General features: G+C 39.3%; 2 protein-coding genes and 1 long non-coding RNA gene across 8 annotated transcripts; all 3 read right to left on the bottom strand.

The window, feature by feature from the left end:
• Nucleotides 1-44001: 44001 nt before the first annotated feature.
• On the bottom strand, nt 44002-102717 carry gria2b (glutamate receptor, ionotropic, AMPA 2b). Of its 6 annotated transcripts, none has more exons than XM_037780128.1 (16): nt 102274-102715; nt 102012-102152; nt 71785-72024; nt 61548-61744; nt 58977-59030; nt 58707-58865; nt 56477-56644; nt 54661-54765; nt 54387-54494; nt 53717-53923; nt 53256-53623; nt 51035-51233; nt 50371-50618; nt 48944-49058; nt 46712-46846; nt 44002-46072 (listed from the first exon to the last, which is right to left on the bottom strand). In XM_037780128.1, the coding sequence occupies exons 1-16, from the start codon at nt 102356-102358 to the stop codon at nt 45908-45910; spliced, it is 2694 nt and encodes an 897-aa protein (XP_037636056.1). In that variant the 5' UTR covers nt 102359-102715; the 3' UTR covers nt 44002-45907. The 6 variants fall into 6 exon arrangements, 5 of the variants coding, with proteins under 5 accessions (XP_037636056.1, XP_037636055.1, XP_037636059.1 ...); XM_037780127.1 differs by lacking the exon at nt 48944-49058 and adding an exon at nt 48339-48453 and having other exon boundaries at nt 102274-102714; XM_037780131.1 differs by having other exon boundaries at nt 45934-46072; nt 46598-46846; nt 102274-102717.
• On the bottom strand, nt 81221-82146 carry LOC119494330. Its single transcript, XR_005208172.1, has 2 exons — nt 81535-82146; nt 81221-81419 (listed from the first exon to the last, which is right to left on the bottom strand). It is a non-coding gene; the product is annotated as an uncharacterized LOC119494330 (long non-coding RNA).
• Nucleotides 102718-113813: 11096 nt separating the features above from the next.
• glrbb (glycine receptor, beta b) lies at nt 113814-143495 on the bottom strand. The gene is made up of 10 exons (XM_037781214.1): nt 142978-143495; nt 139595-139733; nt 136091-136197; nt 134253-134320; nt 128827-129053; nt 127654-127736; nt 126926-127066; nt 122325-122477; nt 118673-118965; nt 113814-114700 (listed from the first exon to the last, which is right to left on the bottom strand). Exons 2-10 carry the CDS (start codon nt 139714-139716, stop codon nt 114404-114406), a joined length of 1491 nt encoding a protein of 496 aa, XP_037637142.1. The 5' UTR covers nt 139717-139733; nt 142978-143495; the 3' UTR covers nt 113814-114403.
• Nucleotides 143496-144179: the final 684 nt, after the last annotated feature.

Raw genomic sequence — 144179 nt, 5'->3', positions numbered from 1 at the left:
AGGAGGAGGAGGAGGAGGAGGAGGGGGAGTTCACACAGCAATTCTCAAAAGATTTACACAGGCAATGAATCTGAAAAAAAAAAAAAAATACATGTAAGAGGGGAGGTGACAGGACACGGCTGCAATTAAAACCAGATGTCACCCAGCTGAAGACGGCAATAGATCTGAATCAACAGGTCACTGAGACAATATATTAGCATGGGCAAATGCTGACAAAGCAGGGATTGCGTGAGGAAGAGCATAACAAAGAGTGATTGAATTTTGTGGATTTAGGGGGGCTCTATAATTACATGCAGTAGCCCTAAAATGACACTAAACGTGCACTGTTTGATAAACTGAAATAGATGTACAACATGTTTAAAAACTCTCAACAAGGGATAACAGAAGGATGCCTCATAATAATGATGTGCTGCTAAAAGCTGTGAAGTTCATCAAAATTTAATTTGTCTAACAGAACAAGAAGCCTGATTTGACAAGATTACTAATTTATCACACAGATGAAAACTACTGCCACTCCCAAAACAGGAACTTGTGAGGTCAAAACTGAAAATCTATTTGTTCACTGCAACCCACTGCAACTTGTACAGTATATTTATCATCAATAATTAAAGGCCCGAAAAGGAAATCCTTGAATTCCAAATTACAGTGATTTTAGGAGACGTGTAAAACATCTCCTTCGTACTCCAACGCCCGGGACAAACCCAAGCTTGTTAATTACATAATGTGCTTATAAGTAGTGCTTCTCGCTGAACTTCATCTTTGCTGAATGGTAATGAAACAAGCCTCAAAGTGCAAAATCTAATACCGGTAAGTATAGTAATGTGTAGACGTAATGCTTTTTGTGATGCATTAATGTGTCAGATTTTATGGTTAGTGGTTTTCATTTCTTCTCTGGCCAAATACAGACAACATAAACAAGACATTCCTAATGCAGCTACTTTGGATGTATTTTTCACCTACTGTATAATAGTTACAAGAAATGCTGATGGTTTTGCTGTCAGTTCCTGAGAATGTAATTTAAAAAAAAGCTTCTATCCAGATTAATCATCTGCGCTGACATTTGACAGTCATACAGGAAATAGTCTATCAGAAAACAATATTTCTCCACCATCAGTCGCTCTCAAACTGCTACTCTTGCTCTTATTCCTGCTCTCTCCGCCTACACATGAATTCTACAGTAGCTGAATACAAGTCTGGCATGTTCTCCGGGGGAGGTTGAAGAGCATTGTGGGAGATGTAGGATAGTAGTAGACAAGACAGGTTGAGGGAATGTGGCTATAAATGAGGATTGCATCAATAACCCAAAACACAATCTAATGGGATTAATACTACAGGGAGCATTTATCTGTTGATCTTGATATTGGATATGTACAGTATGCATTATTTATTATGCTTTTAGCTATTAGGACACACTGATAACACCAATGTGGATAATTGCTTTGAGGATTAATTTCACTTTTACAAATGCATTTGTGTGCATCTTTTTGTTTACTTTAGCAATAATAGGCAATTTATTTAACGCTTTTCCATTCCGCCCTCTTTTTTAGAGGGGTAGGGGTGGGGGACAGGAGATGTTCAGGGGTAGATACAAAGTCAACAGTAGATGTGACATAGAAGTGGTGTACATCATCTGAAAGCTGGGAACCTGACAGTTAATTTGAGGTGCAGCTCAGCACTGTGCGTCAAGGTATTCTAAGAAATAAAAATCAATACATTTATGTCAAAGTGTATAAGAGCATAGAACATGATGATATACGTTTTTTACACAGATTTAGTGCTGAATTTATAATTTTTTTTACCTTTCAAGATTGCTAAAAATGATCAATAATCCCTCCAAAATACAACATTAAGACACCAAGACCTTGAGGAACACCATAGAAAAAGCCATGCTGTGATTTGGTATAAAACACTTTTGACTTTTGGAGATTTCTGCAAGAATTGCATTTTTCGGCGATTGGATAGCGAGCAAAACAAATGGGAACTTGGTGAAGTAATTTGGCCCCCTTATCAACATAGTCAACAACATGGTGCCTCTGAAACAGCTCATATACTTCAAAACCATTAGCACCCAATTGCAGCAATTTGCGTCAACAATCATAGCATATAAAAGTCATAACTCAGTAAAATCTGAACACACAGACATGATAAACATGCTTTCCTATTCAGCGAAAACAGCGAGTCGATGTGAATATCTTTATCTCTGATGTTCATTGCGAATAAATGTCAATGAATCCGAAAAAAAATACGCTCCTCCTAACTCCAGAATAATATTTTTAAATTCTTGAGCATCAAAGTAAGCCAGTGATATTTGTCTGTAGATCCATGAGTACAATGTAAACAGGAAGTGCTGTTAGCAAATTTGGTATACTTTCAATGCTGACAATTTTCCATTACTATTAACTTATTTTCACAGAATATATATTTCTGTTATAGATTTAGTGGAAGTCATTCTGCTCATCTCCATGATTGCAGACATTTTGAAATGGTGTTGTGTTTATGATCCAAGAAAATTTCTAATAAATATGTTTATTGCATTTTTATTGCATGACATAAATAATAACAAAAATGGTATCAGCTGAAATGACCAGATAAATGATTGGCTATTCGAAAACATTTCAATACTGTGCATCCCAAATTTAGACTATTTCATGCTGTGCTACCACTTAACGCTGATTATAATGCTTCATGCTGCGCAAACTAATGAATTCAACCCATCTGAAAGCCAATTTAAGGGTAAACAAAAAACCCTACCCCTGTATGTGCTGTTCATCCGTCTCAGATGAACCTGGATATTGACTGGCTGGCTACCTGCAGACTCACACAGAGAGGTGAAGAGGAGCTGCTACACAACACAGCACCCATGCTGAGCCCCCCCTCTGATGCACACACACACAAACACCAGACAGAACACACACTGGCCTCACGGACTCCGACAGCTATACTTGCTGCCATCCCATAATATTACCCCTGTGGGATACTTTGAGACTCACAACCACCCACCTCCAACAGCTCAGGCTGAAGACACGGGGAGGTGAATCGAGGTGCCGAGAGAGTAGCTGCAGAGTTGTGGTCTCCAGAGACGGTGAGCTGATACAATCGACTCCTCCTGTCACTCTCTTGCCTCCACACACACACACATGCACTACCTGGAGGTCAGCGAGTGGACTGGCTGAGAAATGGTTGCCTTACCAAAGCATGATGTTGATTAAATTAACTCCCACTGTTACACACTCTCTCCCACAAGACATGTCACTCCCACCGGAGAGGGAATTAGACCAGAGAGAGAGAAGGAGAGAGAGGCAGAAATGTGGAACCGAAAGTGACAAGAGAGACTGAGATGGAGACAGAGAGAGGCTTAATCATTTTAAGGATAAGCTGTTTGAGCTACTCAGCCACATTCTCTGCAGCTGAAGCGTCCAGTCAAAGACAGTCAGTGGAGCCGGCCAATCAGCACAGAATGATGTGACATTTCTGCAGGGAGTTGTTGGACCACTGAAACCAAATCTGCTCCTTAAGTGGTTTGATTACAGATGCCACAAAATGTTGAAAAGTTGCTGTAGGAAACGTTGGCAGCTGGCAGCTCTAGAGGTATGAAAAAAAACCCACCAACATCAGTCAAATGTGCGCAGGTCGCTCATGTTCACCAGCTCAGCTCGTCTGTGATGTTTTTACACCAAAGGGATGAAAGAGGTAAAAAGATCTAACGAGGTTGAGCTGAGCTTTTTCTGGATGGGACGTTCTGATCGCTGCTGGTTAGGAGATCGGTTTTAATTTGTCCTTCATTGTGGGGAAATCACAGTCTGTTCTTGATGAATTAAAGTTTTAATTGGAAGAGATGCAACACAGTTTTCCATTGCAGAGCTATACTTCAGTGTGATTCCGACGGGATGGTGGAATTTTCTCACAGAAACATTTTATAGGCCAATCATGCATAACTCTGCTGGGAAACTTGTGTAAAACTTGTAGACTCTCAGTGATGTTAAGTATGGAAAAAAAGCTGAACATCTGATACACCTGGAATCAGAGGCCTGAATAACACACACCTACAGTAAAATTCATTGTCCAAATCAATCAAATCCAGATTGTCCCACTGCTTGAGAACACAGTCATTTACATACAAATGGAAAAAAAAAGATACGCAGTCACAAAACTGGAAGTACCCCTACTTTATGCCCCTGTCGTGGATGGTGTGTTAGGCTACCATCGCAAGATGGTCTCTAGCTATATTCTAGTTTTATTTGTACAGTTTACGTTAAGGACCAGTGTGTCACAATTAGCGGCAGAAATGGAATAAATTAATAAGTACGTTTTCATTACTTTAGAATGAGCCGTTTATTTCTACACAGGGAGCGGATTCTCTCCACGGAGTCCGCAATGTTGCACCGCGATGTTTCTATAGTAACCCAGAATGGACAAACCAAACACTGTTAACTTTTCCTGCTTGGGCCGGAGTCGGTCACTTTACTCGCTCCTGTTGCTGCCGCTCTCTCTCTCTTGCTTCACCACTCACTTCCCATGTACACACACTACGCACTGGAGGGCCATTCGTGTTTTCGCGTCAGCCACCGTAGCTCTCCAACACGCTTTGCACACAGGAGAGGCTTCAGTTGGTTGCAATCTCCTCACCTCACCGCTAAATACCGTCAGTTCCTACACACTGGACCTTTAGAGGATATTGATATATAATTTTTTCTGGTTTCAAATTTGGATGTCTATTTATATTCTGTAGTAAAGACTACCTATTGCTTAAAGCAGCTATAATCAATATTTCAAGATTAACAGTGGGTCCCATGACTACTTTATGTGAAAGTGATCATTTAGATGAACCCACAGAGAATTTTCAATCAACTCTGCAGATTGGTTTTCCGGCCAACAACTTAGTTGTTTTGAAAATTGAGAAATCTGCAATAAACCCACTTTATGGACTTTATTTCTATGGTTATGGTGATTGCCCTGTGAAATCATTGATATAAAACACTGGTCCATAATGCAATCTCAGTGAGTGGCTGTTATCCTGAAGTTGTGCCAAAACAAAAATCCAAAGAATCTAAAACAAAAAGTTTGCAGAAAGTGCAGCTTTCTCCCACTTCCAAAGATCAGAACAAAGGCCGGGGTGGCATTTCACTTCATTTCAAGCTAAACACATGATTCATTTTCTACTGAGAACATTATTCAAATGCTCTACGGAGTGGGTGCCAGCGAAATCAGATAAAGTCCTAATTATATGCTGCGATTTCTGTCTTCCAGCCCACTCTGTTCTTATACAGCAGCAGCAGGGAGAAGTTCTATTGCAGCTGGGAAATGAGAGAAAAAAAAAATGGGGAGCAACAGATCTTTCAACAGCATATTCATCTTCTTAAGTTTTACATAAATATATTTAGGGACACCATATGGCATCGGGTGATCAATCAGTACCTGTTCAAGTATCTGATCCTACTTTCTTCCTTTGCACTGTATATGGAGGTCCAGTTGTTAAACTTTCTTTATGGAGAACTATGAAAAATCCTTGATGTATTTTGCACTTTTACAATTTAAAAGAAAATCCAAAGAAGTCGTCAGCAACAGATTCCAACTGTGGCTTTGTTGAGATCCTTTTCTTATCTCCGTGGCAGTGATGCCAGTGCTCTGCCAAGGCTTTCTCAGTGAATCCTCTATAATTAAAAGTGAGGCAGTTCATTTAACAAGTCCCTTTTTTACAGGAGGCCTTTAATGCAACGCCATTAGGCTTCCGCCACCCACTCTGCACGCTGTAAATACTGAATGCCCCTGCTCGCTTGCTCCTCTATTGTGAACCGTGGTTTCATCATCCTTTAAAATAATACTTCTCTGTCTTTTCTCCTACAACAAAGGATGCCTTTAGCCTCACAACCTTCACTGTCTCCACACTTCTTTGGCTTTCCTTGAACCTTCTGGAGCCTTGAAAGCACATTTCCCTCCTTTGTTTCGTGTAATACTTCAAATGCAGAATGATTATCTGTACTTGAATCTGTCGACATCACAGGTACTTTGATTTCTCACACCTGTTTATGAGAAACTGTTGACTCAAGATAGTATTTTATTCCACATGCCTATGCCTCACTTTATTTTGCTACCAAGTTGCTGTCGCCTTCAGGAATTTTATGAACCAGACGGTCTGTTGCCCATGCTTCGTCTTCATTGGAGATAACAAACAGCCTGTAAATAAGTTAAAATAAATTATAATAATCTTGGCGGGAGACTGTGAGTTTTAGGAAAAGCTCAAAGCCAACATATTAAAGTCCCAGCGCTAACTTTATGACAGCTGGTGAGCCAGAAGTTCCTTTGCATCCCACCTGTCATGGATTGACGCCAAGTCAAAGATCGGATTTCCACTGTGCTCCGGCACTTCCAAGAGAGAGTGAGATTCAATTAAAGCTTAATATCGGCCCACTGAGTAACTCCTAGCAGGTGTACACAGCAGATGAGTGCTTAAGCCAGTTAATACAGACACACACACACATGGTCATCCTCTGCGTCACAGCTAAAATTTAAACTAATGGGTTTCAAAATCAAAGTTTGTTTTTGCAAAGTAAAAGGCTTCTGAAATAACTGAGTTAAAAAAGAAATCTGTTCAGATATAAAAAAAAGGAAAAAGTATGCTCGCTAAGAGATCGTCACGCCTCTTTGGGTAACGCTTGAACCGAAGCCGGTCGTAGACAAAGTTGAACACTGCTGACAGTTCACTGTGTTTCTGGGAGTTGTTCAGTGTCACAAAGGTCTTATCTCCTTCTCCTTTTTTAAAATGTAACAATAGGAGACGGTGACAGATTATGAGTGAACGCATGGCTGCATATTCTGCCCGGATGGAACAACTTTAAATGTCAGTTTGGATCAGCACCTTTGTGCCCTTTTGTTGAATGGCAACAAGACACACAGCGGGGCAATGTGATGTATACAAAGACACAGACGTTAAATGTTCTGTCCTGACCGACTTAGATTTAAAGAAGGACAGCTAATAAAGAGATTACAAGGTCCTGTAGCTCAATTACTGAATGAGTGTGGGATCAGGAGTGGCTTTGCTCAAAGATAGTCAAACACACCTTCTCAGACACTGAGGGGTAAATACTTTGTATTTTAGCCTGGTCTGCTAAGAATTACATTCCCATATTGTGCAACTGCATTGTCAATTATATTTTGAGGGAACATATTTTCTCCCAACTTAGGTTTGTTTTTGACGTATCACAAATACGTTTCTATTTAAAGTCTGTGTGTGCAAGGGGTGGATGGGTCAAACCAGGTGACTGGTGTTCGAGACCGGTGTTCCTTCAGTTATTTTGAATTTACGTAAGTGACGTGTTTTTTAGTGCCGTTTGTGACGTGTTTACGGTACTTATGTTACGTTTTTACATATGTATTTTACTTAGTTTACGTAGATATTTTAAGTCCAACCATGATGTTTTTCCTAAGTAAGTGGTCGTGGCCATTACCGTAGTTTTGTTGCCTAAACATAACCATGACTGTTTCATGGTAACAACGTGGTGTATTTATAAGCCTTCCCATGAGATCAGGTTGATCAACCACAAATCCACTTTCACCCGAGAGACCATTGTTTGTGTCCCATGTGAAACCAAAAGCAACGTATTTATTGTAACCCAAACATGATATTTTGCTAAACATAACCAAGTAGTTTTGTTGCCTAAACCTAAATATAATTGAGAATACCACTTTGAAACGACAAAAGTGCCACGAGTGGTTAAATTGCGATTCAACGTACCAGTGGTTTGCAGAAATGTCCAAGGACAACGATTTATTCTGGCGATTGGGTTGTGTGTTTCTAAGCCCGCTTTTCTTAAACAACAGCTTCACAAATGTATGTAAAATACAAATAATCTCAAGTGGACTGAGCGTTTCCATTGGATCAGATGTTTCATATAACAATATAGTGTTGCCAGCCTTAATATAAGGCAACATATGCTGGTTGGTGCTAGAAAACTTGGAAATGTTGAAGAAAGCAGCACTATATTTATAAAGCAAGCAAAAACTTGCCATGGACGTTTACCAAAAACAAATTCAAACTGAAAGGAAAAAAAAGACAGATAAGACCTTCAGTCTCACAGCAAGCTGCCACCTACTCTTATATAAACCTGTTTTTATCAGGTAATCACCTTGAAATCAAGATGTTTTATGTCAGAAAGAAAGAAAAACAAACAGCCAGACAAAACTAAAGAAAAAAGTTTAAAATCAGCCAGTGGGATGAGACATTCGTGTTTTAAAACCCTCTGTAATTAATTCAATTTATAAGGTGCAAAGTAGTAAAAAGCAGTCTCTCCAAGCTCAGGATTTACCCGAGGGGTGACTGGAGTTAAACAGGCCTGAGATGGTCTGGTGAGCAGTGATTTTAAATGAGAGAAGAGAAGTGATATACTGAGGCAGCTTTTGCAAGGAGACATTTAGGAATAAAGATGATAGAATGTAGTTCTCTTTTTGTTGCTAGTGAGAGGAACCAGCCTAGTTTTTCATAAAGTACACAGTGATGAGTATGATATTTATCTCCTGTAATGAAAGACAGAGCACAATGATGAGCTGCATCAAGTTGTTTTCAGGTAATGCATGAGAAGGATAGCGAGGACAGAGGAGATCTACACAGCCAAGCACAGACATGACTGGCATTTTATCATCTCAGCCTCACCTGGGATCTACCACCTGCTCAGGTAAGCGAGCCAGACACTAGATACCAAGAATACAAAATAATAAAAAAAAAAGCATTAATTCAAAATGAATCAGCTACATCACAGTTTACCTATGCGCACATATGCACAACCATGAGTGCATTGCTGTTAACATAATATAATTTACTGCAGAACTATTCTACCCCTCCTTCCACAACTTGGCATTGCCCAATCAGTCACTACTGAGAGGACCTAATGATGCACACCTGTTTTCAATATCACTGTTTGAGCAGATGATCTACACCCACGTCACATACGGAACAACAACATAACACCATATGTCACTATACTGAGGCTGAGCACTTTTAACAGACCATAACACAAATAAAACCACACAACAGTTGTTCTGTTTTTTAACCTGACAACAGAGTTACTGGTGATGCTTTAACACACACGCATGCATGCACACAGACACACGCACAAACACTCAGAAGACATTATTGCCCCGGGCATCAAAGCCAGACCTTGCTGTCAGGCTGTGTACAAGATATGGAAGATGTGGGAGAGGATATGGAAGAAGTATGTTAACATTTGGCCAGCAGAGTGTGAGAATCTGATATAAGAAAATACAAGAAAAAGATCAAAAGACATGAATGACATGACGCATGAATATTGATGTCGTCTCTTCAAAATGAGGAACCTTGAAGAAAGAAAGCAACTTATTTTCTGTTGAATAGGCAATTAATTACAACAACCACAGATGAAACACTTAACAATTATTAATATATAAAATATTTTAGAAAAAAATATTTCATATGTCTTGTGCGTTCTCCTATGAATGTCCAGCAGCATGTGTGATTTTCCGCTCATTACATGCATACCGACTTTTCAAAATAAACTTCCGTCTTCACAGGAAACAACTTGTTTAGGTTTAGGCAACAAAACTACCTACTTAAGTGTAATGACTAAAGTCCTATACTTTGCTACTGGCTCCTTAGTAAGTGGTAATTATTGTTTAGACATGTGCTCCGAACAAACAATATACAAAGGTAAAATACTTTATAACAAGGCGTGTATTTATCAATCATATCCATCCGTGTCCGTCACTTGTAATAAGTTTTAATCTTTAAATTGAGACATAAAACAGCAGCACCTGTGTTCACTGGTATGGGGCCTATATTAGCTGAGGCTAGCCTCTGCATATATCCTAGGAGGCATATTACACCTTACACAAATAAAATACCACAAATAAAATACATAGCTCCTACATTAGGTTTAGGAAAAGATCATGGTTTGGGTTAAAATTTTATGAAAATAAAAAAATTAAGTACGGAATGACAAATAAATCAGCGTTGACTTCTGTTGTCACACGTCATAGAAACAGCGGTCTCCTGGGTGAAAGTCTGGTGTTTTTTGACCCACCCATCCACCACAACCTCCGCCCAACGGTGTATGACAACAGCTTGAATTACATAATTCATTTATCTTTGACCACATAGGTATTCAATCCTGCTGAGCCTCAAGCTTCTGTACCCATACACTCAGTAAATACCTTTACTTCACACACCCACACACACAATCAAAATGCTCACAGATTATGTTTTTTTTTTTTTTTCCTGCAACACAAAACAATCCGGACAGTCATTGTTAGCACAAATAGCTAAAACATAAAACGGGCATTTTCCTTCAGGTAAGAGGCTAGAAAAATCCTCCCCTTTCCAAAATCTAATTTCTTTTCATTGCTTCCAACTGCGGGAACACAATGAACCTGAGCTGAAACCACACAGGAAGCTCAGCAAGGGCTAATTCTGCCTCTGTATTGGACAACTCCATTAACCATAATCCCCTTTGGCGCGCCAGAAGTGAATCCAACACACGCCCGCTATTGAGGAGGAATTAGGCTTCGCGTTGAGGGTTTACAGCCTGATGTCACGAGGGGACAGGAAGTTGTTGGTGCATTTTGAGAGAGGTGGAGGATGTTACAGTAGGTGGGCGTTAGGAGTGAAATGATTCATGAATGAAAAATGTGACTTAGCACCTCCGTGAAATGAAGACTTAACTAGATGCATTCTTAATGCCCAAATTCTGAACTTGCTCAGTCGTATACATTTAGGCACGCTCATCCAGATTCTTGAAGAGTTTAAAATGAACATGGAAGGTTATGCATGCAAGCATAATGTCAGCTTAATATTCTAAAAGGTACTTTGAAGAATATTTGAAGACTGGGAAGATTTCAGAAAAGGTTTGAACATTAAGAGAAAACTTAACTGCTACATTTTGCTCAGATCTGAGAGATGTCAAAAGGGTTTTTTCATCTCTATCCCTCAAGAGATTTTGTTCATAAAAAAAATAATATATGTAAATCTGTAACTAAGGCCGAACATCTGTTCCCGAGTAAACACAGGTCAAAGGGGACGTCATCATCTCAGTGTAGCTATAAGTCTCCAAGGAAAACATGCAGTAAACACTTTCTTCAAAGAGCAGAATTGTCTTTTCATTTGTAAGTGCCATGAAACATCAAGATATGATACATGTGTGGAATTTGAGATTTAATAAGCTATTAAAAAATACACCAAAATCCTTCAGAATTTTTTTTTATCTTACTTCAACATCATAAAGAGCAGTGAATGTGTGATAAAGCTCGTTTTTACAGCTTTGTATTCTTTGCACCACAGGTGGCGGCTGAATGATGTGGTTTAGCTTGAAGCAGGCATCTGTTCCTCAGTCTAACTGAGCCAATTTATACAGCAGAAAGACAATCCATCTTCTGGTGATTCATCATTATGTCTCCGTAACAACCGTAGTATTTATGTAATGCTGTAATTGTCAAATGTTCAATATAAACAGGCTTTTATAATTTGTTTTTGATGCCTGACTATATTGCTTAGTAACTGGGACATCTTGCCTATATTTAACTTCATTTTTTTCGTTCTGCAAATGGGTTCATCTGCTGAATCCTTGCCAGACACTTTCTCTACAAAAAGGCGCCCAGTCTGCCTACTCCAAAAATGAACGTAGAGACTCAATCCATATGGGTTTGATGATGTGAAAGTTGCCATAACAAAGCACTTAATTATATTGATGTGCTGGTATAAATAACTGACTTCACTGTTTAAAATGTCTTGCAGATTGAGTCTCTGTGAGATTGTGTAACGCTGGCAGTCACATTTACTGTCTGGTTATTTGCTTCATGTCTTCTCCCTAAAAAACAAAAATGGACTAGAGCTATACAGTACACCAACAAAAGACTGAAGGAGAATAACAAGCTTCCATAACAACAAATTATATCATAGCAACTGAAGAAAGTGGGACCACTATGAAGCAATTTCTGCAGAGTTGGGTGTAAATTCAACTTGCATACATTCTGTCAGCATAATGTTGCCAGTATGAGTGACCCATTTCCATCACTACAGTAATTTATTCAGTATCAATGTTACACATATTGATTAGTTTTAAAAAGAAAATCCCATCTTTAATGTTATGTTCTTTCAAATTATGTACATGTGTAAAATTCTAAACATATTCAGGAGTTACAGTATATCAACCTGTTCTCATTCCCAGCTTGGGCGCTTGGTCAGGTCACTTTTTAACGTGAAAACTACCTGGTTAGGTTTAGTAAAAGGTTGCCGTTTGGGTTAAGATAAGTATATTTTGTTACGTAACTTCAGTTACCTACGTGATGAAAGTTAAGGACTTTACATAACCTACTTACGTAAGTTCAAATAAGTCAACGTTTACTTTTGGCTTCACATGGGACAAAAAAAGCAGTCTCCTGGGGGAATTAATTTATTATCAGCTTTGGGTTTTACACTGAGAGAACAATAGTGATAACAATACCAACAGTGGAGTGAGAGGTTTTCTTTTGGAGACATCATGACTGCATTGTGTTCTGGTATATTGAGGCTACTGTCAGTGGGGAAATTAATATCTCCACTTCTTCATAATGGATTTCTCCCTGTATTGTTGTTGAATGTTGGAACAGTGTTGAGACTAGAATAAGCCCTTCTTTGTCTTTAAGAAAGTGACATCTGCTGTTAAACTCTGCAGCAGCAGATGCTCTGAAAATGACTGATGAGTCATTTCATTAATCAATTTTTCATTAAAAACCTTTAAAGTTTGCTTTGTTCCACTATAAATAGCTATAAAGGTAATACATACATCAATCTATATGTCAAAATATATTGCTGTTACACTTCAACAGAGGCATACAGTACAGTATATCACAACAATATCACGTACTGTAATACAGGCAAGGAGATTCCAATTGTGCAGTTGAAGCTCCACAATGAGTTAGATGAGGGGAAACCCGCCGCTGCTTGATAACATGGCCCTGCGGAAAAGCCTCATTGTCGGCTCCAGCAAAAAGGCTGCAATGATTTGTGGTAGCAACTACACAAAGCCAAGTCCGCCCTACTTCAAGCGTGCTCGATGAACAACTTTATCTCTTGGCGAGTGCGAAAGCTGATTAAACATTTTCACCTGCGGCTCAGCCCTCTTCCCCTCAAAAAAAAAGAAAAGAAAAAGTCTCATCTCAGCAGACAGGAGGGTAATTGAAGTTTCACCTTAGTTTCTCCCACAGTGGATATACTGGAGATAGAAGGTCACTGTACCCGGCTGCTTGCATTTTCACACTTTATTTTTGGACTGACCTGCATGGTGTTGACTTCTGATGATAAAACAATGACGACGTGGTGAAGATTATGACGTGTTGCTTAGTTTAACTCCTCATAGAAGTAGTGTCGTTACAGTGCGAAAGCTTTTTCCTTCAGAGGAGGCCAGAGGTTCTTTCACACTTTTTAATGGGGAAAATACCAATTAAAATGAGGATTGAAGGTTTGAATCTGGGTTCTTCCTGCTACAGATCCATCTCCCCTCTGACTGCACTAACAAAATATGTCATTACTGTCCGTGCCAAAGTGGTTTTAGGATGCTTTCACACCTAACTTGTTTGGTTCGGTTAAAACAAACTCAGGTCTGTTTGCCTGGTTACGGTTCATTGGGGTACGGTTCGCTTGAAAAGGTGGTTCTTGGTTCTCTTCCAAGCTGTGGTTTCTTTTTGTTGTGAAAGCAAAATGAACAAACCACAGGATTTGATGATAGCAGATATGTGATTTTAGCATGATTTCAAAAGCTAAACTACAAATAAATCTGCTGATCGTGAAATCTGTTCTAGGAAGCGATAATATGGAAGAGTATTAGGGCCAGACATAAGGGAAAAAAATGAGAGGAAGAAGATTCTTTTAAATTTAGCATTTCGAGAATAAAGTCAAAATGTCAAGAATAAGATTGAACTTTCAGCATTACTGCCAGGTATATGATAAATGCCATAATGATGTGGCAAATCTTTATTTTGCAGTTAAAAGTGTAATTGGAATTTTTTTTTTTTTACAAATAAAACAACAATGAACTTCAAATAGCACAAACAGCAGAGATTTCTCAGATTGCACTTGCCAAAAAATGTAGGATTTAGTCTCTGTTCCACAGTGTGAAGCAGATGATAGTGGTCATACTTTTATAACGCTTGTTGGATGTGTTATGAATGCTGCTGCTGGTCTTGATGCACATATTGACACAAAAAAATGGCCACACAAAGGCTGATCTAATCCTAAACCTCTTCATTTATCTGCCAGAATTGGCTGAGATGACACAGAACCTTTTTACAGCAGGGTGACAAAAGCAGGGTGACATCTTCTGTTTGAGAGGTCACTCCGACCAGCATGTGCACCTACAGTATCTACTGTATCTATAAAGGCTTTGATGAAAATCATTCTTCTTAAGCGGATTCTTACTCTGGGCAATGGGATCCAACAAGAATACACTATTTTCTGCCAAGGTTACAACAGTTTCCATTATATCACATGAGTGATTTCTGTATCTGTGCTATTGTCCTGGCTTTTCTGGTTTGATGTTAGTGGGACGGAATATGGAAGTGGGTTGGAAAAGGTGATGTTATTTCCGTGCACCAATCACAGCTAAGCAGCATTTAAAACGAAATATGGTGACAGTTGTTGGGTTGTTTGCTCACATTGCTACTAGCTCTCCCACTGTCAAACCACACCTACACGGTCCTGATCAAGCTGATTATCTCAGTTTTTGAATGTTAATTTCTTCCAAATGTTTACTTTTAAATTGAATTTTATCATAAATGATTAACATTATGAGAAATACCTAAGATTTTAAACGTGTTTTTTCAGGGACTTTAAAGCTATACTCCTTAAGATTTTTGTAAAATCAAACACTATTAATACCTCCCTATACAGGAGCTGTAATTGGATTCAAATTGACTTCAAAAGCACAAGGGATTCACAGGAAATGATGCATGCATATGCTCCAGCATTGATCTCATTAAAGTCAGCCTCACTGTTTACTGTTCACTCTCAGCTGCTAATGCAAACCAAACATATACTGCTGCCGCTTCCCATTGAAAGCATTCAACCAGTCACAGAGGTCATTAAGAAAAACATCTACGAAACAAGACAATAGCAATTTCCATCATTTTTTGTCTATTTTTGACAAAGACGAAGCAGCTGCTCAACAAGTTTTTTCTGTAGTATTAAACCTGCTGTTTCCACCAGTAACTACAGGTGTCACTATATCAACCAGATCTGAAATCTTTAGGATTATACTTTCAATTTTTTGTGCAAACATGTCCTTGAACACGCCAAATCCACCTACATATGTATTGCTCTGCTCAAGATTCAGTGCTTTAAAAGGCGTACCAACAATCTGAGCTACACAATAACAGTGTTACTATTGAGAATGGAAATTAATTCTCAACTCAACCTTGGAAACACTGGTTTCACAAAAATACAACAACCAAATATCTTAACTCAGAGATCCAAACATTAAAATATGGTTGAATGCTTTGCAAATAAAATGGTAAGCGGCCCTTGACTTAAAGGACCAGTGTGTAACAATTAAAGGGGTCTATTGGCAGAAATGGAATATAGTGTTAATGTTTTCTTTAGTGTATAATCACCTGATAATAAGAATCGTTGTGTTTTCGTTACCTTAGAATGAGCCGTTTATATCTACATAAGCAACGGGTCCTCTCTCCACGGTGTCCGCCATGTTGCACCGCCATGTTGCTACAATAGCCAAGAACGGACAAACCAAACTTTTCCTGCTTTGGCCGGAGTCGATAACATTACTTGCTTCCGTCGCCGCCACTCTCTCTCTCTCTTGCTTCACAACTCACTTCACACATACACACACACTCTACGCACTGGCTCTGCTCCAAATGACCTACACTACTCTTACAACAGCTGGCTCTAAAGAGGGCCATTCGTGTTTTCACGTCGGCCACCGTAGCTCACGGGAACACGCATGGCACACGAGAGAGGCTTCAATTGGTTGCAATTTCCTCACATCAACGCTAGTTACCGCCAGATCCTACGCACTGGACCTTTAAGATCTTTTGAGCGTTAATGTCACTAGCAGTCGCACAGTCACACAAATAATATCATACATATACAGCAACTACAAATAGTCTTTCACAAATGTTGGTGGTTTCAGTTTTTCTAGTTTCACTGCATCAGCGCTGATGTCATTCCAAATGTGTGATTCACAACCTGAGGCCAGGGGTCAAACCATCATTTTGGAGGTGTCGGATATTTTTGGGATATGAGAAAAAAATATAAAAATGATGCTTTTTGTTAATGAGCTCAGTGAAATACTGATAAACTCCTCTGGCTATCTCACCTCTGCTCCCATTTCAGTCAATGTCAACCCCCTCCTCTGGCACATCTGCTCCAGGACCTCTCGTCTCACCCTGTAATATCTACTGCTGATGTGCATGGCTAGAACAGATGGTGTGTACACACACACACACACACACACAAACACAAACACACACACATATAGGCATGAATGCACACACACGCACCTGATACACACAGGCCCTTGTTTGTTTTCTCTTTTAAAGGGGTGGAAGTCAGCTTAGATGGAGCAGGAGGATGGTGGACTGGACAAATAGAGTTGCAGGGTGAGATTAATCAGTACACAGTGTTGGGCTGCAGGTTACACAGGAGGATCAGGCCATTTTGAATGCCTGATTAGGTTTGATGTGTGAAGTGAAGGCTTCGCTTGGCCGTCCAGTTCCATTAGAAGTGAGGCTTACAAGAAACCAACAACGGTTCAAGGACAATGGTAATTGCAACGCTTGCAATATGGGAAACTGGGGAGATGGATTTGTCTGTGTTGGAGTTGCAGCGAGGTGATGACCAAGCAAAGGAGCATCATACAGGCCTGTCTGTCAGGTTAGCAATTTTGATTTTAATTGGACACAACATCCAGCTCACTTTCTGTTCCTGGATGTCTGCTGCCAACTTAGTTCATGCATTAGTCAAACTCTGTTGCAAATGTCCTACTGATGTTACACAGCTTTCCACAAAAAGTCACTGAAATGACCGTACTGATGGCCTTGATCTAAGAAATGAATGTAATAAATACATTTATGGCTATGTGCAACATGTCAACAACTGTAGTTCAGTACAAGCCTTGTCTTTGGCTTAATGGTGGTGCTGGAGGCTTATTTGGAAATTTGTACACATGTGAGGACTTGTCTTTCAGTTGAGCAATTTTGACCACCTTTGAAGAAGTACTACAAAACATGTTTTAAAGATTTAAAAATGGAGGTTGATTAGACATGGTTAGACATAATTGGCTGATTTAACACAGGGGAAAAAAACAATGATTGGTGAACATTTTGAAGAGATTATAGACCAACACGGACTTCAAATTTGATCAAGCAATGAGTCATTTTGATCACAATTAATCACATGCTTGTCACTAGCTGTGTTTCCATTCACATATTCCTATGCACATTTCTAAGTATCACATTAGAAAAGCTCTATGGAAACTTCAAAATTTGTCAAAACTTCCTCAATTGTGAAAAACAAATGTTTTTATGTTTATTTTTGTCTTTGTCAAAAAAGGGATGTGCTAAATGTGATAAGGAAACACCTTAGCTGAATAAATTCTGACATAGTGAACATTTATCTCATTTATCTGTCTCTGAACAGCATGAAACATGACCAATACTAGCTGACATGAAATAAAAATTAAAACTTGCCCAGTTGAAACAAATTCCTGAAGAGCTCTCTTTTTGTTTCCGGTTCACAACCTCTACTTCTTCTACTCTGTTTACTGGCGGATTACAACCATGCGTAACCTATAGCGCCACCTTCTGTCCAAACTGCGCTGTCGCTGAGTTTATTCGCTCCAAACCAGTTAACGGAAATGGGCCTAATTCGCATTTCATTTTTGGCGACATTTCAAAACTTTGCCTACAATTCGCTAGACAATTGAATGGAACCACGACTACTGACTCCTATTGCGTCAACAAGAAAACAACACATACACACAAAAAGCCATCCCAATAATACTGAGGTGTCAGAGCACTACAGCTGGTGGCTGTCCCACAACAAAAGAGACAAACTGCACACACTCATTTTCACAGAAGTGCCGTCTGCGTGCGGACACTTAAAGCCAAAGCATATGCACCGCAATGAGGCTCCTTCATGGCCAAAGAGGTAAAGTGACTGAATGGGTTCTGCTGGTGGTGGTGGTGGTGGTGGTGCATGCAGATGGAGAGTGGGTGGAGAGTGATTTATTGTGAAGCGATGGAGTGGGTGGGGATGGCAGGAAGGGGGCTGTCGCAGAAAGCGCAGACGTAGAACTTCGCTGCTCCAGGAGCAGGTGTGCAGCTTCACTAAAGCTATGCATTAATGCTGAATGGAGAAACAGATGATGAAATATATATCACAGCGTAATTGCATTCCATTCAGTGTGTGTGTGTGTGTGTGTGTGTGTGTGTGTGCGTGTGTATGTGTGTGTGTGTATGTGTGAATCATATTTTTTCTCCATGTAGCTGTTTATAATATGCACAAGGTAATCTTTGGTTTATTCAATAAATTACTCCAAAGACACAAAAGTTTGGCAAAGAGAGAGGTAGAATTCAAAACTCCCCCTTCTGATCATTTTATATTTAGTGTCCTGTCATCTAGGGCTGGGCAATATATCAATATTATACCAATATCATGATATGAGACTAGATATCATCTTAGATTTTGGATATCGTATTATGGCATAAGTGTTGTCTTTTCCTGGTTTTAAAGGCTGCATTACAGTAAAGTGATTTTCTGAACTTACCAGACTATTATTGATGTTCTATTGTTTGCCTTTACCCACTCAGTCATTAAAATCCACCTTACTAATGATTATTTATCCAAAATGTCGTTGTGTACATTTTTTGTGAAAGCACCAATAGTCAACCTTACAACACCCAGCCTTACTGTCATCATTTCATTGTATGCAAGATAACTGACCATACTCACAACCAGGATTTCATTTTGGCAAATGGATGAATCTTGGCATCTGAATCCAACCCCATCTGCATCAATATTGGAAGATTCTGTAAAATCTACAGATTTCTTTCAGAGTCAATAGTTTTCCATGTCTAATTGAAACTGTGCATGCATTGCAACAGTGTGATGGTTGTGAAAAATCAGGGAACAATCATGGTTACAGTGGATAAAAAATGCAAACATTTATTGCAGATCTGCAAAGGGACGCAAAATCCAGCCTCCTGCACAAAAGTCAGATGCAATACAGGATCATCCACCACCCCAATCTTCACACGTTTACTTTCCAACTCATTATAAATAGGGTGCACTGCATTGGCAGCAATCATTGGTATTGGACGTAAATCGTGAGGTCGATATGGGTGTAATTCCCAAGGACGCTGAGCTTCTGAATCCGGGCAGATTGGACAGAATATTTTCTACTCTTCAAAGTTGTAATTAGTTAGTTAATTGACATTAATGTAAAGATATTAAAAATAAATATTCGACATCCAAATAAGTGATTAACTAAATACATTAAAGTCCAAACAATGGTCAATATTCAATAGTTCAGTCACCACATAAATTGAACAAAATGGTCACAGTCAACGTAGTCCAAGATTTTTATAGTATGCAACATAAGTGATACTTCCTTGCCGTTGCCTATGAATAGTAATTTAGGATAATACAAGATACATGTTCAAAGTACATGATGCAAAGAAATCTAAATGATTAGACTTTTTCCAGAATATTTCAAAATGGGCAACTTTTATTTCTCAGCTGGGCCACACAAATGTGCTGTTGCTCACATTTCAAATGGCAGGCTAAAGATAAAACCCCTTCACGGTTACTCTTGTCCAATTAGCTGAGTAGCTTTATGCTCCGTGACGCGCGGAGTACAGTCGGCGAAGGAGTCCCAGACAGCTGGAAGCGTCTCTGAACATGCTTTAATGTTTTGAAGCAAATCTGAGCCAACAGCACTATAACGGCTAACAGCAGAGACATCTGGCTTCTCTGAGTCTCTGTTGCTTTCTGTGTTGCTCTCTTTGTCTTCACCTGCCTCCCCATCACCTTACAGCTCAGTCATTAACTATGAATATTCGTAAACGTGAGTAACATAACGTTTCACACAAACTGTATACACTTCTACCTGTCTGTTTACATATTTTGATTTAGAAATTCTGAAAAAGTTGTCCAGCTTTGTACATTATTACTGTGTGATCGCAGCATTGTGTCTACCATCTCCACCTTGACCAGGAGCTGAGGAGAAGCAGCACACACCGCGCTGATGTAATGAAGTCCTCAAAGTCTGTGCAACCCTCTCATACTGTTTCCACTGTCACCACCTTGTTCTCTCTTTCTTTCACCACCTCCTTCCCCTCTGCTTGTTACTTTTTCCATTATCCTGTTTTCCCAGCGCTTTCCTATGTTTTTTTTCCCGAAGAGTTTACAAACGCCTGGATGAACCCAAAACCCCAGGCAGGCAAAGCAGCTCAACCGTGGAGCTGCTCGGCGGAGGAAAGAAACTGCAAAGCTGCACTAATAACGTCCCCCTGAATATTTTAGACACAATTTATTTTTAATCCGCCGGCTGGAAATCAGAGTGATTCAGTCCCATATTGTGGCCCCTGTGGGTGTTTCGTTGCTCATGCTTTTTTAATGACCACACTTCTGTCCATCCAGAGGGAGGGAGGGAGCTGGGACTCGCTATACATGGTCTATAACTCTCAAGGTAAAGGACATGAAAAGTCAGCTGGGAGTTTGATCCCAAGATGAGATTCTTCCATTGGAAAAAAAAGTGCCACCTGTAACTCTAAAGTGATTGATAGCCAAAATTTAAATAAATTGTAACTTATTTTCCGATAATACTACTGTAGATAACATATAAAGCTTTGTTTGACTAAACAGTAACATTTGGATACCACATACATATATAATTAGAAGAGCAGCATATTTAATTTTTTGGAAAAACTGACAATTTGTGCTTTTCGTCTGTACTGAGTGGTTGAAGCTGCACATATACTGCAAAGTCTCTTGCAGATTACATCACATTACATCAGTTCAGGAGTATCTTGGTGGCCTCGAGGTCTAAGATGGATCCCATGTAATGACATCATGCTTCGTTTGAGTCCAACCAGGAACATGTTGTGTCTTCTCTCCTACATTACAGGCATGAGGAGGAACAGTGAAGAAATGCCATATACATGAAGGTATATGCTGAACAAGCAGGGTGCAACTCTCTCTCTCTCTCTCTCTCTCTCTCTCTTTGAGTGCATCGTTCATTGCTGAGCTTAACAAAGCACTCTCATTGTATTCGTTAAAATTTAATTGAGTAAACACAAGTGCTTTTCTCCGTCTATACGCGTGTCTGTTTTCGGCATCATACGTGACTCATTCCTCATTTGAGACTCATTTTGATTGGCACCTGGAGTCACAGTTTCCTAACACATTTTATTATATTTCCTGTGTCAAGGCGCGAGCTAAGAGTTTCATAAGGGCCATTATCGAAGATTGTATTGCTAAATTAGGGTCGTCGCGTCGGGACTTACTTCCCCCACTGAAGCAGCTCCGATGTTTTCCCAAGGGAAATGAAGAAATATGAAATAGACAGATTGACAAAAGAGACCAGTGAAGCATGGCTCGAGGATGGAATTAAATATTCCACTCTGCCACTGAGATCATCTTAATATGTATTCATAATATTGCAACGTGCATACAGGAGCCTACAGTACAGTATGTACCGCACACACAATGATACTAAGAACAGGGAACATCATAAGTAATCCAATACATTCTGCATCATTTATAAACACTGTAAAAACTCTTCATTATCTGTAATCTGGTTGGAGTCAGCAGGGTCACTAACCTATCATTTTATTTGAGAGTACATGAACAGACATATCAAGGACGGTTGGGTAGTTGCCCCTCTGGAGTAACGTGAGACACATGATGCACTTTGAATGCAATTATTTGAATTGACCCTGCAGAGAGAGAATCCCCTATGGCTGACATTGACGTTATACTTAAAACAATGAAACACATTGGTATGAAAAAAAGTATGGGTTACTGTAGCAGTATGGTTGGTCATATAGTTTTGTAGTGTAGCATTCAAACAAGGCTTACAAATATTTACATATTGTCAGAACTAATGCCTGGATGTGTTGGGTTACAAGCTCCTGACATCGGAAGGAAAAGATGAAAAATGTGGTTGGTGGAAATAAAATATTCTTATTTTTTTTACTTCCTGACACTAAGGTGTACGCTAAAATTTTCAAATTTCTTGTTCATTAGTCTAAATGTAAACAATGAATCAATTAATTAGCAATCATTTTATTTTCCATCCAATAGGACACCATGATTTCTGTGTGTTTGTGCATTTATCTCATTGTGGGGACTTAAATCTGTAAAGAAAATCACATTATATACAGACTCGGCTCCCCACATGGTAAACCATTAAATATTTGTTTTAATGTCCTCCCCAGTGCCAAAAAAATATAATCTATGTGTGCCATTAATATAATAAACTAAGACATTAATCTTATTAACAACAGAACATTTTAATTAGAATTAAAAAAAAAAAAAAAACTTGGTGTATATTATATTTATCCTCACATTACCCCCCCTTCCGATGTGTGAACTAAAAAATGATCCAAGTAACTTTAACTATGCAGTGATGAGGATTTCCAGATCCCATCTCCAATATCCTGGGGGCTGTATAGGCAGACTGTTCACTGGCCATCCCCCCCTTCACTGCAACAATATCTTCCTTTTATCTATGCCACATTCTGAATGTACACAGCTACTGTAGCTTTCCATATGCTGTTTCTGGAAAGCACGGTTTACAGCGCCCATGTAGTAATTGCACTAAGAGCATCTGTTCGCGGGGAATTATTCAGCGTATCCAGAGTAACCCACATTAAGTGCACCAATGCATTTTTTAAGACACAAACATTACAAGCAATCAGACAATGCAAGGGGAAGAACCAGGGCTTTGGCAGTATATGAGAGAAACCGTCCTTCTTGTTGGCATAATCTTTAATGGAGATACACGGATTAAATCAGCAGCAACACTAAATAGAAGGCAGGACGAAAAGATTGAAAGTGTTTTTTTTGTTTTTTTCATTATGCAAGACAAGACTGTGTTTAGTTGATAAGAGATGGAGGTCAGATTCATATTTCAGACTTGATTGTGTGGAGGTGTTGGGGAGTGGAGTTGCTGTGGTTGATTGAAATCCTTTTACATGTGTTTTATTTGCATCAATCCTCCTGAGTGTAGAGGAGGAAGTTTTTTTTTTTTTTAAATCAAATTCTTGTCGTAAGAAAAGGGAACAAACTGGATGACATTTCTTTGCCACAGCTCAAGGTTCCTGTATAATGTAGCCCACATAACCCACATCAGAAATATTTCTCTTTTTTAAAATGTTGGTATTGAAAAGACCCCTTAAAACCTGGATGATATATATTTTTTAAGTTTGCTCCATAATTCCCAACAAATGTCTTGATAGCTCCATCATACAATAGTTCCAATAATGAAAATGAGAGTTGCTCTGGGCAATATTCCAGAGGTCCAGACTAGGGCCAACTGTAATACTCCTATACCCATCTGAAATGGAAGTTAATGTTAAAGATCACTGCCAATTCTGAAAATGAATATCCTTTCATATTGTAAAACCAGAATTAATTGACTGGAAGTGTCCTCATTCCTGTTCTTCGAGGAACTCGAAGACAGGGTTCCACTTAATTCACTCATTTGCTTTTGAATCCAAAAGCCTCATATTTTATTCCTAAAAGTAGGATGAAAATTTAGATACATTTGATATGATGGGTTTTGAGTTACAGACTCCTCTCTGCCCATTTACTAAACAATATTCAGACCAGCCCCTGTCTTTAAATGACCCCACATGTACTCTTACCTTGTGTCAAGAGGCCTCAAACCAGCAGACAATCTTCTGAATCATGCCAATTAATGTGATCACTTCTGGAAACAACTGCAGGTTTTAACTGCGTGACACCTGATATCACATCTCTTGATTAGATTTAGTTCCCTGTCCTTGGAATGAGAGCAGGTGGCCTTAGAAAATAGGCACAAATGAGATTACATTGCCCCCACTCATAAATTCAGTGTTGATGGAAAGCTTAATTTGGTCCCAGCTGATATGTAGCTGCGGCATACGCTTAATGATGTTGTTGTAAAGTTATCAAAGTGGACGGTGTTAATTATTAGTAAATTACGATCATCCTGCAGATGTGTTGTTCACAAAGATCAAAAGTTCACAGTTGTATAACTTTGGAGGTAGAAAATAGCAAAATCTTGAAGGTTTTGGGTTCATTCTTATGACCCCATCGTAATATGTGTAAAAAAATCAATTATAAATTAATGAGAGTGATAATTTATTGCGATAAAAGTATTTTCTAGATGGCATACATTTTAAATTTGTTGATGTGGTTTTAAACCCGAAAGAAATGTAGATACAGAAGAGTAGGTGACCAAGGGGTTGAACCTTGGTGGACACCAGAGGGAATAATGTTGGGGATGATGGATTCATTTTGTGTTTAGTGTAACAAACTGTGACTGAGAAAGGAACCGTTCAAGTAAAGCCAGACTGACCCACAAATGCAAGGAGATGTACTGTAGGCTAATATGGCAGGCTGTTCTCACACACCGTTTGTAGCTATACCTACAAAAAGTAATGTACTGTAATTCGTATATATATATATCCCAAGAAATCAATTTGTGTAATCCATGTCATCATGAACCAGGAAGTCATGAACAAACACTGCGTAGGGAGGTGGTTGGGATGGATCGGTGGGTCAAAAAACACCTGACTTTGACCCAGGAGATCGGTGTTCATACTCCATGTGAAACCAGAAGTCAATGTTGATTTGTCACATAAATTCTGTACTTAAATAATTCCATTCCCGTAGTTATTCTAATCCAAACCATAATCTTTTCCTAAACCTAACCAAGTAGTTTTGTTGCCTAAATCTAACTAAGTTGTTTCCTGTGAAAATGGACGTTTATTTTGAGAAGATGGTATATATAGAACGAGCGGAAAATGACGTGTTGCTGGACGTTCGTATGAAAAACGCACGGAAATTGAGGAATAACTTTTCGTAAGATATTATACGAACCATTGAGGATACGTTGAATATAAATATGCATGTACAGCACGTGGAACCCTGCGATTATTGTACATTAACCATGCTGATCAATGCTTGAATTATGAACGGTCTTCACTCAGCTAGCTGTTTTCAATCATGAAATAGGGTTCTAATTATTAATTGGGCAACACAATTTACTTTAATAATTTATGGTGTTTGAGGCAGATTATTCAAATCAGAATTGAGTGTGTAATACCCCTGTCTTTATCAGCTCGACCAATTTTTGTTTAGCAACTTTGAACATTATTAAGTCAGCATTTTGAGGCACCTTAGTACACAAGGGACGTTGTGCTTTAAAGCCAACACTGTGGAAAGCATATTTGCAGCGGGGGAATTATTCTATTCTTTTGGGATAAATTATTAATATGGAACTACAATGTGTATTTTTAGTTTGGACCACACTTTACAATATTAATACCATTAACCATACCTGCCCATCAGCTGGAAAACCGTGGACCTTTAATTGAATCCAGGAACGCTGCAGCATTAAGCCAATATGCCAACAAAGCGACAATGACTCCAGCTGGGCTGTGAGGTTGCCAAAGGCTTTTAAGATTTGAATCTGGAGTCTTACGATGCTGTGCCAAAGCATGCACAAAGTGTAATACTATGGCAGCATTTCCAAATAATCCAGAATGTATTGTAAATCTTAAAATGTTCTTCTTTGATATCACTGAAAGAGATTAATAATCACAGGGAGGAGGCGATTTATAAATATTGATGTAATGATATCACTATAACAGCATACGTCATTTGTTTTATATTTAATCTCTCTTCTGAGGCGTCAACATTTTTAATTTACTAATCAATTTACCTCTTGCTGAACAGCACTTTAAAAATATCAAATGAGAGAAATTCCCACACACAGTTTTTTTAATCCCTTGTGATATTCTGTCTGCTACTTAGCCAAAAGAAGAATGAAAAACATGCCTTGCACTTTTTTCAATTTCACCAATTAAATAATGCATTAGAGTGATTCGCGTCTGAAGTGTGAAGAGGGCATGTCCTGTCCTACAAGTCACTGATGTCTCTCTCTCTCTCTCTCTCTCTCTCTGAACCTCACTGAGGGTTTCAGTTGGAGTTCCATATGAGAGCCTCTCTTTCCTAAATGCTGTGGGCGATCTTTGTTTATTCAACTGTATAATTAGAGGTGATTGCAAAGTATACCAGGGATCTATGGCAGAGGGGGAAATAACAAAATTCAATGATGCAAAAGATGCAAATGTCTTAGCTTTCCCACAGGCTTGTTGATGCTGGGTTTCATATCCAGAGACAACTAGCAGGATAACGACAGAGAGATACTGGCTGCCTAATGTTAGATGGTAAACACTTAACGGAGATTGATGAGTTGGTTGTGGGTTAGCTGATGCTTGGATCGTTTGTGGTCACGGCTAATAACTTAAGAAAATCCTCGTTGGTTGTTAGTAGTCGGCTGTGGCAGTTGGCTACCATGGATGTGCATTATTGTCGCTCTCCCATGCCTGCTTGGTCCTGCTGAGTTCATAGACTTTACATGTACATTGAGATGACCTCATGTGCATATAAATAACTCTTCTAGGCACTTAGAGGCATTTGAAGCCTTCATGGTTTAAAAATTCATACCTCAAAGAGTTGAACAAAGAGTAATTGTACATTCAGCAATTTTACAGACGTCCTTTTTTGTTATGGCAGTTTATGGGAAAAATTATTTTTTTGGCCGCAGGGCATTTTTTTTATTGCAGTACTATGGTTGACCACTGGGGCACATTTACTACAAGGCTGATCGTCCTTTTAAACTTAAAGTTTATTTTTTTATTATCACAAACAATCGTAAAGAGCACAAATTAAATCTCTGCATTCAACCCATTCACGAGTGGGATATTTACTGCCGTATTTTATATCGTAGAACAAAACGTTAAAATCTCTCAAGCTTGTGTTAACCACAGACCTAATTTCAGGCATCTAATTCCAGCCCATTCCCACTGACTTCTAGACGAGGGAACCAGAAGTGCTAAAATGCTAACTCATTTCCAGGTTTTAGGACTCATTCCTCCAGCGCTCTTTAGCAACGGATCTTGCTCGTTCTTTCACTTTCCGTGACGTATATTGTGCGAGATGAGAGCTGTAGTTCACTGAACACAAAACTAAATGATATGACAACCAAATTAGGTTTTAAATTGATAAACATCATATCATGTGATTCATGTGTGATTCATTCCACAATTCAAACGGGACCAAAAAATTATTTATCTCTCTCCGTTGACTACCGTACATATTTTTTTCCAAAATAAGGTCCCAAGGGGTCCACCGGAAGGGGAGGGACTTTACCTCTCTATTAACTACGGGCGTAAAATCATGTGACTCAGTGGCATAGCGTCATGTGACATAACATGGTCAGTAAAAATCACTTAATTTTTGGTTTCACACGGGACACAAACACAGGTCCCTCGAGTAAAAGTCCTGTGTTTGTTTGATCCATTCAACACCCCTCCCTCCCTTTGCGGACATTCTGGTTCTTAATAATAGGTTCATTGCTACACTTAAGGGACACATAAAGACCACAAGGTCAGCTTGGGCTGCTGGTGTTTTTATTTCTGATTCTGATATATTGTGATATAGCAAAAACTTGTAAACCTTCTGCTTGCTGCAGTTGCGGCTTTTTATCACATACAGTAGTGGATGAAATAACATAAATTCTTGCTGTTAACAACTTTAAATCCCTTTGTATTTTTAGTAGCATCTATGGCCAGACCACCGTAGACCAAGATGTAGAAATAATAATCCACATAGCGTATTTATTGTTGTTGGTGTTCTTATTGTTGAGTGTGGGTTAATGTGGGTCATTAGTCTGTCCTAATCTGAGGAAAGATCATGTCTGCATGTTGGTTGTTAGTTTGGTTTAGAGAGTATAGAGAGATATGGACGAAGACTGAGAGGAGAGAGAAGTCTAATGCTGAGATAAATAGAAGTGCTGGGCTAGAACAGGAATAAAGCAGTGGGTGGGGGTTGGCGTGGGTTTCCATTTAGAAACCGATAACTGCTGAGGAGCACCTGTCGTCACAATCTGTCCACCTCCACACTGGAGCTCTGTAAGTCTGCACAGACAGCGGCGGCTTCATATCTGCGGTTGTGGTGTTGGGTTGAAATGTTTGATGTCGATATCTCTGCTTCTCTGTTTCTCATTATAACTGCAGTTCCTTCTCACACAAACACGACGTCTCACTCACCGTCTTTCTCTCTGAAGCATCTATAGATGCTCTATCTTCTTATGTAGCACAGCATGGCTATGATTGTGTCTCACTCTTTCTTAATAATCAATGAGATGACTCCAACAAGGGACACCTACTCTTGTGTGCCATTTTCAAGGACAGAGCTGGTCACGTTGTCATCCATCCCTCCTCTTTCTATATGTTATCCTGTGCACGTGTGTCTTCCACATTGTCTTTGAAAAACGTTGATGGATGAAGTTTATCTGGAGCAATGAGCGTAAACATAATATTGATGGGCGTGGCCCCCGGGTCTCCTGGTTAATAGGTTCTGACACCTTGGCATGGGCTTGATAGATCAGTGGCCAAACAGACGAAGGCTGCAGGCATGGAAAGCCTTATTACAGCCTGACAGAGGAGAGTAGCGGCTGAGATCCATCACCCTCTGGGGAACTGTGTGCATGTGTGTGTTTGTAGATTTAGAGAGGGTGGTGTGTGAGGGGGGACATCACTGGCAAACGGAAATCTACTGAGAGCCAGGCATCACACAAGGTGGGGCTGTTTTGCCGTCTGGACTACCTTGAATATGCAATGTGAATGTTTGTATGTTTGTTACAAAGAGGCTTCAAAGTTGAACTCTCCAGAACGCAGTTCATAGGTGTTTCAGTGCAATCTGTATGGACTGGAGATGGATTTGGATTGGTGTTGCAAACCAGCATGTGAAAGATGTGAAATAATTTAACAGCATTTCTGATCAGGCCTAAGTGGCTATTAAAACAAATAAGGAATTAATATAGTCACTTGTACATCTGTAGTTTGATTCATTTGTCCCAGACCAAAGGGGAAAAAAATAAGTTATATGGACAGACAGGTTTTTGTGTTATCCTTCATCATCAGCACTAAATGGTCCAAAATGGCTGTTTTTTTGTATTTATTTTGACCACAAAGACCTTTAGAAGAAATAATGTATTATTTAGAAATATAAGCATTATTAACTGAGACTACAACTAAACCTCATATGTCATGAATAAAAACAGAAATAGAATGAAAAAGAGTTTTGTACTGTTATAATATGGTAATATTTTTCAATGAGGAACTGGCAAAATACACAGAGTAGGGCACAAGCACAACACACTGTATTTTAACCCCCCTTTTTCACTGTCTAATGTGGTTAAATCCCTGCACTTACTTGCTGATGTGCATATGTGTTACCATGGTTACCAAAGGATGTTGCATAATTATGTAGATTGCCTATAGTGATCGCTTCAGATCAGCAGATGCAGTTTAGCTTTTCATACCGGCGAGACAGCTACTTCCATAAAATCCTGTGGCTATAGCCGGCTTTATACCCCACAAATGAAGCGCACCTGATTGGAACAGGTGGACTGAGACCCACCACTTTTCCAGGCGGTCACGGTGCAGTTGTCGGGGCGGCACCGGAGTTCACTTGACAGCCTAAATGAGGCAGACCAAACAGGCACACCCACCAGGGTGTCTTTGAACAGTGCCAAAGAAGTCAGGTGTGAAAGCGCCGTACATCTGTTCCTCGGGCCGAAATCATTCATTTGAAAGAGGATGCCAAAAAAGTCGAAAACTCATTTATGCTCCAGACTTCCACTCATAGTGACCAAATGACTATGCATCTTTGAACTGAACTGAACAAATTGATTTGAATCAGCAAAGTGATGCGTGGGCCTGTCTTTGGAAAGGGCACAGCAATGCCTACTGTCCTCTACTTTACAGTTTCACAGACAAGAAAGTGATGTAATCTGACCACATACTGATCACGGTCTGTCCCAGCTCGGATAACACAGCTGGGTTTTGCCTCACACTATACTTGGCACTGATCATGCTGAACAGGATCACAGATCAACTGTTAATAATGCATTTACAATGTGCCAGGATTCTAGCTGGTGGTCACCGAAATTGCAAAAGCTAGGTCACACCCACGTGTACTTATGTTTGTGCTTGCACCTACCCGCTGTAGACAAAGACAAGGAAACAATATAACACCTTCGCAGACTATTCCCCTTGGCTTCCCAGTCAGTGACGGTGCCAAAAACCTGGTGCTGCTGACAGACCTCCCAGCACCCTCAGCTGTTGAGTTGCACCTTGTCCAATGCATGGACAGATAAATAACTTTACCAAGATTGCTGCCACCATTGAGGGAAATGCCACAGCTTTATGAACAAAGTTGGTTGTTTGGTTGCATTTCATTGCCTTGTCAGATATATAAGGAAAAAAGAACATTGCAAGGCACTACTGCTGCTGCTATTGGTGTATGTTCTCATTTTGGTACTGAAAATAAGGTGCAATTTTTATCTACTGCTAATAGGAGAGAATGGGGCAGGCCTTGGCTTCAGCAGTTACTGGTCATGGCCAACCAAACTGGGTGAATTCAGCCCAAGCCAAGAAGCATGGTGCTGTGACTTGTCCCTCGCGGATGGGAATCATCCTGCCGAACAGCGCCAGGCCACATCCTGTCCCAGTCCATCCCCATCCATGGGTATTTTCCACCCACCGAGAAAGGATGTCTCTCTCACTTCCTGTGGTGTCGGGGGGAAGATAGCATGAGTATCCACCTGCATTACACCCCTCTCACAAAAGTCCATGCTGACAGGTGAGAAGAGGTGGTTCCCCAGGCCAACAATTGGAGTTGGCAACGACAAGCGTGATAACACACTGTAGCTGGCTACGACTAAATAAGGGGATGGAGGATGAATCTAAAAATGTAAAAAAATCATCATAAAATCTACAACTAATGAGCTAGTTGTTGTAAATCTCAACCAGATCTAATGGGAAGACATATAAATAGCACAAAATTACAAGGACATTCCACATGTCATAAGAATTTTAGCCTTTTTGTGTGTCATTTGTACACCATGCAACAAAACTACGACAATGGCCGCAGTTAGGTTTAGGAAATACATTATGGTTGAGTTTAAAATAAGTACATAAACAAAGTGAAATATGTATAAAAAAAACGTAACAGAAGATACAGAAAACACATCACAAACGTCACAAACGTCACCAATGTAACAATAAACAAATGACTCAACAACACTTTGGGACACAAACACTGGCCCCTAACACCGGTCATTGTCGTACGCATCCACTATAAGCCTATATATATAAACCTGTATCACACTTTTGACTACGTCACTAGCTCTGAGCTTAGCATATTTATGCGGATGCGTTTGCATTGCAGTCAATACAGACACAAATACAAATACATTACGTACAAACGACCATGCCAAAAGCCAGAACGGCGTTCTCACTTGCGAAACCGTGTCATTCATACGCCATTTAGTGCAAACAGGCTGGTAAATCTAAATATGTTGGTATGGTATGGGTGCTCAAAGCAGCCATAACTTTCCATTCTAAACATGATCAGAAGATCAAAACTGACATCAGGAAATATTTTCTGAGCCTCATGACCTGTTGGACATCTGAGCAAGGACACTTCCAAAAGATGGTAATTGAACATCTTTTTCAGCCTTTTAAAGGCAGCCCCTGAGGAGTCAGAATCAAAGTTTTTATGACATGTTTTATAGACATTTTATTAACATCAATGGAGACTTTCAACATACATCCTCATGAGATTCTAAATGAAAGTTTTGAGAACGCCTTTTAAGTCCTGTTATTAATGTTTAACAGACATCCAAAAGACATTTTCTGACATCATATGAAGGTTCCTCATTGATGTCCAAAAGAAATTTTTATAGGGTTCTGAATGAATGCTGTGAGTCCTGGTTAGACATCCAAGGCACCAGACTGACACAGACACATTTTCTGCTCACAATAATTCTTTCATTTGTTTCAAACACTTAAACTGAGTTGTAAACACTGTGTTCTGTGAGTAAAAGACAGCAGAAGTGTGATGATACTTGAAGCAGCAGCAAAGAAGCCATATACTCTGAACACTGAGAAATGTACCGTCATCTAAACTTCCATTTTCTTTCATATTAGCATCTCATCATGCCCTCACTGAACACTACCATGTTACACAGATGTCCTGCTGAGTTCCACTGGGTATAGTAGGAACCATTAATCCAGTTGGGAAACTCCAGGTGGTTTGTACCAGTATGTTGCTGGAGGGGTTGTCCCAGTGGGGCTGTTTTTCATCCTATGACAAGCAGTTTATGAATTTTTAGTCCACAGGGCTTTAAGAACCCATCCCCAGTCTTTTAATTTATGTTGTTTGTCCTGCCTTCTTTCATGTGCCCAGCTGTGTCTTTGGGGCTGGTCACTGTAGGCCAGAGCTGTGGGTGGATCTGTGATTAACAACCCAGTCGCCAGAAAAATATTGGCATATAGTAGTATGTTTCAGCCAACCATGGATATGTTGAATGTGGACGTTTCTGATCCAAAACTAGGTTTCATATCAGCCTCATATCACGCTTTCAGAAACGCACAATGCCACATGGTTAACCTTGTGAAGTGATTGGTTAGGTTTAGACAACAAATCTACTTGTTTAAGGTTAAAAAAAGATCATGGTTTGTTTAAAAATAATAACGCAACAACGTAATGCAACATCCATAATGCAACATCTGTAATAACGTAAGCACGTAAATAAATAACCGCCCTGAGCAGACTTTAATTTTGGTTTCAGAAGGGACACTAACAGCGGCCTCCTGGGTGAAAGTCCTTTATTTGTATTGTATTGTATCAAAGCACTTCGTCAGCCAGCATACCAACTGGTGGTATGTTCTCTGAAAACACTTCAGGGTTGCACGCAGGCTTCCTCCCTGAATGAATTAGATCCTCCTGAAGGAAAATCAATGGGCCTCCTCCTGAGGAGGTATTTATGAGGGTGAAAACCGAGATGAAATCCCGGTGAGGAGACTGTATAACTGGTCGTCCATCCATGGAAACAGAGTCAATCCACCCTCACCTCCCCTGCCAAGTGTTGGCCTTCTGTTCTACCTTGGCTTTCATAGCCGAACCAGCCCATATGTCAAAAGCTCTCCTGGGACCATAACCATAACTCCACCTGGGCTCTTGGAAAAATGAAAAAATGAATAAATAAAATAATGTTAAATGATATATGAACAGTATTTGAAAGTCTTTATTTAAATAAATGATGACACACAGGCAACCATCATTGAAATAATGCATTCCTTAGCTACTAAATCTCTGGTCTAACCAGCAGTTAAAACGTCAAAGTTCTGTGGTAAAATTGGTGAACTTTGACCTGCAAATTTGAGCTATCTTGACAGTGCTGACCTGTAATGGAGCAGAGAGCCAGAGCATCTAAAATGAAGGAAGCTAGTGTTGCTTATTAGCTGTGTTGTACAAGCTACTTTTATGTAACCTTTCTGTATTAGTGTATAAACTGCTCCACAAAAGAGTTATGGTTTGCTTCCTAGCTTGGAGAGCTTTTATTTCCTCTTCAAGTGACTCTTTATTTACTGAAAGTATGTACAAAAAAAACAACGACATGTGCCAACTACAGTAGTACCAACTAGTCAACATACCACCAAGCTTCTCGAACCATATATTTTGAGAAGACACATCGATAAATTTTACTGTGCCAATTTTCGGAGTGACGGAGCCATAACTCTCACCTCAACCACCCTGCCTAGCACCTTATCTTAAAACTGATTGTAACCTTGACCTGCCTTTTGACAGCCTTTTGAAGCAGTGAGTAATGGCCGAAGTGCCCTCGCTTCCCGAACAAGTCCACTCTTAAAGGTCTAAAACTCAAAAACGGTCCTCACAATGATACAAGAACTAAAACAAACACACATATAAACATCCATCCCTCACACTTCTTCTCACACATGCACACACACACACACACACACACACACACACACACACACACACACACTCAGCTGCCGATCAGCAGCAGTATGAGCCTCTGCTCATGCATAGCTGAAAGGCAGTTTGCTCATGTGAATAGCATTGCAATCTACATATAAGCTACATAAATCAGGGCAAGCCAGGAGTGATGAAATATTTAATCTTGGTGGTCTTCAGTGGACATGGAAGATCCATCTTCCCAGATGAGATGTCCATCTCCCCTGACGCCTCTGACAATGCCGGCTCCATCGGCAACTGAGACATTCGGAGGCAGATGGTGTCTGTCTGAGAGTAGAATCTTCCTTTGAAAACCAAATGAGTCCCGTTTCTAAACGCTCACCGAAGCCAACGCCTCATCTCCGGTTAGCATTTAATTTATTTCTAACTGAAATTAAGATTTTTGATTGCAGCATCAGTGAAGGATACACATTTCATATCAAGCTCAGACAACCGTCTATAAGATAAAACAATAAAACAATTCAAATTGCAGGTCTTTCTCAATAGAAATCCATGTTTTTGAATAAAGGTGGACTGCAAATAGCAAGGGTCTGACTTTTACAGCTCAAGACTTCGTTTTTGGACAGATGGCAACACACTGTGACACACCCCAAACAGCTGCTGCATAATTTGTCCTTCGTCAGATGAGTTGCAATGTTGTTTACCAATTTCCTATCACAGTCATCATTATTTTGAAACTTCCTTCATATATCATTTATAGTGCATCAACTCATGGTGGCATTTTCCTGAATTAGGATTCTGTTTTGAGTCAGTATTTGATGTTTTCTTGCCTTCTGTATTCAATATTTCAAAATTTCTATTACAAACCTTGGCAAACTTAAGGCCCTGACACACCAAGCCGACGGTCGGCCGTTGGACAGTTTGGGGCCACTGGTGAGCATCTGTAGTCTGTCGTTTTTGCGGTGTGTCCTGCAGTGTTGGCTCTTGTCTGCCCTTGTTGGAGGCTTTTCGGCCAATTCAGCATGTTGAATCGGTGGTGCCATTGGTGAGAGAAATCACTCTGATTGGCTGTTCAGCTTAAGCAGTGAATCAGTGCACGAGAAAATAAACGTAAGTGAGCAAAGCAAACCAACAATTAAAGTCAAGAGGAAAAAAACAGAAGGTTATAAGTTATATTATTTCCCTGGCTTTTGAGGTTGGCAGATTCAAAAAAAGATTGTATGATGAGTGTGATTTTGACCTTTGCTTACATTTGTTGATGATTTGTCAGTTTTCCATGAAATGGCTCGAAGAAAATTCTGAAATGTCCTAGTGTACAGATGATCAAACACTGGAACAGCTGTTAAAAACTGTTTGCTAACTGTATTATACAGGAAATGTGAATTTTTTTTAAATTTTGTTTTATGCATTTAAGGTCTGATAAACATTATTCAAATGTTTGAAAATATATACGCAGCATTCTGGATCTGGCTTATATCGATTTGCGGTGACTTATTTGCATGACACAGTAATAAGAATGTATTATTGATTCATACGGTTGTCCCCTGGGTTGGGTAAAGTGGGAAGGAAAAGTACATCCAGGGTGGATAATATCCATACAGTACATTTTTCTTATCTGAATTGTATCTGTTGGTATGACCCATTCTCTTGAGAGCTCGCAGCAGCAACTCAGGATGGCCTCCCTCTGTACATCGTCATATATCCTACAACGTTATGAGACAGACCATTAGTTTATTGCTCAGCCAGCATCGGCAAGCAAGTGAGCGTGAACAATGCGAACAATAATAAGGGGAAAGGGAAACATTCTCCACCGATAAATTGCGAGATAAGATAGAATTGTTTGTTTCGGTTCTGCTGTTTTTGTTGTGTTCGTGCTGCTGGCTTGAACGTTATACCAAATCACCCTCAAACTGTGAAAAACGGAAATGAAGATGGATCTTTGGACACACACGCAGACACCTGATTGATTGCAGCACATATATTACTTAACCTGTCGCACCACTGAGGAAACTCATAAATTAAACAAATGTGATCAAAGTGCAAATCTTCAGTTTGCTTTATTTTGAATGTCACTGCTATTAAACACAGCTGCTGCGTCTGCTAAGTTGCATCTGTGACATTTGCAGAAGAAATGCCACCTCAAAGCTGCTCGCACACCTTCGACGTGCTCGAAGCGATAGAAAACAACAGAACAACAGCTTGCCACGGTCCGTTACCATGGAAATGTGTTTCGACCTCGTTCAGGAGAGGAGCTCTCGGTTCATTTTGAATCACCCCTCACTGTCACTCCATCCTCTGACATTATTATAAACCCGCTCCACAGATAAAACACAACAGCTGTTTGTTTTATTCTCATGGGTGACTTAAAATGGTGGTATGCATGGAAGAGCAGCAAACCACCCTCCCCCCCCTCGTGCCTCGCGCGCCAACGTGCTGCTACAGGGATGACACGCTGTACTGGAACATGAGAAACCCAGCTAACACTGTTGCCATGACAACCCAGCCAGAGGATAACTGTTTTACAGCATATAACACCACCCACCTCCTTGGCTGCTTCAGGAATATGTTGCTCTGTATGGCAGTGGCGAGATGCTTTTGGTAGTCACTCAGGGTTTCTAATCACTCACTGTGGTGATTAGACTACTTTCCCCATTAGAGCAATAGACAAATGAACAGAGTAAACACTAATGAACCGTTCTATTGTTGGCTGTGCATAATGCTGGCAGAAATTAATCGAAAATGTCACATCTCATATCAAATGTCATTGGTTTTAAGAGGAGTACCCCAACTCGTAACATTATCCTCTCTGATTCTCTTTAGTACCACTTTAAGACTAAATTAATGAACATGGCTATTGTTTATTATGTCACTATTTTATCAGGGACATTGTCATCTAGCTTCTGGATGATCAGGAGGATTTTTAATCTCACTAGTTGAAAGAAAGTAACTATATCTTTGTAAAACGTTTAAAAGCAAACATTTGGTTTCAAGGAGACAAAAAGCCCTCTGTTACGTGTTGATGCTATTTTGTGGTGCTAATGGAGTCAGCAGGGTAAGTTACTTTTATATATTAACAATTAATACTTGAATTTTATGTTTGTAAATTCTTCCTCTTCTTCTTCTTCTTCTTCGTCTTATTATTACGGAGTGTCTATTTGCACCCGGGTGAGAATAGTCACATGGCAGCTATTTGGCTATTTACATGCGCTAATATTAAGAGTAATGTAAAAAACAACAAAGTACATGCAAGTTGCAGGTGGATGGATGTGTCAAACTCAAGACTTTCACCCTGGAGACTAGGGTTTTAGTCCCGTGAGAAGCTCACATAGTTGACCTATTATTTTCTTTTTCTTTCTTTTTTATTATTATTCTCAATATTGAGTAACAATTTGGTTAGGTTAAGGCACCAAAACTACATGGTTAGGTTTAGGAAAAATATACATATACAGATACAGTATCTAATGGGTGCCCTGGTTGGGTGCAAATAGCATTGCTGGTTACTGACAACTTGGTGCTAATAGCATCTGCCTTATTATTATCATTATGATTCTTAGTTTTTTGCAGTCATGATAGTGTCAATATATGTATGGCATAAATAAAGTGTAAGTCAGAGTTGCCAGTTTTTTTCTGTATTTCAGTATAGATTAAAAATGGGTTTGGTATCATCCATTTTTCTTCACAACACTAATTAGCATGCATCTTCCCCCAGACAACAAGATAATTGATTGGCCAGCAGGAGAAGACATTTTGAGTTAATTGACTCCAAGGGCTAATCAATTATCCTATATCTCAACCAGTGTTAATAACCTTTGTACATTTGCTGCATATAACATTAGAATTGTGATTTATCTTTGAGGCAATACCAATTCAGAAATTGGTAATGCATCAGTATAGTGCACCAGCAGAAGAATTTCCTGGCGCACACACCACAGGTCATATTTATCTGATGCTATGAGAATTAAAGTACAATGTAAACATTCATTCTGACAAGACCTTAATTTGAGACAAAAGGAATAATTTCACATCTTCTTATAAGATAAAAAAATAATTATATTGTTCCCTAAGGTGAAAAGAGACTACAGTTAATTAGGTGAAACAATTATGTGTGACCTATTTATCAAAAATAAATAATACCACCAAAGGATATTCAAACATTCAACTGTGTAATCTTACTCTGTTGTATAAACATCACTTTGCTGTTGGGCTTTGCAAGACACAAACAAATCCCTGTCCATGGCCATCTGAGTCATTGTGATGTAAATTCATCTGATCCTGCATTAGCATTGCTGTAGCTCAGGTGCTAAGAGGACTGGACACTGCCATCCTCCACCTTTCATCCCCAACGACAGTAAACCTGAGCTGCTGTTTTAGATGGCAGAGCTGTCATTGTCATTTTAGTTGGTTTTGAAATTGAATATCGAGACATGTCAAATCAATTATATGTTCCATGTACCATTGGCTCCTTAAATGTCAGTATTAACTTGACATAAATTGTCACCTTGATTGCATTCTGGTGACATTTAGGTAAGGCGTCACCTTCATTAAGTTTAGCAGGCGGACTGACTACTAAGCTGCTAGACAAACCACAAATGTCACTGAAAATGTACGATGGATCAAAATAAATGAAACCAAATCTATTGCTCATAATTGATTCTTTATTTTAAGCGAGATGGAAAAAATGACATTCTGTCAATTTGCTGAAACAAAAGGTTGAAAGTATATTTAAGAAGCCTATATGACAATGAGTTGACATTTGTAATCACTTCTGGTTGCGAAAGCATCTCAAATCTGCACCATCATTGCTGTGTGAGCATTTCTATGCAATTGCTGCATTTTAATGAGGCCAAGGCACGCAGTCGGGCCTTAGTTAATAAACCTGAAGATGAAGCATTGCCCTGGCTGTGCTATTGATGTCTCCTATATGAGGTGGCAGATCCAGGCCATTCCCTGTGTACCTTCTGTCATCATTAGCTTCAGCCCAGGGAGGATCCTATCAGAACAACCATTGACAACCAACAACGTGCAATGCTGGAGGAGGAGGAGAGAGAGAGCGAGCTCGCGCCTCTCAGGCTGATTGCTCACATGGGTGAAGATTCATTTTGGTTAACCATCCCTTCGTGCTGCGATTGGCTGAACTAATGGCCCATAAGCACACTTGATTACACAAAGGTGGTGAGACTGATTGGTGGAATGATAGTATCGCTCCTGGGGAATGTAACTTCAATAAGTCATTTCCACATAGAAGAAAAACAAAAGTAGTATCAAAGGTTGGTTCACTTTCTAAAGTGAGGCACCAACAACATACATATTCATGATATTTGCAGAACTAGTTACCTTAGTGCTGATAATATTACTCCAAAGTTCAAAAGCAATAAATGGCAAGAAACCTCAGGCTGCAGTTACTCTCATAAAGGAGCAAAATGTTTGCAATGTGGCCATGGGACAGTCCTAACCTTTAAAAAGTCATTGGTCTTAAAGTAAAGGCTAAAACTACAAAAAGCTGGGTTGATTAAGGTTATGCAAATTTCTTTATTTTGCAGCAATATGGTGCTTAAATATAAAGGAGCTTGTAAATTATTCAGTGGAAATACAGGGCAAGGTGGCCTCTATATAACTGAAATAATTGATGATTTAGTTTACATTTGTATTCGGCTTTAAGAAACATGTATTACTTTTGCTAGATAATATATGTCTTTCAAATGGTGGTCTAATTTTGCAGCTAAATCCTTCCATCATTAAAGGACTGAGGATCATAAAGACGTACAATAGGAAGGCTTAATTCTTCAACACCTTTAAGCTGTAACTCTGACACACAATTTATCTACCAAATTCCAACTTTACCGACTTTTCTAATTTAATTTCATCTTATGAGATGATTCATATTCAAGCTAATAATCTTCTGGCCTTTCTCTCGTTTGGAAATAACTCCCAGGGGCCTATAAAAATTGTATTAATCTATGGAAGCATCTTAAATATAGACAGATTTAACATTAAATTCTAGATATACTGTATATGTTGTCATGTTGTGAAATATGAATGCTGGCGATGTGCGCTTGGGTTATCCTTTTATCATAAAAACTCTTGCATATCATAACCCTGGCTGTAAACTCTCCATATATCATCATGCCAAAGATGGATATTTTCTTCTTGGCACAGCTCTTTCATGCAAAAAATAAACAGCTAAAGAGGTTTGTATCTCAAATGCATGTCAACAATAGCAAACACAAAAGGACTGTTGAAGGTGAGACCTGAATTCAAAGAGTTGTCCACCCGGCAAAACCCTCACGATACAGTATGTTTAAGCTGACCAGATGTGTCCACTAACCGTGAGCCATCTGATCCAACTCAACACCAGATGGTGTGCAGCCCCTCTCTTCTGCGCTAGTGTTTAGATCAGGTTATGTGAGTGGAGTGGAGGTGGAGTATGGGGGTAGGGGGGTGGAGCAGAGTGTGATTTTTGCCTGGAGCAAAGAGCGGCTTTTTAGAAAGTCAAAGTGTTTGCGTTCAGTCTTTCTTTAAGATACCGTCCTCCATCCCATGAGTCCAACACATCACATATGCACATTCTACATTGTAATGTATGTAGGCAAGAACATCAAAGTTTGAAATTGAACTTTGAATGAACTCAAACAGTGACAGTGAACCCATAGTCCTCTTAGGAATTCATTTTGGAATCATAGGACCACCTGGGCTACGGTCAAATAGTCAAAACAATCTCGTCCTATGTCTTTTCCTAACCAGTTTCCCTTGACCTCATGATGTTTTCCATCGAGATCAAGGAAAATTGGTTAGGAAAAGACATTAGGACGTCATTTTTGGAAGAAAGTTATGAAGGACAATTCATAAGGACTCAGGAAAAATCAACTGCGGTGCTAGAAAATGAGTAGGCTACAATGACAAACTCAATGCTGTACAATTAAAAGGAGGATTCATGTCCAAAACAGACCCACACTTCTTAAGAAGGATGTTTTAGTGTATTATAGTGTATTAAACAGCGACGGCAGATGTTATTGACAGCCGAATTGTATGTCACTTTAAATGTTGCTGCCACAAGGAATTGTGCGATAGCATGATCTTCTTTCCTTTCACAAAGGATGGTCCAGTGCACCCTATGCTAAAGGAGATAAGAAAGGAAGCATTGAAGCACCTTTCCTTTACATTTAGATAATTGGACCAGCTCTTATCATGGCTGCCACTTGGATACTTCCAGTATAATTTACACATTAAATTATCAGTGGTGACGTCCTTCATGTGGAACCCCATATTGCAGCCCTGGGAGACTTACTTATTGATAATAGTTGCTTATTGATGACGGTTACTGTGGCCTATAATTCAGCTCACACTCACAAGAACCTATTTATGTCTAAAATTTCAAACAATCGACCTCTTAAGCACCACTTAACCTAAAAAACAAAGAAAATACATAGGGAATGTTTTTTTGTTTGCTGTTCAAAGAACATTGATGAGTGCTGAAGAAATAGTCGATAAAGCATTGAGTAAAACGTGTGCTAGATCTGCAGCCCCTGGGCGACAGTACACTTACTATAAAGGAGCGAGTGTGGACAAACATGATTATAATATGATGTAATTAACTTCAAGGTGATGATGGAAAATTATTACAAAGAACTGGAGAGGAACATATGGCCTGGGTGGGAGAAAAGAGGGATTATCTTTATGGAGCAGTGGGAAGTCAACCATCTTCATGGAGATATGTGACATTCATTACCGCTCAGCAGAAGGAGGGTGGACAAAATAAGACACCTCATCACTCTACTGCTTTAAACTGCTTTAAACTCATGAAGCAGATTTATTCTCCTCCATGGATTGTAACACTCCACAAAGGCTTAGACTTGAGTTGGTGGACAAAATCCTCTATTTACAAAAGGAGTTTTTGATAAAAAAAAATAAATATTTTAATGTGTTTTACAGTAACACAATTGGTATGGTTTAAAATGTCATGAGAGCTGGGAATGCTGCAGGAAATAATTAGATTATCCTTGAACAGAGTAGGAAAATGTTTGCATTGGCTGTTGTTTAAATACCATGTGTTTGATATGACATTACTTTGGGTCGAAAACTGCTTCAATATGTATTACTTAAAAAAAAAAAAAAGAAGAAGAAGGCATTTAAATAATCCTGTCAAAGGATGAACACATTTATATACATCATGTGAAACTATTGCACCCTCCACACACCTACACAGGTGTTTTCAGTTATCTGGCTGATCAGACCTCTGCCAGTGTGAAGTTGGGTGGAGCTAATCCATCTGAGCCGCACTCATGTTTTGAAAATGTTGCCTAAAAAAGTGCTAACACTTCTTCTTTTGCATTGAAAAACCTCAAAAGAGAGGAAGAAGAAGAATCAGGCAATATTGTCCTTGTTACATTCATGCTAATAACGCATGTTGAATTGAATTGTGTGGCCCCAGTCGTGGCCGGGGTAAAGATTGAAAGTCGATCATGCAAAGTGAGTTTGTTGTTGACTAGATTTTTAGCAGCAGCAACTATGCTTGCGTGTCAATAAGTTCTGCTTAATTCAGTCTTAGTTGATAAAGCTTTAAATGGGCTGCTGGTGGACTTGTCTCACATTGCAATCGAAGACTGTTGATTGTCAACTTTTGTTTGGGACAGCCCAAAATTGCATGACAAAATGAAGGGAATTTCACTTTATGGTGTGCCTGTCGCCTTAGTTCAAATTAGTTTGGTGACGTCAGGATGCTTCACCCAGCCTCAACCAGAGCAGATGGCTAATCAGCCAGAGAAATTGAAAACACATGTGTGGGTGTGCAGAGCTTTTAACAGGAGAGCTGGAGTGATGTCAATGAAGCACACCTGCACACAATCCTGAGGAGAGGTCTAATCAGGGAAGATAACTCACACCTTTGTGATTGGATCATGTGTGTGTGTGTGTGTGTGTGTGTGTGTGTGTGTGTGTGTAGGGCCTTCAACAAAACCACTTTACATCGGAATAATGCTTAGTTTTATTTTGAATTGCACAGCCAGTTGGCAAACTTAATTTATGTCCTCAAATAATGAATTTGAGAGATTTATATTTCTCCAAATCTCTTTTTTTGGATGGATCAACTCTTCCATCGATAACATGACACTGTTCTAGGACTGTACTGACATAATGATTAAAGAAATTATGACTCCTCTAAATTAGTTTGATAAACTGATTAATGGGATAGTTTGGGTGTTTTGAATTGTTTGTATGAGGTACTTCTCCATAGTCAGCATGTAACCTGTAGTAGATGATGGTCGACAATCCCCCAGCATCGAGAAACAGACAGGAGTACCGACACTGGAGCAAAGCAATGTACTGTTGTGGACGGGGATGGCAGAAAAACACATTTTAGTTACCTAAAAGAAAGGCTCACCTAAAAAAAAAAAAAACTGATATCTGTTTAAGTGTACGCTATTTTTAGAATATTTTCCGATGGCGAATAACTTTCACTTCCAGTTCAGTTCCGTGTCGGAAAGGAGAAGGAAAGGGGTCTGACTGCAAGGTAAAGCGGTGATAATATTCTAAATATAGCGTACACTTAAATGGATAATGACATTTTTTAAAGTGAACCTTTTTATTTTAGGTGGCTAAAATTTGTTCTTCTGCCGTGCCCGTCGGCACTCTATTGCTTTGCTCCTGTCTCTTTCCTCAAACTGGGGGCGCACCAACCGCCATCTAGTGAAAGTAATACACCTACACTGGATAAAAACCTCATACAACCCCTTAGCTCCTGGTTGTCTGAAAGACAGACCAAACTCACCTTTGGTTGTATTTAAGTAAGTTAACTAATCATGTTTCATCTCATTAAACCTTTCTGTCCATTTAAAACATTTAATTACCACGGTTAAAGAAAAAACCTTTCATCACTTGTTCTGTGATGATTTCCTCGTCCTGAATAAATGACACACGCTCGGAGATAACAAGAGATCAGCCACTTTTATTTAGAAAGAGTCCCAAAAAATAAACAAGTTAGCACACATTCCATATACAAAATGTCAGTGAGAATAGCCTGAATATGCGATGAAATTGATAAGCAACTACGGTATATGTTTCTATTGTTGATTACAAAAACAACAGTGATAATAATAATACAGTTCACCTCCCTTTCTGTTGCAGTAGAGGACTCTTCATAGGTCAATTTCATAAAATAAAATAAAATAAAATAAAAAGGTGTCTTATAATTAGAAGTGCTCGTCTGTATAAGTTTGGTAAGTAACTTATGGACTGCATAACTGAAACAAATAAATTAAACTGTAGTTTCTGAATAAGTAACCAAATTTAGTATTTAATGGAAGCAGAGTAGCTTTGACGCCATAATGAAAAGGGGCTATAATTGTTCATATTCAAACTTTTTATATAAAATATATGTATATATGTATATATTGTATATATGTCTAACATTGTATTTCCAATTTCAAACAATTAACCTCACAACTTCAACATTAAAATGAAAACGCATGTTTGGCAGTAATGAAATAAACGTATGTAGTATCTGCGGCAACAACATGCAACTGGTGCTACTTTATTGTCAGATCAATTCAAAACACATGGAGACTGGAAAACAAAGCGTAAAGGCTATTGTATTAGCACTGTCATTGCCACCAACTGTACACCTAGTTACAAAAGTTACAGAATGTATCATTTACATTCACTGAGATGACAGTGATTGATTATATTAAGACTATATTCATATCTACTGGCACTAGAATTTGGCACTCTTACTTATTTGGCATTTTAAAACCACCACGTAAAACCATGTGGATGTCGATGCCTCTTTTTGATGTCACTTCAAAATGTGATGCGATAATACCAGACCATACTATTTTTTTTTGTTGTTTTGCATTGATGGCGTGTAAACAGGTTAATTTCCTCTTCAAAGTAGAACAACCCTGGTTCTCGTCAGAAAAAATACAAACAACAAAAGCACTGAAGCAAACAAAGGGACAAAAGAATAAAGCAAAAATCGCTGCACCAACTCTAACAAGAAAAACATAGAAGGATTGATTCCAAATGTCAAGCATTGACATATATTTCATATCAACACCAAATGTTAAAGAATAAAATATACAGGAAAGTTTAGAATAGGAATTAATTACATGATTTCAACATCTCAGCCCCATATGCAATGTATTTGGCTTTAAAAATATGGAACTAGAAGCTGTTTAGTATTTTTTTCTTTCTTAATACTCACAAGATGTTTATATCCAACCAGTATGTAAGCAAGTTTATTTAAAAGCTATTTTGTGAAAATACATAAAAATATTTTTTTTCAATAAACTTTTTTCTAGATTTTCTTAGAAAAAAAAAGGACAATTTCACATCTTAATGCAGATGATATCAAGTGTGCTTGAAAATCCTGTTTGGCGGTGGTGGCTACAGAAACAGTGTGTTTTTGACGACATCTTCCCAAGACGCACACACACCCACGCTCTTCACACACACACACTCAGACACACAAACACAGTTGAGATGACTGAAACTCCCAGAAGCAGCCGTTGCCGTCAATCAAGCCCTCGTTTCCGTCTCAGTCCAGACAGTTAGAAAGCGTGATGTCATCAGTATAGAAAAAAAGAGCCTCCATTTTATATTCCGAGATGTAATTCCACCCAGAGAGAGAGACAGGTGTTTTATACGGTGCGAAATAGAGACAGAGAGCAACAATACAAGTCTTTGTGAGACACAAAATGAAGCCTCCATCTCCTACCTTTCCTTTTTCACCAGACAGAGACAGAAAAAGCGCCAGAACAGAAGGAGGGAGGGCAAGGACAAGAAAAAAATCGCTCTATTGAAACCATTGTAAGGCACTCAGAAGTTTCTCATTGATCAGGACAGATCTGTCAGGCTGACGTTTAGTCCCATGTCAGGTCTCACGTAAGGGGCAGCGTGGACAGCTTTGGGAAACTCTGGAGTCATCACCCGACCATTCTCCCCAGTACTCCCAGTGACGGAAAGTCTCGCTTTGTTCCTCATGGCGTCCCCAAAGGTCATCTAAACGCACGAAAAGTCACGTGTACACGCAGACAGCAAGCAATCACAAACATTAACACATTCACACGCATACAAGAACAAGGAAGCAACATGTTAGGTTAGAGTATCTCCACATCTGTAAACTTAAAAGATTATAAATGTTCAAAAACATGACAATGTAGATGAGAACTTAACGTGATCTCCATGGGTAACACAATGCGAGATTCAAATGATCATGTAAAGGCATTATGCATGGTCATTGCAAGCATTATTGTTGAAATGTGTTACTAGGACAGAGGTATTAACAAGCATGGCCATCAACAGTCATACATGAAAATGGTTTCAAAATAGCAAGGAAACTTAAATGGACAAACACAGTTTTAGTCTTTAAAAAGGGGGATATCTCTCTCTCTCTCATTAAATCATAAATCACCATTACATACGATCCTTTGGCCAACCTCTTCATTCACTAACACTGAGGGATGGAACGGATGGAGCCAAAAAAGCGTGCATTTGGGGGGAATTTATGAAATCCTCGTTCCCTACCCCCTAAATTTTTACACTTTCGATCCCATATACGTTGTAACCTTCCTTATAAGTTGCAAAATTCTGTGAATTCTGCGAGGAAGTTGGGTTAATATTCTGTGCATTCTTTGCCACCTTCATTCGTTTCGCCTCGGCTCGGGACTTGTAACAGAACTCAATCAAGGCCACCAGCATGGCCAAACCGAGTCCTCCGACCAGAATGTAGAAGACCCCAGCCACGTTGCTCAGGCTGAGGGCGCTCGTCTTCTCCTGCGGAGTGCACACGAGACAGAGGTCAGCGGCGGGGCAAAGGCCAAAGGTTGAAAGATTTTAAAAAATGTACACAAATAAAACAATCACATCCACAACAAAAACTAAAAATGCACAAAAATGCACCACTATATTTAATATTTCTTTTGACAGCCAATAATATCTAAAAAGCACAGAAAATAACAAGACATAACACACAGGTGCTTTTTTTTCATTTTGGGTAAATTTAAAGCAATGTAGTGGGTAAGGTTAGTACTGTAATCATAATGAAATGCAGCAGCAGTTTGTTTGCAGTGCATATACAGTCTATGTGTTGTGGATCTTATCCGAAATTTGTACTGTAGAAGGACCATTTACATGGGTTGCCCATTACAAAGGGCTAAGCTGTTACAAACGTGCTCAAAGACCTTTACTTATAGACAGAGACAAGAAGGAAGACAGCTTAGTAATAAACCAATTGGGGTCTGACACATACAGTACAGTAAAGTTTTCTTTAGCGTATATAAAACACCCATGTATTCATTTAAGGTGGATGCCAAATGGATACATAGGGCTCTACCTTCTCAAAGTGGTGCACAATATATGTGTGTGTGGAAACAAGACAGCCATAGACAACACAGTTACAGTTACATGTTTAAAAGTTGGGAGTATTTAAGAAGTGACAAGACAGAGGTGAGTATCAATTATCAAGGAAAAGAAACAAGTGCCAACTGAGGAAAGAGAATCACTCAGATCAAAGTGCTTCATTTTTTTTTCACACGGATCATTTCATTAATAATTGATGTAATTGATTTCATGAACACTGGGAAAAAGGGTAGGTGAAGGAACGGTTTGCTATTTGATTTTTTTTTTTAAATGGTGGATTTTCTTATAATTTGTGATTAATTTCAAGTGAGAGGTAACTGTTGTCTGTGAAATCAGTGTGAACTCCATTAATAACACACTAAGATCAACACGAGGCCACGCAAATAAAAAGAAAAACACAAGACTCACACAGTACTACACAGTGAAAGACAGTGATACAAATACAACAGAGAGGACATTTAACACCATTGGACACCCTTTATAGATGGTCCAGAGATTAGCCAATCACTGTCAGATTTCAGTATTCAGTGCTGTGAGCGTTTTCCTTTGTGTATAGCTGCGTCCAAATTATTAAATTCATAAATATCTCATAAAAGCTTTTTTGTAAGAAAAAAGCTTTCCATTTCTTTGGAAATTGGGGAGCTGGAAAAAGAGGATTTAACGGGTCATTTTGATAAAAGGAGTGCACATTTCAAGAATGACATTGCATGCATTACTGTATTATAAAATAATATAAATGGTATTAATCATTAGTAAGTCTGCAGGCATTAGTAAATTACATCTTACCAAGGCATCTCATGCTTTGTTTGTGCATTTGCTTGAAATGATTTATCATTACTTTAAATGGGGTCATTCCCACTAATAATTATGAGTGTGCTTGAATCACATAGAACCTGCAGCGACTAACCTTACTTCCAGAGTCCTTGGCTCCACATTCACCCTTATCGTACCACCATTTGTTTTTCAGCTTGTCTAAGACTCCTTGCTCACTGAGTTTCAATACCGCAAGGTTTACTGGCGTTCTTCACGTGGAAAATAACATAAATAACATTATCAATGTTATTTTATGTTATTATTACATTTACACTGATTAAACTTTTTTTTCTGTCTTTGATTCTCTTTCTTACATTTCTTTCTCTTCTTTCCGTTGCAGTGGCGATAGACGTTGATGCGCCATTTGGCCTAAGCAAAAGCGAGTTTTGCAGAGCCAAATGTGCATTAACGTATCGCCTGAAGTAAGCAGCAAGGGCAACAGATATACTGTAGTACAGTGAGCCAATGGGAAGAGGCCAAGCTACTGAGCTCGTGGTACGCATCTTGAACTTTCTTTGGCGACCTGATTGTCGGCTACAGAATGTGTTGGTGATTCAGGTTGCTGAGGGTTGCTGGCTGTGCAGCTGATTCAGCAGGTGACTGGCCTGCTGTCAGTGTGGATTGGGATCCTGTGCTGGTTTGCTGCTTACTTTTGGGAGTTGCAATGAGTTACCCATCACTTTGCTCACTGGGGCTGACCTTGGAATCACCTCCCCCGCTGCCGCACTCTCCTTTGTCGTACCACCATTTGTTTTTCAATTTGTCCAACAGGCCTTGCTCATTCAGTTTTAGTACTGCGAGGTTAACCGCATTTCTTGAAACGATAAAACATACTTGTAAGACAGGGTGAGCCACTTATCAATTGTCTGTCTATCACTCCCTCATTTTAGAGATTAAAAAATAGTTGATTTACGTCTATTACCCCCCTCCCCTCTCATGGTATTTGGGTAGTTCTATCACAAAATAGCTATCTGATATATATAATCAGGATCAAATGTGTGCAACATGAATGTTTGTCAAAGGTGGCAGAGCTTAGCCGTAACACAACAGAGAGGACAGAGTGCTAAGACTAGGGCGACTAGTGGCTACAGCAACGTACTCACATCCACAACATACATATAACAGTGTCTGGCAAGTGACTCCACTAAAAGAGAGACAGCAGAACAGCAGTAATGGGGAAAAAATGGTTAGACCTCATGGAAATATGTCAAAAAAAGCATGCAACATTTCCCAAAGAAATCACCATCTAACCCAACTACCCATAATCTATACTATGTTTAGGGATGGAGGGAGTTTTTGGTGCAACTGATCCAATTGAGGGGCACACTGAGCAAAAGGCTATTGCTATCTAAATCTATATCTAAATGGCTTCAATAATGAACATTATACAGTGAATATTAAATACATATTGAAACCCAAGCAGTGCCACAATTAACAGTTGGTATACCATTTGTTTGTTACTTCCAATTATTTTCCACAAAGGAAATGTTCATTAAGTCATTAAGAAAAGCGAGTGTACTGCAAGGGTTTAGCAAAAACACATTAAGTAAATAGACATTTAACTATACATTCCTAAAATATCTTATCATAAATATGCAAATTAATCAATCATTCAAAGTTAATCAAACAAGAAAAAGGGCAGAACAGCAAGGCAAAAATGTTAAGCATATTGAAACATAGAAAAAGACATAAGCTAGGACAGTACTAGACAGAAAGACTACAGGAGAGCAATCTAAATTTAGATTAAATGGGTGAAGCTATAGAAGAGGTTCAAATTAAGATTCAAAATCTTATTAATAATAGTAATTAATTAGAATAGGTCTTAAAAACCTCAGCTGAAATCCAGCCTGGATAGGAGTAATGATTCTCACTATAGTCGTTAACAATAAGAATTTGGGAAACTATTGCAGGAAATTTGTCAAATACTCAAATATTCAAAAAAATGACAAAACATTTTTTTGCAATTTATCGACTTACAATAAATTGCAATGGTGTTTAAAGAATTTGAAGGGGAATGGGCATTACCTCATCTCCTTATACAAACCAGAGACAAATAAGCAAAGCTACATCAGGGTAGGTGGGATACTATAACAACATTGGACACATTGTTATACTATTCCACCCACCTTAATGAGGATCCTTTGGGCGTGGCGATCCCGTAGCCTTTGGAGTCCAGGTTGCCTCCCACCTTCATGGTGTCGCAGGGTTTCCGCTGCTCGATGTACTCGTTCATTGTGGACTCTAGCAGGTAGGCGTACTTCCCCTTGGACTTCCGGACTCTCAGAACCCCCTCGGCTGTGGTTTTCACAAACACGGAGGGCTCCGCACTGCGCATGTATGTCCACATTTTGTCAAAGAGGGCAATTTTTGAGCGCTGTTTGGAAAAAAGACAATGGAAGAAGCACTTGCTGTTAATACAATCAAATTATAAAAGCCTCCATTATTTCTTCCTCCAAACATTGAATGTGATGCTGATATGATTTTAACTCTATAATATATATTTCTTGGAGGTTGGTCGTTTTTTTTTCATGACTTCAAGATTGCTTTGCCAGGTGCAGAGTTATGTCATTCAAAACTCAATTTTCAGTCCATGTTTTGGGACAAAATCTCACCACCTACTGGAATTTCAAGATACTCCTTCAAGGAAGATTTAATTTCCTTCATCAAGTTGTAATTTCAGCTGAGGAGTTTGGTTCACCGAGAAGTGAAGTATGTTGCATTTCAGCTACTAAAGCTAAAACTTAAAACCTTGTTTCCACAGGTGTAGAATACAACAAGAGTACCTCTTACCCTAAAAAACTCTTTAGTAGAGCCAGAGTCCAGAGTCCCATACGCTATCTCGGTCTGTTTTGCCAGGTCTTCTGCACTTTCAATGGGAGAGACCATCCTCTCGACAGTTAGGAAAGCAGCCAGGTTGGCGGTGTAGGAGGAGATGATGATTAAAGTGAAGAACCACCAAACGCCGCCAACAATGCGCCCAGACAGTGATCTATTGGAAAAACAAATAAAGACATATTCGCTTGTGTTTGTTATCATTCAACGGTTACTTTACACTGTTTTAACAAATCATTCAGCATCAACAAAAGATTATGCAACTACAGTGATGTGGTTGGATGTGATTCAATTGAATTGGATGTTGTCAGATTATTACAAATTGTTTTAGAAGTAAACATGATGTCCCCCACAAATTAAGCCCCCCTTTGACCCATCAATAACAAATGTCATCTTGATTTGACTTATGACTAAAAATGTTCAGGGGTTAGTAGTTTGATTTCTCTGAGTTTTGTCAAAATCCTACACATTGTAACGAATGCATGAACAAACAAATTAATCTAAAGAAATTTTTCTATTCATACCCCTGATATTATTATAGTTGACAATGATTTGCTGCACCCTCTGCAGTGTGCAATAATATTAAATCTATACTTAAAGTAATATGCTGAGGTTCTGTCTAGGGTTTAATAACATGCCTCCAAGAAACAAACAAGCTCAACAAATGCATAGAGGAAGGACAGCCTTGCTTCAGTTGAAGAAATAAACTAACAATATATTGATGTGGAGTTATGCTGACAACCTTCACATCATCGGGATGATATGTAGAAGACATGTTGATTCATCTCTGTGGAACACATGACTCTAACCTTACTTACAAGTGTCTGCTGTCACAAGTTATTAAATCTGTATTCACAAAACTTTATATGACACTGAATTAATTAAGGAGAACCATTTGCCTAACTCTGTTAATAAATGCAAGCACAGTACAAACAAGACTAATAGGATGTGTAGAAAATACAACATAAAAGCATAAACAATCACAGAGAACAATAGCAGATATGATATCATTTTTTAGCCACTGATAAATAAATGATTACACAGCAGGACTGCTCCTTCCAACAGTGACCCTGCGTACGTTGAAATATTTACAGCCCTGCTAGTGGCCCCATGAGATTGTAAAGCTCATTACCAACCAGAAAACAACAGTGTCAGATGGCTAAATATCAAAAAGACAATTTTTTTAATAGTTCTAAAGATTCTTGCAGGAATAAGAAAAATGTTGTCTTGTGTGTGGCAGCAGAAGAAAAGTAATTGTTGGCTAAATCAAAGAGTTTAATTGCTCTGCAGTAACTACAGATGGCAATGTAAATGTCCATCTTTCCAATGGCTCCTTATTGCGAAACCCCAATAATCCAAAAGGTCCCATTGGACCAAAAGCCCAGTTGTCCAACAATTTGTCCATTATCCCATAACCAAACGGCCATTGTTCTGAAGGCCCATTGCTCTGCAAATACACATTTTCTGTGCAACAAACGTAAGCACATGGCTAATTATTATGCAAAATGACATCATCAGACCTGCAAGATTTTTTTTTACTGGCAAAGGCATGACCCACCACGCTGCCTCTTATCACTAGTTTCCATTGTTGGTTGGGTTGGTTGGTTTAGGCATTAGTTAGGGTAAGAATAGCAGGGTAAACCAATCAGATTAGCCATGTGGTCCAATTCGTAACACAAATTTGTATTTTCGGAGCAATGGGAGTTTGTTTTCCTTTATCATGCTAGCATTGTAACATGCTCAAATTTAGCATTTTAGTATGATGTGCTAATATTTCGCATTTGATTATGCTAAAATTAGCTTGTTAGCAGTAATTTCAAAGTAGTTACTGTCATTAGGTTTAGAAATGTCCTTTCATTGACTAAAGGGTTGGACAGTTGAAAAACAGACCTGTTGATGCAGATAGAAATGTGAGTGAATTGACAAATTAAATCATCCTCCTTGTCCATTGATTATAATAGATACTGATACTTCACTAAAACAGACCTCCAGCATAGCTAAAGATACATTGGTTGTCTCGCAATTGCAAAATCACAGCTGCCAATAACCACTGTGAGCATTTACTGTGAAATGTGATGAAGCACACTTGTATTCCAAGTTATAAATGCATGATGTCACAAGTTATTTTTGGTTAATTAAACTGAGAAAAACACTGCAGTCGTTGATTGTTGTGACCTACCTAGGTGAGATGTCACAGCCTTGGCGCATGAAGGCTCCAAGGGAGAACCAGAGGCTGTTGAATATGCCAAACTCGTTAGTCGACTCATTGGTCTGGATCTGCCCATCTTCATACTCTTCAGTGTGCCACTCGTACGGGCTGAAGCGGCTGACGAGGAACAGCACCACGCTGACACCGATGTAGGCAAAAACGATACACATCCAGATCTCGTAGGCCAGCGGGTCCAGGAAAGAGAAGACTCCTGGTTTGGACTTCTGAGGTTTCTTTATCATGATAGAGATTCCCAGAGACATAAAGGGTTTGGAGAAGTCAATCACCTCCTCTCGTACCAAAGTGATGGTCAGAGGAGCGACAGCAATGTCTGCTTTCTATAAAACCAAAAGACAAAACAAAAGAACCAGAATGAGTGGCATGTGGTGTTAATCAAGGACTGAAGTTACCTCTTGTTAAAGACAACTCACCCCATACACCAACTCTCCAACCATCCCGTTCCAGATTTTGGTCTCTGCATCTCTGGCTCCATATTTCCCATCGCTCACTATTTTCAGTTGATATTTGAAGCCGCAGTGCTTCGCTATCTCCGCCGCCAGATCTACACAGTAACCCTCGTAGCGGTCATTGTCTACAAGAAGGTCAGAGTTCTTTTTCAGCATCACATACGGAGCTTCCTGAAGGACAGAGACAAAAACAGAAAACACTGATCAGCACAAGAGGTTTTAATTAGCCTACAATGCTAAAAGCAGCTTCAAAAACAAGGGTTTTACATCACCATGACAGGATATTATGAATACACTGGTCTAAAACAAAGCGCATTGTTGTAGCAAGGCATTAGCGGCCTTTTGTTATTCAGGTTACCAGTCTGAAGACAAGATTCATACAGAAGTATCCTCTCCTTAATGGAAAATGTGAGATTAAAATACCTCAATCATACAGCCAAATTCAGTCTAAATCAAATAAAGTTCTATGTTAAAATAAATGATTAAGGCTGTCCTTGGCATTGGAAAATGTGGCACCATATGTCGGATTGGGAGCCAACTGTTTCCCCAGCTATTTATCACCAGTAGGGAGACACTGCAAAGACAATTAAAGCAGTTTATACTTAGTTATGCAATCATATATTATAGTATTTACCAAGATGGTTGTGACAATAACTGTTTTGTTTTCCATTCCTGTTGAGTCATTTGCAAAGACATCCGATTTGGTGACAGCCATTTTGTCAACTTCATTCCAGTATCCAATCTGTCGGGATGAAAAACAGTAATATCCATGAAACATGTGTACGATTAATCTGTCGTGCTACTGTACATAATCTGGTCCTCAAATTCAAACCATCCACAAGATAAAAAAAATAAAAAATAAACTATTTAACTTAATTTCTAGATAAGGTGACCGTCCAGACGCTTACCTTTACGGGACCGTTCGTCTTTAATTCCATTATGTTCACTGAGTAGTTGACTCGCTTGCCATGTTGATCGAACTGGATGTTTCCCGTCAGGCCTTCCACACGCACCTTTGAGACAGAAAATCAAACTGTCACAACATGGCATCTAAAAACTGGCTGACACAGCATGTACACTACGACCGCTCTGTCGCATGAAAACAGCTTTTTGATGTGTTTTGCATAATTCATCACACCGCATTCTGATTGAAACAGGTAGTTGGATGTAAGTTAAAGTGGAAGGAGACATGTAAGCTTGCGAGAAGCCTCTGAACTTTGTTGGCCAGGAAGCACAGTGGAGATGGGCGTTCTGTTAGTCTCTCCTCTTCTACAAAGTTAATGCCATGATCCTTAATGACTTCAAATGGGGTTTCATGTCGAGGAAACTATCGCTGTCCAGCGTGTGTTGAGACACTTGAAAAACATTTTCCATCTCTTCTTTTATTGGCAGCCAACTGAAATAGCAAAATGGCCAAGGCAGAAAAGGACCAGAAGGAGGCTTGAAAGTATCCTGTGGAGTTTTCTTGTAAACACAGTAATGTTTGAATGCAGTTTTTTCTAATCAAAACGCATTGGGTGTATCCTTGAAGCCTGACAAACATGTTGAATGGATTTCATTTCTCATAAAACATGTGAATAAATCATGGGCTTACCATCTGACGTGTTTGATCCCGGCCCAGTAACTCCCTGTCTTGTCCCCATGGGGTGGTTTAAGGCAGCTATTCCTCATCTTTTACATACATATCCAAACTTCCTGTGTAGCAGGCGATGGCATCAAAGCCAAGTACTGATCAAATCACCCCCGGCTCTCTGAAGCTCTGTACGGCCGAATTCACAAATATGTAGGGCATTAGGCTACAACAGACATTCCTGTAATCTTGAGTTGCAACGTCGGCTGTATTAGCTATGTGTTTACTACATGTTTATTTGCATATATAGCGGGGAAGTGAGATCATATCCTAAGTGGTCACTCAAGACGCATTTGTGGAGACGCATTCTAATGCCAGGTGTGAACAAGGCCTCTGAGACATTACCTACCAACGCTCCAATCATCACAAAGCTCTCACCCTGGATATAGTTTAGTTGTGGATGTCCTTCTCCACGGTGCCTCATGGCCAATGGGGCGAGAACAGGGACTTTTCACAAGTCACAGTGGTAGAGATACAGATAAAAGGAAAAACCTTTGAGCATCCCGCCAGTTGGTTGATGACCCTGAACTGTTGGCGCAACATCATAGGCATTTTGTCTTCATAAAATATGATTCACATATTTGACAGGTACTTTTTCTTTGAGTATATCCCCTCAGATGCTGAAGGTTGTACCCCAAGGTTGTAATTTCAGATAAAGTAAATGTTTTCTGAATATGAATAGCAGTAACCTAAAGTCCAGAGTTTCTATTGAGATCTGTTATCAGTTGCTCTTGGCTCAAAAGGCAGAATCACTTACATGTTTTAACTTGAATTCCAAGTTCAGAACCTGTAGCTACAACCTAAAGAAACACTTTGGATCCACTTTGGCTGTCAAGCTTCATTTCTCAGCAGGAAGGAATCTAATCTTGTCTTGATTCAAAGCTCAGAGGACAGTCTGTGGGTAGACCTCTGTTTCTCTTCTGAAGAATAGCTGTCAGCATATCTGCGCGCATCCACATGCACAGTGAAAACACCAGTCTTTAAATGTGAAGTACTGTCTGTGGGTGTTTTGTGCATTTCCTGAGGGAGATCTGCTGTTACCATGGCAACAAGTCTTCACCAACAAAAGGATGTGAGCATATGTAATGTGTTACCTGTTTCAGTGCTCGCTCGATCTCCATTCCCTGAGTCCAGGGAACGGCAGGATTGGCCAGGCAGTCCCCATTGTTGGCCCTCCTGGTGAAGTCGATGCGCTGTTTGTGCAGGTGGCGGAAGGCCTCCGTCATCACCTGAACGGCGTCGTACGTCAACGCTGATGTGTACTAGGGCAAGACAATGGAAATAGATGTTGGGAATGGGGTTGTCAGAGAGGTAGGACTTCCTAAGCCTAACCCTAACTCCTAACCATAACGCTAGCTCTCTCCCAAACCTGATATAGTTTATTCCTGTGTTGTTCAAGAACTGTTAAAACTCATCAATCATCTATTCCGTTGCACTGAATGGCATGTTCATTCATTGCATGATATACAAGGACACTATAGTTTATTTTGAGTTGAACCCACACAAAACAAAAAGTTTTACTCCTGATTGAGTAACATATTCTACAGCAAATTTGATTGGTTCTGGTCTTTTGGGATTTGTTGACAGAAATTTAGGGTATTTTCAGTCCAAACAACAAATTAAGTACCCATAAAAGGAAACTGCATTATGAATTATGTTTCAAGGGAATTTTGTTACGGATTACGTGTGTTTTTGACGTATCACAAAGACGTTTGTAATGATAGTCCGCGTAAGTCCACATAAAATGGAGTTTGGGGTGGTGGATGGGTCAAACAAACATAGGACTTTCACCTAGAAGACTGCTGTTTGAGTCCCATTGGAAACTAAATGTCAACATTCACTTATTTAAATTTATACGTAAATAACGTAAAAAACAGTAATTTCAAGCCAAACCATGATGAACCTAACAAAGTAGTTGTATTGCATTCTTTGTTCTGTTTATTTTCAGAAAACATTTTACAATATTAACCATGTTGAATTTTACAAACTTTTAACAATTGTTTAAAATTGTGACTGTAATATGGGCGAAAATTATCCTTTGAAAGGAGAATGCAGTTTAGTTGAATGGGAACATCATTTTGTGGGAGACAGGGTTGTTTCAGTCTCATCCTTTAAAGATGTAACTTTACATGTTGAGAGAGAAATGAGAAGCACAATATATAATACTGGTGAGAGACCTCAGGACATAGTTATATTCTGTCACTTGTTATTACTGGACAGATTTCCCAACAATTTCATTCCATTTGGGTAAAACGAGCAAATCTGTGGGGTTGTAATTTGCAGGAATTAGATGCTTTGCTTCACTGATGGCTTTGTAACTTGTCCCATCAGCTTCCAGGTATCTAAATATCAATCTGCAATAGTTTGAGACAAACTACATAGGAGGTGTCTGTTCTGTGCCTCAAGTCAAACCATGAAGGTTGAACACAACCTCGCCTCATCAATTTTATTAGGGTTAGAATAATTAGTTGATAAAAGAGGCTTTAACTCTAAGTTCTAACCTTAAATTCACCTATCCGACAAGTGAGGCAACCAACATGAGCCACTGATTGATCCTCTTCTGAAGTTCTAAACACAAAGACACACCCACACTGCACCACCTGTTCATTATCCTCCCTGGTATTTAAGCATCTTGTCCTAATTAGAATGCGTATTATAGCCTATGTCAAGTGGTCTTTTCATTTTTTCTGTTGTATTTATGGTCTGGGCTGCACTAGTTTGTTCTGCGTTGTAAATGTCAAAGTGATTTTTCATCCAGACTTGAACCACTTGCAACAGCCTGGCTGTGTGGCAATAAAAAAGATGTTGAACTTCTCACAACTTTGCAGACAGAAGGTGGGAGAATATTTTTGGCGATGGCTGATATTTCAAATGTGAATGGTTTATAGTATCTCTTGGAGAAAAAGAGTGGGAGGCGAGCTCAGTTCTGAGAGCTGATACTATATCAGTTACATCATTATCATCATTAGTTACATAATTTTCACGATTCAATATCATAACATCCTGATTTCAATTTCATTACATGTAACGATACAATTTGTATTAAACATGCTAGCACTCAGCTCATGGGAACATGTATGTGAGTTTATGTAACAGTACTTAAGAATCATTACTCAGAGTAGTGTTTAATAATGCACACGGTGTGGCTGTAAAGGGGGTGATTCAGATGGAGACAGCATCCTTTACTTACATTAGAGCAACTGAGCCACATTTAAGTGCTTGCAAAGACATTTTCAACCAACTACCCTGCCGTGCAAATAAAGAAAAATAAAATATGTGAGTATCTTCACACGCACTGAGGCATGTGCGCATGCTTTAACTCACCCTTATTTTACTGTCGGCACCAGGATACTCCTTCTCTTCTAGGGCCTCCCATCTCTGGTCAAACTTGGACACCAAAGGATCATCGAAATCGACAATTTGAAAGCCCGACACGTTGGCACCGCCATACTGGATTTTGGTTAAATCCCCATCAATGAAACCCTGAAAACATAAAATTGAGACTCAGATGTTATCTCCCTATGTGAGACCTTTTATAAACATATAAAGTGATAACACAATCCTTGAACAAATGTAGAAATTGTGTCAACTTACCAGATTGGCTATAATGTAGTGGTAGCCTTTAACATGTCTGCCAATTGTGATGACCTGCAGGGTTATGAGACACACAAAGTATAAGCTCCCACTGGAATAAAGAAATACATCTCAGGCAAACATTAGCATTAGCATTATAAAAGTGTCTGAAACAAGTTCTTCTATACAGTTTTCTTTTGTAATAGAGTTTTTAAAATCACTCACTATGTGATTGCCAGCTATTTCAAAGCTTGTTCTGTTATCAGTATTATTTTTGGACAACTTTCATTGTAATTCCTTAATGGATCGAGAGTGTGACAACCAGAGATAAGATATTATATTCAGACATTATAATTTGTCACTACCAACCCTAACATGGCTGACAGTCGTGGCCATTATCACTGAATGAAACAAAAGAACGGTGGCGTTCACAGTCACACATGCTGATAGAGATATCCAATTGCAAATACGCTTCCCTTATCAGTGGAGCAGAAAAGCGGAAAATAACAGAAATATCTCAGCTATGTACCATTTCTGTACCTCACATAAATGACACACCTGAAACTAATCCTGCTGCTTGACTGGCACCTCCGTTTGTCAGGGGCCGCAACTTGAAGCAGATTTGAATAATGACGTCTTGTATCTCCTACGTGAATGTCTTTGACATGAAGCAAGAAACGTCCACCTGAACTGATTCTGTTTTTCCCAGATAAACAGGTACCGAGGCTGTGGGCATTGATTTCATTCAGCATCCGGCTAAACAGACGTTGGCATGCTTTAAATGCTAATCGATAAGCCTCTCTCCTGGGTAAAAGGTAGAGTAAATATAACCTGTTTATGTGCATCTGTTTTGCCTTTAATTGCAGTTTTGTTTACAGCTTAAATGAACAATTAGCGTAATTGTTATGGTGCCTTTCTACATCTGCTGGGCTGCCGGCTCCATGACAATGTTGTTTTTCAAAGTGCTGCACCAATGCACATATTTTGTCTGAATATAATTTCCATCCTTCAGTACAGGAGTAATTAAAGGACAAAAGGGTTGTTAGCATTTCCTACATACAAATGAATACAAATACTACAGATAATTTCCTAGTTATTCACACTTGTTCTATTCTCATGTAATGAGAGATTGTTTTATTTTCCCTGCTTTTTGACTGTTTAAAAATTGAGTATCATGACCAGATACAAAACAGAATATACCAATTCTATGTTTTAATTGTGTGAAATCAAGCTTTATTTCCTGTTCAGTTTTATGAACTGTAGTTAATAAAAGTGTCTTGTTTTGGTTTCTCTATTGGCTTGACTGAGTTGTGATTTACTTAGGTTACTTGGTTAACTTGGTCTGGTATGACCCTTATGGTGGCTAATGTTGGCAAACTTTAGGTAGATATTGCTGTGTGATTCATGAATCAGTTCGCTGACTCTTCTCTACTATTCTCTAACATCCTGTAAATTTCCATTGTGGCCATGGTGGCCACTATTCAGCAATAGTTACATAGTCTCACTTTCAGTTGGGTCCTAATTTAACCACATTATTGAGAATCAGTTAACAAAATCAGTAGATTGTGTCGCCCAGCATTACTGTTCTATTGTAACACTGAAAACACAAATACAAAATGATAGAAAATACAAAAAGGAAGGAAGCAACAAAACCCAATATCACACTCATTTACATAGTCATCTCCTTAAAATATCTTTGTGGATTTCGGAACAAAACAGGGCGAGTCAGATCTCTTAGTTTTATATGTCATGCAGGATGCAATATCAAGCCAAGCAAACACGTCAAACAAAAACCCCCAAATTAAGAAAAATATCCTATTCAATTGTAATAATTGGCATTCCGTCAGCTTTGTAAAAGGGAAACCGATATCACCAAAATATATTTAGGCACCGCTCAGTAGATAATATCAGCAGCAACCCAACCCGAGCCTTATGTTGTCAACAGTGTAAGTGCTAGACATCTACGGAACCAAAATTAAAGTAAAGAGAGGATCATAAGAAAAGACAAGATACTAGCTTCCTTGAGTTACCACCACACCAGAGTCCTTTCTCACGCAGTGTTTACCACAATCTTAAATTCTATTCCCACACCAAATCCAGAAGCCACATAAATGTGGAGTGGAAACGTTTAAAGGAGACAAACTGGACCTGAGCAACCCACAGCAGTCAGACTCCTGACAGCCGCTGTAAGTGCATTGTTTGTTCCAACAGCTGAAAACATGGCAGCAGCATCCCATATTATTTTACCTTAATCCCAGTACACCTAACCCGCTTGATCGTCTGGTGTCAGCAGTGAAATAAATAACTGCCTCACTTACTTTGACACATCAAAGAAAGACAACAACACCAAAACCCCTGTGCTAACATTGTTGATTTGGACAACAAAGCCACCCACATTATGTCAAGATAACACTAGTAGACCTGCTGCAATGAATGTCTGCAGTTATTTAAGTTTTGCTCTCAAAGTTCATCAGGTTGAATCAATCAAAGATGTTGCAGATTAAAAAAAAGGACCCACAAGGACGGTCAAAATACTGAACATTGTGCCTATGAAGCCTGACAGTAGTAGTAGTAAAAAATTCTACTCTTTACCTGCTCCATGATGTCTTTGACTTTGTCCTGTTCACAGTCCAGGATCACCCTCCTCTCTTTCTTGTTCTCCAAATCTTGGAACAGAGAGCGGTAGGCCTCATCCTTCCTCTCATCTTTCAGGTTCCCCACGTTGATTGCTGTCACATGCCACTTCCTCTCTGCTGCTGTGTCCAGCACAACCTGCAGCGTCGTCAGGCCTGAGGACAGAAATAAAGTGGAATTAAAATAGTGTTCGTACTCTCTGTCTGACTGATTTACCAGATAGTATTCTTTGAAACTGAAAACTTTTGGAAAACTGTTGAAGTTTTAGAGATATCCTGCTGACAAATGGGACCAAAAACATTGTATCACCTTGGAAGGTGGAAATAAAGAAGACATCATGCATGGTGTTTCAGCACAGTATGTTTGTCTCTTTGTTGCCTTTTCTGCTGAAGTTATGCATTGAATTCCTGATTTCCCTGAAACCAGCTTTCCGGTAATAGGGTGGTTTTGGGTGTATATCATTTCCTGTGGGCTTCTTGTAAGGGCACAGCAACATACAAACTTTAGAGGTAGCCACAAAAAAGGAAAGTCATGATAACAGAGCAAAAACACTAAGTGCAGAAGCAGAAAGAAAATATGAAAATAAACTCAAAACAAATGATGTGGCAGACAAGACTTATTCAAAAACCATGGGTGAACATATTTCTTTCACTTCAGACTAGTCACTGTCTGCTTATTCAAACCCTGTGGAGGTTTTACAGAGACTCAAAGCCTTATGTAAAGAGCTCATCAAGATGAGTCACAGGTGTTCTAGCATGAACCTCACCAACATGTAGGAGGAAATTGTGTCTAACAATACACTTGACTGCATCAATACGGAAAGTTTTATATTGCTGATTCCTGTTTGAAAGCAAGTTTTTGAGTGTTTTTCTTCTCAGTTTTTGAAACAATTTAGTCATTGACAAAACAATCTGCACTCAAGGTCCACTTAAACTTGTCACCGTGTCGCACAGCTTTCATCAGCATCTCAGTTGTCATGGAGCTACAGATTTTCAAACTTTCATTTATTTCCATCATTTCTCATTATTCTGAGGACGTTGACTCTCTACAAAGTCAATAAATGCTAAATGGACTTGCATTTATATAGCGCTTTTCTAGTCTTCCGATCACTCACAGCCAACCTGCCAACCTGCCCATTAGGATGTAATCTAAATACTCATTCACACAACAATGCTATGGCCTTTGGGAGCAATTTGGGATTAAGTGTCTTCCTCAAGGACACTTTGACTTGTGACCAACATGTGACTTTAACCAACTTGAAGGAGAAGTCCTAAAAGTGCTCAGAATCACCCACTTCAAATGTTATCAGCCGATTGAATAGGTGTTATCAGTGGTAGTCAGCCTCATAGATATGGGTTAGAAGGGGCCTGCTACAACTACTAGTAGGTTCAGAAGGTCGTTATCATCTATTGATATGGTTGATCACTGATACGAATACAAGAAGACAAGGCCAACCTCTAGTGGCCATAGTAATTATGACTTATACGGGAGCAAACTAGGAAGTCAGGTGACATAGTATAAAGAGCGACAAATCCATTTGGGGTGGCGATCGATCTTTTCCTGACCCTAACCAAGTAGTTTTGTTGCCTAAACCTAAAGTTATTTTGTTGGAATTCACAACATTAAGTTCCACTTTCACTTTCACAACATGGGAGGTGCAGGTTGGCCCATCTGAAGCATTAGAATGGTAGTGATAGATACTGATAACACCCATTCAATTGGCTGATACTTTGAAATGGGTGTCAGAATAATGGAAAGGTTGAACATCTACTGTTCTATGACAATTGAGCAAACATCCTCTATTGATGAAGAGCATATGCTTTGGCCAAAAGCTCCAAAACAAGTGAGTAAACAGACCTTGAATAGAGATTGTTTTAAGAACTGTTGTTTCCAAAGTCAAGAATAAACTGTGAAGAGTCGATTCCCTTTCCCCACCCTTCTCTTGGCCCTCATTGGCTTCCCACCAGTGAGAATTACTGAATGTGTTTAGTCGAAGCACTCAGCCTGGCCAGAGGCAACTTACCCCTGTTCTTTGTCGAAGTCTGTAAATGTTAATAAAACAATCTTTCCATCAATACCATCCTATGCACTCACCTATTCCATTCTTTATCCCAAAACCAATAAAAGAAAATGATTTAGAACAGACAGATGCTGCCATATTCAATTCAATACATGTAGCACCTTTCCATCAATCTGAAGCGAAGTCTGTTAAAAGCAAAGACTACAGTCTCCATTTGAACTTATATTCTTATCACCCTCTCTATCTAGTTTCACAGCTGAATGTCTCTCAGATATTGATCCCTGGTCTGCAGAGGGCCATTTGAGAGCGGTTTGATAAAAAAGGTTGAGTGTTTCCTTGCTACTGCGAGGTGAATTACAGATGTAATCAATTTCATGCGACACAGCGGTGGTTTTATGATGGTGGGGAGGAAAATGGAGGCTTGCAGTTTTATCTGAATGAACTATACATCATAATTACAGTAAGGCCGTTATGGTGTGGTTAAATTTGACTGTTTCATCAATGCTTATTAAATGAGATAATTAGAATTCAGAGTGATTTACAGAGAAGATATAGCAAGGACAAAAGCAAAATATTACCGTAAAGGTTGATTCTGCATTAATGGTGGTTAAGGCTAAATGATAATTAAATGATTAGTGTCTTTGAACTGTATGTGAGAGTGGAACTGACCTTGAATCATGCATGTCAGTGTATAATGTGGTTCTATCTGTTGTCAGTGTACATTGCAAATTGCTTATCATACTTGGTGATTTTTATAATTTCTCACATATTGAATGATATTTGCATTATTTTTAGATGGGTCTCACATGCAGCAGCCTCATCACAAAATGAATCACTCATAGCTGGAAGGCTACTCATGTTAGCTGTGACAAAGCTACAGCTTTACCCAAAAGTTGAAAAAGATAGTGCAAACATAGTGTAATTAAAGGAAAACTGTATATTGACCAAAATATAAATATATATAATATATATAAATATATAATATATATACATAATCAGCTCAAGTCGTGCAGCATAAAAAAAGATATACAAATTTATAAAAAAAAACAAATGCAGTCTGTAGTCGCAAATACCCCAGAGCTCCATGCCTGTGTGGTCACAGCCTTTGTTGTGCATTATTTTTTGATAACCACCTCACTTATACAATCGACACGGAAAATGTTTATTTCTGTTTGGCTGACAGGTCTTCATTAAAACTGGATAACTAGACATCTAAAACATCCTTTTACAAGAGTTTAACCAATATTCTATATTAGGGCGCAAGGTAACCACAGCAACACTGTTTTTCCTTCAGTCAAATCCCACTGGTGTAATGGACCTAACCATGAGTGCAAACAGCCACGAGCAAACTATAAAAAATACATGAAGATTCAAACAGAGTTAGTCATTTTACGTGGGTAAGAGGCCTTCAGTGTTGGGCAACTTACTTGGAAAAGTGTAATCAATCACTTGTTTTGTATCACTCAAGGAGACAGTAATTACTTTATTAATTAATCATTGGCAAAATTAATTAGATCCATTGTTTGTTACATTACTTGCGTTACTTAGTCCAGCTTCAGCAAATAAGCAACCAAAACCTCCAAAGCCTTCAGACTAACGCTCACATGTTGCTGTATTTAACATGTAAAATAAACTACGAGAAATGTTGGTTTAACAAGCAGTAAGCCAACAATTTGGTGGGATTCACTGATCATCAAGAGGTAACGCTAGTTTAGCCCCGGCAACTGCACAGCCCTCCACACGTCCTTTCCTTACAGTGAAGCTTTATGGTTTACATAGCCCCCCAGAACTCTGAACTACACTCTGGTATGGTACGTGCTGAATGTAGTTTCACCAGTGGCTTGCCGGCCAGCTAAGAACACACATAGCATGTAAATAAGACAATTTTGGAGTTATCAAAAGGTGTAATCTTCCTCTGAAGACGATCCTCTCCCATTCCATCCTTCCCCGTGCCAAGCTAACACATCTCAGACAAGTCTCTGTACTAAACACACAAAACGTGGTTTCAACTCTATCAACTCTGGGTAAGATTGCAAACAAGCAAACCCCCAAAATTTTGGAGTAATGAATGGGATTGGTATCTGAAACAAACGTTAAACTAACAAAAACTTTAAACAAGTAGTATTGCATTACTGCATTTGTTTTAATATTGGTGCTTTGCTGCTTTTTGTATCTCTATTGTTGATGTTATTGATATTTTATTCCTGGTGATCATTTGCTTATTGTTTGTCTTATTGTCGATTCCATTGATGTGTTATTCCTGGCGATTTTGCTGCTTATTGTATGTTTTGTTGTTGTTTTCTTGTCACGTAAGGTGACCTTAAGTGCCATGAAAGGTGCTGTTAAATCAAATGTATTATTATTATTATTATTATTACTACCCATGGTATTAAAATGAAAATAGACTGGATTTATCTTTGTATTTACTGCTGAGTTATTGGCCATAAAGCTATCAAAACTTCACTAGACTAGTGCTTATAATAATTTGACTCTCTTTCTCCAATCTGCTGTACATCCCTCTACTCTAGATATTATCTATCTGTACAATTAATCTTGTGATATCAAAATAAATAATAAAAACCTCCGTTGCTGCTCTAAATCTAGAACTCAAGCAGAGACTTGGCTTCACTGATTTCCTCTGCAGTTCAAAGACTGCTGTAGGATGCATTTTCCCCTCGGATAGGAATGGTTTGTTATCACTTCTCTTCAGAATGAGACATATGTTATGTCTTGGTTTGCAGCCAACATCGTGCCATCCATTCAAACAGGCTCGGCACTGCTAATGCACTGGAGAGTAAAGATGTTATGTGACCTCACATTTACCACTAAGTGGATTTAAAAGGTCAGAGGAGAATAAGGGGACATGACCTGGTATGCAAAGTAGCATTTTGTTATTCAGCGTTTTTCATAAAGCATAGAGGAAATCATAACTGTGATTCAGGAGTAACAGTTAATCATAACTTCCTTTTTCCCAGTGAGAAGATTATTTATTCTCTTCCAGTGATCATACATGCAGCCTCGACTGTAAAAGCTTAACTTCATGCTCATTGATCAACAACATCTCAATGAGTTGATATCTGTGGCTGTATAATCATATGCATAATATGATGGAAAACTATTCAAATGAGGCGAGAAAAGGCTCATAAATAATTCATTGCGGAAAGCAGTTCAATACCAACAATTGCAGCTTCACATTAGCTATAATCTCTTTGCTTCAAGCCATTGTTTCCTCACTCATCCACCGTGGTCAAAGGTCCAACATCCTTCCCCAGGTATACATGTCCACTTTCTGCATAATACCAACTGAAGCGCCACTTAAACCAGTTGGTAAGTGGTTATAGTCTCTGTTTGAAAGATATAAGAGCAGAATTTTGTGATTGCATGCAGTGCTGCAACTAGAAAACAAACTTGAATCTGCAAATGGTAATTTCCTTAGGAAGAAGGAAAAGAGTACTCATCCTCTAATGGATGGCCATGAGTTTGCTCCATTCCATTTTGCTTTCAACTAACTCCTGAGGAAAATACCTGCCTTTTTGTTCAACGGCCGAGCGCCAACTGTAGCCACTGGCTGTGACCACAGGGCAAGTGGCTGGTTGTACCTAGACACAGGTTTGACACTGAAACAAAACTTAGCTGTAACAGCAATGACACAAGCCATGGCTTCAAAACCGTAGTCTACAAACCAATGGGTGGCGTCACGGTGACTACGTCCACTTCTTACATACGGTCTATGAGCCACAGCAGCAAAAGGCAAGCTTGGCTTTCCTCTGAAAGCTCAGTAGAGCTGAGGGGGAACTTCAGTTCATCACTACTGGCGACCTCTTTCACATACACATAGTCATTTGATCCACTGTTAATTTAAAAGCATTGATTGTAGCAGCTTTAAGGTTAGAGCTTGACTAAGGATAGGCAACTAAACACTCTGTTAAGGTAAGGGAAAGATCAAGGCCATGGTTTAAAGAAAAAAGTTTTCAATTGTAAGTCTGTGAGGGATCTCCCACTCACTACTTAAAGGGCACACTACTTCCTACATTGGCATTAAACACTTTCCTCTTCTTTCTTTCCTTTCTTTGTTCGCTTCTTATTAATCCGAGTGGCAGTGCTAAAGTATGAAACATTTAGTGAGAAAATGCATTTTCAAAAGTCTGAGTGAGAACATGTCTGCGAGCCAAAGGAATGCAAAACACAACACTTTGAGTGCCTCTCCGCCCACATACAGTACATCCATTATCTAAACTGACTTACTGGCAACGGCTGACTATTGTGATGTTGGTTCATCCATTAGTCTCAATGTGCTAATAGAATTCATCATAACCAGTGGCAACTCTATTGCCCCATCTTCCGCGGCTCCCTCTTTGACCCGCTCAGTCACTTACAATCCCTCTCTCTCTCTCTCTCTTTCTGTGTCTCTCCACACTCTCCGGTTGCCATGGGAATGAGTGGATCACACTGACCTAATTAGACAGCCATGCAATGATGAAATATGCACAACAGGCCCTTTAGTGCCATCGTGGACGTACAGTAGAGACAGCAGGTCAGAGCTAGCACTAGCATGGGGACAATCTCAAACAGCTGCCTGGAACCTGCCCTCTAATTTGGGAGAATGACAGGTTCTTCTGTCAGTCAGAGCAAGGCTGACTGGGATGATTAGCAATGGATTCTGGGAGAAGAGGAAGAAGAGGAGGAAGAGTATGTGGGGTGCAGCATAAAGGAGATACTGCATAGATCAAGTGAAGACTTGAAGGAGCATGAGTGTGTGAGGGGGAAAAGCAGTGGGAGACTTTAAGTGATGTGAAACGATAAGTTAAAAGTAATGCAGAGCAGAGATGCACTAAATCCCTCTTAAGCCACTGGCACTGCACTGTTCAGCCTAAACACTAGTGTATAGAAAGTACTGAGCCCACTTCCTGTTACCTTAAGCCACTCAGTGTATTAGTTAAATGTTCTGGTAAGCCATCTTTGGGCATTCATCAAGTATCATTCAACACCCTCAAAGTGCTTTCTGAAAGCGATCCCAAAACTCCTCCTTTTAGTGTGCTGAAAATAAAAATAATGGATGATTTTCATTCTATAATGAGAAGCTTAACAAGCGTAACCTGACAGCCGAACATCCCTATTAGACAGAAAGAAAAACAAAAGACCTGATAGTGTTATTCTATTGTAACCGGATACTATTGAGGTCTTAATTATATCCTTTCATTGCAGTAACAGTATTAAAACACAATGGACATCTATCTGTGGAAGAGATTTCCTTTTCAGTGCTGGACGTTCCCTCTGTGCTGCAGGAGGCTGCATTGTTCTCCGAGGGTACAAGTCACAGAATCACAATTAGCAGATGACACGACGAAATGAGTTACATGGCACAGCACAGCGAGATAACGCACAAGCTGCAATCCTGTGTTCTTTTAGGCTTTTTGCCATTATCGTCTTCACACGTTACACACCATGTTGTGTGATATTCAGACACTAGATGTGAGTGGAGAAAATGTTACAATTTTAAGGATGATAAAGGATGTGAAGAACCATTCAGAGAGTGAAGAAAAACGTCTGCTAAATTAAAATTTCCAGACTATATGAGTGTCAAATTGAAAAAAAAAAAAACTGATGAAAGGGATCAAAGAATAGAGAAGGAATATATCTGAATATGAAGTCAGTCTGGATATTTTTCATCTTGCATAAAATCCGTCCATGATCTTATCCACGACCGCTATTACAGGTGCAGAGGCTGAGCAAAGAGACTCTTTTACTTCTGACTGCAAAATTAATGATTTTTCTTTACTTAGATGTGCAGACTGATAAATAATGAGTGTTATAATGATACCATCCGACTGATAGACTGGGAGGTTGGTGATGCTTGACATTGAGGTAGAGCTTGTGACCAAATAATCACCAGTTTAAATCTACTGACCACCTGGATGTGTGTGTGTGTGTGTGTGTGTGTGTGTGTGTGTGTGTGCGTGTGTTTGCATGTGTGTGTGTGTGTTTGGTGTGAGAGTATCTGTCTCCTCACTAAAAAGCACCATTGACCGAGACTTCAGTACAAGGCAGGGGTAGCTCCCAGGTGTGAATGTGAGTATACTGTGTGAATGTGAAGCAGGGCAGAGCTAAAAAAAAAAGAACATGAACTCAATGCCCAACAAACCATACCTATATAGAAACAACAAATTGTTTAATATCACATGTGAAAGGAAGTTCTTTGCTGAGAAGGCAAACATTTATTTTGAAAAGACTGTATGCCTACAACAAGCATTACATTTACATGTTGCTGGATAGCTATCATACAAACTGTTGCATGAGGTCAAAAAAATACCTGTACCTAACCCTTTTTGTACTGTGTCATTATTTTTTGGAAAGTGCACATGAAGGTTGGGTAACTGTAACTCCTGAAATCCCACAAATTGTCCCCTCAACAATACCACAACTGGTTTTTGCAACCACAAATATCCAAATTTGTTACAGACCATTCCAAATGTGTAATTTATCCTTACTTAAAAATGTTATATACTGCATCCCACATCCAAAACCTTTGTTTTTAAATTTGGGGACAGTTCTCAGTGCTTTTTGTTGTTGCTATGAGTGCAAAAACAAAATAAGGAAGTGTATCTTTATATAATGTACTTAAATTATAATGAAAAATGATAGTAAAGCAATGAGAGTTCCTGTTTTCAGTGCAGTCTCATTGGTACGAGGCACACTGGTGTCTGAGGATTCCAAATCGGAAGAAGCCCAGCTCATTTCCGGTTTAACGGTTCAGATATCGCAACACAAGTTTAGCATTTAAAGATTCTCCTTTGGCACTGCTGCATAATATTCAACAGCTAACTGACTGAAAAATTGCATAGAGAAAGGTGTACCACTAGAGTAGGGACACAGTTTTAGCTGTGAACCCAGATGCAATGCTTCTGGCACTCATTGTTCATATCATAAACACACAATGCAAACAAACCACACCTCTATGTAGAACAAATGTGGAAGTCTACAACTGCAGGGCACATTCACCTCTACTGTACGTCAGCGATGACTCTGACTGCCTCCCCTCCCCTTGATATTACGTAAAACACACTCTCAACACAGGAGGTGCTATAGTTGATTGTATGTGACAAGCTCTTTGTCAGGAGCCAAATTGCCCTTGATTTACCTGTGTTGTGTTACGTGCATACAGTCAGTGTGTTTTGCATATATCGGTGTTGGTGCTGAAAGAAGCAGTTGGAACACATCTTTCGATTGCATGAGGTTAAACCATTGCCCCCTTTATGGAAAGAGATGTGATCACATTGTTTAAGTAAAGGGCAATGACCAATGTCTTGTTAAAATGAAAATCATGGTATTTTCAATCATGATAGAAATAATTGGATGCTCTATCAACCTGGTCTCACTCCCAACTCCCAATTTAATGTCTGTATGGGACGCTTCGGGTTTTACACTAACTCCAATGTAAACTCATTCGCATCACTATTTGATGGGCAGAGCAAGTGACGTAGTATAAAGAGCGTGAAACTCTGCTTAGGGTGGGCGGAAGGGGAGGTTTGACGGGTCAAACAAAAACCCTAGAGACCTCTGTTCGTGTCCCATGTGAAACCAAATAAACGTTTACCTTTTTTTCTTGTTACATAACTTCTGTACTTAATTAACACTAGTTATGTAACAAGCTTAGCTATTTTAAAAAACAAACATACTGATTTTAACCCCAACCACAATTTTATTTTTCTAAACCTAACTAAGTAGTTTAGTTGCATAAGTAAACCTAAAAACTAAGTAGACCTATGTATGAAGTTTATTTTGAAAAGAGACTGTATGCATGTAAGGAGTGTAAACTTTGCATTTCCTGTGAACGCAAACGTTTATTTTAAAAAGACACTATGCATGTAACGACCGGAAAGTGACATGTTCAAAACTGATGTTAGTGGGGTACCTATAGCATCATAGTTGGAAGCGTAGAGCCACTGACCAAGCTGCCATATTTGACGAGTTGGGAGTGAGAATGCATTGAGTAGCTATAGCGCCATATGTATTCCATAAGACCCTGTCCAATTTCCAATGGAAAACCCATCAAAACAGCTGCAGCTTATGTCTTTCGTTTAGGTATTTGCTTAATGCCAACATAGGTGGCAACTTTTGGGGAATCAGATCTGGAAAGATGCTTTCAAAAGAGAAATAATGGTGTGTATGACTTACCTCGATCACTGTCGTACAGGTAGGCAAACTTGTCCCACTTGTAGTACTCGATAAGGCTGAGGAGGGGCCCCTTGATATCAGGTCTCATCTGGATGATAAACTGCTGATTCCCATCCAGAGGGAAGCTGGGCGTGATGAAGGAGACGTGGAGCGTCCCGCAAAACGACGTGATGGTGTTGACAGACTTCTTGTCGTAGAATCCGAAAATGGCGTAGACTCCTCTTGAGAACTGTGAACAGACTGAAGCAGAGGAAAGAAGTTTGTTACTGTGTGTCGCTTTATATTTAGCACACATCCTCTAAATCCTAATGTCTACTTGGCTAAAGGGTCGCATGTTGTTGAGTTTTTATTTCATGCCAGGAGTTACATTTTTCCTTTTTGAAACAAACTCTTCCGACATTAAGACCTTTATCACAATCCTTTAGAGCACATTAAGTCTGCACATGACTGTTAAGGGTCACCTCTTTCTGTTTCTCTTTGGACTGATTAATAGACAGCTTTCCATAAGCTCTGCCAGGGGAGTGCTTGTATTCAACAGTAAAAGATCCACTGTACGCCAGTAACTCTGTGAAACTTTTATGAGTTGCCCTATGACTTTCTGATACAGTGGGAATAAGCCACGTTGAGTATGTCAAGCATTCACCAAAACTGCACATTAATTCTTCATATGGGATATCCATCTGTGCTGCACCATGATATGCTGTAATGGTGCTGTCTTCTGTTTGATTTCTGCTCAGGCAGAAAACCATTTCAGGCTTCTCCTATGAGAATATGTTGCAGGGCAGATATGCTACAGCGAACAGCTTCACCACCCCCTATTAGCAGAGTATGCGTCCACGGTAGATTATATACCATACTTAATACATCTTCTTTGGAGGCCTTTAGAGCTAAATGATCACCTTTGTTAGGATCCCTTTAGGGGTATGCAACCAGCATTTATGATGACTCTGTGTGTTTGCATCAGGTTATTTGTATTACGTCCTCATCTTGTTGACTGTGCAAAATCACCTTTGTTCAATAATTCATGACCCATGCACAGGTACATAGAGTACAGTGCCTTTGCTGGCCTCCAACATCCATTATGCACAGACCAGAAAAGGGCATTGTGCACTGAAGATAAACATGAATACTGAATGTCTAAGCAACCCTGAGGTTGCAGGCTGCTTCTCAAACATTGGACCAGGGTCAGCAGATTGGCATGTTGCTTGTAAATGTGTATTGATCAAGTGTACGTTAATCAGGCTTATTGATTTGGACATATGTGTCCTCCAATGTAATTAATCCAATGAGTAATTTCCTCTTCCACAATATAACTGGGATGACTTGCTGACAAAGGGAACTGGAGTCCATATATCATATATTAGCTAGCTTGGTGTAAGTACTGTAGGCATACTGCCACGTCCGTACTGGCTGTGGCAGCTATCATTGATGAGTTGAAACATGCTGGGTTGCATAAAGAGTGACTGCTGTGGTCTTAGCAGCATGGGAATGAGGAATGATTGACATAGAAGTTTTGCTCTTCCGCCTTTATGTTAAGAGGGGATGTTTCAGAAAGGTTTCTTCAATTCCTGGCTTTAATGTTTCACATATACACACAGCGAGTAGTCTTTACAGCCACTTTCTTGTACGGTTAAGCACCGAGCAGCTTCATCAGTGAAGTTTGGGTCGAAATGAACAGCAGCTCATTAAAATTTGTCTCTGGCGAATGAATCAAGCAGCCCGCAGTATTCGGTCTTCGTCTATTCTCAAACTTTGTCCCTGCTGAACAGACAGATTCACTTGGACCATGAAACATTTAAATGAATCTAAAACCTTCTTTCTCCAATAGAGTTGTAAAGTTGGAGGAGTAATTTCAGACACCCACTGTTCTTGAAGTAAAAGTTAAATTTAATAAAAAGAAAAGGAAAGACAAATGTAACATTAAAAAAGTAACTTAAAACCTTGCTCAACACAGTGTATCATTGTCTCACTTCTTTGGATGACAGTTTGAAGTCTGTTTCACCTCTTAGGTGTGCTCTATAGCACCTGTAACCACACCAGTGATGTACACGTCTACATCACTGCTGAAAGTGGAGAAGTTAAACCACAAGAGGTCGGCAGAAACATGATCTTCACCAGTCATGTTTCTCTTTAATCAAAAATGAATTGAGTGTTGCTGGTTAATACATACAGCACTTGACAGCCCCACTAAATGCACCATCCCTTGGCAAGTGAGCCAACATGTTTAAGAGTAAGTTAATTGCTTCACTCAAGTACACCAAGTGATATTTTGTGAGATAGTGAGAGTGCTACTCATTCACTTCAAAATCTGATTTTCTACTTAGACTGACAGCGTCTTCATCCTTAAGGCTACTTCAACGCCTGCTGTCTTTTACCCCCCAGAGTCCCAAAACACGCAGAGCTCATCAAGAATGGGCCAAAATAAACGGTGGCATGGCCAGCTTTCGGCCACTGTGCTGCCCAAATCTTCACCGATCCGTCGAGTCAAGCAATTAAATGTTCATCACAGTCGTCGGGGACAAAACGCTAACGGCAGTCCGATCACCTCCATCAGTCTGTGGCACCGTTTCTAATCTTTTTAGCAGATGACAGTGGCCGGTGATGTGGCCACAGAGAGATCAGACCTCACTAATCTAATTTCACTTTTGTCTAACTGGGAGATAATAGAACCCAAAGTGTGTCTCGTCTGTTTAACTGTCGCAATCTAATTAATCTAAAATTCAGCGAAGGGGATGAAACATCCCTCAGAGGAGAGGTTAGGTTACATGTTAAACAAGCCATGGCACTCTGTTCATGGTTGAGAGATGAGAACAATGATTTTTTTTTTTTTTTTTTTTAATTCAGTTTCAGGAATTACATTTTTTTTATTAGTTTTTAGGACGGATTTGCTCCATTACATGTTCTTTTTATGATCAACACTTAACTTAAACCAACCAGAACACATTTTTCTTGATGTAGTTTGCTACATAGAGGTAAGATACCTGATGGTTAATTAATTGATGGTTACTGTGATTGCTCTTCATTTAGCTACTGTGGCACCTGTGCAATTATACACATGTAAACAAACAGTAAAACCCTTCATCCATTCTATATTACTTTATAAATGTTCCCACGGCTACATTTGAAGTCACTAGTTACCTTGCAGATTATCATTTTTTCAATTTGTGATTTTCACCGGTTTGTATCAGTTGTCTTAAATGTATTTAGCTACAAGAAGAAGCTATCCACAGTAATAAACAGTAAATAAACAGTAAATTACATTGGTAGTTTTCGAAAAATGTATCATTTTAAATTTAACTTTACCAGGGTTTTTGTATTACTGATTTTGTTTTCCGATTTCCACCCATTTTCTGATATCAGAAATAAACATTTTCTCTCAAAAAGTAAAAGATGGAAATACTGATGATACTTAATGGTGCTCTGCCTTGACAAAGCTGTTGGACAATGTAGTCTGTGCCTTGTTCTCACCAAGAGAATAACGTACTGTACTATGCATATCCTGTGTTTCACAATGGACTCCTCATTCTCCTTTATTCTGCAGCATTACACTCCCTTTATTGTATCAAACTATCTACTGTAGCAGATGAAATAGCAGTGCATGTAAGTTCATGTCATATTTTGTTTTGCAAAACATGACACTGATGGGACTTATATGCCTGACAAAGCTCACATCTGTTCTTAGAAGAAAAGAAAAACATCCTATCTCATCATGGCACCATAGAACAGAATGAATATCTAACTTCACCCCCTGAAGCTAACAGAGCCGTAGCGTTTCCATCTGTCCCTGTGTCACGTCCGTCCATTGTCATGTTTCTAAGTCTCTCTTCGCTGGCACACTCTCGCTGGTGAGCTTGCTGAGTTTGCCCAGGATTAAAACTCTCTGAGCTCATGCTTAGAGACTGGATATCCACCATGACTGCGCTGCAGCTTATGCCAGAGCGAACAGTTTGACAACATGTTACTTTATTACCAAATTCACATCCAGAGGCCATGCACTTCACCCGTTTGTCAATGCAGCGGCTGTTCAGAGACGATTTTGCTGGCTCTGGAATGTGACAGCAAAAGAATGAAACAAAAGAGGTTTTTAATGGGCGAGACATCTACGTGTGCCTCTTCAATAAGGAATTTAGAAATGTTTCATTAAGGAAGAAAAGCCTGCCACAAACAGTAACGTTTAGAAACAGTGAGGATTGTGGAAAAAGCCATTAAGCCTCTGTCACATCTGACCGATTTTCAATGAAACCAGGGAGTATTTGCCCTCAGAAGTCCTTCTCCGAACACAGAAAAAAAATGAAGTGACTGGGTAAATCTTTTTGTATAGTGTTGATGAGGTCACCCTAATTAGTCACCATGAGCAAAATGTTGAAACAAATCGTATTATTGCTCACCGCAGGGTCTGTAAGCTGTGTTAAAGACCAAGTTTTCCCTCTCTATCTTTCTGCTCGAAAAGATAAAATAAAAAAAAAAATTCAGTTCTCACTTAATCTGGGAATGTTTAAGTAAGATAAACACACTGTCGACTTGGGGATTTGTAATCCTGACATTGTAGTTACAGACAATGGTGCATAGCGCATAATACATTGCATGTACACTTATGCATGTATGTCTGGTTTGGCTGTGTTTGGCTGTTGGTGTGAGAGCTGAAAATTCATCTTGAAAGTTTTTAATTTAATCCGTAAATAAGTAATGTCGCCTTTTGACGAGGATGTGAAACATGTGGTGTATGCCAAAGCGGAAGCTGTATGTAGAACAAGAGCAGGACAGACAATAATTACTGTACAGTATGTCTCGGATTTATTCAGCTGCATTTAAAATGTCATCAAAAAGGTTGTGTTATTTAGAAAAAAAGAACAAGTACAACTGGAGAACAACTCTCTAAAAGTGTGGAATAGAAGATGGCCATGCATTGACACTTTCTACATTGGAATATTTGCAAAGAAAATTACTTCTTTATCAAAACTGCCTAGAGAATTACATTAATGGAATCTGCAACACCATGCTCTTCAGTGAGAGCCTTGGTTTCTGTTTCCTCTGCCTTCAGACTAACATTTTTGATACAGCAGCTTCAAACACACCACATGCTTTAAGGATTCGGGATCCTTAATGGTTATTTCCTGAACTTTATTGTTTTATCTCCTGAGCTGTATTAAAGGTCAAGACATACCTTTAAGATTTAAGGTTCAGAATTTGGCATTCTAATGTCCTTTTTTTTGACTGGATTTGACACATGCTGAAGCTTGCAAATGTATATCTACGTATATCCACACACTGCCTACAAGTGGAATTGTTTTCTCTCCATACACACATCCCTGTACTTCTATCTTTGTGAGGACCCTCATTGACATAATGCATTCCCTAGCCCCTTACCCTAACCTTAACCATCACAACTAAATGCCTAACCTTACCCTAAACCTAATTCTGACCTGAACCTTAAAACCAACTCTTAACCCTTAAACAGGCCTTTGAAGAAGTGAGGACTGGCCAGAATGTCCTCACATTCCAAAAATGTCCTCACTCTGTTGGTTGAAAACTTGCTTTGGTCCTCACTATGTAGCAAGTACAAGAACACACAAACACACACACAAGCATGCTCACACACACACACAGGTGAAACTGTTTGTCTGATTGTCTGAGTATGAGTGAAGAAACCAATTTGCCCTTGTGAAGTTTTTGGACTTTAAGTTATCTGTAAGATTGTTGGGTTTGCTAAAAAGGTCTTTCAGTAGATTGGGTTATCAGAGGCAGCTTTAAATGGCAACATTTGAACTTTCAAAATCCAAGATAATGAGCTTATAAACAAATGTGCAAAGTGACTAATTTTACTTCCACAGAGAAAGTAAACATATCCAAGAGATATGTTTAAATACCTGGTGGCATTATAAGTAAGGGATAATGTACAGTGAACTGGTCATTGTTGTGAAAGAATCCCCGACAGGCCGATGCGTTCGCGGAGGGGTCTCTCATCGCCCTGAAGGGGATTCTTTCACAACAATGATCTGTACATTAACCCTCTTATTACTTAAGAAATCAATAATTTGACACAAAAGCGGTCCGACAGTCCGACATCTGCTATAAAGAAATTACAGACTGCAGAACGCCGTGATTGATTAACACAGCTGTGTAATAAAGTAGAATAAAAGATTTATCTCTCAAAATCTTTGTGCATTTTACTTACTTATTCCTTCATTGGTTAATTAATTTCTGTTTTTAATATAATATTAATATAATATAATATATATAAAATTAAATATTATATATAATATAATATTAATATAATATTATATATAATATTTAATTTTAATATATTATTTAGGAGAATGATTTATTTATTGAGTACAGTAAATGCTTAATGAATGTTGATATAATATCAAGATAGAAAAAATGCAATGTTTGCTGTCTGTATCCCTCCAAAGCAACACTGAAATATATATATATTTTTTTAATAACTGGCTTCACTGAAATGTGCCATGGATGTAAAGCATATGCTCAGTGTAGACTACTGCAGCATTAAACATAAATCAACATTTATCATTTGCAGTTACAGTTTGTTAGTTTTGTTTGTGATGTCTAAAGTTGTGTTTTAATGGCTAGACTCTGGAAAGATTATCTTTAAAGTAACAACTTCATACATTAATCCTGCAGTAGTTCCTGTACATTATTTGTACCACAGGTTTATAAGCACTCGTCAGGCACTCTGTGGTCATCAGAAGGTCCTAATCACCTCATTATCACCAGCATGTTAAATTTGTCCCAGCTGTGACTCCGGCTATGTGTTTCACCTTCCAAGGAGAAGGTGCACCCTGTGAAATATATTTAGCTGTCCCAATTAGCTGACCTCCTTTTCACCACCATGGCACTGAAGGCAACTCCACCACTCCACCACTGTTTGAATTACTGCTCTGTCACTGATCAGAGATTAAACTTGCATAAATTAACTGCTAATAAAACATCAAAATTCTGCTGACGCATCTAATATGCCTTGCATCAGTGTGAAATATTATGACAGATCCTGGTAATTTATTTAGTCTTTTAGCAAATATTTTTTTTTCTTTCTGTGTTCACTTCTTTGCAAATTAATTTAGTTTGATCATTTCAAATTATAAAGCCATTATTTTTTTTTATATTTTCTGTATGTTTAGATGTGATTGGTGTCATACCATGTTTAGGCTTAATGACGTTTGCATTTTTTTTTAAATTAACATAACTCAACGTTCTAGGACACTTTGGCATGCATTAGTGCTTTTGATTAAAAATTAGTTTGAAAAGTAACTGTAAAAAATGAAATAAAACTAGCAAGAAAATGTTTAACTGCAGGGTTTACCGTAGGTTTTTATGCAGCTCTAATGATTAGAGAGGGCATTCATTGAATCAGCAGTGGACACCACTGATATTTAATGGAGGCCCAGTGCATCAGCAAAATGATGAATCAGTTTAACACTCTCACACACACACAGACCACGTCACTGTGGTGGTGATGATCATCAGCACTCCAGTCACATCTAACAGAACTGACTGTTAGATATCTCACCCTCTTCAACACGCCTGTTCTCACCACAGAGAAAAAGGCTTCTGGGCTTTGGGACTTTTATGTAAAACAGATCTGTCACCAGTTGGCGAGGCGGCTTACAGCCACCACCCCTTTTGTCAGAGCAACCTGAGCACATTTGTCACTGATATAGTTGCTGCACGGCTAGATTTTGACCTTGTATACCTAAAATAAACTGGACAAACTGGGTGGTTTGCCAGTGCCCTCCAAAATGACCCATATGACTGGTTTAAAAACAACTCATGAGGGATTTCTAACCTGCCAACTGATGTTTAAGGTATGGTTTACACAACTAAAACTGCTTGGGTAAGGTTAGGAAAATATCACTTTCAGGATTCAAGAAAACAATATGTTTACTGTTGGTGACTAACAGGATGAGAACCACAGTCTCCAGTGTAAAAGGCATATGCTTTTTATACCCGACCAACATCTCCAGACTTTTTCTTTTGGCTTTTTGTCATGATTCTTCTGCCTTAGATATTAAATGAAATTTCATTGCAAATGCTGTTGTATGTTTGTTTGTCTTTCGTGGTCATCGCCCATGCATGTAGACCAAAATATCCTAGAGGCAACCTTGTGACCTATAAAATCATGGTCAAGTATAGGACATTGTCATCAGCAAATAGTTTTATAGTAAACATAAGGATGATTAGGTTTCTATACTGAACATATCTGCAAAATGTTCATTGTCAACATATCTCATTTGTTAATTCCTGCAATATCTCCTTGTTACTAAATCCAACCCTTTCTCACTCTCAACCTGTCTGTTATGTGACGCATATAGCTTTCAACTAACTCTAATGTAAACCCATCCACGTAATTATTCGACAGGCAGAGCAACTGACGTGATATAAAGAGCGAGACAATCTGCTTACGGCGGGTGGGAAACCCAGGATACCGCTCTTTGTGTCCCGTGTGAAACCAAGTCAACATTGACTTGTTTTACTGTAGTTTTGTTACGTAACTCCCGTGCTTTACTAATGCCAGTTACGTAAGGAGTGTAGTTATTTTACGTAACAAGCATACTTATTTAAAGCTATGTTGGAAGATTATTTTGAAAAGACACTATGCATGTAACAAGTGGAAAGTGGCACGCCAGAATTGCCAGACTTTCTTAATAAAGATAAATAATAAATAAATTAATACATTTTGTATGTTTCTAATTAATCATAGGCAGCAGGCACCTTTCAAGCATTTGGCCTTTCAGAGTCCTCCTGTCTGACTTGCAATGAAACAAGGATAACTCAAAGATACTTTCGAAACCAAAATCGTTGCTGTCGTCCTCTTGTAATATCAGACTTTTTTCTTTATTAAATATTAACTTCCTTATCATTACACTTCAGACAGAGATGTTTCTGACTTGAGGCACTGATACAAGAACAATTTTGACTTTCATCTTCTATTCTCGTCTCTGTGAAGCCCTCAACTGAATTCCTATTCACATCGATCCCAAAGGATTTCTTTAAGTTAAGGGATTATAAAAGACCTTATCAGCGGGCTGTAACCTGCAACACTTAAGGAAAGTGAAAATGTATCAATAAGCTATCAAATTGATGGAGCATAGGCAGTGTTTTATAACTTCTAAGAGCTTTTGTCTGCAGCCCGTAACAACATGATCTGGTTTCATTCCCTCTGTAGACTGTTGCCAGGGTAACATATTTCAGCCATGTTCCCTCTCTACTGCAGACAATATTCACCTCGGCATGTCATTTCATGTAGAGTTGAGGCTTTAAATGTCATTTTTTCTGAAAGCAACTGAATAAATAAGCCAAATGGGTTAGATTCCTGCTCCACAGCTCCACTTGTTTTAAGCCATTTCTCAAAATGACTATGAATAAAACATGTAAAAAGCTTCCTATATGACAAAGCAAACATACTACTGAAATCTCATCGTTATTAAAATTATTTCATTGGTAAGACAGGTATATATTGCAGTGCAGCACCGCAGGCTGTTGCCTTGGGGGACAGCTCTCAGTCACGCTCTCGAGTGGCCGATAGGAAGACTTCTGGGAGGTGTCACTGTGGGCCAGCAAGGCGTACTAGGAGGTGTTTTTGTCTGCCTTCGAGCAGCTCTTCCGGCAGCTGGTCTCTAGAAGAACAGTACAGCTCAGTTCTTATCAACTTCTGACTCCCCCCTCCTCCCTTCTCCCATCCTATTTCTCCCTGTCTCCTCTCTTTCTCCCTCTCTCGCTTTGTTCACTGACCTGTTTCCTGGAGGCTTTCTGACTGAGGCTGTGGATGGAGGATGGAGGTTTCACAAGAACGGAGTCAGATGAATGTTCTCTATACTAAAGGCCCAATGTGCGATCGTTGTAGAGCACCCCCAATGTCCCGATCGTCCTTTCAGCTCTAGCCTTTTGTTGTTATTTGAATGCTTCACCAGTAGCTGGAGGCATGGGGTGAGGAGTGATTGTGTGTGGAGCCGTGGAAGCTGCCTGAACAGCTCTGATATGCCAGTTACTGACTAAGTTGGACGGCTGATTAGAGTTGCCACTTGCCACTAACTAACATTGTACTGCACTTGACAGCATTTCTCCTGTGCATATTGAATCAATAGCATTAACAGCATCAAAACAGCTCCACTGATGTTATACATGAAAGTCGGTTATTAGTCATGATTAGTATTAGTCATTCAGCCAATGAAAACAGTAGGTCTATAATTCTGTAGCTCTGGAGGAGCTTTTTTTAAGTTTGTAACCAGTAAGATTTTAAAGCAGCAGTGGGTAGAATTGGAGCAAATCTGATTAAAAAAAGTTATTTTTATAAAATGGTCACTATATCCTGACAGAAGTTCATGAGACAGGTAATCTGAAAAAAAAAAATGTGTGCGTCTGTGTCCTCCAGTGCTCCTAATGGCATCTGCAAGATTTCACAGACCCGAAGAAAACAACCAATCAGAGCAGCTGTCAATCACTCGCGAAACTCGTCAAACTTGGCAGCACTGATCAAATACGAAACAATATTCTGCTACTGTAATGTCTATTTCTCGCCTCAAATGTTTTCAGAAACATCTTGTAGTGTACGGTTTAGCTGTAAAATTAGAAAGTTTGTGACCCGGCAGCCATGTTGAGATCAGTTGAGGAAATACCAAGCACCGCCCACCAGCCGGAGCACCGCCAATAGGAACGCTCTCTCTCTGAAATGACCTATGGTTGGCCAAAGTCTTCCATCACGGGCCAGATTTTCTAAAGCCTGAAAACAGAGCCATGAGGAGGCACAGAAGGCTAGTTTTCTCTCAAAACACTTGAATTACAATATGCTGAAAGGTTGTTATGGCATTTTTTCCAGATGATGCCAAAAACATTCTGCCTACTGAAGCTTTAACAGCTTGGAAAAATCCTTTACAACATCCTCTGCAATAAACTCAAACAAAAAGATGACATCTAGTTGCACTGGTGTAGGATCTGGGGTTTTTGGAGCTTAATAAAAGTGATAAAGTGTCCTCTGAACAATTGAAAACCACTCTTTATCTGTCTCTTGCGAGCACCCCGAATGTGTGGAAGTGCGATAAGACTCTTTTAACATAACAGCTGTATCCTTAGTGATATAATAGTGTACGTAATAGCAGCTAACTTTACTGATATCTTCTAATAAAGCCAGGTAAACGTTTCCCTGTTTCCCCGTTAACCCCTTTACCTTTAAATGACTTGAATTCAGTCACTAAAGGTGTGCGAGCGTGTGTGTGTGTGTGTGTGTTACGCTCAGAGTAATCTGCTCACTAAAACAATTGTGTTTAATTCCCTGTTCAGTCATGTAAGACCTGTTTTAAACACTGATCTGGATTGGAATTTTTAATAGACAGCTTTTCTGAAGGACACATAAATTCACGTATAAATGCTGCATATTTCAAAGAACCACTATTATTGGTCCATCATGAGACACGCAAATGTCTCATTAAGTAGCACCTAATCTTGCAAAAAGACACATTTCCAATTAGTAGCAGCTCAGTCTTACATCTTAGATCTGAAAAAAGAGAAGCGCTGTGTTGTATTGCTGTGCACAACCACGCCAATCCATCCCACTAAGCACAACACAGAATTCTTCAGCCTTATTGATTCGATGATGTCGGCCCATACATCACACACAGCTACTTTGTCCGCATTCCATCTGCCTCCTGTAATAAAACATACCGTATGTCCGCTGACCTTTAGCGGAAATACCAAAGCAGACTTTAGATCTGCTGCTCTATGTTCTAATGATCTTGGAACCTGCCCGAGCTAAATTAGTTACATCTATAAAAACACAGCTTCATCCACCATCTGAGGGAGCAGCTGCCATAGCAACCAGACACTGAGTGTTCGCTGAAGATGAATAAGGACCAACTCAGACAGGTGGAGCGAGGCAAAGAGACAATAAACATGATCCTCTCTTTGATGGTTCCTGTTTAAATTACATTTTTTATATCACCCTTGGCCTCTCATCAGCTCACCATCTCCATTTGACCCCTGACTCATCCCCTCTTCCGAGGCCCTGAGCTCCTCCCTCTGTCCCCGACCTTCACACAACCTTCTATCCAGCATCCATTCATTTCAATAATTGAATTAATACATTCAGTGTGCTGAAAAATGGTATTCAATTTTGCATTCTTAGAATACACATTAGTTCTACTTTAACATGTAGAAATTACAACAGTGATGAAGCTGTGTGGTTATTTGAAAATATAGTACATCCTCCAGTATGTCAAAAGCAAGTATTGTCTTTTGCCATTATACCCTATTGGGTTGATTTAGGCTCTGCTACCATTAAGCAGGTATTTAATGAATTATTACGAGCCAGGGACATGGCCAGCGCAATACAATAAAGGTCTCTAATCAAGGCTGCGTAAAAGACGGTGAGGAAGGGTGGAATCGCTCTTAAAACTGAACCCAATTAAGCGATTGACAGCCATAGTACATTTAAACGGCACTAATCCTGTAAGCGCTCAGAACGGGCAAGCGTTCCAAACGGCTGCCCTCCGAACAGGCACGCCCCTCCGACAACGCTGCAAGCAGCAATACCGGTGTTATGTTGAATACTGTTTCCCTGTCAATATGTTTCCCCCTACCTAAAGACTGGTTTCATACACAGTTCGTAGCTATGGTAATGCACTGTAATTTGTGTATATCCCACAGAATCATGTACCAGGAAATATAAAGAGCGATGAACGCCGAGGAGGATTTGATGGTATCACGTAACTGACGTACTTGAGTAACGTCATTTCTGGAGTTATTTGAAGCCAACCACGATCTGTTCCTAAGTCTAACTAAGACGTTTTGCTGCCTAAACCTAACCAAGTTGTTTCCTGTGAAAACAGAAGTTTATTTTAAAAAGACTGTATGCATGTAACGAAACAGAAATTGACAATTGTTGCTGGACATTCGCAGGAAAATGAACGAAAAAGGAGGAATAATTTTTTTGTAAGATATCATAGGAACCGTTATATGACAATACGTTGACCTAAACCTGAACCAACCCTTTATCCCTAACCCTAACCACAGAGGGGGGCACTATCATTATAACAGGAGGTAAACACTATTTGACGGGGGAACAAGCTTGGACATAACGCATTTGGCCACGCCCCAAGCGGGCATTGCACTAGTACTTATAAAACAGTATAAATTATAAATAAAGGCATGTATCTTATATAAGCATGTTTCAAATACAGCACTTAACTTAAATAAAGTATAATGTACTGTAAATTCCTGGCCAATATTCGAAAATGTACGGCATACAATACTATACTGTAATACATTGTATTGGGTAATAGAGGATATGCCATAATTAAACATTTCTGAATGTTAAAAAGGAGATGATGAGATGCACACTGACTGTTATTTACATGAAACATCCCGCTGAGAGGAAGACAGCAACTCCTGTGTGAGTGGCTTAATTTTTAATACACAGTGCTCCCCTTGTACTGCTTAAAACATGTTTGACATTGCACCTTTGTCAAAGCGCCAGTGAAATCTCCCGTAGAAAAATATAGAGATTACACAATACTCCGACTTCAAAAGGAAGCAAACGGAGTTGTGACCTTCCGGAGGCCTCGGTTTTCAACAATAAAGTCAGCATGAAAAAGTAAGATTGAGGTTGCAGCTGCGGCCCTTTCATGGGATTTGATGTTTTCCTCACTGTGAGGGATTTTCATACGAATTGGACTTTTTTTGACAAACAAACCTGTTGCACAGAAGGCTGCTTTGTTGTGCACAACACAAAACAGAACTTGTAATGTTAAGGTAACAATGGACCGTGACATGCTGTTATTTTCTCAGCAGTAATGTATTTGCCTGGCTGAAAAGTATAGCGGTGTATTAAGGTATTAAATGTGATTAGGAGAGTAATGTAGTAGAAATTGTGAGAATTATGGATGGTTTAATAGGTAGTTTCCTATCTTTGTTCAGTCAAACTTTCTTTGATTGAGTAAGTACAGCTTAATGTAAGTGAGTTGATGATAAACTGAGCCAAGTATCTGCAATGGAGTCTGGATAATGAATCTGCAATAAATTGGCATGGTGAAGGCTATTGGCAGAATCCTCTTGTTTCGTTGTCTAGATCTTTGTAATAAACAAGGGTGACCCTGAATAGTTGACAATTCAACCTAAAGAGCTGGATTCCACAGCCAATCTCACAGCCAAAGCATCGCAGTGGCGTAAAAATGTGGTTATGAAAGAAAGGATTATTCCATTCGAGCTATATGGGGCTGCTGAATGTCCGATTTTACACAGAATTGCTTGGTTGCTTCCAATAAATCATAATATAAAGCCCAATTTGGTATAAATATCAGCCTATTAATAATACTGTAGATACAAGTTTGAAAATAATTCACATGCTTTCAATCAATCTCCTTAATGTGCATGAATAAATCACCATATAGACTTAATTGCACAATCCAAACTTGCAGGACCATTGGAGCAGCATCTTGGCGACAGCCTCAGAAAGGTTAAACAACAACAACAACAACGTAAGGCTGCTGTTTCAAAATCAAAGAATGCATTAATTAATCAGAGCAATCTTTCTATAATTATATAAAGCTTAAACAGAAAAGATGATCTACTTAAAAAGACCACTACGATTGTCCAACATTAAATATACAACTATTACAACTAGACAACTATTGGATGATATACCATGAAATTTTGTACAGACAGTCGTGGACTGTAAGGCTGGGGCGATTCGTCGACGTAGTCGACGAAGTCGATTACGTAAATACATCAATCACCTGACAAGAAGGCATCCCGGAGCGCTGAGTGGAGAAGACAGCAGCAAGACACCGCTGTAAGTCCTGTTGACTTTTTCCCCACCGGGTATGATCTATTAAGATTGCAAAAGCGCGGGCGTGTTTCTGTTAGCAGTAGTCATTTAAAGTCGTTTTAAAATGTTTCTTCATCACCACCATGTTAAAAGTATTGTAACGTAACGTAACATTACACCATGCGCAGTTTTATTTTTTTCTGTTTACTTTAACGGCGATGTGTGAGTGATAAAATGGCTTAAAGTAACATTACATATTGATCTACAGTCTGTGACTGTTAGTCTGTAAATAGTTTCAATTATTTATCTTGGTCCACACTGATGCAAAAGTACATTTGCAAGTCTTTATCTAACTGTATATTATTACAGTGATTGAATAAATCCATGTCTAAACCATTTTAAGTTTTAAGTTAAGTACTTAAGTAAAAATACTGATGAGGCTTATTATTATTATTATTATTAGCCTAATGTCATAACACAACAGTGCTATGGAAATTAGACCAATTTTAAAATGTGCCACTATTATCATTATTCTAATGCTTTCTGTGTCTCTTTTTCAGGACGAGACAAAGCAGAGTGGACTTTTTCCACAAAAACAACATTGCACTTTATTCCTTTTACATGAATTTACAATGCAAGCTCTTATTTTAATTTTATTTTGGAGAAATTTTATGTTGGCCTGAAAAAAGATTACCAGTAAAGACTGGGATATTTTTCGTTGTTAAATAATGCCATAATACTATTCTTGTTTTATGTATATGTTTATAAGAGAAGATATTTGAATAAAGTATTGAAATAATAATGAGTCAAGTTTTTGATATTTATTTACTTATTTATAAAAAAAATATTTCGAATAATTGATGAATTAGTCGTTAGATTAATCGACTAATTGAAAAAATAGTTGTTAGATTAATCGTTAAAAAAATAATCGTTAGGTGCAGCCATAGTGGACTGTCAGGATGAAGCCCACTGACTCTGGTGATCCTCTGACTAAGGCCACCAGCAGGTCAAAGGTTTCACTTATCCTATGAAATATCACAACATCTACTAGACTGATTGCCACACAATTATATACAGACGTTCATAGTTTCACAGATGATGAATCTTAATGACTTTGATGATCTTTCACTTTTCCTCTAGCGCTACAATGAGGGTTGACATGAAATGTCTCGACAGCTACGGTATTGGCAAGATCACCATGACATTTGGTTCAGACTACATTTGGTTCGGGCCTGACTCAATATTTCATTTTACAATTATTGTGGCCAAAATTTTCATGGTAAACAGTGTCATCACAATAGCATCGAACTTTCCCGAAATACTATTATATCTAAAATACTGATAAGCTATTTCACACCATATTCACATTGGACTTGGTCAAACCTGACAAACAAAACAATGAACTGTGTCATGTTGGGTGCTAATAGTTCAAAGGCAGAATGTTAGATAGAGTTAGTAGTTATTTACCTTTCTTTTTCTGACAATGATCATAAACTGCATTTGTAAAAGTGCCTTAAATTTGATCGAGTTACAAGTAGAAACAACATGATACAAATCTGAATATCCCTGTGTACATTATCTGAATTCCCATGAGGCAGAGCTATAGAGAAAATAAAAGGTCAGCATTTGGATGTATTTTATTGGATGTAATGTTATTATTCTTTTTTTCTATCTGGCCAGAAAATGGTGAAATCAGAAAATGTCCGATAATTTATGCAGCTGCCCTCTTTTCCCAGTGTTTCTCCTGCTGTTTTATCACAGCAGGGGAGACGTGGAGCTGCTAAGAGATGCGAGGGCTGTTTTTTTCATCTTGTTTCATTTTGAAATGTTTGTGTTGGACTTTATTTATTTAACAGCACATCAACATATATAAACAATAATAGAATATGCAAGGGAGGCCAAAAGCCTAACAGGCTTATCACGGATATCCCCCCAGTTGTGATTAAAACAATCAAATGAAATAAATTTAACTGATTACAATTTTGAATAAAATAATAATAATAAAAAAGTCTCAGACAGATATGAAAAGCAATATATAACTAAATAATAATCATAGAAAAAAATAACTCCAAGAAAATAAGACTAAACCTGGACTAAATGGCAGTTTCAGGATTATCTAAAAAATATGTTACATCATACTGTAGGTCCAAACCCATCATGTTCCAAACTCAGAGCCCACCTGTCCATGAGCAACCTTACTCTTGTCTACTTCATGACCAACAGTCTCTTATCTAACTCTAGTTTCACTGTGTCAAAATAGGAGATGACAGTTGGGAGTCAGTCTGGAGTCACCTCTTGCCTGCTGCAACACAACACTCATCCTGTCTGCTGCCTGAATGTGTACGTGGCTGAATATATGTGCTCTGCGAGTGTGTCTGTATGTGTCTGTTTGTTTGCCCTCTCTCTCAGACACCTTTTGCACACAATGATCTCACCTGCCAGTGGACACGATGCTGACCTAGTTTGGCCCGCCACCGGCCAAAGTCCTGTCTGTCTGTGCCTCGTCATATTTCACTCCTATTTGTTTTCTTATCTCCTTCTAACCATCCATGTCATTGTCCATTTAATGGCTTTGTCTGAGCACCTAATAAATACTCGTCTGTCCTTATGGTTGATCCCTCTTTGAATTGGTTTTATTTTTTGGTTATTTGACTTTAGATGACGCTGAGGAGCACACTAGATCCAGTTAGACATTATGGTTTTCAATATATGCTATAGGCGCTGTATCATATTGTTTTGTGATTGATTAATTTGCTCAAAACCTGAAGATTGAATGCTTTCCTATTAGCATTGTTGCCATTTCTGTTGACTACTTCTACTACTACTACCAATGGAGGTCCGCAACGAGAAAGAACTAACCTATTAAATGCCCCATTAAAAGGTCAGTTCACCTACATTATAAAAAAAACAAACATATGTTTTGCACTTAACTGTAGCGGTATCTAGCCATGCAGATGATTTAGAATTTATGGTGAATATGATTTAATTTGGTGCTTCCAGCATTGAAATGTACAAATAATATAAGTACGCCATCACCGTTTTTTATAGATATAAAGTAGGTAAATAAAACCAAAAAACGTTTGCATGGCTAGATACTGTACCACCAGAGATAAGTGAGAAAAAACGTTGTTTGTTTGTTATTTTGTTGTTCATATTTTTCAGTTATTGCTATTTTGATAAAAAGAAAGCCTCCAGCATTTAACCTCCAAGCCTCTGAGTGGGCGAGCCAGTACAGTTTATGTCTGTGATTGACAGCTGAGCTGACAGGGACAACGAGACACTGTCGCCGGTAAATGTAGCTTATGAGCCAAGGACAGACAGTATTTTGTTGCATGAAAAATAAAGACCATAATTTAAAAAAATGACCAGTCAAATTAAAGCGTCTGTCTGCTTGTAGATAAGAAGGAGACATCAGCTAAAACGCAAATTAAGTTTACAGTTCAAAGTCTGTGGCTCTATCTGTGTTTTGTCTCAGACCGTTGTCACTGTCGCCATCAATAACATCAATAACATCAATAACACAATGGTGATGCCACTGTTGGTGCAAATGAAAACTCCTTCTATACAAAGAGACTCAATGTTATTCTGATTCAGTTGTTAATGCACAGCAAGGATTTGCCAAGATCAAGGGCATACTTTTGTACTTTTAACCTGCAGCTGTTGTAATCTCAGTCTTGGAAAAGGTTTGGTGGTGTTTGACTCTTTTCTGCCACCTTTGCTATTATTGTTTCCTTGTCTGATTTTGAAATGCTTTAAGAAGTTGGGAACGGACTGTTCTCTTTCCTTTTAGAGCAGCACAGTAATAGACCAAAACTACACAAGAAAACATAAACACAGAAGAGCAGAAGAACACCCCCGCACAAACCTTCCTGGTACAAAGACACAATGAAACATCTGCTGCATAGCCAGCCTAAAAACCAGACAACTGTCCTGTTTCCAATCCGTGAACTCCCTGTACATTCCACTGAATCCATCCCTGACTGATCCATGAGACGGGGCCGATCAAAGAAAGTGCCCACGGACGGTGGCCTTACAGACCTTCACATGGTGAAACACCCAGGGTTCCTTTAATGGGGACAAACATCATCTGAGAGTCACGCACTATGGGGGGGGGCAAGATGGCTGGCAACCAAGTCAACTCTCCCTGTGAACACTCAAAACTTCACTCGTCTGTGATGATAATAAACAGTTCTCTGCATTGGAAGCTTTTTCAACTTTATTATCACCAAGGGGAGATGTGTCCTGCAGGCAGATCACACAGAGACTTAAACATGAAACATAAAACTGTTGTCGTGCAGGGAGCAGCGCAGGCAGGAAGGACCCAAATGCAGACTCAGGCGGTCTGATACAAAGAAAATACTTTTAATAAAGCAAAAAGGCTTACAAGCCGAGAGTCCAAAAAGCTGGCAGGAACAGCAGGCAGATACAGATAAACAAAACTCCGTGCAGCAATGAAGACGAGGAAGACGAACTGAGAAAAGACAAAGGACATACCAACACGTTCTCATCTCACCTCGTCACATACTGACGCTTTGTCAGACCTCTCGGCGTTACATTTCGGTTACAGTAAACACGTGCTTATTGTTGTTAATTAACAAAAACACTTGATGGATTAGGCAATAAAATGACTTAGTTAGGTTTAGGAAAAAACATATTTGGGCTTAAAATGTCTACATTTGTACAGTGAAAATGTGACTTGGCGTTGTGAACAAGGGGCAAGAACGATCAGCTGATTGTAAAGTGAAAGTGAAACGTAACTTACAGCACACAAACAGCGGTCTCCTGGATCCTGTGTTGGACCCGCCTGTCCCATGTGTCTCTTTTGCTTTTTATAATACGTCACCACAGCAATTTATCTGAGCGTTTACTGTTGCCAGAGATGGTTTTACATTGTAGTTAATGGAAAGCCCAGTGCATCTCATACCGGTGCTAAAGCGTGCCTTGTGCGGCGGAATCAAACGCCAACCTGTCGTGACAAAGCATCGGTGTTTGACGCCCTGTGAATGAGAATGAGCTGGACTTACACAAGGGAAGGAGGGAGATGAAGAGGAACAGGTGAAACTCATCAGGGCGGGGCAGACAATCACACAGGCGGGAAACAAACAAAGGTAGGAAGTAAATCAGGACACAAGAGGAGGACTTTTAAACTAAAACAGGAAACAAACACAAACAAAAACCCTAGGACCGCATGACCAAAACGCTTTCAGGGTGAAGACTCGACGTTTGATGATAGCTTGATATGAATTTCTTATCTTTCCAAAGTTATATTCTCACTTCCCACTGAGACATTCCTTTTATCACATTGTGTCTTTTTATTTCTATCATATGTCATTGTCAAGACATAAAACCATAACAGAGTGAGTTGAGGTTGTGAAACATGAATGATAAATATCAGATTTTCCTGTGGGTCCCTCATAATAAAAAATAAGACATTTTTTAGATACCGATTGTAAAAGACACAGAAAACAGTTCAGCCTCAATAGACCAGAATGCAAAACAGCCACAAGGCATGCGACATTCTTTTTAATATAAATTTTTAACAACATTTTAGGTTTTTGCTTTTTCCACCCAAATACACACCCAAAGTCGAATTCAAGCTCTGTTTACTGAAGAGTGCTGAAAGTCATTCTGGGAAAGGTAGGTAATCAGTAACTATAGAAGTAGGCAAGGTACACAAAGAGAATACCAGTAAAATGCAATAGGACTGGGCAATATGGAAATTAAATATATAGTGACATTTTTGATCAAATACCTCGATATCGATATTGCAATGATATCGTAGGGTTGACTTTTGGTGCTTTCATAATATATTTAGACAATGAGATTTTTGATAAATAATAATCAGTAATGTGGATGAATGAAAGTGGTTAAAGGAAAATAATAGAACAGCTGTAACAGTCTGGTAAGTTCAGAAAATTACATTATTGTACTATAATGCAGCCTTTAAAACCAGGAAAAGACAACACTTATTCCATATTATGGTATTACAATAACCAGAATCTAAGACGATATCTAGTCTCATATCATGATATAGATATAATATTGAAATATTTTCCCAGCCATAGAATGCAATGAAAATTACATAATGTTCACATGTAATGTAAGAAAACCTTAAGTTTTACTTTTTATTTATTATATTCTGTATGAGCAGGGAACATAGACAGTGTTATACATTTATATCAGTTTCACAGCTTGCACCTTCTGATGCATGAAGCAAACTCTATACAATTGTAGAAAATGCATCTGACAAGCCAACAGCTGCTGAGATGTTGGCTACAGTCCAGATGAGTCCTTTTGTTTAAGTAGAGAAACCATCAGGGGACAAGCTCTTACAAGAGCACAATAGCAATGTCTGCAGAACAGACATTACTTAGCAGCACCGCTGACAACATACAGAAATGTTTCAAGTGGATCAAAGCTTTAAATTAAGTTGACAAAGTTAAGAGACAAGGCTGAAAATAAAAGAGTAGACCTTCAATTAAATGTATTCATCAGCCCTCCATGTTGATTTATTGGCGTTGTTTGTAGGAATGACACTGTAGGTGACACTTTCTTTAACGAAAGGTTAAGAGAACAGTTAGTGTGAGTCAACATTACACATAATGAGACAGGATGAATTATGCTACTAATTAGATAAGGTGAAACCATTATATACTGTATAATGCTCAACAAGGCCCTGTGGAAGTACTAATAAATTAATATCCTATTTGTTGGGTTTCATGAGAGGTAAACTGCTGTCAAATAACAGATACTAAGATTTTTCCCTGATCGTATCACCTTTAGCCTGAGTCATCCTGCCCTTTTTAAAGGACACAGCCAGCCTAAAGACAGTTGCGCTCACATTTACAATACATCTACATTATGCTCAGCGAGACTGAACATTAGAACAACACAGGAGGGTCTGTCTGCTCACTGCACTCTGCTTATCACACCGTAAAGTTGTTCTGGCTCTGTCCTGTCATTTTCATTCATCATTTCCTATTTCTTTATCTTTCTCTCTCTCTTTCTCTCCACACACACACACACACACACACACACACACACACACACACACAAAACACGCACACCCACTCAAATCCTAATAAGTTTGACAAGAACACCCTGTAAGACCAGACAAGGCAACCGGATCAAATCTTAATCACCACAATGATGGGAAGGACAGGTTCTCTTCTATGCATACTGATGAGCATCCCCGTGCAGCAGAAAAGGTTACTCCCTGAATTAAAGGAAATTTGACTCATTCTTTAGTAAAGTGAACTTAAAGTCAACTACAAAATATTTGAACGTGAAATTGCTAAACACTTTAAAAGCTGTGTTATTTCTGTAAAAATGTTAACAAATCTTACTTGCTAGAATTTCTATGGCAATTAAAAGATAATAATTGTCTTTGTCTAGTTTTAGTTAAGTTAATGTGTTCTAATTTGAGCTTTTTACTGTTTTACTTTTTTTTCTCTCACTTTTTACTGTTTTACTTTTTTTTCTCTCACTTTTTATGGTTTAACTTTATTAAACATCTGTCTGCTAACGATGGCAATAAAAAAAACGCTGGAAAACTTCCATTAAATGGTTCTTGTGCCGATTTCTTTTTTTTGGCCTAACATTATTCAGGTGATTTTTTTCCATAATTTGGCAATGAAATGACAGTAAGATTTGGACAACACTTTGAAAAAAAATGAATTAAAATAAAAATATATATATATTTTTTTGTAATTCAACATAGATATGTAAATGATTTTATTCAATTTTTTTGAGTTTTTTATGGATTTTTTTTCTGTCGAATAACCTTGGTTTGCTGTTAATTAAAAGTTCCTAAGCTGAAGCCTAAATGACTTAAATGTTGTGACCATCTGCTCATGTTTTTATGCATCTTTACTGAATCTCCATTCAACCACAAGCTTTAGGGTAACAAGGAGGGAGACGCTGCTCTTCATCATATCAGTGATGAGCTGTAGATGACAGCTGATCTATAATCATTCTAGCTACCCTGCCTCTCCGTGACACAGTGCCTGACTCTGATGATGGATTTAGCTCTTGCCACGCCGACAGCCCTGCTCTGAAACCTCACTTACTCACTTCCTGAAACAGATGGCTGCTGCCGTTGATCATGCTGTTGTCGCTGTACAAGCTTTTAGAGCTCGATAAGAGGCTGCAGAAGAATGAACGAGTTGTTTTTATTTTACAAATGAAAGATATGGGAGGGGACATCTAGATAGAGGGCCAAGGATAAAGCCTCAGTTACATCTTTTTAGGATAAGGATCTGTGTTCTAAGGAGACAATCTCTGGATCTCTGCCAAAGAAATTCAAAGACATAAGTCTTGTAGCTCTGGTGCAGAAACACATTGTGCTGGTACCTTAGACAAGAGAGAAGTTTGTATGGCATAACCAGCCCAGTCACACAGTAGTTTGCAAAGTAGTCACAAAATAGACACGAAATATTTTTTTTTTCCGTGATGGCCAGCACAAAATCAATGTTATCCACATAATTGTGAACCTGGAACTATAAAGAGCAGCAAACGCCATGTATGAGGAGTTCGAATGGTTGGGTCAAAAACACCGGACTTTCGCCCCCCGAGTCAGGTGTTCATGTCCAGTGACTAAATAGTTTTGTTGCCTAAGCCTAACCAAGTCGATCTTTTCCTAAACCTTACTAAGTAGTTTTATTTTGAAAAGACTGGAGCGGAAATTTTCACTTGCGCCACGGGTTGCCGGACAGTCATTGGAAATTGCACGGAAAATTTGTTGTTGAAAGTTGTGCTGAGCGTCACAAAAAAGGAAAATATGTGTCTATATACACAAATCAAATACATTAATCTTTGTGACTATTTCACGAACTGCTGTGAGACTGTGTTGCTCTAACACTGTTATTGAATGAATGAAACCCAATTTATAGTAACTGAAGTCAGTTATCTGTTGCTCGCTCAGCAATGAAAGCCTATTAGGTGACCCCATATTGCATCAATTGTGCGTCATGTACTGAATTTTAATCTGCTGCTGTTGGTGTTCATGACCAAGAGGCTGTGTTTCATTGTGATATGAACAGAGGATGAATAGTAACTGGATACTCATGTGCAAATATGCTAAATGCCAACAAAAATAACAACAACCAAATGGAGAAAATAATTGATGAAACTAAGTGTGAAAATCCACATTTCATGCTCTTCATCTTCATCAGTGAAGTTCCATAGTTATGTTGTGTGATGTAGGGCCAGCATCTGGCAATATGATAAGTATCGATAAGTATCATGATAGGTTACAATTGAATATATTGCAATATATTGTGATACTGTAAGTAAGGCGTTAATGTGATATTTTTAAATTTAATTTTAGGAAAGAAAACACCACCATATGCATAAATTCTGAGTTAAAAATATATATATATATATTTTTTATGCAATCAGAAGAGTTTGATCTGCATTTGTATTTCTTACAGTCCCTGTGCCATCCAACATCATAATCGGACTTTGAAAGGACACATCTCTTTGCAAATGAAATAAAGTATTGACTGAGTTGATCTTTGCATGTAAACTATTAATTAAAAATTGATAAAGTGTTTTTGAGAATCAGTACAGTATCACAAAACATTATGTCGCTACACTCAATATTTTTTCTTACACCAATAGTGTGATGACTACTGAGTCGACTCTATGAAAACTGAATAAAGTTGTTTCACTGGTGAAAACTGTCAGAAGCAGTTGAAAGCTCTGGATAACAGCACCCTGGTGACTCAGCCAGGAGGGAAACAAACACAAGCCACCAGTAAGATCCTCTGAAGTTAAGCTTTGTTTTGACAGTCCATCTACTAAATAAGTCATCATTTTAAGGTCTTATTCTGGTTTAAAACATGTAGTCTGTGTGTTTAGTGAATTTTGAGCTGCACTAGCCACTGTCGCTGGAGGACAAACAACTTTGCTTCCTGCCTAGCTTAGGGCAAAATCCTTTTTGAGCCACCTTCCTCACTGAGCAAAGTCATTAGATACGAGACAGGAGGGGACTTCCAGCCGAGAGCCTTTGAATCGTGTTGTAACTGATGCTATCTCAGTCTTGTGTTTTTTGAGGACAGAGCGATAAGGGCTTGGTTGGGGGCTGTATTCAGGGCAAGCAAAGATCCACAGAGGCTTCTTTAGCCTCATTTTCTGACCGGCCAGCTCCCAGGCCTGTTTAATATTTCACAGCTCCCTCCTGAAATGGAGGGAGAATGCACTTAATTAAGTGTGAACAATAAATTGGCTATAACCAATGCTCCGCTGTGCATATATGGTCAGTTAAAGCTTTTGATCATGCAGCAAGGTCCCTGAATGCGTACGTCCCTGAGATGCAATGTGCATGTAGATGCATGAAATCACAGTATGACGTGATTCAACCATGACGAACTAGAACTTTGAAGTGTTAAATCGCCGGCCGGCTGTCAGTGACCTCAAACTGCTGCCGCTCTCAGAGGAGTAAGAGAGGTTTGCTTTGAAAGAGGTGGGAGTCAGAAATAAAAGCATGTGAGCATGCTATAGCGGAATGTAAAGTTTAATTTGGCAGGCAAATGCACAGACGCACACATATGCACATAGCAGGGTGGACTGTGTAATATAAACACTTTTCATGTATTAAAAGAAAAGTTCATCCCTACTATAGATAAGTTTTCTCTGCTAATTATTATGAACTGGTGATGTCCATTTTGGTGTAAATAACTGAACGATTTGCGATGTATACCCAGAATGCCTTTCAATGATGCTGTGCTGGAGTTGTGTAGGTGGTTTGTCCAATTATAAAACAGTGTGAGGATGGTGTTGTGCCTCAGTTGTTCAAGTAACACAAAAGTTGTCAGCAAAGGTGTCAGATTTTGCACTGTGGATGACAAAAGTGCTGCGCTGCATTCTGGGGACTGATAATTGGATGTGCATGCAAACTTTAGAGGTTCCCAACTATTTATGCCCATGACCCCCATAATACAAAATGTCACAATGCAAGGACCAGGACAAAGGAAGGACCCAAATGCAGACTCCAAAAAAGTCTTACAGATTCAAAAAGGGAGGCAAGAATAGCTGTCAGATAAAGAACAAAGAACCAAGGTGATGTAAATAGTGACTGACTAATGGGGGAAGTGAGAACAGGTGAGCAGGAGGTGAGTGAGTGCAGGACTAGCGAGGGACAGGTGAAACTGATCAGGGCGGGGCAGACAATCAAAAAGGAGGGAAAACTCACAATGATAGGAACTGAAACCAAACATGACACATGAGCAGTGAACTTTCAAAATAAAACAGGAAACAGACTATCAAAAATCCCAGGGCCACGACAACAAAGCAATGTCTACTAGTGACCCCTCGTCAGAGGGTTCATAACTATGAGTTCAGAGTCCAATCGATGAGCGACTTTCCTTTTTGTTTTATCTGAATGATTATGGATAATAATGTGAGGTGAGAGATTAAAGAAAAGTCTGATAAACAAGCATCAATTTGTGTAGCAGAACGGTTCGACTTACTTTCAGGCCTGATAATTATCTCACAACTCTTTAGATTCATCTTGTGACCCCTTGTGGGCTCAACACCCCCTGAAACTAAATCCGGTTTTTTTCTGTTGATGGTTATTTAATCCCATTAGAGCTGTTCTCCGCCTATTTAGTATTGCACTTTTATAGCTGGGGACTAAGCTAATGACACGTTAAAAAACAAGAATGGTCAAAATCACAGCAGATACTATATCCTGACTTGTAGTATGAGTCAAGCTCTTAAAACACTCATTCCTACATTTCCCATAATGCAACTGCATAGCGTCTTTCATTAGACTCTACCTGCAAATTCCAACATCTTTCTTCATTTTCCAAACTAAATGCCCCCAGGCCAAGCTGAGATAACCCTGATGACATCATCAAGAGTTATTTTCTTAATCTTCCCTCCAGACTCACATAAAACACTATACAACTGTTTTCACAGGCTCAATTGGACTCCTCATGATGAGGAAACTGGCTTCTATGTGTAAATTGATGGACTGTCGCTTTAATCTTCAATGCGGCTGTGCATAATGTCTACATTTGCAGGTTTTCCACAGAAAGAAAATGAGAAAGTACCACTTTCTAACAAGTGATTCTTTAGAAGTGCGTTGTATTGATGTATTATAGATCATAACCTGGCAACCAAAAAGCTGTCCTTATTAATAGATTATTGCTGACCTATAAAGCACTAATATACTATTAGATAGGGCTTATAAACCCTTTGTAAATTGAAAAATACAACACCAAACAGTAACATGGCTGGGGCCTTGTCATTAATTACAAAAAATACAATACCAGAACAAAACCAGAACCCTTAAAGTGATACCGATACCAATAGAGTACTTCATCTACTTCATTTTGTTTACCTCTTTTCTTCATTCCAGACCCATCATGTGAGTGGAAGCATTCAGTTGCATAAAATCAAATGTCACCATCAGTACATTTATTTTTGTCAGACGCCACAGGCGTGTAGTATAGCCCTACGTTTGAACTTTTTGGTGGCATCTTGGCCTCGCTCAACTGCCAAATCTGTCAAATATACCACGCTTGACTTCACCATACCACAGATTGTATGGGTTGTAGCTGCTGCGGTAGTGGGCCAATCACACATTGCATTAAATCAAAGAATACTTGTGTTGATTGGTTTCCAGTAAAACCATATAAATAGTCTTTTTTTTGCCTAGATGTGGGTATAAAAGGATGAAATGCAGGTACAGTATCGTTTGACTGGAGAAGTACTTGGTACTGGGTTACATCGGTCGATACCTTAGTAGTGTTGTGTTTAGGGTGCATAAGTCATTTAACCGCACAGGGTCTCAGAGGTGATTCTATTCTAGGAAGTTTGAACAAGAATATTTTCAATTTATCGCTCTGGGTCGACGGCACACCGATATAACTGCACACACACACACACACTACATGCACACACACGGTCACAATGACTCCCCTGGTGTTGGCAGCAGATGCAGGCCTGTCCAGATGAACCGTTATTGATGGAGGAATGTATCATCCTCCCTCCCACTGTCTCCGACACACTGCATTGATGAAGTATGCTGCTGCACAGGCCAAGTACAACCAGAGTGGGATACGGCTGTGGGTTACACATCCATATGCTCCGAGTCTTATTTAATGATCTTAAATAATGTCTTTATCCTGGACTGGATTAATAAAATATACAATTAATTAAATTTTAAAATATCTGCTGCTTTGCTATTTTAGGAAGCAACAATATGAGGGCAAATCTGTCACTCACTTCCTGCAGTCCACTTCAATAACATCTGATTTAGTTTCACATTTCCCTTTTCATTAAATACAAATGTGCTTTTGTTAGATCCAAAGTGAAAGCTCACACCTTACACACAGCCACAGTAGCAGCAACTCCTCGGTAATGGAGTGTGTGAGCCTTTAAGAACCTGTCGTTATGAAGTTTTAGCTTTTAATATGCCACGTCAGCTTCAATATTTCTCCTTTTATTCTCCACTGCGTGCTGTCTCATAAAGTACATTTTAACAAAAGGCAAAGTGGCGGATGTTAATGCCCTATAATTACACATGGAGGTGGATTGTGAGGCAGACTGCCATCTACCGGCTTAAAAGCAACCCCCCCAACCCCACACACCTCACCCCTCCTGCTTCTAACTCCCACTCAAGTAGTCGATTAGAAGAGAAAAAAACAAATGCATTCAGCCTGGCTGCTGTGTTGAGGGTCAAAAACACCCTCAGACTATTAGCAGTCTTTTCAATATTTAGCGTGACAGTCATTCACTCGGCTCAACATCACACATCATTCGTTTGTTCATTTTTCTATAGCCACTCATTCCCCCCATTCAGGGTCACTGGTGGAGGTTTTAGTAATTTGCTGTCTAAATGTTAGCCCAACAATAACTGAACCGAAGCTGTGTTGTCGAAGTGGGAGTGAAATATCCCAAATGTCAGCTGCATCGTGCAAGAGCTTCAGTTAATTGCATGCACACTAAATGCTCTAAATGCCAAAATAATAGCTTTAACAAATTTAGAAGTATTGTAGTTCATTGATTTCCCCAAAACTCCGACTCTACATGATTTGATTAGTTAATTTCTGGAAAGATATGTCATCATTTGTGCCGTAAATTAAGAATAGGAACTGCTGCATGCTGTAGTTTGTGTTTACTTTATGAATTGTTGCATAGGTTGACCCTCTGACCTTTCTGGAGCATGTGCAGAATCAAAACATTTAAAGAAATCAGACTCAGGTAATAGCTGCTAATACATACTGATGCAATTGCTGCTTTCAACAGTAGGCTAAATAAGAAAACAATATTTCCAGAGTACACAAAAATTATTATGCTACATTTTTTTTCAGAAGGCTTAAAATGTTTTCAAACAGGAGAAAAATTCATATCTCTATCTTGCACATCGACATGTCTCTGGCTGAGATCTGTTGGATGCTCTCCAAGCAGGAAGCTTTTATATGGTAATGAAATCGATTGGACGAGATGCGCGCACCAATCAGAAGCGTTTGATTTATGTTTAAGGGGCTGTTGAGAGGAGTAGTCGCCTGGCAACCGCCTAATGAAATGTTCGAGCTGTGGCTATTAAAAAAAGAGCCACCTCAGAACCTTTTGTTGCTGCTATTTCAAAGAAAACAAATCAGCATCTTCTGATGAAAGAAAGGCACGATACAAACTGAAAACTCTGAAGTGATGGAGTTGGATGTGAGACATCTTTTGAGTCGTGATGGTTTTGATCTATTATCCTCTATACATGTTACCAAAGAGCTGAATTGTTTAGGAGCCTCGGCTGTTAAATCCTTAATCATCCTTAATCCTCAAATATATGTTAAAGCGTCGCTCATTGAGCATCGGTGTATGTTTGCTGTCATATAGGAGCCAACAATGGATGAACACACAGCTCCTTCCGAGCTGAGAAAAAGACGTGGCAGGGTGCACACTGCAAAAAAAAAAAAAAATGTCCATCTCAGCAAATCCTATCTTTTTTTCTTCTCGAAACATGAAGGAAAAAAAACAATTAATGAATATATTTGTTGCAAGTGCAGGTTTTCTTTTTTTCATGGAATATGGCTGAGCAAAAGAAGTCACAGAGAAATGACATTTGGTTCAAGAAACAGGTTGATTCATTGAAGTACAATCTTGACTTTAGTAAAAAATCATTCGGTTTCAAAGGCAGTTGGATGAAAAGAAAGGAGTGTGGATCGATATTTTTGTTTGATCTCTGAAACTGAAGGAATGAAAATGGGATGGATGTGACTGTTACTGTGGAAACCAACTTTCCTCCTGCCTCCTACGCGATCCTCCTTCATCCTCAACTACTCAGCTCAGATGATTTCCATCTCCATCGATTAACCAACATTCATCCAACACTTATCTCATAATAAAAAAAACGCACAATACTGGCACAAACATCTTATGAAATGACATGAAAGATGATGTTTTTCATAAAAAAAATATATATATTTTTTTTTTTGTCACTTACAGCAGTTGGTTACAGCAAAACTGTTCGCCACTTCCAGATTGTCAATGTGGGGCGTCAATCTGAATTCCGAGGTGCCAAACTGAACCATTCCTATCCGAAATGCGCTGTACTCTTGATCCGCACCCCTTGGAAAGAGTCCTCCTGAAAACCCAAATGCAAACATCAGCTTACACTTTGCATATTGCATTTTGCGCACAAAAAAATGCTTTTTTTATCCAAGTCGTTTTTTTTTTTTGTTATGTTGGAACTAATGGATACCTACCAATCTGAACACTGGGCGAGCCTCCCAGCGCGCATCCCCATAAAACCAGTAGAACTGAAACGGATAAATTCACTATCTTGTCCATGGTTCCACAGTTTCAAGGTGTCCACATCCACCAGGGGAGTCTGATATTCCTCTAATGTGTCTAGAGATGTTTAGATCCGACACATATTGGAGAGCCTTTGGAGAGAAAAAACAACTCAAATCTGCAGCAAAAAAAAAGGAGCGTTTTTTTTTTTTTGTTTTTTTTCTGCAGGTGGCTTTGCTGTGGAAAAGGACGCCAGCAGTGAAGGAATGGTCGTCTGCGATGCAGGTCTGTCTTTGCTGTCTCTTCTTCCGCTCCTCCTCGTTGCTCCCCTCCTGCCGGCAGCTGATACCTCCTCCTCTAAGAGACGCACAGAGACACTGCGCGTCTCCACTCCTCGAAGCGCCGGAGAGATCCTTTCAGCATCACACCCACAAGTGAGGAATGTTAATGAGAAAGGCGGAAAGAGACGGAAAGAGCCGAGCGGCAGCCACTTGGTGACAAAAAAGTGCACACGGCTTACAATGGGAATTAAACATCTAGTCTGTTTTATTATGCTTTAATTAGGAGCATTAAGCCATGAAAACATGGGACATTGTTGATTCATAACATCCTATAGGGTCACAAGGCTATAATATCCTCCTGAGACTCAGCCCATTGCCATGTGTCCTCTGTAGTGGACATGTTGTCCACATGCATATCCTCTTACTCTTTTGACCAACTCTATCAACCCCTGGTGAATTGTAAAGAGGACATCCTAGGCTTTCCAGTGATATGGCATGTGTGTTTTGTTTTAATCAGTTTGAATGTATTCTTCGTTTAATATCACTCTACAGCCATAATATTATTATTTCACACTGAAATAGTCCTGTAGTCCACTACAGTGGACAATACAAATAAAGTTTAACAAGCTTGAATTGTTAAGATTTTCGTTTTAACCCTAAATAGGAAGGAAATAACAAAAAAGTAATTGGTAAACACTTTTTTTTAACTCGGTTCCCAGGAGGATATGTGAGCAGTTAGGCCCAGTGTTTCAACAGGTCAATCTGCTTTTATGTCAGAGCTCAGTTGTTAAAAGGCTTTCCAACCCAACACCAAGAACCTCATGTGGACTGATTCTTCTTAATCTTCCCCACCAAACTTGTTAACTGTACCTTCTTTTCTTATTAACCCATTAGAGTTTGTTTTTTAAAAAAAGAATACTTTATTGAAATTCATCAGACACAACACAAACAGCAAAATAAAATTAAATAGAATAAAATAAAATAAAATAAAATAGAATGAGATAAAATAAAATAAAATAAAATAACATAACATAACATAACATAACATAATAACATAAAATATAATAAAAGTAAAAAAAATAAAAATTGGGGTGGGTATGATGGAGAGGTGGTATTGGGGTTGGGATGGGGGAGGAGTACCTGTTTATTGCCAATCTAAAATAATATGTTATTTTACAGAGTCTATCTTTGGAGAAAATATGATTCCATTTTTGATATGATCTCTGATTGATGATTAAAGTCATTGTTAAAGTCAATATTCCAATAAACAGACTTAAATGGAGCCTATTTGTAGTATCATTTTTAAATGTTTATACTTCTGTGTATTAGTCTAGTCGATACACATTCATTGAAACTCCAAAATTTTGTTTTTACATTCCATGCACCTGACTGATACTCCCATACAGAGTTTGTTGGGGCTGCAGCTAACAATTGTTTGAATTATCTTTTAATCTGCGATTCATTTTTTGATTAAAAGTTTAAATCATGCATTTAAACAGAATGTTACATACTGAATATAGAACAAAATGATGAAAGCAGCAAAACTGAAGAAACTTGAGCCAGAGAATATGTTGGCTTGAAATGAAAAAGAGTGTAACAATAAAAAAGATTGTGAACATTTTTTTTTTGTCCATCAACTAATCAATTCGTAGGTTCAGCTCTGACCTTCATAATGAGTGAGCAGGCTGATAAAGGTTGCTCTAGATCACTTCACTCTTGCAGGAATCAGACTTATGACCTTACAAGTATCATTTGTACAGTGTACACTGAAGATGTACGTGCTTTAATCTTAATTCACAAGTGACTCAATGTGCTGAAAACCTTTAGCTTATGGATTTTAACCATCTGGAAATCATTTCTCTCCTAATAATTCCTGAATGCACAATGGAATAAAGCCAATAGCTGAATATATCTGCGACCTTAAGAACTGTTTTGTATAATTGACAAAATGTCAGAAAAGCGGCACAAATGGACAACTTGAATTGAGACCTTGAAATGTTTTTCGGCCACTTGAAAAACAAGTCTCCTCTACACCACGCTAAATGCCAACATTTCATACTGAGAAAACTCATCAAGTGCATCAGCTGGAGGCCATCACTCATGCCCTCCAGGAATGAATCTCCTCTTTAACTTTGATCTAGTGCTTATTTGCACCCTCTGCATACAAATCCAATGCAAATCTATCGCTGGTTGTAGCTGCCATTTTAAACAGGGCTAAATGGAGGAGAGCTGCCTCACAGCTAATAGGAAATAAATGGCATTCCTGTCCCCTTGTTTTATGATATGCGTATCTCAGGCTGCACGGACAGATGTATATTAATCATTGGACGGTGTGAGATAGCAGTATGGGAGCAGACTAATGAGGCGGAGAGCGAGTGGGAGCTCAGGATGCTGGATGTTGGAAGCAACAGTGTGTTTCAGATTTCAGCACCACGGACAGCACATCACATGTAGCGCTGGCTCCATTCAGCTCGATGAGTACACACAGGAGTGGGAACTTTAAAGGGCATTTTGTCCTTTATAACTTGGTTTCATTTCTATCGGATGCAACACAAGAAACACAAGCGGTTGGACGATCATATAGGTTGCAAACAAGTCAACAGTTTGGTCAGATTATCTAATTTATTTGGAAATAAAACTGAAGGAAAACAATCTGTGTGCACACCTATGATCCAGTAGGTGTGGTATAGGTTCAAATTGAACTACAAAAACCTTTATTTTACAATTCTGTATTCCCCAAAGCATTCCTTAATACTGTCCGACACGTTCCAATTATATACCCCTGAAAGTTTTTTTTATATTTTCTTATAACTTTTTGACATCAGTTTTTCCCTCGGCCAGTTCAAACCAGTGAGAAAACCAAGAAGAAAAACACAACTATAGAAATCTGTAAAAATCTGAGAAAAATGTGTGTTTCTTGGAGTCCTTCACTTATAGTAAGAGGCTGATTGAGAACATTTCAGATAAATATTAATTTATCTGCCACGGTGCAGTGAAGTTTTGAACACAGATTGGACCCAAATGCAGAAAGTCAAGGAGATGGTCGGATAACTTCAATATTTTAATTACATGTAGCTTTCTGTTGACGAGAGTCCAGTTAATCCAAAAGACAGGTAACAAGCAAGCAAGTGACAGAAAAACAGGTAACTGGTAATACAAACTCTACAAAGCAGCGATGACGATCTGACAACAGAACAAAGGAAGTGGACCGGTACATGCAGTGACTGATTAACGGGGAAGTGGGAACAGGTGAGCGGAGGTCTGGTGAGTGAAGGGCTAACACTGGGGCTAACAAAGGGACAGGTGAAACTTATCAAGGAGGCGGGAAACACATGAGAGCAGGAACTGAAACGACTGCACAAAGAAAGCATAACCTTAGAGCAGAGCACATTATGACATTACCATATATTTATTATTCGTAACGTTACTTTTCATGTTGAATTGTATGCTTGCCTGTAGACAAATCAGTTGTTCAGTTGACTTTCACTGCTTTTTACTGACTTTTAACGACTTTCAAGGCTGCATTGACAATTAGTTGCAATTAATTAATTGGACTATGTTTTCCCTATAATTAGAATAAATTTAGAGTTCTTTCCAGGAAACTTCTTGGAAATTATTTAGAAATTATGGACATGTAAAGCTGGGGTTTGTTTAAAACCTGTATTACTGCTTAATTTGTTTTTTTCTGCTTGTATTCCTTACAATGTCATACTTTGTTCTCATTCTCAGGGCGTCAAATAGCGACGCTTTACCACGCCCCTCGGCGTGTGATACCGACGCACAAGGCACCCTTTAGCATCTGTATTAAGAGACTCAACGGGCTGTCAGGTAACTACAATGTAAACTTATCCGTGTCAGTAGATGCTCAGAGAAAGTTGTCGGGGAGTGTGGTCACGTGAAGAGCTAAAAAAGGGTCCAACAAACACAGGGCTTTTAACCAGGAGACCACTGTTTGTGTACCGTTAAGTTTCACTTTCACTTTACAAAAGTAGTAATTTTAAGCCAAGCCATGATGTTTTTTTTCCTAAACCTAACTAAATGGTTTTGTTGCCTAAACGTAAGGAAGTGATTTTGTTTGAATTCACAATGTTAATCACAACCGTAGTGGAGCGCCACACTTTGACGCGCTAAGCAACCCAGTGCGTTAGAATGTGATGCCAAGGGGTGCTGACAAAGCGTCAGTATGTGACGAGAGAGATGTCAGCATGTTCTCAGATTTCAGCAATTCATTTGGTAGGTACAGTATTTATATTGGCAATAGGAACGATGGCCAAAACTACAAAAATGAAACTCAAGTTGTATGAAACCAGAATGTCCCTCTAACCTGTTGCACTCTGCATTAACTGGACACCCAAACCTTTGCTTTCTGGTGTCATTCTCATAGTAAATCCGACTCATGGCAGAGTACGTAGCTCGCTCAGCTGCTTGTGTTCCACATACTCACATACTATGTTCATCAGTTTGACCTTGTCTGGAGCTTATGTCATGCATGGATTCACTCTGCTGCTGCTGCTAGATTGAAATGTAATTTCAGTTTCATTATCTTACAGCACATTCCGCAATTTACTGAATTTGCAGCCTGCGAGATAATTTAACTGTCGCAGCGCTGAAGAGCGTTCTAATGAGTTTTTGGGAATGAAATGAAAGTTACTCATAATCAAATCATGAACCCGCTGGCTGTGTGAGAATGTTTACCTTTGAGTTAATTTACGTAAATAAGCAAACAGAGAGTGAGATGGACATTTAACACATGCTAATGAAAACAATGGCCCTCCTGGAGAATCCAGCACTTTGTAGCCGCTCAAACCAAGTGAGTGACCTTTTGAGAAATGTTTAACCAGCGTCTTCTATGTCCCAGAAATTCTGTGCAACTGCCTCCTAGAAAGCATTTACATTTCTGGCATTTAGTTGGCGTTCTTATCCGGAGAGACTTACAATGGGGAGCATTTTAGTATCTCACTCAAGTGTTATTCTGCAACAAGACACTCAGCTTGTGATGGACAAACACTGGCTGTTACTGTGGGGATCTGACACATGACCTTTCCGTAACACAATTTAATGATTTTAATGAATCCCTTGCCGTCATTAGCAGCAGTACGCAGACACAATGGATACATGTTTCTCCAGTTATTGTCTTTTCTAAATCACTTTCTTCTCTCCTACATTGTTTTATTCTACATTTTGGAATTATGTTTGGACTGATCTTCAAACATGGATTTTTAGAGAATCTCAAGAGATTTGGTCTTTTATTTTAAATAAAAAAATAATGAGGTGAATCTACTTGGATGCAAGAAAATAAAAGGCAGAGTGACTATACAGTGTGAAGTATGGATTTGTAGGTTCCATCTTATAACTTGTTCACACATTATAAAGAATATGTAACTGTGTCATCAATTTTCTTAACTGTCTTTTTTACTTTCAGGAAGTTCCACAAGGCTGGAGCCGGTATAGCCTGCGCTGAGCAGGAAGCACAGAGCACTGTATTTCAGACACGTCTGCACTTAAACACTACAAATGCAAAAGTTTCCCATCTAGCTGAACTGCATGTCTAAGGAAAAAACCTAGAATTAAAATCCTGAGGAGACAGCGTTAACAACCAAGACACTGTGCTGCCCTCCGGGCACCTCTACTACATAATGTAGAGTTAAAAATTCAGCATTCATCTCCCTCAAGACAAATATAATGATAACTCCAAATTAACAACTGGACAGATTAATGCAGGGCATGAATTATATTACAGGAAATAATGCACATAATGCATTATCCATCAATACATTTGCATATTACTGTAATATGATTGCAGCATAGCATTACCTCAGGCAAACTACTGATGCCAAGTACACCATGTCATTAAACAGCTAAGACCAAATAACACCTACAGTACAAATAGCGTGCAATAACAAAGCCGTTCCTGCTTTTGGCGTATCATTTGTACGCCATGTAGTTTGTACTGACTGCAGTGTAAACGCATCCGCTACGCTCAGAGCTAGTGACGTAGTATAACAAGTGATAAAGACTGCTTATGGTAGACAGGAATGGAGGTGGATGGGTCCAACAAACACAGGACTTTCAACAAGGTGACTGGTGTTTTGTTTAGTAAGTTATGTTAGTGACGTTTGTGGTGTGTTTTTTTTAGTGACGTTTGTTACATGTTTTCCGTACTTATGTTACCATGTTTCCAGTGACATTTGTGGTGTTTTTTTTTTTAGTGACCCTTGTGACATGTGTTCTGTAAATATGTTACCCTGTTTCCATATGTATTTTACTTAGTTTATGTACTTATTTTAAGCCCAACCATAATTATTTTTTCTAAACCTAACTAAGTGGTTTGTTGCCTAAACCTAATTGTTGATGTTACCGTAGTTGTTGCATGTCATTTAAATGATATGTCTAAAATGCGTCCTCATGACATACAGAATGTCTTTGTAATGCATGCTATTTATAAACCTTCCCATGAGATTGGGTTGATTATGTCAATGATTCATTTGTATAAAGAAGTATTTAGTGATATTCACACATGTGTAGCTAATTATATGAGCTGCAACTGGAAGTGAAATTATTAAAGAAACAAACGCAGCATGAACACCAAACTGATCTTTCCGCTTTATTTTGACGAGCCTCTGGCTATTCTCTATGTTGTGGTAATTGATGAGGAATTTAAAACCAGCAGTCCCTCTGTGACTTACAGTATATTACAGTCGCTGCTGATGTGACAGTGACTTACTGTAGAGTAATGTAAAGAGGTGATGTGGATGCATAACAAGACCTTTGGACACGCAGAAATTGCCAAGCCAAGCATTTACTGCCATAAGAACAGTTCTGGGGAGTTAAACCCTGCAGGGATCGGCCCCAAGGTCAGACAGAGTGCTGAGACAGGACACTTTGAATGCATCAGCTTACGTCAATAGCATTCAATCTGTACCAATGTTGCACTGGGCTCCTTTTATAATTTGACCTCTAAAACACTGATTCAGCCTCGGATCAGATGAGAGGTTCATAACAGAAAAACCCATTCAATTCTTATCAAAGTAATACCTTTAAAGGAAGTTATTAAAGGGAAATGTTCATGTGCACAGAGTTTTAAGAACACAGATTCCAAAACTGAAGATGCCATTCTGAAACTGACTTGTACTGGAAGTTGGGTGTGGGTGTCTGAGTCATATTTGCTCACAAAATAGCACATAATTAATGACTGAAACATCTACCAGCTGAATTTGTTGTGCTCAAACTGGGCTCCTATGAAAGCATGTGACAAGTGTGAAGAAGTGTTGTGCTGATAAACAGCATTCATACGCTCATCAACAAGCGTAATAGTTTCCAGCTGTCTGCATTGTGTATTTCATCTCTTGCATCTATTTCGTCTTCCTTTTACCAATGATGCATCCTCCCGAACCGCTTGCTGCTTGATGGTTTTCATGTTTCCAGTTGAGCAGTCGTTGTTTTATGACCCATATGGTCACAAACACCCATTCAAAACGTCCGTTTCAAAACAGCAAAAGATGCATTGAAAGTAGTCAAATTGTCTTCAATTCTTGAAAATACAATTAGAATTGAAGACACTGTAGTTTAATTTGAGAGGGGCAAATTGTCTAGCCATCTTCTATTTCCTCCACTATCTGTAGTGGTTGAAGGAAGCAGCACAAGCAGGGAGGACCCAAATGCAGAGATAGATTCAATGAAGATACTTCTAATTAAACAGAGGAGTCCCAAAAAGACAGACAGGTATAGCTGGCAGAACATCAGCAAACAAAACTCCTAGTGGCAACGAAGACGAACTGACAAAACACAAGGGACAACACAGAGACTAAATACCCAAGGAAAGGGAAAGGAGGGAAATAACGAGGGACAGGAGATGACAGGGCTGATGAGGAACAGGTGAAACTCATCAGGGCGGGGCAGATAATCACACAGGCGGGAAACAAACAAAGGCAGGAAGTAAATCAAGAAAAGACACAAGAGGAGAAAAACAGGAAACAAACTATACAAAAACCCTAGAAATTAAACAATCAGGCTTTTCAGATGGTGCTATTTCACCTTCACCACCTGTCTTCACTCTCTCTTTTCTCTGATTTGGGCAGAACTAACTATAACGACGGAACCCAGAGTCATGGCTATTTCACAGATTGGTCGAGTCCGACAAGAACCCAGAGCTCCTCGCCACCTCGACCTATGACAGGAAATGGCATCCTCCACACTTTCCTCCAGACTCCCACATTTCAAAGCTCTGCCAAACATTCTGCCACCAAACAGCCACCGTGCCTGCGAGGGAGTGGGAAATTGCGGCTGACCTGAAATCCACTGTGGCATTCGGAAAATAGCCTATTATGTCTCAGGTTTCGGATAAAACCGTGACAATTCCCTCACGACACTGTACAAACATGACAGTGAGTAAACAAAGAAAACAGAAGTCAGCAGGCTGTAAAGTGTAGGTTGATTCATGATATTTTGATAGAAAATTATTGACAACACTGAAGATAACATTAGAATAGAATAGAAATTCTGTTTACTCTGTATGTATGTATTTTTGGGGGCTGGGATACGGTTATAGAAGCACAACATCGGTGATGTGTGAAAGCCTTGTTCACAGTAAATGAGCTCCAAATAAGCCCTGTGGCCTCTCCTCCCCCACGGTTCCCCCACTAATCATTGCCTGACTGTCATGGTGGCTTTCTTGGTGGCCTGGGTGGCAGCCTGGTGAGAGGTCATGTTGGATTAGAAAGCACCCTGTGTGATATAGGTTGCTGCGCTGTGCTGCTAGCAGGGTGCCGGGGTGCGGGGGTGGAGCATGCACAGACAAGAGACACATGAGTCACAAGGACATCTGCCGACCCGGTGTTGTGGGCTTAATCATTAAACCCCTTAATGTTATTTCCTTACACCATTGGTGATCTGTTAGCTGATCTATTAGGATGTTGTAATAATATTTTGTTGCAGTTAAGAGCCTCAGCTAATGACCACGGATGTAAAATGTTAAACAGGTTTTACTGCTAACATGCTAGACATCACTTCAGCTCCTCTAAAGGTTTTTTGGCATTAATAATTTACAGTTTCACCACTGAGAATATCTTATAATCATGGTTTATGTTATAACTGAAAGCCTTTTAGTGCATACACCTGTATTTTATCATGAAAGAGGAAATCAGACTTTTTCTGACAGCGCCCCATAATCATATTTTACACGCAACCTGGCACTACATCTGTTTCTCTCCCTGGAGAGCATTTTTATCTCCTTATTACATTAAACAAATATAGATTTGGCCATTGGAGGGCACTGCAATGCAGAATCTTTCTCATTGCATATTCTGTCAGAGCTGAAATGAGCTTTCAGATGAGTCAGAATTCAACACAAATAGATGCGTTTTTCATTAATCTGTGAAAACATGTGATGATTCATGTTTCATCTGGTGATTTTAGAGGCTTTTTCCACTTGAGTCTAGTTTCAGTCTGACTCCCCATTCTGTGTCTCGGGCAGGTTTTTTTTGTTGTGACAGACAAAATTCCCATCCCATGTCTGTAACCATGGCAGCCACAGACAGAGAGAGAAAGAGAGAGAGAAAAAAAAAATCTTGTTTTCTGATTTTGTGCTAACCAAAAAAAGAAATCCCAGCAAATGACAATTTCACTCTCCTTCACATGAGCAATCCGGGTGTCATTTGCCTCAAACTTCATTAATATGACCCTGTTGTCATGACATAAGGTCAGCATCTATCTTGCTTCATTAAGCTGGAGACAGATTTCATATGAGAAGTCTCGCAAATGATAGTCAGGGGTAATTTTTCCAAGGCAGGTTTGCATGAATAATAGATGGCTGGTGATGGTTGATTAGGAGAGGTCAAGCCTCGGTGGAAGAAACAGCTGTGTTGTTGTGTGATGTGCAGCGTGCATGTCGGCAGAACAAAGGGGAGATGCTGGAGATCTACGGACTTTATCCACCTTTTGCAAGTCCATTGAGGATTGAAATACATATAAGAATAAAGAAGAACAAAAAAAGAGTCCAAAAATGACATGCTGTGTTCAAATATGTGTTAATTTTTAATCACATCAAATAGTGAAAAGTCATTTGGTCATTTAATTTGTCTTTGCTTGTAAATTTCACAGACACATGGTCATAGCTCACTAGTGACCCATTTACACACGCTACAGGTAGGTGATGTCAAACATTACATTAGTTGGAAAGGTGGCAGTGTCACAAAACCATCTGAACAGGAACAGAGTGTTTCACGTATCCATTTATCTTCTTAAGAGCAAATTATAAGAATAATACAATTTAATAAATAATTTTATATTTAGATTTTATCTTCATATACATGCAATTTTTTTTTAAAACATGCAATGTAATAACAATGTTACACTTTGCATTGAAGCTTAAAAAAAATGTGTTAACTTATTCAACTTGCGGACAGACTCCCAGTTGGGAGGGGTGAAAAATCAAATAGCTATTTACAAATGCTCTTTTATAGATTAGTGCATCTTCTGCTCGGTTGTTACGCAGTCAATCTTTGTGGATCTCACAACCGTTATATCTGCAAACCTGTATTAACCTTTCAAGTACCATTATCAATAAATTAGGTATTTCAAGACAATATGCTATATATGCATTTTAGGTAAAGAAAGATAAAGTTATAATCATTGTTTAATACACAAATAATGATAGTTGTATATTTTCATGTAAATATATAAATGTAATAATAGATAGAAGTTGTATTTTCTTCTCAGCAAATATTTTGTATGGGTTAGATTCCCAATTTTCCATGAGTACTCCGATAGAAACCTCGGCAGGTAAACGCCTTAAACCTGGATACTGTAATGGTCATTTATTCAGGGATATGAATAACCAGGTTTTTCATGTTCTATGTAAACACCATATCCCAAATACGATCAAAAACAGGACAAGGCCCGGATCAGACAGAATGTGTTTTAGCAGCCTGGGGCGGCTTTTTGTAATTTTTTTTAATGAGATTGAAGCCTTTTCCCCGCTGCTTTTGCGTTGCTGAACACCTCGTGTTTATTTACCCTGAATGCCTCGAGTTGAAAAAAATTCAACTCAGAGCGGAAAAGCAACACAGTCTCACGGCAGTTTGTGAAAAAGTCACGACATTTAATCTATTTGATTCGTCTACATAGACACCGATTTCCTTTTTTTGTGACGCTCAGCATGACTTTCAACTGCATATTTTTTTGTACATTTTCCTACGAATGTCCAGCAACACGTCACGTAAGCGCCCAAGTCTTTTCAAAATAAAACTACTTAGTCAGGTTTAGGAATAGATGGACTTGGTTAGGTTTAGGCAACAATCAATAGTATACGAATCAATACATTCAATTTCGTGACTAACTGCTGTGCGACTGGGCTGGGAAAAGCGTCTGACGTCATTAGCGTTTTTTCTCACTGTGGTGACTTTTGCTGGATACCCGGAGCTAAGGTTTGACTTAACCAACAGTAGTTACTATGATCTGAGCAGAAAACAGCAGTGCACAAATTAGTGCGGTATTTAAGATTCCGGGTAAGCTGTTTTCATTAATTTAAACTGTTGTTAGCACTCATTTGCTGGTTGCCAAGCAATATAGAAAAATGGACTAATAAAAAAATGCAGCAAACTGCAAAAAACGCTCTGTCTGATCGGGCACCAAAATGGCAGTGCGGTGCGCCTTGAGTTTTTCACCTGTCTGATCAGAGCCTAAGACTGAAAACCAGGATACTAGTGTGCCTTAAACACACTCCGGGTTCACTTTGGAATTAAACTTTTTGAAAATAATCAGATCAATAAATAACTCGGGGGAGGGAAGTGGGGGGGTTAACAATACAAGTATTTCAAAACAATCACAAGTATACGGACCAGTAAACCACATTGAAGAAGAGAAAGGTGAAAGGGAAGAGGGCTCGAGCGTACAGGTCGACCCTTTTGGCAGCAGAGGGGATGACTGGTTTCGGAGGAGGAGGTCTCTTGTTGTGCTTGGCCAGGGCTTTGCCGTGAGCGCTTGCGATGTCGATGGGCTTCCCGTAGCAGTCAAAGTTTGACAGCTCAAAGTCCCGCGGGAGCGAGCCCACGATGCTGAAGTCGTTGGTCCGCAGGTCTGATTTGGAGGTGCACACCTTCTTACAGCGAGTCTCCGCCACCTGGGTACAGGAGAACAACACGAGGGAATACAGAATCGATTGTTAAATTATGCAGCATTTCAGCTGAAACATCGGCCTATACTGTAGAAACCAAGATAAGATTGGACTAATAGTCTGAAAGCGCTGCTGGCAGCCCCCGAGGCAGTGTAACCAGACCAAAGTGGTTTAAAACTGACTGACTGAGCAGCAGACTGGGATTACTGTGCATAGAGCCATGCACGCTGACATGGATTATTCCATCCTGCAGAATGAAATAGTATGAAATACAGCGGTCCTAAACTTTATACTAACTGTTACTCCAGTTAAGACTCATTCTGTCTTCTCTTCTTTTCTACAGAACTATGTAGGACTACAATAAGAATGAAATACAGCAAAAAAAATCAATAAGTGTTTATCCCACCACATCCACATTCACGCCTGCACCTCATTCCCTCATTCCCTCATTATTCACCCAGTATATATACCGGCTCTTTTTTCCCTCAGTCTTTGACAGATCGTCTATAGCCTTAACATTCTAGCCCTTGTCCTAGTTATCTGCCTTACTGTTTGATTTTGTTTGCCTTCGCTTATTCACTACCTGTTACCAACCTTTGCTCCAAAACCTGACACCAACACAACTTTTTAATTTCACCTGATCTGTGTCTGACTTCTGCTTCTGAGTCAATGCTGTCGTAATGCCATCAACACTTAATCAAACATTTCAACCACAAGGTTTCCATCAGGGCATCATGACTGTGCACATTTCAATCCATGCATTCCTAATTATTCTTTCTGTCTACAAACATAACATGACAAAAGAAATCTATAACTCAGCAGAAGCTCGAAAAAAAACGACACCATCATGCATCTCAGAATAGAACAGAAAATTGGGCATTGATTTCAGGAATTCACATCACATCCACTCCATTTTGTCCCCTCTCTCTACCTCTCTGTGTCCCCCACTGGTATATTTGTGTATGTACCGGATTCAGATATGTATAGATACATGGATACATGTGCCACCACAACAGATGGCACAGACGGCTACTGCTGACCGAGCCCTTTTCGACCCACAGTCATCTCACAGTCTATTTAAGTCTATCTGCTTATTTACTATTAAAGGTGCATTTTGAAATGTATGGCCACATGCTCCAAAGAAATAGGGGGGCAGCATTTCACCTCTATACCGGATCCATACAATCTAAATTTTTTTAAATATAAAAAAAAAGCCAACAGCTAACAGCAGGGCAAGAATGTGACCAAACTGCTGAGACTCTGAGAGCCGGTCAAAACAACACTGTTATCTTATAATCTTCACATGTGGTGTCGGCCTATATTGTGTTTACTGTGGCACCGACCGTGTGTCGCTGTACGGTGTACGTTTTGATAGTTTTTTTAGTGGCAGAAATGACGAAAAAGACAGAGCTATAGTAGCACAAATTCAGCCAGCACAATCCCCAGTACCGAGGGTCTGATTCTGATCCCGGGGGATGACTTTGGATTCAGCTATTGGCGCATTTACAACTTTTACGATCTAATGATTTAATTAAGGTCTATTCATGTGTTCACACTGTGAAGTTGATTCACCTAAAATAAATTATCCATAGTGTTAAAAACGTCTCTTTGCCAATGTAAATCTATGGGAAAAGTATTTTCGGGCCCAGTGGCATCACGTGACGAACACGGAAGTTGTAATGTTGTTTGGCCACTACGAAAATTTGCTTCAAAGGCCGGCACTCTTCCTTGGGGCTTGACTGTGACTCCCGTTGCTGGGGTATGTGCTGGCTGAATGCTAGTTGCTACAGCTAACCACTAACTGAGGCTTTTCCCCCGGAGCTTCCGTCCACCCTCCTCCTGGCGAAGTGGTGTCCTGGTGGCGGCGAGGACAAAGCGAAAATAGCAGTCGTTTTCTCGTTTCTGCCACTTTGGATTTAATCCAATAAACAAACTATCAAAACGTACACGGACTCTGTACCTACAATGTGGCAAGCCCTTGGGGCAGCTCTGAATGTGGATCAAACTGCACAAATCATCAAACTGACTCTACAACTCAACAATCATATGGACAAACACAACTGAATGCTCCACTTTCTTCGACTACTGTTGACATAAAAAAAAAATGTGTACAGTAGCAATGATGTCTCTGAGATGTCACATCCTCTCACCAGGTAGGTTTCATCTGAACATGAGTAACATTTAAATGAGGCTGTTCAGGATTGTTGGACTCAATTGAAAACAGACTACCCTTTGAAAACCCAGTAAAGGAGCTGTTTGATCCTGAAGCTTGGACAGAACTCCTGCTGATAAATCAAAACTTATTGTTATTTTAAGAGAAAAAAAACAAAGAAGTTTGGTGCCAAAATTAGATTTACTTTGTGCTCTCCAATGTTGCCTAATATGGTTTCTGTCTCATCTGTAACTCCTCTACACCCGCCATGTGCTATCACAGCGGACAAACAGGGCTCATAAGAACTATCAGCAAAAGGATGTAGTTTATTGTCCTCCAAAAAAAATCCCTTTCATCAACTTCCCTGAAGGCCTGCGGGGTGAACAGGATCTAATCACACTATGGATGCTTACTCACTGAAGTCATTAAGCTCATTAGAGCTTCATTATTTTGATTTGGTTTTGACAAGAAAACCCATTAAACCTCAATGGAATAATGTAATCCTCTCAAACCAAATGTGGTCCGGACTAGCACAGACTCGGAGGTAAATTAATTTCAATTAGGCGTACAATTTGAAAGACCCATACAACATACCACATGTGCATGTGAGTGTCAGACTTGAGTCCTGACTGATCTGTGTGCACAAGTGTGTTAGAGACAATGCCAATTTTGAATGATTTATTTTCCGTGTTTTGCATTTAGATTAGATCTCTCTGCCTCACTGGTGCAAACCTGCCTGAGGATGTTTGATGTGGATTATGCATTTGATCATTGTACTGTGTGTTGCTGTAGGTGGGAGGTTACTTGGAATCATATGCATAAACACAGACACATACAAACACACGCTTACACAAAGCAACTAAACAGCACCATCACTGAAATGTTTCAGTGATTATCTACAGCATCAGTACCCAAGGGGACATTATCTGTACTTATGGATTTGAACGTAATACATTCCATATTTAAATCATATGCATATATAGGAGCAGTTTGCACTGTAACCGCTGTAAAGGTGCAAACAACATTCAGGATGACTTTTGATAAAGAAGAAAAATTCTAAAATATTATTTTTTCTTTTACTCTTTTTTTAGCAATAACCTAATTTTAGATAGTGACAGTGTGGATTAGAGCTGTAACGATTAGTCGACTAATCGATCGTCAAAAAAACAATCGCCAACTATTTTGATAATCGATTAATCTTGAAGGTAATTTTCAAATAAAAATGCCAGAAAATGCTGTTTTCAGCCTCTCAAGTATGGATATTTCCTGCTTTTCTCTGTTCTAGATCATATTAAATTGAATATCTTTGGGTTTTGGACAAACACAATAAAACATTTAAAGACATCACCTTGGACTTTGAGAAACTGGGATGGACCTTTTTCACTATTTTCTGACATTTTATCGACCAAATCATTAATTTAGAAAATATTCGTCAGATTCATCAACAATCAAGATAATGGTTAGTTGCAGCCGTAGTGTGGAGATAGACAGGAAACAAGGGAAGCTCATGAGGGGTTTGATATGCAATAAAGGTCTCCGGTCAGAATCGAACCAGGGATGTTGCACGTATATTGTATGCCTCTTAACCAATAGACAAAAAGGAAACCCCCCAAAAACTAAAAAGCGTTGATGATCATGAGGCAAGATCTCAATTGCACTTTTTGTCTCAATGGATGTTCGATATACCACTGGAAAGAGTATCAGCTGATTTCAGCTATATAAGTATTATTCAATATACTGTAACTCTTGTAATCCCCGAATGGTGGCAAACACACACAAACACACACACACAAGCACAGTCAAGTTATCAAACGAGATCCACTGACGTGCAAGGTGCTGACATGCAGCGGCGTCCCTCCGGTCCCGTTGACCGTGTTGTTCTTGGCAGTGGGGCTCTTTCCCATAGCCTTCTCCTTGGCTGCAATCTTGGCCTTCTCGGCCTCGATGCGCTTCGGGCTGTTGAGCATCACTTGAACCACGGCGTACTCCACCAGCGAGGCGAAACCAAACAGCAGGCAAGCGATGAGCCAGACGTCGATGGCCTTGACGTAGGACACTTTGGGCAGTTCCTGAGCCAGGGAGGTGCACTCAGAGGACAGAGAGAGCACCGAGAGGATGCCTACACAAAGAAGGGAGACAATTAACCTTGTCAGTCAGGAAAGTGAGAGGAAGTTGATGTAAAAAAAAAAGAAAAATTGTAACTTTTGCACCATCTATGATTAATACATCTTAAATCCTGTAATCTTTAACAACCATGGTTGTCAACATACACTGCTGACATCAGACAGTCCTTCTTGTGTAGCCTAGATGTTTGTTTCCACTGAGGAAAAACATTTTAACCACCTACTGCTGAGAGAAAAAAAAAAACTGATGCATTTCCTCTTCAAAGCACAAAATACTGAACAAATTAATCTCCCAATATGCACGGAAGCTGTAATAAAATGCTCACATCCACACAGGGTTGCTGAGAACATGACTGCAATTAGAGATTCATGACCGTTCCTTTACCTCCTTTATTAGGACGTCTCCGAGAGCTCAGACAGCCTCTAATAGCAGTAATTCTAAATTGTTTTTATCTCCGATAGCTAACGGGATTACAGGTTAGAGAATCCCCCCGCACAGCAGAAACGCTTTCAGGCTACAGCAGAAATAATTACAACCGCTCTCTTCGGATGGTGTTATAACCACCAAATGAATGGCTTCACACCCCTTTCCCTTCCTGTGATGATTCTTTAGAGAGATAATAAATACAATGGAATGACCGATGGGTTTTGCTTCCAGTCCTCATTATGGTCAAGGGAAAGTTCCTACAGGGTTCAGGATTTGTAATCAAACTGCTCCTTCCTCACTGGAACAAAGTGCTAAAGTGGGCACTGTCATCCAGGAAGCCCACCTATTATCCATGAAGAGAGAAAAACATGGATGATGGCGATACTGAAATAGCTTTGTTTGCCTTGTTCCCCAATGACACACTCAGCTACGTGTACAGAATAAACCTGGACTTCGCATCAGACAGAAAAACTCGAAAAACATATTTCTGTAATGCAATGGTAAACCCATTAGCTCGCACCACCTTCTGTGGAAAGAAAACACACTGTGTATACACGGAAAAAAATGCACAAAAACACAGATACACATGTACATGCACACACACACACACATAAAGGCTAACACACACACACACACACACAGAGGAGCAATAAATGAGCGTAGTCCCACACCTAAACGTCAACTGACCTGGACTGATCCCATTTAGAGAGAAGTCAGAGGAGGCTTCCATGAGGAGTTGGAGTGATGATGGGATGGAAGTGGTGATAAACAACTGGAGGGAGGATGGAGAAAAGGAGGCAGTGGATAACTAGAGTGGGATAACAATGGATTATCTTATCCGTGCAGCCCTGTACACACAGAGGTGCCCGTGTGATACTGTATGTGGGTGACACTGACATATTACACACAGGTTCAGTTATGGAGGAGGGAAAAGTAAGAAGTGAAGAAGTGGAATGGACACTTTTCCAGCAAACAGAAGCTTACTCTACCATAATCTACATAATAATAATCTACCATGTGCAGTGTTGGCCTGCATGTATGGGAAATATAGTAATATGTATGAAATACAGACAAATATATTAAGACATAATATCATAATGTAATACTTTGTTTGGTGACTTATAACCATAGACTGTATATACGAAGTGGACGTAGTCACCGTGACGTTACTCTGGTTTGTGGACTGACGTTTTGAAGCCTTAAATTCGGCATTTTGGCCGTCGCCATGTTGTGTTTTTGCAACCAGAAGTGACACGAGAGGGTGGAGCTAAGTACAACTGAATGTTGAATAAGGCATTTTTAGGTGACCAAAAAGGTTATAATTAGCTTTCATGAACTGAACATACACTGTGAAAGGGTGAAAGTTGTAAGACGAAAACACGGACAACTCCAAGACCGGACAACGCCGTGGTAGTGACCTGTCAATCACAAGGTAGCCACACTCTAAAGCATACCCTGTTTTATGGTCTATTTGACTCTAAATGGGGCCATAATTTCCTCTATACAATCAGACTTATTTTTGCAACCAGAGGAGTCGCCCCCTGCTGGCTGTTAGAAATAATGCAGGTTTAAGGCACTTCAGCATTTGCTTCACTTTTCAGAACCGGGGGTAGCCCCACTGCTTATAACAAATGGAAATATTTTGGGCTGCAGTAAATGGTGAACAATGAAGATGTGATGAGAAGAGTATTATTTAATAAGGTGAGGTCATCACTTTCATATCAGTCTTGACCAAAAAAAGTGTATGAACCTAGTTTTAGAGTTTCTGCCCCTCTTTCATCATGCAAGTGAAACTAGGTCTGTGCCAACAACCAACACTGTGAGCAAGACGGATGCTAGGGATAGCTCATCTGTGATTTATTCAGTGCGTAAACAAAAACACAACAATAATTGAGCACTAGCAGTACTGAACCCTTCTTGCATTCCCTCAGGGGGTCAGGCTAACAGTCTAGTAATCTAGCTGGACCTTATTCAGGTTGAACAAATTGGGTGCTCCTCCGGTTTGGAAAAAAAGCAATACTGGTCCTCATGTGCCTCAGCATACCCCTTCATTAGTTTGGGTTAATAGGGATCAGGTGCACCTCGTCGGCCAGCTGAGAGTGTCCTGGTTCTCTCTGTCTCCTGAAAAACTCTTGTTTGCCTACACTGATTAACATAAAGATATACCAGTAAAACACAACTGCATGTACTTGTTTCTTAGGCAAAGCCTTTTACCTGCATATTTTAAACTTGAGTTGAATGGCGTGGCCAAAATTTGTTGTTACATTTTGGCAGTGAAAATCTGTGTATGTGGCTAAACAGATATCACATCACAGTTCAACAGGGAGAGTGGCTGGCTAGAAAACTGATTCCAGTGGGTTGATATTATATGTTCCAGGCATTTAGATAATTTGATGTGCGCAGACAATCAATCCTATTTGCTTTGGGTTCTTTCCAATAACTAAAAACTTCTAATTTTACAGCAAAAAGGGAAGTTATTGCTCTTAAATGGGCTCAAATCCCCACGTACTAAGACTTACACTAGATAAGCACTAACTTACCTAAAGCACCACTGTGGTGGGTCCCATCTGTCAATTTCAGCTATAGTCAGTGATTTATGACATATAGAACAACACTGGACATGGCACCATGCTTGATAGATAAAGTCCTTCATGGTGTCAAAGTGATTGATGTTGTCATGCTGGAGATGATTGGGGCCATAATGTCAGTGATCCTTAAAAGACATATAAATCCTACAGAGGGAGTTTTATTTGATCAACTACAATCTTTCCCACATTTCCACACCTCATTACCTCCCTCCACTCCTCTTTTTGATCTAACGTCCAAACATGCACTCGACCCCAGTTGAACAGCACAAGGAATATTTACACATTGTGTGTACTGGTAAATGTCAGCATAAGGTGGTGGAATTGATCAAATAATCCGTACCCAAAGGCACCCTGGCTGCACTCGCATCAGGGTTGATCCAGAAGGACAGCCAGGAGAGGACCACGATGAGCAGTGTGGGGGCGTAAACACCCATCATGTAGAAGCCGACCTGTCGCCTCAGGGTGAAGATAACCTCCACACAAGTGTAGTACCCTGCATGAGGAAGGAGATTATGGTAAAATATGATTTAGATAAGTGAGAAACACAGCTTGACTTGAAATTTAAAAATGAGAAGCTTGCACAGTTACACATGTTGGATACTGGCATCATACAAAAGGTAATTGTGTTCCAACAAGATAAAAAACACACAGCACACGCTGGTCTTATACACTGTTAGCTATACCTGCAAAAAGTAGTGCACTGTAATTTGTATATATCCCACAAAATCAATTTGCGTGTAAATCACGTAATCGTGAACCAGGAAATATAAAGAGCTGTGAACACCGCGTAGGGAGGAGGTCGGGGTGGATGGCTGGGTCAAAAAATACCGGACTTTTGCGAAGGAGACCGGCGTTCGTGTACCGTCTTAAACCACAATTCAACGTTGATTTATTTGCCAGTTCCGGAGTTATTTTTAAGCCAAACCACAAACTTTTTCGGAAGCTTAAGTAAGTAGTTTTGTCGCCTAATCCTAACCAAGTCAATCTTTTTCTAAGCCTAACTAAGTAGTTTTCTTTTCTACACCTAAGAAAGTTGTTTCTTGTGAAAATAAGTGTTTATTTTGAAAAGACTGTATGCATGTAACGATTGGAAATTGACGCAAGTTGCTGGATATTTGTAGGAAAATGAATGAAAAATGAAAAACTTTTTTCGTAAGATATCACCATTGTATGAGAAAAAGTAGCACATTGTAAAGCTCCTATAAAATGCTGAATTCATTGTTTTTACTGTTAATATAGTGGATTTTGTAGTTCTTTTCACAAAGTTTCCCAATATCATTTGGGTATTAGAAGGTGGCTGATGTGAACATTTTTTCCGACTCAGCTGCTCGTAATCATGGTCTGAACAATGTGACATGAACACAGCATCAGACCACCTTTGTCAATTCAAAGTTGCTGGCCAATTATGACTTATATCAGTTTAGAAATGTGAACTTCTTTACTCTGAATTGAAATGGAGCAGGTGAGAGAAATGGCCCTCTACTGACTTGGTCTATTAAATCCGTATTAGGCATTTAGAGGGAAAGGTAGCAGCCAGGTTAAGTCCTGTATCTGATCTGCCTCCTTTTGCTCCGGCACAAAGCAAAGCACAGCCGTGAGCACCATTAGTAACAGAGAAAAACCAAAGAGGAGGAAAAGAAAAAGGTCAATTGGCATCATCATTGGCAACATCATTCCAGCTAACTTTGTTAAAGCTGAGACCTGTTTGAGCACTCAGGGCAGCACCCCAAAAAAGCACTGCTTCCAATTCATAATATGCCTATTATGTAGGAGACCTAGATCTGTCCTCTGCCAGTTCCTATTTTTAGTGGATAGAAACATGTTCCTGTTTTCAGAAGATTAGCGTTCTTTGCAGTGCAGCATAAATTTCCATTCATAAATGATCAATTCTAACCGATCCGTCTCTACTGGGAATGTGGTCTTCATTGGTCGGGTATGGAATAGGCATCAATACACTTCAGACCTCCTACAGCAGCGTTGTGTTTCTGCTCTTTGAGGCTGGTTGGTGGGTCCAATGGGATGCTAGAGTGGATGGGCTGAAGTAATATTTAACTAGCCCGGGGATCTCTGGGTGAGCTTTATACAACATATAAGGGCTGCCTGTGTCGCAGAGCAGGCTCGAACCAGTCGCACACAGAGGTGATCTTTGTGTCTGGCCAGGTTGCTATGACAACCCGTTAAAAGGCTGACTCATTGCCAGCAGTGTGCCTCCCAAGTGCGAGAGCACTGAGGTCATACAAGCTCTGTTGGCTGATAGAGATTTTTCCATTTCATTGCGAATGTCGTTTTGTGCTCACATTGGTCTGAATATATGCATGGCACGGTACCAGGAGCCTTTTTAGTATTTTTTCTTTTATTTTATTATATGAATATTTTTTAGCCCTGCCAGCATCCTAGGAAAAAGGCCAGAGTGACATGTTGAACATGAGTTCATCGTAGCTACCTCCACCCAACTTCTTGGAAATATCTACGTATGTAGACACACGACATTTCGTGAAATTGTACAATGCAAATCAAATTTTTCATGCAAAGCGTGACTGCTGCTTACTGACAATCCAAGACACACTAAAGAAGTAAGCAAAGGGTTGAGATATAAAATACAATATATAAATATATTTAACTTCTACTATTCTGCTGATTGACAAGAAAACGTAGTAATGTGCCAAGACAAAAACTGCTGGCAAATAAACGTGAATGTAGGCAATGAATGATTTAAAACGTAAAAAATCATGTGAGCGGAGTGGAGCGTTGAGAACCCACTAAATAATCCTAATACTAACTTGATACAACTCTGGTAAGGAGCTGTCTCAAAGCAAACACTTGGACTTGTCAGAGAAGAGTAACTCATGACATTATCAATTACTTCTTTCATTCAGTTCATTCAGAGCCAGGGCTGTGCATGCTGGCTGACTGGCATACCTCAATAGGATAAACACATAATCAATGATCAGTGACACCTGTGGTTGTTTGCACATAGGAGAAGTTTGCTTTCATGGCTTTCTGACAGAAATCTTCTTAGATTTAGGGAACAAAACTACTAGGTTTATGAATAGAACATGGTTTGGTTTAAAATAAACCCTGCTGAAAGTTTTAATATCTTTTAATTTAAGTATTTTAATGTGTTTCACTCTTTGATTTTAGTTGACTGTATGATCACACAACAGTGAATACACATCTTTGCTCTCTACTATAAAATACTGAATCTCCACACAGCGAAATAATCCACAGTTCATCTTCTATTGTTTGTTATTGAGGTGTTAAAATTGAATTTCCTTGAACAAACATAAGCAGGACAATTGGGGTGTTATAATCTTCTGGCTTTTACCAGAAATAAATAAAGAAGTCACACAGCATCACCTTTAGTTCGATAAGAGCATGCAATTGAAGCTTGCTCGCTGCTGCTCATGATCTGATCTGCTACGATTTCATCTTTCAATCAACAGCATGGAAGTAATCCAGCCTGATCTCACAAAAATACGTGAAATGACCACAAGCACTTAACAGCGTATTACTTTGGCATGTAATGTGTTGAAACATACGTGCCGGCACTACGGAAACAATGCCAATGGAACGTCAATTAGGATCCTTTGTTGTGGTGGATACACAAATTCCCAGATTCAACAGAAATATTTTTATTTTAATATTTTAATCAAACTTGGGACTTTCACCAAGGAGACTAGTGTTTGTGTGAAACCAAAAGTCAAAGTTGACTTTTTTAAAATTACATAGGTTATTTAAACCCAAATCATGATCATTTTGAAGTAGTATTTCTGCCTAAACCTAAATTGTTTACGTGGTGGCGGCATGCAATTTTAACACATTACGTGCCACCACCACGTAATGCACTGTTAAGAGGTCGTGGTCATTTCATATATTTCTGTGAGATCACATTGAACTAATCTTACCTTTACAAAAACACCCATCAACTTCTCCTGATTTCTTTGACTAGGAACCTATAACACAGCTTGTATGATGGCTACAGCCAGAAGGATAACAGCCACAACTTAAAGACAATGCCCAACTAATAACTACCAACTACCTTTTTGAGATGTCATGACTTTGAGTCATGAAATACAAAATTAATTTGGACAGGGGTGAGTTAATAATAATCAGGGCAAGCAACCCTGTCGCCAGAATACAACATTGGCATTGTACGTTTCTGCAAACCACAATTACGTTGAATCTCAACGTTTCTGAATCAAAAACACGTTTCATATCAACATTTCTACATACATGTATATCAACGTTCTAGTGTTTTAACTGCTCATGGTGCTTTTGGTATTTTGAAAGTGCATTCTCAATTACGTTTAAGTTTAAGCAACAGAACTGCTTGGTTAGGTTTAGTAAATGATAATTTTTTGGGTTAAATAAGTACGTTATTTTCTGTCACCAGTCTCCTGTGTAAAAGTCCTGCATTGTACCTAACCATCCACCTTGTCGTCTTCCCTATGTAGACTTTGATTAGAAAGGTAGTTGTGATACGTCAAAACAAACGTAATCCAGGAGAAAATATATTCCCTCGAAACATAATTGGCAATGCAATTTTGTTATATAGGAACATCATTTTTAGGAGACCAGGCTGGGGCAAGCACCAGGCACATGAACATACTTTTGGGGTCCAAATTTAACAAGGACCATATAGCTTTGAGCCTATCCAGAAAAAAAGATTTTAAATTCGGAGAGAATAATTAATGGATGGATGAAACGAACAGCACTGAAGTCAAAACCTTGTTTAGCTTAAAAACTTTGTACTTGATGGAAATGCTGCAAAAAGTAAGTTTAATGGTTCAAAATAGTTCACTTTGCTGTATTTGTCAGTAGTGACAAATTCAAAAGGCAGAACTACTTATGGCTAGTACTGGCTAAAAGGAGTATTTTAAATGATTGAATATGTACTTTCCTTATAAATAAATATAATTGGATTGATGACAATGGCAGTACCTGTTCCCGAATAGAATTTGGTGCAGTTCCCATAATCAATATCTTCTTGTCTGATATCAAACTGTGGCAGAGCGATGGCGTCCATTTGCACCGGGTCTCCTGTCTGCCAGAAGAACTGCAGGTCGTCTGTGGTGTAGCCAACTGGACGAAAGAGGTACAAAGGCACACACAAAGTGAATACATATACAAATGTTGAAACCACACTAGTGGTTGCATACATGCATACATATTCAGTACCGTATATGCCCACAATATATGCTTACATGTTGAGCACACTCAGAAACAGCAATATACAATCAGAGTACAAAAATATAATATAAATGCACAGAGACTGGCAGCAAACTACATGTCTCAGCAGTAGGTTAGCCATTAGAGGGAAATGGCTTGAAATTATTTTGCTTATTCAAGTCTAAACTGCTTTGTAAACAAGATGCAATAACCACAGTCAAGCTCAATTAGCTGTGAGACTTTCACAACAACCTTAAAATATGATGATTTATTCCACTTCTCTAAATGTTCGCCACTGAAATTGGCTTCTAAATATATGCAAAAAGCTTTCATTTACCCTAAAACAACTATTTTATAAAAACAACAAATATATTCCCAACTCATAAATACTGTATCTCCCAAATACCAACAAGCAGATGTGTTGAAGTCCAACCAAAATCACATTTACTGAGCAGATATGTGGTTTGTGATTGGTGGTTTAAAGGTGATATTAGACTCACAGCTTTCAAGTTGCATTTTGCACCTCTGTGTGTCCATAGGGAACAATGTGAGATCCAGCGGACAGGAAAGGGTGACGGACAACCTGGAGGAGGATGAAGACAATTCTGTTTTCAGTTTTTCATTATGTTGGGCTTTTGTTACCCTCTTACATCCACTTACACTAACACAAAAGCCTTGTTTGCATGACATTACATTTAGATCTCATAGGATTTAAAGGTTTACCCTTATTGTGCATTTGCATGGGACAAACAAAATACATTACACTCACATTACAGACAAGTATTATCTCTGGAGACGACTGAAACCAAACAGCAGAGTTTAGCTTTCGCCCAAATTAGTTTACATTGAGCCCCTTTGGAAAATAAAAATGTTTTTTTTCCCAAATGCTATGCATGTCAACAGTCTCATTATCTTTTTGAAATTTTGCTCTCGCAGCCCGCAGCTTCAATGATTATTGACCCAGAAAGAAATTAAATGAAGAAAACACGGGGAATCCTTTCAAATAAGGCAAACAAGCCTTGCCTAACTGATTGAGATGCACACAGGACTCAAATAATCATTGGGGATTTGCAGGGCATTGTGAAGACAAATGATCAATTATTACATGATCACATTATAGGTCTCCAGGTAATAGTCGTATGCAACAAGGCCTTAAATCATATGAAGTATTTGTTACGTCTTGTGCACACACATATTTACAGCTACATCATTAGGCATGCTTTGCACTGAGCCTGATGAGGCCATTGAATTGCCATTTTGTTTCACTGGCACTTCATTCATTCCGCCTGACATCACATTCATGTTGGCCAATTTTTTGTTTGTTTGGGAGGGGGTGTTATTTTGTTTTGTCCTAACCAATCAGTAGCGTGTGGCGTATCCAACATCGTTTTCAGTTGACATGGATCGGTAGTGGCTAGTTAACTGAAAGGGTTATATTTTTCAACCTGGACCCTATTTCCATGTAACAATGTAACGTAATTGTCATGCTGTTTAATCAGCATGTTGATATGCCGCACGCCTGTCAGGTGGATGGATCATCTTGGAATCTAAGAGAAGTGCTCACTAACACAGATATAAACAAATTTGTGATCTAAATTTGACAGAAATAAGCGCCGTTCCGGGTCATTCCGGCCAATTGGCCAACACAGTGGAAAAAATATAAGATCCATTACCTCATACTGATGAGGACATCTCCGTTACGGAAAATGAAGAGCAGAATGTTTTCCTGGGTGACGTCGTGAAAGTTGGCGCTCTTCTCGTTAGCGAAGAACAGGTCGGGTTTCCAGAGACACTTGAACATCTTTGGATCGACGGTGAGAGAGTCGGACTTGAAGTCCTGCGGTAGCTTAAGCCGGGGGTCGTTCCAGCGCTGCCGCAGGAAGATGTTGACTCTGTAATCCTGTTAGGTGCAAGAGAAAAACACTGACACGGTTAATGTCTGTATCGTGTTAGTAATATTGGACAGAAGTTGGCTGCTTTTAAAGGGATTAAAGACCTCTCTCGGTTAATGCTTATTTTCTATTCACAGTTTTACATGGAGCTTTAAAAAAGGAAGGTGCCCAGATGGACGTTTTAATTTTCATGACCTTTGAGCTCCATTAGAGATCCTTCTCCATAACACTGCGAGACTAAAACATTGTAGATAATTCTCTGATACCAATGATTTGATGTGCAGTTAAAGAATGAGGAAAAAGGTGGACATTTTCCTGTTAGTACCTTTCCTATACTGCCTTTTAAGACATTTGTAACATGTTTAGGATACACCAGTTCCACCTTATTGACAGGTTCTTTTGACAACCAGTATTTTCTCACAGCAAACATCTCAACAATAGCTTCAAAGTGCCAAGTGACATTTTACAGCTGCAGTGAAAACACTCGAGACATTTTCTAACATACATAGAACACAGTCCACGGGTCAAATGTTATCAATACAGCAGCATGTGATACAGCAAAAGGCCTCATTAGAGAGCGTATTAGTGAAACTTCCACATTCTTGCTGGTGGGAAAGTATCACTCAGTGAGGCTGTGGGACGTTTGTTTTTTGTGCCTGCTTTGATGGCGTGCCTCAAGCTGTTCTGGGACCAGGTGCTAGGGAGGACTGTTAATGCTGAGTGTGAAGACGGATGGCATGTCAAATGAAGCCGCCAAAATACCAGCTGTATGAGAGTGTGGGTGTGCGTGTGTTCCTGAAATTAACTTCCACCTTCCATCCTTTCATTGTTCCCATTTTTTTTTAGAATATTGGTTGCCTCTTTTTAATTTTTTTGATGCAGCATCTTATGCAGAGTCTGCTAAACGCCAACATTCATCACTGCTTTATGCTCTGCACTCAGGGGTGTTCAAATGAAAAATGGTGCAATTTTTCTCATATAATGAGAACACAGTGGGTAGTAGGCGTTCATGAAATTTAGCAGCGGGGCCCATAATGGACTATGATAACATTCACATGTGAATTGTTGACAACCCAAAGAATTTCCCCAGGATGAAATAAGAAAAATAGGGACCTGTTAAACTACTGCAATAAGGTGTTGTTTTTCCTTTAGCAAATTATTCTAGAGACAAATTCAAGTCAGTGAGTGTAAAGAAATCCATCCCTTTGAACCACACATGTATTAACATTGGATTAGGCGTTCAAACATGGTTATGCATTAATTTCAATGACATCTGCTCATCCAGCTGGCCCAGGTAAATGACACAAAAATATATATTAATACAGCTATTGCTGGTCTTAAAAAAAACCTAATGGTTGAAATGTTACCTGCTTGTAAGTAGTTCTAGAAAGTCTGATGCTGTGGTTTTCCTCTCAGCCCGTTCTCATTCACAGGGCGTTAAAAACAGAGGATTTGTCACGGACGTCGGCGTTCGATACCGCCACACACGGCGCCCTTTAGCGCCAGTATGAAACGCACCAAGCTTTCCATTAACTACAATGTAAACCAATCCACGGCAAAAGTAAACGCTCCGAGAAAGTGTGCCGGGAGTTTGGTGACGTAGTTTAATGAGTGAAAAGACACACACCGGGCGGGATTACGATACAATGAACGAAAGATAAGATGTATGATTGATCCATGTAAATTGTTGTGATACATGCTGATGCACAATGTCTATGAGGAGACAAGAAAACCAAAGGAATCTCTGTTGTATATGCATTATAAATAGGCAACTCGGCTAACACCGTTTTATACACATGGGTCTTAGGATGGTTTATAAATTCAGCTGTAACCCAGAATGTGCTATATTGTCCTGCCAGTAAACATTCTTAGGAGAAAGGAGCAATGGCCAAATTGTTGATGTCTCATTTTGGAAAGCCAGCCGTCATTTCTATACAACCTAGTCCTCAAGCGACAGCACAGATAGCTTCTGCTGGCTCTTTTCTGTCTGACAGAGATGCAGGCCAATTCCCACACCTTAGCCTTTCTGAGAACCAGACAAGGAAATATATCTTCCCCTCTGGCTCACTATCAAGCTGCCTGTTACTGCATTCAACTCCAGAGAGATTTAACACAACAGCTCGCTGTAATCAACGAGGAAAACTCAAGCTGAGAAGCACTTAAACAAAACACACAGTCACAATTTATTTCACCTGACATCAGATTAAAGCATAAAGCGAAAATAGATATGTTAAGTAGAGTGGACGCGAGGTTGCGTTTGGCCTAGGGAGGTGTAAATGATGAGAGAAGGTTTCCCTGAGATCAGCTACCGCACCAAGTGATAAATTGAGGGGGAGAGAGGTGACCAGCTGTCTCTTCTTCTTCCTCCTCCTGGATTCGTTTTGAACCTTCCTCACTTCCATTTTCTTTCTGTCTGTCATTGGGCATCCAGGGGAAAGAGGGAAGATGGATCTGCCATCTGGGAGTCCCTCACTTTTCTTTCTCTGTCTCAGTCTTCTTGGCTCTTACTTGTTCCTTCTAGATCGTATCTCTTTCCTGCTCAATTTCCTCATTCTCTCAATTTCCTTCTTTTTCATCTTTGGTCTGGTACTGTCTTCCTCTTCACTTTACTTCTATATTCCCTTTGCCCTTCTTTATGACACTGTCTTCTTCTTCAGCTTCTTCCATCTTCATTGTTCCCGTCTCTTCATCTTCCTCCTTGCTCTTTCTTCCTTCTTTCTCATCATTCTCCTTGATTTCTTCTTTTTCTCTTCCCTCTTTTTTCTTTCCTTTCCCTTTCTGTTCTTCCACCATCTGTGCACCCTCACCATACTTTGGAGTGTTAAGGATTTCCCATGTTCAGCATTGGTCTGTAATTGGTGCTGGTGTGAAACTCCCCACTGGAAGATTTTACAAGCGGACACACTCTACTGATCTGCAGCCAAAAGAAATACTTCCAGAGTACATTTTCATGCAGCTCTAATTCCAGTACAGTATATACGATCCAAGGGTTTGTTCAGGGTGTCATGAAATGAAGTAGGAGAACACTCATCACTGCTTTGGACTGCAACTCAACAGGGCACTGGGAGCAAAGGTCTAAAATCTCTATCTGCTCCTGTGATGTTGGCAGTATTATTCCATACCTAAAATCGGATTGTTCATACAAGAACAATAGCATGATTGTGAGCAAAAAGGCACTGAATTGTACCTCGGCTGCCACACAGTACACAGGTCTGCGGGCTAAACTTGTCAAAAATGCTGAGTCTTTTAGGCTTGTATGCTAAGCTATGACTTTATGTTTTGTTTGAGGAGCATGCAAATTGTGTTTGCTCCCCATCACAACTTGTAGTCCTCTCTATCTGGCATGAATGCCACTGACCAAACAGTGCCAGTATATCCACATTGTGGATGAATTGGAATTTTGCGAGCAGCGCTGAATTTGACAGCAGTTTGACAGCAGTTTGACAGCTTTTTGCGAACAAATCACATCATGTCTTCATTTCAGTTGTTAGTTCAGTTGTTTTTGTTGAAAAAAAATACTTCAAGTTTATTATTTGTTATGTGAAAGATCCTATTCCCAGTCCCTTCGCGTTCTCAGGAAGGTGTTGTGTGAAACACGGAGAAAGTGAACCCTGAACACACAATGAGATAAACAATGGAACAAAGTTCCCTTTTGTGAACTAACAAACACAGGGTTTTCATCCAGGAGACCACTGTTTGTGTCTTGTGCTTTAAGTTTCACTTTCACATTACAATCAGCTGTTCGTTCGTGTTCACAACATTCAGTTTAATTTTCATTTTATAAACAGTAATTTTAAGCCCAACCATGTAGTTTTTTCCTAAATCTGACTAAGTGGGTTTGTTGCCTAATCCTAAAGTGAAGCCAAGGGTAGCTAAGTGGTTTTGATGCCAAAAATAAAGTGACGACATATGAGGCGTGACAAAGAGGCAGTATATGAGTTGGGATGAGAATGTGTTGGATAAAATTACGTGTCTGGACCACAGAAACAATGCCAAAAAAAAGTCAATTAGGATTCTTTGTCGTGGCGAACACACGTATTCTTCAGGTTCAAGGGAAATACATTTGAATCAAAATACGTGTAAGGGAGGTCGGAGTGAACGGGTGGGTTAAATATGGAACATTCACCCAGGAGACCAATGTTTGTATCCCATGTGAAACCAAAAGTCAACGTTGAGTTATTCTAAATTATAAAGGCTACGTAGGAAGTTACGTTACAACCGTAGTTCTATGAACCCAAACCATGATCTTTTCTTTCCTAAACCTAACCAAGCAGTTTCGTTAAATTGTTTCTGGGGTGGCAGCCCGGCTGCCAAAACAAAGAACAGAGAATCTCGGATTACAACACATACAGAGGGAGTGATCGACTTCACTCTCTGCTCAGGCTGCCATTACTCCACTATATCTTTACATAGCAAATAGTTGTTTGCTCCTATATTAATATTCAAAATTGTATATATAGTTCATTTAAGCATTTTGGTTGTATTGTGATGTTAAAATCATAGAAAAAACATAGCACTGCAATTAAAGGTACAAATCTCAAACTTCGGTGTTTCATCAGATTTGGCTGGATGATCCATCTTCTTACTTATGACCCACAAAGTTTCTGAATCAGACAACGTGTCAAAGGGTTCTTTTATTACTTTGCTACTAATTATTCTGTGATAATGTGGGTCTTCTTTTTGAATAAAACTCCTGGATTAGAGGATAGGAAGAGCACGTTCTGTGAGCACCAAGTCAAACTGTGTATTCTGTCACACTGCACTGCATTCATTTCAATTACATTGTCACATTATTGAACATATTTACTGGTAGAGACACACTTAATGTTTATTGGCTCATCCCAGCAGCTTTGAATTAAAAACACGCCGGTAAGCCGAGATCATCAGAAACCTTCAGGAATGTTCCCTTTATTGTTTCCTAAGTGATCGAGAGTCGACCCAGCGCCGTCCTTGAGTTTAATCTGTTCACTCGCATTCAGACTGCACTTCTTTATCAGCAATTAAGCCATCAGATAAATGATGTGTGGAAACCCCCCAGCCTTCATAATGATTTACTGCTAAATGGTCTGATAGCGTCCAGAAAACATGCTCATGCATCCCTCTTAAAACTTGAAGGATACAGCCGTTTTTCAGCTCTGATCCACTGCATCTGATTGGCACAAGTATTGATTACCAATGCTGTCACGCTGATTGAAGGGAATTCTTACCATGGTCGTTTCTTGGATGGAGCCAAAACTGTTGATGAAAATGTTCACTCTGTCTTCCACAGGAATTCCTGGATGTAGAGAGAGGAAAGAAGAGTTTGTAGTCTGCTGTGTTTTACAGCTGCTTTGCATTGACAGCGAGGTAGTGGCACCGCTGTGCTTACAGTAAGTGTCAGTATGCTTTGAAAACTCTGCAAGTATTTATTTCTACATATTGTACCTGGTAATTCAGTTGATTGCGTTTGTTGATCAGGATTTGCGAAAGACTTCATCAACATTGCAAAGTAATAAAAATCCCCTCTCATCCCCTAACGCTGTAAATATATATACTACTGGCATCCCTCTCCACTCAGCCTCTAGCATAAACTAATAAAATCCTTGATAAACGCAGACTGCTTACAGTCCTTTGAATAAATGATGTCCTTTGAGGTGTTTACTGGAGGCTCAAGAGTTTCACAGGATGAATTCGATCACGCAATTCACAAAATGAATGTGCATAATATGGAGGCGGCATGTCACTCACAACATGCATTAATGCAACCAAGCAAACTAACATATATTCAACACACACTTCTGGTGTTAGCTTAAAATTCTCTATAGGGTCTATAAAAGCAGCTCTCCATTTTATAGGCCAGGGCAAAGGAATGCACAAGGCACAGTTTAGGATGTAATTTGGGACATTATGACATGGATGTTAATGGACGGGGAGCTTTCGGCCCACCCTGAAATCAAGAGCAGATGTTTGGCTGCTGGGCCGGTCGCAGGCAGTCAGAGAGGGGAGCTGATTCTGCTCACAATACATCAAACATTGAGTCCCACATACAGCTTCTGCTGCCAAGCGCCAGAGGATGGAAACTACCTGAAGACTGGTAAAGACCATTGGTCGGACGCAGAGGTCATCAATCACCCCTTTGTTATTTTTATGGCTGTCTCTGTGAGACTAAAGCCTGGTACCCGGTGTGACATTTACAGTACACTGTAAACACTGTAAAGATGGATACTTGGTGGACAGTAAAGAATGAAGAAACAGTGGTAGATTAGAGGCAGAGATTTGAGATAACACAATATATATATAATATACCAGCTCAGTCACACAGCAGCTTGTTAAATAGTCACGAAATTGAATGTATTGATTTGTGTACATAGATCGAATTACACATTTTTTCCACGTAATTGTGAACCGGGAAGTATAACGTGGCGAACCGTCCATCGACGCAATGGATCTGTGGTTAAAAAAAAAACAGGACTTTTGCCCAGGAGTCTACTGTTTATGTCCTGTGTGAAAGTTAAAGTTCATTTATTTGTCACGCAACTTCTGTACTTAAGTCACGGCACTTCCGGAGTTATTTTAACCCAAACCGCGATCTTTTCCTAAAGCTAACTATGTAGTTTGGTGCCTAAACCTAACCAAGTTGATCTATTCCTAAACCTAACCAAGTTGATCTGTTCCTAAACCTAACTAAGTAGTTTCATTTTGAAAAGACTGGAGCGGAAATTGTCACATGTTGCTGGACATTCATAGCAAAAGCCACAAAAAAATACGTTGTTGAAAGTCGTGCTGAACGTAACCAAAAAAAAAGGGGAAATTCATGTACACGAATCAAATAAATTGAATTTGTTGACTATTTCATGAACTGCCGTGACACTGTGTTGAATATCAGCTTATGTAACAGTGTTGTAGTACATGTTAAATATGAAACCTGTCCCTGCACCACTTTTATGGAAGAAATATGGAAGTACATATTCATAGTATACCCGTTTCTTTAATTAGCATGACAGCACTGCAGCAAGAATGTAAATGCAGAATAGACAGAGACAGATGAAGAGGAATAGAGACTTGCCTTTGAAGTTGGGCCTTATTCTGGGATCGTAGGTGATCAGTAACCTATTCAAGATGTTACTGGTTGAATTGGCAGGGACTCGGGCCAGATCCTCAGATGACAGCTGTCTGCAAACATGCAATGCAAAGACAGAGAGGGAACTGCAGGCACGATTAAATTAGCAGGTCAAATTCCTGGCAGATGAACAGCAGACCCATGCACTTCTACTCTGTATACTCTTTGATTAAAGTATGACCTGAGACAGAGTTAAAGGGATTAAATTAGCTTTTAACATTTGGACCATGCAGGCAATGCTGACTGGGGAAGTTGACATGATCCTTCAGGCAGATAGGGGACATTTTTTTCTACATTTTAGGACAATTACATAACACCTTTTGACAAAAAATATGTGTCCCAAGTGTATTTGGTCATTAAGCATCATATTTCTAACAGAGATATGAGTCCATAGCAATGTATATAGTATGTTATTGCACACTTTGCTGATGTATATAGTATGTTATTCTATGTTTATATTTTGGATTTTTTATGCTAGTTGTAGTAGTTGATTCAGGAAATTAATTGATTCATGGCACACTTTTTAAATTACATACTTTTTCATCTTTGACTTTGGGGGAAGGTGTCAAGTATTTTCAAATAAAAAAAGTCCAAGTGAAGACACGGGTCATTAGTGTTGAAGTCCAAGTCCAGTTGAAAGTCTTTTTTGATTTTGTCAAGACAAGTCTAAAGTCATTAAATTCCTCTGCTAATTAGCACTAAACACAGCACAGCTGAGGCATGGTTGTCTGAGGAAATTGTTTTTGGTTTGTCTGAAGAAAGTTTAAGATACGGGGATCAGGAAAATGGTAATTTTCTTGGAATAAGTTCATTTGCAAAGTAAACAACTGAAAAAATGGACTCCCTTTTTTTGGATTTATTTTTAGTTGCCTTGTGAAAATCCTTTGAAGTGTTGAGTCAATGAATCTCTGATGTGGGTGGCAAAGAGCTCAATGAGTTGTTAAGATAAACAGTATATTTATTTCTGTGTATTTCGATATTTTATTGAAACCAAAGTGAAAGTTTCCATTTGAACCATCCTGCAAAATAGCGAAAAACAGCTGTAAATTACCAGCATAACAAGTGGTAAGATTCATAGACATTCAGCCAAACATCATTTGTTGTCTGAGGTTGACTGATGGAAAAACAACGGGACAGAGCGAGGGAAAGGGGAGAACAGGATCTGGCAGGAGGGAAAGGAGAAAAAGAAAGCCTCCTTGTGGGTGGCAACGATTCTCCTGCCAAAGAATTCCCCCTCTCAAAGCACTTTACATATCATTATGTAAACCTTATCATGCACTGAGGATGAGTTAAAGTGCTCCGCAGGAATGCAGCACAGTGTGTGTATGTTCTGCGGTTCCTCTGATCAAAGTGAAACACATAATTCCCATCCACTAAACCTCTTTTTTCCTTCTCTTTTAACAGACCCGTCTGACAACCTCAAGCACAACAGCTAAACTGGAACCAAGTGGTTCCCCTTGATCCACAAAGGCATCCGCAGCACTAAACTCGAAATATGTCATACAGCTTACACTTGCCAATACTGGGACTACATCAAACGCTTTCTCCCTCATTTCAAGAACGTTCATTGTCGAGCCATTTGTTACCATTTAAGGAAGCAGGGGTGCAGCTCTCCACGGCAGAGAGACAATGGACAGTCCAGAAGGCATGTTCGGGCATATTGATTTTCTGTTGTTAGAGACAGAATTCACCTTTTCAGTTAATCCATGACCTTACAACTTCCTTATCTATTTAACACTTCTTTAAACAGCTGCATATGTTACCAGACGGTCAGCCAAGAGTAAATAAGGAAGTGCTAAAGCAGTGGCCAAGATAGCATCAGTGTTGGACAAAAAGCTGTGACTTTTGTTAAACATATCATATTGTAAGTATTGAGTAATTGTAACACCACATGCTTTTGGTGGATTTGGTGTTGATTTATGGGATGGCCGTTGCTCCTATTGACTGTGTTACAGTGTCATATCATACTTGGATAGCTCTGCAGTGAAGCAGCTGATAAGATCTGGACAAACATAACTGGTGGATAAAGACTGGAAAGTAAAATCAATCAGGTGTAAAATGGACAAAGTTATGCTTTAACCCCAAGAGACCCACATAGAGCTATTTTTGTCTTTTGTTGGGGGGTCTGTGTCATGTTTTTCTCGTCATATATCTGTAATAAACATTGTGTTTTGATTAGACACCTATTCAAGTGTTGAAAGTTTAGTGTTTAAGAGCTTAGAACATTCTAATGGAAGTATATGATGGCCATTCCCATGCTCTATTATATCTCATAAATTGTTGCAGAAATTTTGGGGTCGATACCATTTGTGACACAGATTTGGTGCTAAATTTAACCATTTTTTACACTTGAGAATTGATAAAAAAATCCCTCCAAAATACCACATTAAGACACCAAGACCTTGAGGAACACCGTAGAGAAAGCAATGCTGTGATTTGATTTCATAAACTTTTGACATTTGGAGATTTCTCCAAGAATTGCATTTTTCGGTGACTGGATGGCGAGCACTTCTGTTCTGGAAAAATGCTCAGAAACCCCCTTATTATCAATCTACCAAGGAAAGCCATAAATCCTCTGAATGCTCTATGTCTCTGGTTTGTCGATGTGAAGTTTCATGAGGCTGTGATTATCCTAGAGGTCACCACAAGTCATTTTATACAGTGATGTCAATTTTCAAATAAAATGGTCTCACTACAATGAAATGGCTACTATGGGACTAACATCATCACACATGGATACGATTGGGCTCATTGGATCCACAGCTTTACAGTCATACCCAATTTATGTAATTCAAAGACTTTTTAGGGACCCCAGTATGCAGCGGTATTCACACACACATTATTTTTAGAATAAGCGAAAATAACACATTTATACCGCATGAAAAAAAAAAGAACTGCATGGTTTTTGCTCCAAACTGCATGTGATTATCATAAAGTGGGCATGTCTGTAAAGGGGAGACCCGTGGGTACCCATAGAACCCATTTTCATTCACATATCTTGTGGTCAGAGGTCAAGGGACCCCTTTTTTTAGCGTAAGTTTGGAGCGAAAAATGGCCATGCCAGTTTCACTCCAAAAAATGTAGTCTAACTTTGGAGCGTTATATATCCTCCTCCCCGACAAGCTAACATGACCTGGATGACACCAATGGATTCTAGTTTCATATGATATTATATCTAGCTTTAAAACTGAGTCCACTACAGTCTCTTAAAGACATTAATGTCGGCCGGGATCGCCGGTCTCAGTGTATGCTTAACTACCGATATGGGCACCTCAAAAGGTCATTAAAGGGGAACTCCCCCACACATATAGGTCAGTTTATGAATCACTGGGGTAACTACACAGCCAATGACAAACAGTTTCATGTCAGTTGTCACTACATGAAGGACTTTACTTTGTCATCTCCACTGTACAGTATGACAGCCCATGGTGTTGTTTATCCCATACTTACGATGGACAGTAAACCTGCTTCCCTTTTTTCCGTCCCTTCTTTGTTCCTTTTTCTTTGGCAGACGCTCCCTCTAGACAAAGAGAGAGCATCAGGAGAAAGATGGCGAGCTTCTTAATGCCCATTCTGGTGTGAGATGAGTCTGTGGAGGAAAAAAAACAACAAGCAGTTTAAATAAAGAGAAGGGCGGCACAGCATTTAAATTACTCGGGGCTTAATGGTGTGCAATTTAATAACCCGTACTGAACACTGTATTCTCGTCACAATCTCAGCATTCATTTTGCACATGTGACAGAAGAGAAGACAGTGGCTGCTTAAGCTTTGCCCTCGATGGGAGCATAAAGCTTCCGAGTGCTTTATCTGTTTTCTGAACGCTGTGACTTTTCTCTCGGCCTTCCTGACATGATGCGTTCCCATTTGCTCAGGATGCATGTCACATTACAGTTAATGTCTGAAATGTAAATTACTCAATCTGACATGGTTTAATCAAGTAGTGCAAGTTCAAACAGAAATCCAATCAGCGGAGTAATGCACCTGAATACCGATGGCCTTTCGGGTCTCGTCAGGTGAATGTGACCCTGAAATATCCTCTACTTCAGTCTACAACCTGAAGAAAAAAAGGCTTTATAATGCTGTTTTCTGCATGATTCTCTTTTCCATCGCCACAGTTGTTTATCACGATCTTTATAAGCTATATCGTTTGGTTTGATCTATGATAGCCGTGGTGTTATAGTTCAATCCTTTCTCACACAACAAATACTAGAATGTAGGAGATAATATGGTGCTATGTGTTTGCTATAAATCTCTTTGTTAGATAAGGTCTAACAGAAACAGAACTATATATGCACGCTTTTGCATTTCTTGATAGGGGCCATTAATCAGGTAGCGCTCATAGTACCTGTGTGATGCATTCCCCCTTCGAGGAAACCGTTGCCCTTTCATTGCATAGGGACACTGAGACCAACAGCTAAGCCAACAGTCTTATCCCCACCCTCCCACCCCCTCCACCCTGCCAGCAAGACTGTATATTAACTGAAGCAGTTTATTGTCTAGACAGAGACACTCTCCCTCACTTTCTCACTGCCTTGGCCCAGTAACTCTCTGACCGTCCCTTCGCCTGCACATTGATCATCATCTCCTCCAGCGGAAATCGTTCCCAGCGCTCTGTTCAGAGCCTTTTGTATCAATGCACACACCTCGCCTCACCTAAGCTAACACTGTTTTATCGATGTGGAATATTCCTGCAGAATGTGATGTTGGTCGGTGTTCACATTGTGGAGGAGAAAGTGGCCGACATACGTCAGCACTGACCCAAACAGATCAGATAGCAGCAGCTGGAGTGACGGGGAGTGTTTAACTTGGCAGCCAAGCACATTTCTTAGAAACCACTTCTTATGTAACCTACAATTCCTATGTCCCACCTCACTACTAGCATTTCTCTACGTGACAACTCCCATCTAAATCTGACCACTGGCATACAGCACACTGTGGCAATGTTTCCAAACTTGTTTGGCTAGTAACCCGTTAATAGCCAAGCAATGTCCCAAATGACGTGTCTTTAAGATGTGAGCAGATTAAGCAGAGTATCGTTCCTTTATCCAATTTCTTTTTTTTTTTACTTTTAAAACATTTTATAGTCCTAAAGAGGTACAACTCTTCAGTAATTCATGAGAAAAAAATATTTAAAGGCATCAGAAATGTTTTGTCTTCTGCTTTTGTGAACTGTCACAACAAATTATTTCACTACCCTTAAGATTTGTCTTGTGATGCAACTTGAGGGACAACATTGCATCCTTAGATTTTAATAGTTTTTAGAGTCATGATGAGGTAAAACTCAGTATGTCACAAGGAAGAAAAAAAAAAAAAGTTATGAAAATAAACATAATTTTGTGCAGCGGCACCTTTGTTTCTTCTTCGTCCTTATCTTGTGGATCAACTCGTGACCCCTAAGATTTATCACTGTATTATGGGCTTTATGAAATTATATAATAAAATATATATATATATATTACATAACTGATTACCTACATGTTTTCATTAAAAAATATCAAAAGATAAGTTTATTACAATTAAACAAGTTGCACAACTCTTCTCCAATATACTATGTTTTATTACCCAAACATTAGCCTTAATCCAGGAGTTATCTTAGGTTGTTTTTCTGTCATGCTACACTGATTCCTGTGCAGAGAAGTGTGGGTTCAGCAGAGACTATAGAGTCCATAAATTGACCTTTGGCACTGAGTCAACTGTGCCGCCGCTGAAGAAGAACATTACCCTTGGTGTGTTTTACTACTGGCAATGTTGAAAGTGCTGAGGCTTTGTCATAAAGTGGCTGACAGTGACTCAAGCAGGCTTACACGGTCTTACAAGGTCAATAAGCAATTCTGCTCTGCTCACATAATGTCCACTGGCTGTGTATTTTTTGGACATTATGGACCATTAATCATGTCATTCTGTGACAAATAATTCACATAAAATGGTGATAATATTTAGGTAAATGGGTGATTTTAATGTTAATACAATAACACTATGTGATTTGGTGTAAATCATATTTCACATTCACTATTTTGTCTAATAAAATGAAACACTTCAATGGGCTATGTGGTGTTCTTTAACTGCAAACTGCTCCAACCCAGGAGGACAGGCCTGTGCTATGAAAATACTGATATGCAACCACTGCAAAAACAGCCAGTATATACTGTATATATACGCTGACTACCAGAGCTCTCACAACCTGTGGCTGCTCGTGGCTTCGGGTCTCTTTATAATAAGAGCAAAGTAAGTAGGAGAGGCTGACACCTGACCACAGCCTGAGAGCATCAGAGGAGCAGAGAAGAACAACACAGCACACCATTCTGGACCATAATCATGTCATTCTATGACAAATAATTCACATAGAAGGATGATAATATTTAAGTAAATGGGTGATTTTAATGTCAATGTGATTTGGTGTAAATCATATTTCATATTCACTACTCTGTCTAATAAAATGAAACATTTCAATGGGCTATGTGGTGTTCTTTAACTGCAAACTGCTCCAACCCAGGAGGACAGGCCTGTGCTATATGAAAATACTGATATGCAACCAATGCAATACTGCCACTATATATATACTGGAGCTCTCACAACCTGTGGCTGCTCGTCGCTTCGGGTCTCTTCATAACAAGAGCAAAGTAAGTAGGAGAGGCTGACACCTGACCACAGCCTGAGAGCATCAGAGGAGTAGAGAAGAACAACACAGCACACAGCGACCACCATGACATGGGGGGGGGATGGATGCAGGATGGGGATTCCAAATACATATGATGAGCGCAATTACGCATCACAGGAGCGCACGTTGCAAAACATAAATAACACGAATCATCACAAATCATGCCACCTCTTACCGTTTGTGTCACCTGTCAATTCCTGCAGAAGAAAAGCTGGAGCCAGTGAAGCTGTCAGTGAAAACAGTCAGTTACCAGATCCTCCCACACCGCTCGCTGTCTTTCTTCTCCATCCTCATCCTCATCCTCCTGCTGAAGCTTGTTTTGTTCACTTGATTTGTTGGGAAAGTTACATCTCGGCAGATTGCCAATTTTTTTTTTTTTATTACCGCGCCCGGTTTGTTGTTATTTTGGAAAGCAGTGTGTGTGTGTGTGTATATATGGCTGCTGCCCTTTTTTTCGCCTCAGCTCTGGAAGCTCCAAGATGGAGGCGTTTTTTTTTTTTTTTTGCGTGGTACCTGTCATGCAACATGCGCAGTAGCGGCTGCACGGAGCCGGAGAGCATCATCAGTCCTCCCATCATCAGCACCACGGACAGCCGCCTCCCAGCATCCACAGCATCCATCCACACAGAGCATCCTCGCTGCTAAACGCTGACGTGACGGCAGGAAAATGCTCCCATTTACGTGATGGGTGCAAACGCATCACTATTTATGGCTGTGTGGTATATTTAGCAGCAGATGGACGTTGAACAGAGAGGGATGGATGGATGGATGAACCATAAAGAAGAGACCGACTGCAAATTATGGATGCAATATAGTTCAGGCCCATGCAGGCGATATATAGGCTGATATTCATTATTATGAATCCTGTGGTATTCAAAGACCAGACTATAGCTTTATATCATAGACTAATTTGCAATCTAATGGCCATTAGATTATCTAAATGTGACAGTGAATGAGGAAATTACAGAAAAAAAATAAAGGGCCAATCTGTATTTTTATATATATATTGTATTATTATTATTTTTACCATAAGGTGTATTTGTATATATGATCATAACTGACATTACAGACCTATTTTACTGATGTGTTTACAAATATTACACTTACAAAATATATATATATATAAATATATAAATATAATATAATATATATACAAAATATAATATATATAAATATATATAAATATTTATAAATATATATAAATATATATACATATATACATTTGAGAAAACTGTCTCACCACAAGATCAATTAACCCCCTCTGTTTATTTGCACTTTTGTTTTTGCTTTTTTTATGTAAAGACATCTGAACTGCTTTTGTATGATATGGTGCTATACAATTAAATCAAATTAAATTATAACATTATTAAGCATTTG

The sequence above is a fragment of the Sebastes umbrosus genome, chromosome 9, assembly GCF_015220745.1.
Source record: "Sebastes umbrosus isolate fSebUmb1 chromosome 9, fSebUmb1.pri, whole genome shotgun sequence".
Lineage (NCBI taxonomy): Eukaryota > Metazoa > Chordata > Actinopteri > Perciformes > Sebastidae > Sebastes > Sebastes umbrosus.
The sequence above is the reverse complement of the archived record's forward strand: the minus strand, read 5'-3'. Positions and strand labels throughout refer to the sequence as shown.

Bases quoted from the DNA above. Each gene is read 5' to 3' on its own strand.
- glrbb (XM_037781214.1), bottom strand. From the start codon at position 139,716: ATGGGCATTAAGAAGCTCGCCATCTTTCTCCTGATGCTCTCTCTTTGT. The intron at 129,054-134,252 runs GTAAGAATTCCC...TGCACCTAACAG, and splicing joins CCATCCAAGAAACGACCATG to GATTACAGAGTCAACATCTT. The intron at 114,701-118,672 runs GTCAGTGGATCT...TCCTGTACCCAG, and splicing joins TGCATGTCAGCACCTTGCAC to GTGGCGGAGACTCGCTGTAA.
- gria2b (XM_037780128.1), bottom strand. From the start codon at position 102,358: ATGGACAAGATAGTGAATTTATCCGTTTCAGTTCTACTGGTTTTATGG. The intron at 72,025-102,011 runs GTAAGTGACAAA...CCTCTGCTTCAG, and splicing joins TTTTGCTGTAACCAACTGCT to TCTGTTCACAGTTCTCAAGA. The intron at 54,766-56,476 runs GTAACACATTAC...TCTGTCTCAAAG, and splicing joins TCGAGCGAGCACTGAAACAG to GTGCGTGTGGAAGGCCTGAC.